General features: G+C 49.3%; 4 protein-coding genes across 6 annotated transcripts in view; 2 read left to right on the top strand and 2 right to left on the bottom strand.

Annotated features, from left to right (window-relative positions):
• LOC146250895 (acetyl-coenzyme A synthetase, cytoplasmic-like) overlaps positions 1–4,704 on the top strand; it is a 5,484-nt gene extending 780 nt beyond the window's left edge. Inside the window, exons 3-11 of the mRNA XM_084680497.1 lie at positions 105–238; positions 549–681; positions 1,555–1,611; positions 1,838–1,918; positions 2,117–2,225; positions 2,505–2,573; positions 2,710–2,886; positions 3,001–3,075; positions 3,298–4,704. Coding sequence (XP_084536623.1) covers positions 105–238; positions 549–681; positions 1,555–1,611; positions 1,838–1,918; positions 2,117–2,225; positions 2,505–2,573; positions 2,710–2,886; positions 3,001–3,075; positions 3,298–3,425 — 963 coding nt within the window. The 3' untranslated portion in view covers positions 3,426–4,704. The remainder of the gene's footprint in view (positions 1–104; positions 239–548; positions 682–1,554; positions 1,612–1,837; positions 1,919–2,116; positions 2,226–2,504; positions 2,574–2,709; positions 2,887–3,000; positions 3,076–3,297) is intronic.
• Positions 4,705–18,708: 14,004 nt separating this feature from the next.
• LOC146250894 (microtubule cross-linking factor 2-like) lies at positions 18,709–60,603 on the bottom strand. Its single transcript, XM_084680503.1, is given in 19 exon segments — positions 18,709–22,230; positions 22,349–22,873; positions 22,876–23,830; positions 23,940–24,001; positions 24,860–25,129; positions 27,825–27,992; positions 28,228–28,380; positions 28,609–28,839; positions 29,078–29,203; positions 31,415–31,534; positions 33,043–33,735; positions 33,847–34,287; positions 34,600–34,701; positions 34,876–35,043; positions 36,190–36,252; positions 51,465–51,623; positions 57,236–57,460; positions 59,368–60,028; positions 60,030–60,603. Coding segments are annotated over 19 exon segments (5,502 nt in total). The 5' UTR covers positions 60,257–60,603; the 3' UTR covers positions 18,709–22,077.
• Positions 60,604–65,098: 4,495 nt separating this feature from the next.
• Positions 65,099–78,471, top strand: LOC146250893 (oxysterol-binding protein-related protein 2-like). Of its 3 annotated transcripts, none has more exons than XM_084680540.1 (14): positions 65,099–65,191; positions 69,915–70,133; positions 71,235–71,358; positions 71,738–71,813; positions 71,913–72,047; positions 72,164–72,261; positions 72,410–72,592; positions 72,844–72,951; positions 73,200–73,289; positions 73,565–73,685; positions 74,783–74,908; positions 74,990–75,113; positions 75,367–75,457; positions 75,635–78,471. In XM_084680540.1, the coding sequence occupies exons 2-14, from the start codon at positions 70,097–70,099 to the stop codon at positions 75,735–75,737; spliced, it is 1,416 nt and encodes a 471-aa protein (XP_084536666.1). In that variant the 5' UTR covers positions 65,099–65,191; positions 69,915–70,096; the 3' UTR covers positions 75,738–78,471. The 3 variants fall into 3 exon arrangements, with proteins under 3 accessions (XP_084536666.1, XP_084536664.1, XP_084536665.1); XM_084680538.1 differs by having other exon boundaries at positions 65,130–65,259; XM_084680539.1 differs by lacking the exon at positions 65,099–65,191 and adding an exon at positions 66,738–67,345.
• Positions 78,472–78,875: 404 nt separating this feature from the next.
• bsna (bassoon presynaptic cytomatrix protein a) lies at positions 78,876–142,900 on the bottom strand. The gene is made up of 16 exons (XM_084681341.1): positions 142,856–142,900; positions 139,133–139,669; positions 125,904–127,583; positions 102,970–103,443; positions 96,806–102,214; positions 96,042–96,221; positions 95,553–95,800; positions 94,485–95,367; positions 91,438–93,928; positions 89,912–90,741; positions 89,299–89,392; positions 88,477–88,608; positions 88,275–88,330; positions 87,733–87,887; positions 87,408–87,494; positions 78,876–83,459 (listed from the first exon to the last, which is right to left on the bottom strand). The coding sequence occupies exons 1-13, from the start codon at positions 142,898–142,900 to the stop codon at positions 88,290–88,292; spliced, it is 13,044 nt and encodes a 4,347-aa protein (XP_084537467.1). The 3' UTR covers positions 78,876–83,459; positions 87,408–87,494; positions 87,733–87,887; positions 88,275–88,289.
• Positions 142,901–143,209: the final 309 nt, after the last annotated feature.

Genomic DNA, 143,209 nt, shown 5'->3' with positions numbered 1-143,209 from the left:
GGATACAAGTGTCAGAGTAGACAGAGGAGGGGGGGGACTGCAGGCAAAAGGCACATTGCCTTCAACATGTGACCTCATCTCGTGTGTGTGTGTGTGTGTGTCAGTTCGAGGGTTTGCCCACCTACCCTGATGTGAGCCGGATGTGGGAGATTGTAGACAAGTACAGCGTGACCAAGTTCTACACTGCTCCTACTGCCATCAGACTCCTGATGAAGTACGGCAGCGAGCCTGTTACCAGGTACACACACACTTTTCCTTACACACACACAGTCCTCCCTTCAAACACGCGCGCACACACACTCTTCTCACACACACATATGCACACACTCCTGTCCTCATACACACACACACAGATATTACAAGCAAACAAATTGTTGGGACGTGTCTTACAAGAACATAACACTTACCAAAACAGTCAAACTGTGCACCTATGACTACACCTGCATCAAAATGTGATTGTTATCCACGATATAATATGCCCTTATGTAGCCTCTTTGAGATGAGAGCCATCCAGTGAGCCCCCAGGCTGAGCCCTGTTCCTTCCCCAGGTGCAAGCGGACGTCCCTGAAGGTGCTGGGCACGGTGGGGGAGCCCATCAACCCAGAGGCCTGGCAATGGTACTACACCGTGGTGGGGGAGAAGAGATGCCCTGTGGTGGACACCTTCTGGCAGACAGAGACGGTACACGCCACTACCACACCTCCACACCACTACCACACCACTACCACACCTCCACACCACTACCACACCTCCACACCATTACCACACCACCACACCACTACCACACCTCCACACCACTACCACACCTCCACACCACTACCACACCTACACACCACTACCACACCTCCACACCACTACCACACCTCCACACCACTACCACACCACTACCACACCTCCACACCACTACCACACCTCCACACCACTACCACACCTCCACACCACTACCACACCTACACACCACTACCACACCTCCACACCACTACCACACCTCCACACCACTACCACACCTACACACCACTACCACACCACTACCACACCTACACACCACTACCACACCACTACCACACCTCCACACCACTACCACACCTCCACACCACTACCACACCTCCACACCACTACCACACCTCCACACCACTACCACACCTACACACCACTACCACACCACTACCACACCTCCACACCACTACCACACCTCCACACCACTACCACACCTCCACACCACTACCACACCACTACCACACCTCCACACCACTACCACACCTCCACACCACTACCACACCTCCACACCACTACCACACCTCCACACCACTACCACACCACTACCACACCTCCACACCACTACCACACCTCCACACCACTACCACACCTCCACACCACTACCACACCTACACACCACTACCACACCTACACACCACTACCACACCTACACATCACACATAACTGTTAAAATAGAAGGGTTTTAAGAGCTGCTACAGAACTGTGGCTGTTTGTCTACTGTACGTGACTACTCCCACTATACTCCAATCTCTCCCTCTTTCTCCTCTCTTCTTCCAGGGGGGACATGTGTTGACTCCTCTCCCGGCTGCCACGCCTATGAAGCCAGGCTCTGCTGTAAGTGCTACCTGCTCTCCAGTTAATGGGCCTGTGACAGGCCATCGGGGGCCGCTGATGAGTCCAAAAAAAAAAACACCCGGTTTGCTCATTAGCAAGCAGTGGTCCCGACGTTGAGATTGGTTTAGTGCGCGGATCACCGAACCTTCAGCTCCTGTTATTGGGCAACAGACCCTCACCAGGCTGACACGTTGACACTTTCCTGTCTCCTCTCTCCTCCCAACAGACGTTCCCGTTTTTCGGCGTGGTGCCCGCCGTCTTGAATGAGTCTGGAGAGGAGCTGGAGGGACCAAGCGAGGGCTACCTGGTACTCACACCCCTCCCTCCCTCCTTCCCTTCCTTTATTTTTCTCACCCATAGTTCCCTATTCATCACCTATTCTCCAAGCCCCCCCCCGCCTCTCCAAAGCCAAGACCAAACTACCTTTTCCCCTCGTTTCTCCAACTAGCAGACCAAACTAGCCATATGACCTACCCTCCCCCCTCTCTCCCTCTCCCTCCTCCAGGTGTTCAAGCAGCCCTGGCCGGGGGTGATGAGGACGGTCTATGGGAACCACCAGAGGTTTGAGACCACCTACTTCAAGAAGTTCCCCGGCTACTACGTGACAGGAGACGGTAGGCTCCGGCTGGCACCTCACAGACCTCCTCAGACAGCCTCGGGTGAAGCGAGCACCCATGTGCTTCCCCAGACCTCCCACTGTGTCACCTCCACACCAAGGCACCTTGTGATCTGTGTTGTTCTCCAAGCTAGCCTGCGTTGCACTCACGGTCCTTGCATATGAACATCCGTTTTACAAGCTCTTAACGTATTGTTGAAAACCACCAAAAAAAACACCTTGGGAACACCCTGGACGTCATGGAAATGGCTGACGTGGTTGTGTTGTTATTGGCCAGGTTGCCGTCGAGACAAGGACGGCTACTACTGGATCACAGGGAGGATAGATGACATGCTGAATGTCTCAGGTGAGTCCTGTTCTCTGGCACAGGGGATGCATGGATGGCACACTGGCACCTGCAGCGCTATTCATGTCCTTGTTTCTCTCTCTCTCTCTCTGTGTTTCTGTGCGTGTGTGTGTCGTCCTGTGTGCGGCGTCTCCAGGCCACCTGCTGAGCACGGCGGAGGTGGAGTCGGCCCTGGTGGAGCACGAGGCGGTGGCGGAGGCTGCTGTGGTGGGCAAACCCCACCCCGTCAAAGGAGAGAGCCTCTACTGCTTCGTCTCCCTCAAAGACGGGGTCACCTACAACCGCTCTCTGGAGGCCCAGCTCAGGAAACAAGGTGTGTGCGCGTTTAGGGATATGGGCGGGGGGGGATCTGTGAGAGGGGTTGCGGTGTGTTAAGTCTCGGTACGCATCTTAATGTGTGTGTGTGTGTGTGTGTCCACCCTTCCAGTGAGAGAGAAGATTGGAGCCATTGCGACTCCAGACTACATCCAGAACGCCCCGGGGTTGCCCAAGACCAGATCAGGTCAGCCTGCCTCTTCACCTCCTCCATCCTTCCATCACAGGCACTATCCTTCCTCCCTCTCTCTAGACGACACCTCATACATCTTTTCAATAGAAATCTAACAGTGTAAATACATTGACATTGCATTGTAAGATGAAAATCTACGCATCCATGTAGGACTGGAGGTTCGATGTGTGTTCGATTGTGTGTAACTTATGTCTCTCTCTCTCCCCCCCCCCCCAGGGAAGATCATGCGCCGCGTGCTACGCAAAATCGCCAACAACGAGCGGGACCTGGGTGACGTGTCGACGCTGGCCGACCCGTCCGTCATCGAGCAGCTGTTTGAGAACCGCAACTGCTCTGCCGTGTGACCCCGTCCCCCCTGCCCCCCCCTCACCTGCAGGGGGCGCCACAGAGCCCCGTCCACGCCAGGCCCCCTGTGGGGCTGGGCAGGAGCAGGGAGGGGCTGGAGGATGTTTCAAACAGACCTGTTGAGCTGTTTGGGCATTGTTTCACTACCAACCCCGAGACCCCTCCCTTCTACAACCCTTTTCCATAGCACTCTGGATTCGATGGACTTTAGCAAGATGAGCGTCGTCATTGTAGCATTCTTTTTCCGTTTCATGCAGCCAGCCAGTCAGGTGGCTGAGTCACTGAAGTGTCCAGGGACGAGAGGCTGGAGGTTCTGTTGGGATGGGGGGCCAATTTTGTAGTCCTCAAATGTGGCGTTGAAAAGACTACATTTCCCTTCAGCAATCCAGGAAGTACCTTCTCCCCTGCTATGAAGTACAGTAAATGTACGTTAGACGTCTAAGGTCGTCTTCTAGTATAGTTTTTTCTTTCCCCCCCATTTTCTGTCTGCATATCTAATTAAGGCTTGAAATAGAATTGATTCAGCATGCTTGTGTCCTCCTGCACGCTTCAATGTTTTAAAGTCGTCTCAGTGTTAGGCCTGTCTTTCCAGAGGGAGTGGTAGCCTGCACCAGCAACCCTGAGCTCAACTCTAGACGAGTCCCAATTCTCTAGCCTTCTACCAACTACCTCACGCATCCTCTCCTGCTAGTGTGTGGTTGGTGGTGGGGGGGTGGGCATGTGATGTGTGTTTTTGTGTGCGCTACTTAATAATCCCAGGGGACTGGGTCCAGGAATGCTTCACCAGTCACCACCCCCTCCTCTCCTGTGGTTGGAGGGCTGGAGAATTGAGACGCAGGTCTTATCACTGTATCCCAGGGTCTCCTTTTGCTGGGCTGGGACAATGGTGACAATGACCCTGGCGATTGTATGGTCAGAGATGGGCACCAACGCTGGACCTGATGTTAAATACCTACTACATTTATTCATATTGGTTTTATTTTTCTATTTTTACAATTTTTATGTCGGACTTAACCGCAGTGTTTTTCGATGTGCCAACAAAGTCAAATTCTACTGGATGTGGTTTGTAATCGTGTACGTATGATGAGAAGCGATCTGATTTGAAAAGCGATTCTCCTCATCTGCAACGTTTCCGTTGGTGACGTTGCCGGGGCGAGACAAAAAGTTTGCCCTTCAAATGTTGTCGATTTTTTTTGTTTGTTATTGCAGTTTGATTTTTGTTGCCCCTTTGTATCAAAGCGACATGCAATAATACCAGTAAAATCACTGAGTGCTGCCCATCTGCTTCTCTGGTCCTTATTGATACTGGTCAGCCCTGAACTCTTTATCCATCTTCAAGCTGCTCTTTCCCAGGGGCACCTGTACATGCAGTACTCTGACAGACACGCCACGCTGCTCTGCTGTCCGGTAGAACTACCAGCAGTCTAATCCCCGTTCGCTTTCTTCTGTGACTCTCGGGAAACGCGTTTAAAGGTCACCTTTTAAAAGCTTACATTAGCCACCATGTAAAGAAGATATACGGTATTCATTGGAGCTACTCGGGAATTTCTATGTAATGAAATGTGATGAAGTGTTTTCAGTAAAGATTGGTACAGAAGGGTAAGAAGGCACAGTATAGGGCAGGGATGTATTGATGTAGTAAAAAGGTTGAAGGTTACCAACATGCAAAAATTTCAATGATTACCCCTGAAAAGCCTAACGTTCCCCATACCAGGTTGAACTTAACGTAATAACCACTAAACTTTAACAAAGAATGGAACTATAATTTGATTACTATAGGTAGTGCAGTTCATTTACATGATAACCAATGTAACTGTAAAGCGTTGCCCTCGCTAGTGATATTCTTACCTGACATGGACCCGGACCCACCTGCAGAGGGCAGTGCTGAGCTGTAACTGAAACACCTAGCACAGCTAGCAGACACACAGCCACATTAACCATCTGTGTTCCCTGTGGAAGGGCTCCCAATGACACAAACTGAATAATTGATGCTGTTGTGCTTGGTGTTTGGGGTGCGGAGAGATGAGTGTGTGTACTGTTGTCTGGCCGTGTGTGTTTGATGGAACTAGAGGGGAGAGAAATGGACACGCACTCTTTGTCTCTATCTCTCACACACACACTCAGGCATGGTACACAGGGGTAGACGATAAAGATATTGGGGGTGTGTGTGAGGAATCCTAACCAGGCCATGATCATTCATCACTGTGACAGGAGGGGCCTTCTCTTCACACAGGAGTGTGTGTGTGTGTGTGTGCGGGCGCGATCGCGTGCTTCACATGGTCCAAGTATGCGTCTTGCTTTTAGGTCTTTGTTCTCTCGTTTCACTTAACACATGTCCAAACAAACATACACACATATGTTCGAGTACCGGTCAGTCAGCGAGTCCAGGATAGTGTGCCATACCGGAACACACTAACACTTTCACATGCATCTGCGGAATGAAGGAAGGCATACAGTGAAGAGAGAGTGAGTGGGGGAGGGAGGGAAGGAGGAGTGGGAGAGACCTGCGGCCCTAACTTGAATAATAGTGCAGTCACGCGAGTGTTGTGGCTGGAGCTGGGGTCAGGGTGTGTGTTGAAGGGGGGCTGTCTGGACAGACGGTAGCGGCCAGGGGAAGGTGGGTTGGTTGTTTGGGGGGACTGGGGGGTTAGGGAGGATGTGGTTTGGGACGTTGGGCTGTGTGGGTAGGGGGTGAGGGGGAACTGGATGTCCCCTGGGTGTGAGGGGCCTGTTGTCCCAGCTGTCACTGCCTCCGACCCCTCAGAGCAGCCTGTGTGGCACTGGGGGGTGCAAGGTGCTGGATGTGGAGTGTGTGTGTGTGTGGGGGGGGGGGGGGGGGTTAATATGGTAATGGTGAAGCCACTGTGGTCTGTGTAAACACAACAGGGCGATAGGAGGGATGGAGACAGGTGGGAGAGACTGAGCGAGGGATATATGGACAAGGATGAGGAGCAGTAGCAGAGCAAAGAGAGATGAGAGGAGAAGAGGACTTCCAATTGACAGATACTTTTCTCTTCCTCTGTTGAACTGGAGCTGACAGCAGGCGGTCTACTTGCCTAGTTCCCAAGGGCTCTGCGCTACGGACCTACAGCAAGAGAGGGAGAGGAGAAGGATGTACATTTTAGTTTTTTGTTCTCACTCACTCTCTCTGCTCCCCTCCCCCCAGCCCTCTGCAGTGCTTTGGTCCATAGGGATTAAAGTGTGATGGTTAGAGTGTGTATGTGTGTGTGTGTGTGTGTGTGTGTGGAGAGCCAAATCCAGAGAGCAACACAGATAAACTCTGCCAGAGATAAAAGTCCAACCTGCTTTCTAATAACAGAAATTGCTTTCTCTCGTTTCCCTTCATAATCTCCCCATTTCTCGCTTTCTCTCTCATTCCAGTCTCTCCATTGAGGGTTTCGATCATTTAGAGGGGGCACACACACCATCAGATCTCCTGCTGTCCCACTTTTCTCCTACTTCTCTTGTGGGTGAACCCAGTTGTCAACACACACAAACACACTTTTGTCTCATCTCTCCATTTGTTTCAATGTTCTCCTTATCTGTCTGTGAACTGTAGACTGGGACTCAGTTTAACCTTTGTTTCCAGACAGCACATCTGGATGTGTGTGTATGTAAAGTGCCAGTAAAGGTTAGTCCAGACACATCTGCTGCCCATCAGACAGAGCCTATCTCTGACCCTTCACTGGCCTCCTTTCTCCTCCCCTCTCCTGTCACTCAACCTGTCTGGCTGTTGCAGTACCCAGCTGATAGGGGGAGCTATTTAAACTGGAGCGGGTGTTTTTTTGTGGTTCCAGCCAAGGCGTTCCAAGGAAAGGTAATTTGTTTGGACATGCGTGTGTGTGTGTGTGCGCGTGCACGGTAATGGTTCACCCGAGGCAGGGTGTGACTGTCCATCATGTGAGCTCCGACACCCACGGTGTGATTGCAGAGTGCTGGTGTAGAGGCCAGAGAGATGTGATCACACCTGTCCCATTGAGTCACCTGCCCTGCCTCAAACTGGCACCCACTCTGTGGATACAGCAGTCACTTACCCTCTGTCCCTGTCTTTCCGTCGCCCCCTCTCTCCACTTGTCTCGCTCTCTCGCTCTCTCTCTCTCTCTCTCTCTCTCTCTCTCTCGTCCTCTGCCAACTCGGTGAATGCAAGGCTGTGAAGTTGCCATGACAACGTGGAATGGTGCGTGCGGTGAGTTGCCGGTCGGGTTCCTGCCCATGCTGAGCCTAGCAGCACAGAGAGAGGGAGAGGGAGAGGGAGAGGGAGAGGGAGAGGGAGAGGGAGAGGGGGGTGGTGGATGAGGGATGGTAGGAGAGACAGAGACAAAGAGAATAAGGGAGGAGGGATGTTGAGAGGAGAGAGAGGGAGAAGCCTTGCTCCATAAGGCCAGCCTCAGTCCCCCTATCCCAGGCAGCTCCTCTGGCTCTGCTGGTAGGCTCTGGTGAGCACATGACCCGGGTTAAGATCCCACTCTGTCCTGCATCCAAGCCTTGGACCACCAATGAAGTGAAACACCAAAGAACACAACCACCTCCCTCACTCTAACCAGTACATCAAACCAACACATTCCTCTCACAGACCTAGACTGAGAAGCCTAATTTGAACTTGTGCTGTGAAGGGTAACTTTGTGTGGTCGACCCAAGTGAAATGGTAACAGTTAGATGTGTGTTGTGGGTTAACAGGAGGTCTAGTGTGTCGTGCTGTGTGTTCCCCAGTGCAACAAGGCACAGAGAGACTTTGTTCCACTCACAGATGGGCCTTCTGATGGACAGAAACACTATCTAAATGCTGCCTTTACATGGTCCATTCACATAGGGAGGTTACACTGTGTGTGTGTGTGTGTGTTTCTTTATTTTCATTTGTGTGGGGACTGTAATGTATTTGTATGTGTGTTTTGTTTTTGTGTGTAATTGTGTAGAATGAGGGAGTCAGATGGCTGAGCGGTTAGGGAATCGGGCTAGTAATCTGAAGGTTGCTAGATTGATTCCCGGCCGTGCCAAATGACGTTGTGTCCTTGGGCAAGGCACTTCACCCTACTTGCCTCGGGGGTATTGTCCCTGTACTTGCTGTAAGTCGCTCTGGATAACAGCGTCTGCTAAATGACTAAATGTAAAATGTAATGTAATGTGCAGCAGTTCCAATTCATTAAATTAAATTCAAGATTCATGGTTGCTCTGCCAGTGACAGTCCCAGGCAACATTCATGAGAGAAGGATGAAATAGAGTAGGATAGAGTAGAAAAGAATGGATAGAACAGAATAGCATAGAGCCAGGTCCCATGTCTGGAGTCCATGAGCTACAGCTTGGTATTGAGTGACCTGAGTCTTCACACCTCTACTGGGATTTATGTACACTCATCTTGAGATTTACAGTACATGTGTGTGTGTGTGTGTGTATGTGTGTTTCTTTGTCCATTTATCTGATGTCCATCGTTTGTGCTCAAGGTTAATTGGTGATTCCTCACAGCTGCTGATTCCGCTGCCTGTTTGTTAAACCGTTCATCTCCCGGTAGTGAGTAGGAACATACCGGTAGTAAAATACCAACTGTCCACCAACAGATAACTAATTGTCAAAGGAGAGAGGGAATGAGATAGAGAATAAATGTGTTTAGTCCTGAGAATCTCTCTCCAGTCTCCCTCTCTTTCTCTCTCTCTCTCTCTCTCTCTCTCTCTGTCTATCTCTCTCTCTCTCTCTCTCTCTCTCTGTCTATCTCTCTCTCTCTCTCTCTCTCTCTCTCTCTCTCTCTCTCTCTCACACACACACATACACACTCCAATCAATCTAAATCAAATATGATTAGTGTCACAAGCAATGTCACAGAGGGTTTCACATATGCCCACAGAAGTACACCTGCCCTCCTGTTACCCTGTCCCCATCCCCTGTCATCCGTTGCCAGGCTTCCAGTCAGACTAGTGTGACATGATCTGTGACACTCTCAGGCTAAGGACAGACAAGGTAATGACCTGGCCTGACAGGACCATCAGTGAGACAGAGAGACAGAGAGACAGACACACAGAGAGACAGACACACAGAGAGACAGACACACAGAGAGACAGACACACAGAGAGACAGAGAGACAGACACACAGAGAGACAGACACACAGAGAGACAGACACACAGAGAGACAGACACACAGAGAGACAGAGAGACAGACACACAGAGAGACAGACACACAGAGAGACAGACACACAGAGAGACAGACACACAGAGAGACAGAGAGACAGACACACAGAGAGACAGACACACAGAGAGACAGACACACAGAGAGACAGACACACAGAGAGACAGACACACAGAGAGACAGAGAGACAGACACACAGAGAGACAGACACACAGAGAGACAGACACACAGAGAGACAGACACACAGAGAGAAAGGTCCCAGCATAAAAGCTGGTCTGGGGCTGGTGAGAGTGGGTGATGGACATCTTACTGGGAAGGCAGAGTTCAAAGTTCAGATTTAGAGAGGGTTGTTTTAGAAGTTAAGGATGTTGTGTACTTACAGTGTGTGTGTATTTGCACACAGGATCTGCACAGCTGGCTTTTAGCACCCTTGGTGGTGGCCTGGGGCGCAGTGACATTTCACATCCCTTCCTGTGGCTAAAATAAGTCCTTCAAAAGGGAGTGTGTGTGTTTGTGTGTGTCCATATGAAAAGAACATCCCAAATCTAGGCACTGTTGCTCTGGAGGGATTCAGTAGCATGGCTGTTTAGTTGGCCTCGTGGGACATTTTGGTGTTCTTTGAGAATTAATCATATACAAAAACTAAAGACCCCCTACACACACACACACCTCCCTTGCTCAGAGCAGAGCAGGAGATTGGGACTGGAGCTGCTTCTTTGATTGGAGAGGCTCTTTGATGAATCCTTCAGGGTGGTTCACCCAAGTTGTGCATCACTTTACGCTGGAGGCAGCAACTTCAACTTGTTCTAGTCTATTGGCCTCTAATAGACCTTCACATCTCTGTACCAGCCTCTAATAGACCTCCTTATGTCTATACCAGCCTCCAATAGACCTCCTTATGTCTATACCAGCCTCTAATAGACCTCCTTATGTCTATACCAGCCTCTAATAGACCTTCTTAGGTTTATACCAGCCTCTAATAGACCTTCACATCTCTGTACCAGCCTCTAATAGACCTCCTTATGTCTATACCAGCCTCTAATAGACCTCCTTATGTCTATACCAGCCTCTAATAGACCTCCTTATGTCTATATCAGCCTCTAATAGACCTCCTTATGTCTATACCAGCTTCTAATAGACCTCCTTATGTCTATACCAGCATCTAATAGACCTCCTTATGTCTATACCAGCTTCTAATAGACCTGAACCTCTCATCTGCCTGGGCGCTTCGTTCCTTTGTCAGCTTTTCATCAGTCTTCTCCTCTTGCTGTCATAACTGTTATTATCATTCAAGAGGATGCACCTACACCAGCCTTAGTGTGTGTGTTTGTGTGTGAGTGTGTGTGTGTCTGGTGGTGTGTGTTTGATGCGGATGATCCTTTATCGTTTAGTGCAATCATACTGTGTGGGAAGACTAGTGTGGGAGAAGGACAACTGAGAGCTCTAAGAGATGAATAGCTTGAAGTACAGTGTGTGTCTGTGTGTGTATATGCTTGTATGTGCTTCTGTCTGTCTGTAAGTGTGTGTGTGTGTGTGTGTGTGTGATACCCCTCCTGAATGGGATTAGCTAACAGCATTAGCAGAGACTGGTAATGTGCAGTAATTACAGTGTTCGGAATCACACCGTCACCAGGAGAGACGACAGACCATAATTAACATACTGTCATGTCTGTCGTGCCAGCGCCACACCAGGAAGCAGGACGAACAGAGAGAGCGCACCCAGGGTCTAGACCATAGAGCTAGATAGTGTTCACACAGAGATACACAGTAACACTATCCTGTTTATTCTGTTTCTATAGTACACATTCTATAATCTCACACTGCACCTGGTGGATGTAATGGATGGGCAGGATAGATAGTACACACACACACATACACACACGCTAAAACGGGAGGTTCACACACACCACATGCGTCTACCCACTCAGAGGAAGAGAGAGAGAAAGCGTGAAAATATCCCCGATAAATATTCATGTAAGCCTATCAGGGACCATGTTGTTACAGTTCTTAACCAATGATGATACTGGAAGCATCGGGGTGAACATCCCACATCCGCTGTCAATGCATGCTGGGTAATATCCATGCAACTGGCGAGGAATTTGAAACGTGTCGCCTCACGACCACCAGGTGTCGGTCGGCTGTTGCTATGGCAACCCGGCTGTGATTTTTACGACAGACCGAGCAGGGATGTTGTCGCGTTGGAGCTTTTGTGTCGCTGGAAAAAAGAGGTACCCTCTCCATTTACGTAACACAAACATGACATGTTGTGTTGGGGTCTCATTAGCGGAAATCATTCACAATGAAGTGCCCGTTGGGGTACATGTGGTGAACAAAATAAAAACATAAAATTCTTAACACCACAATCCTGATTTTATTGATGCAGTTTTAATCCAGTACAGAGTTATCACGCCCATTACTTTGCTGTAGCTATGTTGGTCTACTGTACATCACGCATCACAAAACATTGTTGTGATGTGGTCATATTTGGTGGTCATCTGGATATCCTGTCTTTTGAGGCTTTGCCCAAACCTTAACTCATCACAGAAAACATCATGTTTGTCTTTAATTAAATATGATTTTACATAAATGTTGCAAGACTTTGTGTCAGCAACACACGCGTATGTCATTAACTTGTCGTCGTTGTGTGGGACCACTGTTCACCAAGTATTGACCTTCCTCTCTGAATGTCCTCAGCTCTCAATTCAGAGCATGTTGGCCAGTGTGTGTGTGTGTGTGTGTGTGTGTGTGTGTGAGAGAGAGAGTGTTTGTGTGTGAGAGAGAAAGAGAGAGAGGGTGTCTGCACCACTGCGCCTGTGTGAGTGTGTCTAATATTAGAAGCTTATTTTCACATTCCAGTCAAATTTTTGCACATTCTAATTAACCCTGTGTAAATAAGATAAAACAGCATGGTGCCACAACTTCTCCCCCTCCCCTCCTCTGTTCCTCCCCCCTTCTGCTCTTCAGCCCTCCTCCTCTCCCCCTCTCCTGCCCCTTGTCCCCTGCTCAGAGTGTGACAGAACATCTGCCATAACCCCCCCCCCCCCTCACACACACACACACACATACCATATACAGTATCCCTTCATTATTTTACCCTTACTGAACTCTCTGTCTGTGTTAGACTGTTAAATGCCAAGGTTGGCATCTGGATTGCTCTCCTGCTGGAGCATCTAAGGGGCTGTGTCTGTCTTGCGTGAGGAGGCTGCTGTGGGGAGACAGCAACACAGAGAGTAGGCTGACAGGGTACAGGCATGCAGTCAGCAGAAACTCTGTGTGTGTGTGTGTGTGTGTGTGTATGATGACAACTCTTTATGTTAAAGTGCACAGCTTGGCATTTCAGTCCTCGTCCACCTGTCCCTTTCATGCACCTGAGGGTGGGAAATGAAATCAGCAAAAACATGGGACGGGGGCAGAACGGAGGAGAGGGGGGGAAAGAGGGGGGAAGAGGGAAAGACGGGAGGAGAGGAAAATAGGGGGTGAGAGGAAGAGAGATAAGGAGATGGGGAGAATTGAAGAGAGAGAGAGTGGAGGAGGAAGTGAGGGGGGAGGGGCGGGGGGTGAGAGAGTAAGACAAGAGAGAGAGCAAGAGAGAGCTAGCCCTGGCAGGATTACCTGGCAAGCCCAGACAGATGTTTAGCAGTAAAAGGGTTACTAAGGAATCCTTACCTCTATTGTCAGCGGGATCACACACACACACCTTAAATCAAAACTTGTTTATTTCACTGGCAGCTGATTCATCCTCTCTCTCTCTCTCTCCCTCTCTCTCTTTCTCTCTCTCTCTCTCTCTCTCTCTCTCTCTCTCTCTCTCTCTCTCTCTCTCTCTCTCCCTGAGTCCCCTGTGTTTAGCTGGTCTTCCGTTTACAGAAGAGACACCAGTGACGTGAGTGGGAGCAGGAAGACCTCTTTCCTGTAAACGAGCCTGTCCTTGTGAGCAGCAGGAGATGGACATCAAACCTGGGTCTCTCTTAACACCAGTCTGGCTTTATACCATTAAACCAAGATGTCCTCCTTTTGGTCTGAGCTCTTAAAGCATGACTGCTTTTATGACTGTGATGGTCATAAAATCTTCATCATCCTCACCTTAAGCAAGACATCTCAGATATTCTTAAATTGTGTTGAGAGTCTAAATGTGGTGGGGTTAGTCCTGGCCATGAATAAGAGATAGGCGCCACCTGTCACAGCTTTCACACCAGTCAGCTGGACACAGAAATAGCAGCGTGCGAAACATCTCTTTACCGACACCTCATTAGATTAACATGTGCACCGTGTGAATACTGGAAGCTGCCATGCAAACAGATGTAGAAACGTTTGTGTTTTGTTTGTGTGTGTGTGTGTGTGTGTTGAAGCCTATGTCTCCATCAGTACCGTGTGGCAGCTTGCTGCATGGCGACAGGTCCGAAGGCCAGCCAATCGATCGCTGTGGCATGATAGAAAATCACTTCCTGTCTAGTCCCCTTGTCCCCTGGGTTACACAGGATGGCAGAGATAATACCTGTGAAGGCATAACGTGTGTGTGTGTGTGTGTGTGTATTGTATAATTGGGTGCAAATGTGAGTGGCCACCAGTGTGTGACTGTGGTGGGGGGGTGAGTGGAGCTAATCATTCTGTAATTATTGCAGAGGACAGGATTAAGTGGTGTGAGTGTGTTTGTTTGTGTGCGTGTGTGTGTGTCACGGTTGTTCTTGTGTAACTCGGAGGGGTGTTGTGGTTTAATGACTCTCCCTGTAGATGGCAACGCACGTACACACATGCATACACAGTTTGTCTGATTGATAGTAAAGCACAAAATGATTCTAATTCGAAGTCCTCTGAGCGTCTTTGCTTGTGCCGTGTGTAAATGTGTGTAGAAGACAACGTGTGTGTCAATGTGTGTATGCGCCAGTTCTGCGGTGTCAGCAGAACTGTCCATTATTAAAATGGGACATCCACTAAGACCCAATAAGGCACACACGCTGTGTGTGAGTGTGTGCGCCCAGGGGTTGCCATTAGAAGTTAATGGATTACACAGTGTGACTATCGGGTGCTAAAATGTGAGTGTATGTCAGTTGTGTTTCTCCCCCCTTTGTCCCTCTCCCTTTCTTTCTCTCTCCCTCTCTGTCCCTCTCTCCCTCTGTCTGTCTGTCTGTCTGTCTGTCTGTCTGTCTGTCTGTCTGGCTCCCTCTCACTCTCTCTCCCTCGATCTCCCTCTGTCTCTCTCTCTCTGTCTCCCCCCATCTCTCTCTCTGGCTCTCTCTCTGTCTCCCCCGTCTCTCTCTCTGTCTCCCCCCATCTCTCTCACTCTCTCTCTCCCTGTCTCCCCCCATCTCTCTCTGTCTCTCTGTCTGTCTCCCCCCATCTCTCTCTCTGTCTCTCTCTCTGTCTCCCCCGTCTCTCTCTCTGTCTCTCTCTCTGTCTCCCCCATCTCTCTCTCTGTCTCTCTCTCTGTCTCCCCCATCTCTCTCTCTGTCATTTTTCTCCCCCCATCTCTCTCTCTGTCTTTCTTCCCTTCCTGTCCTCCAGGACATACAGAGAAATGAGCTCCTGGTGCCAGTTCTGTAGAACTGGGTCACATTCAGAAGTGGGCTGATGACAAGAGCCAGGCAGCTCTGAAGGTCTTCTGTAAACAAGAGTGTGTGTTCCGACGTCTGTGTGTATGCGGGTGTCTTAATTAGATAGTACATCTTTAGATTCCTATGCTATGTTGTATCTAAATGCTTTAACATAGTTTGGTTGAATTTTGCCAACCACTGTAATAGATGTCAGGAGTCTTGCATTATGTCAGTCTATTTCTCTTTAAGCCTCAAGCATCACTCCCCTCTTTCTTTCCCTTTTTCTTTCTCCCACTTCCTCCTTCCCTTCCCTGTAAGTGCTCCCACGTAGAACTAGGTCAAAGCCAATGTGTGTCTCTCTCAGTCATCAGTAGGACCTTTTAACACCCTGGCCACATAATCTGATTATCTGAGTTCTCAGGACTGCAGCCGGGCAGGATGAGAGGAAGAGAGTGAAGAGGCGAATTTGCAGGACAGAGGGGAGGGAGGGGAGGGGAGAGGAGGAGAAGACGGGAGAGAGAGGAGGGAGAGGAGGAGGAGGAGAAGACTGGAGAGAGAGGAGGAGGAGGAGAGTTGGAGAACACAGGAGGGAGAGGAGAAGAGAAGAAGAAGACAGGAGAGAGAGGAGAGGAGAGAGGCCATCCCCGCAGCTCTCCCTGGCGCTGCCCACGGTGTCTGTGTGTTGTCAGGCACACCGCTGGCTTGCTGCTGTCCCTGTGTTCTTATCAGACATGGAAACCCACACCCTTCCTCTGTTGTGTTGCGGGCGGCCTCAAACACTCCTCCGGGCCCATTTGATGGTTGTTTTTGTCCAGACAAAGCAGAGAAAATGGACCTTAATAACCTGGCGTTGCACTTAATTTCACTTTTAATTGGGGGAGGCCGATTGGCGGCTTCCTGGTTTTGTCTGTGTGTTCCTGTCTCAAGCTTGCTCGATAAGACCTGGGATGGTAATCAGGCTGGACACACACACAGAGCTCTGAGCTCTCTCCTGATTGAACGTGCGGTGGGAGAGACATGGTTGTGGTTGACTATGGGTGTCTCAGCAGACCTTGTGAGATGCAATGTTGCTGAGACCAGCATTTCTCTCTGAGCAGGTCTTAACTGGACATGGGAGGGGCTGGGGTGTGGGGGGGTGGTGGGGACTGGGGGGGGGGGGGGGGGCATGGATCTGGGGACTGGGGGGGGGGGGGAAGGCATGGATCTGGGGACTGTGTCTGGGGGCCATGGATCCATGTCCATTAAACAGGATCAATGGTGAGTGGCCGATCTCTCTCTGTCTCTCTCTCTCTTTCTGCCCTCTCTCTCTGGTCTCTCTTTTTTCTTTCTGTTGAACTTTCCATTTCTCTCTCCTCTGTCTAGCTCATTCCCCCACTGGTGTCCTCCCTTAGTTCTTTCCTCTCATTTGTGCTTGGCTCAAATGACAGCAAAGCGAAGAGCAAAACTGTCATTTTCTCTCCATCCCCTGCACAATGATCCTCTCTCTTTCCTCCTTACAATCTTTCTCCCCTTTATCACTTTTACCTCCCTATCTTTTTCTCATCCTCTCCACCTCTCATCCCCTCTCTCTCTCTCTCTCTCTCTCTCTCTCTCTCTCTCTCTCTGTCTCTCTCTCTCTCATCTTCCCTCTCTTTTTCATCCCTCCATCTGGGTGAAAGATGAAGTGGAGGAACACCCAAGCCTCTCATGTGTCCTGGTCTCAGATAAGGAGCAGTTTCCGTACCACTCCAGCACATTGTTATCCACACATACCCACACAAATATACACCCTTTTTAACTGATTTGAATCTGTAACCTCAATGACCACACTTTTTCGATATCACAAGGTTGGGGCTTTTGGAGCTTTCAGAGTATTTCAATCTCTCTCTCTCTCTCTCTCTCTCTCTCTCTCTCTCTCTCTCTCTCTCTCTCTCTCTCTCTCTCTCTCTCTCTCTCTCTCTCGCTTTCTCTCTCTCTTCATCTCTCTATGTGTATGTATATATGTAATAGAGAAGGCATGAGTCTGTGTGTGTGTGTGTGTGTCGACAGGGCTGTGCCAGGTCAGCCGGAAGGTGCCCAAGTGTGAAATGAAATGCATTATGGGTCGGTCGTGCTGGCAAGAAGGCTGGTGCCTCAGAAGCCTCTCCCTTTCTCGGTTTCTGTCTTTATATCCCTCTCTACCTCTATCCCTTTCTCTATCTCTCTATCATTCTTTCTATCATCCTGTTTCTCTCTTTACATGCCTCTCTATCCCTCTCTCTATACTCCTCTCTGTTTCTCTCTCTCTATACTGCTCTCTGTTTCTCTCTCTCTATCCCTCTCTTTCTCTTTCAGCTTCAATCAGTCATGTCCTTTTTTGTGTTGCAAAAAAAAAGATATTCGAAATACCAGGGCGTAAAGAAAATGAGCAATGAAAAAATGAACAAATACGTTAATAAATATATATAGTGCATATACTGTATAGTACTTAAGCCTATACACTATGTAGTACTACTGTATAGTTTTGAAACTGTTTTAAATGTATTTGTATACACATCTCTTTATATTTCTACACTCTTCTTGAACTGTGTATTTTCCCACCTCAACTGTCCCCAATCTACCCTAAGCACAATTAGAAAAATAACAATTCTGTGCTAGTTTGTCGTTTGGGCTGTATCAGTCCTACTCTGAAGTCCAGGCCACATAATGACCCACTGATATATATTCTCTCTGAAGTGGCACTGCAACCCAAACAGGAAGCTCGTGTTTGTTTTTAAATGTTGCAATGAGGTCATTTCCTGTCTGTCCGACGGCCAGCCAGCAGCGGATTCAAACGCTTGTTATGTTTTGAAAATAAGTCAAAAGGCACTGAGTTGAGGGGGTGGGGTGGTGGTGGGGGGACTTGACGAGAATCCCAGATGTTGACAGGAAGTATTGTCGTCCTCCGGCCCAACCTCTCACCCCTGAACCCAGCCCCCCTTGATGACATCACTGGTGGAGTGACTGACCATGTCCAGACAGGGGCGAGCAGCCTTGGCTGGAACTGACTCACAGCTCCGCTCTTTTTGCAGCGACCAACAGCTCCAGTCTCCTGCATTGACACACAGTCACCACACAGACACAGCAGAGCATATCTTTACCAACACCAGGGACACTGGCACAGAGTTGATCATTTATCAGATGCTGTATTCCTCCTCTCTGTCCTCCGGTCATTGTTTTAAAAATCCTCCATTTACAATCACTCTAAACTTCCCATTTCTGTCTGTCTGTCTGTCTCTCTCCCTCTCTCAGTATCTCTCCTCTCTCCCTCCTCCTCTCGCCTACATTCTGTTCCTGACAGTATCTCTCAACTTCTTCCCTCTCTTTTCTCTGTTTTGTTGCTCATGTCTTCCCCATTCCTACCCTCTTCCCGGTGTCTGCTGTCTCTCTCCCTCCGCCTTCCCACTTGCCTTCCTCCCCGCTCCCTCCTTCCCTCTCTCTGAGTGTTGCCGAGGGTTTCGTCATCCTCTCTGCAGCTGCCGAGCGAGGGAGGAGCGGCGACAGCTGGGAAGGAGAGAGGGATGGACGGAGGGAGGAGGAGGGAGGAAAGGGACAAAACTGAAGTCATGTTCAATTCCCGTCCTCTGGAAAACTCCTTCAACAGAATGACAGACTGGCCAAAGAAAAACTGCCAAATCAACGTTTTGTTTTCAACATTTATTGGTGAAGAATGACAGGACAAACAGGAGCCAATGAAATATCAGCTGTCAAGCTGCAGGGTTGGGCAAAAAAGCAACCAACCCCCCAAAAACCCTGCATCCCTAAAAATCACCCTTTACACTCACTGTTTTCCCCTCCACATTATTTTTGTTTGTCTTTTTTTGCATCCTTTTTTCAAAATGAATCTATTTACATACGGCTGTTCATGACTTTTGCTATAAAGGGAGAGAGCTACATACTTCTACAGAGGCTCTGTGGGGCACAGATACTTTGCAGACATTCAGCCGATTCTCAAAATCAGGATACAAAGAGTACAAATATCACCTTAGCGTTTTCTTCTCAAGTTACAATATAAGCTCAACTTTTTTTGTTCAATTTTCTATCATTCATCACATTCTCCTTCCCCCCCCCAAGACTCAAGGTATTAAAAAGAGAAATTACAGTATATAAAGCATATTTACAGGCAATATGACTCATCAATAATTTAGCTAATATTATCAACAAGCTGAAGCTAAGAGTTCATGTACATGTTGCTAGGCATTAAGAAGGGGGCGTTGGACTGGGGCAGGTGCAGTAACATCACACTCTTGACCTATCAAACCCTTTCTTGGTTTACATTGCACAAACAACAGCAAAGGAATGAGGAGACACTTCTATAGAATCCTAGCTACACTTGACACTTCTTTTTACACTCCTTGACAAAATACGGGATCCATTCTGAGAAGTATCCTTGTGATTGGTTCGTGGGCCATTTCGACCCTGCGGGGTTTGTCTGTCATTGGCTACTGTGCGGTGGGACTAGTTACTGTTACCTGAGGGGGAGGAGCAACCGCACATCAGATCGACAGCAGGTAGAAACGTGAGAGAAAGATAGAGAGAGAGAGATGGAAAGAGACTTTAATGACATCCTAATTTGAGGAGATTTGAACTGTAAACATAAAACCTGAATTATCTCTGGAGGTTTTGTTACCTCACTATCTGAGACAAAACGTCTAGGAATCCTAGTACGTCAAGCCTGGGGAATAACTACACTGTATATTCTGTAAAAATATAGTGTTTTCCAGTCTTTGAGTAAACCTCAACCTCCTGCAACAGTTGAATGCACTGAGATTGTGGATTTGAGTCATGTATACTGTAAACCTGTTCACGGTCGCGACCCTAGCTTTGAAATGTCTCCTAAATGATACCAAAGATTGAAAAACAGAAAATTCTGCTTTTATCTCTGTGGCATCAGCGCTGTTATCAAGTTGGAGACTCTGTCTCCAAACAACATCGTATAGAGTAGAAAGGCACTGTTGACCTTCTCCATGACAACGGACAGTGTGGCATGATGACCTGGTGTTATCTCTTCCAGGTCACAGGACAGAGGAGGTAGCAGAAGAAGTGCTGTGGCAGAGAACAGTCAAGGCAGAGGGGAAGTCAGTATTTAGGTATGTAAGTATATACCATTGGTCAGGACTGGGAGGTGTAAACAAAGCAAGATGAGTACGTTCATGGGAGGCTGTGCCACGTTCTTCTTGATGAACGCTAATAAAAAGGTTTTAGAGCGCCAATTATTCTTTGTTTCTGCAGTAATCAAAAATGTTGCCGTGGAAAGGGTCTGGCCAGCTGACACACTGATGCTGCTAGACCTGCTACGCCAGCAGGTCTGTCTGAGTGTCAGGGCTCTATGTAGGTCAGTGGAGCTTGAGGAAACACGGGCTTCCACTTGTAGCCTCCCCTTCTAAACTCACATAGGTGCCTGATGCCCTTGTTAAACACATGAGTCATCAGGTACAGCACACACACACACACAGCCTGCTGGCTAGCCAAAACATGCAAACCCAGCTTCTAAAAAACGTGTGTGTATGTGTGTGACTGTTGTCACTTGTGCAAATACACAAGTATTTGTGTATTTGCACAAGTATTTTGCGTAATATTACGCCTCCTAGAGCAGCATGGCTGGAGCTTCTTACAGTATCTATGAACAACAATCTGTGCTGCTAACCAGCATCACCTCAAATCCAAAACGTTTAGATATATTTATGTACATATACAAAACAAATAGAAAGTAAATGTGTTTATAATTTAATTTCCGACAGTCTGGCCTCTCTCATGTCACAATTAGAACAGCAAAAACGATCTTGCCCCCCCCCACAGTAGCGGTTGTTGTCATGGTGACAAGAGGCTCCGTGTGAGCTGGTGGTCTGAGGAAAGAGGGGTGGGGGGCGTTAGAGATGCATTCTAGAACTCTTCTGGAAGTCGACTCGCCTGTACATAGCTACAGTACAAACACTCTCACATGAGTCAGTAGGAGTAGTTGTTGTGTAATTACAAAAGAGGAATGCATTATCCATCTCCAAAGGGGACGAACTTGGGACACACTTTATCTTAGCTGGCAGGGATTCGTCTTGGTTGCTGTATTTCTGGTGCTGTGTGTGTGTGTGTGGCCTTAAGATTACAGTACAATACAGTACAGTACAGAACAATACCGGCATTTGGGACATCCATCTCTTACAGCCTACTGTAAAGAAGCTAACCAACATGGCTGCAGTAGACAAAGTCAATTCAGTACCGACAGTACACATCCTCTTCAATATGGCGAGCCTGGAAACAAATTGTGAATGATGTCATATCCTGTCCATGTTCTAGTCTTGTTGGAGGACACAGGTTTGTTGACCTAGACTCACCATGCTTGACAGAGGTGGGTGTGTGATGATGGTTGACACAAAAGGCAGTCTGGTCTAGTTAGAGAGCCTGATCCACCCTGGAAACTAGGCCAGACTAGACTATAATATAATAGACTTGACCAGACCAGGCCAGGCCCCCAGTCTGGTGTCTTTGTGTGTTTGTCTTTATGTAGACCACAGTTGTGTTGTTGTGACTTCACAGTGTCTCTGTGAGGCAGTCTGATCGTGGGGCTTGTATTTCAGACAGGTAGCCCTCCCAGTGGTCTGAGAGGATTGTCCACCTCACCCCCCACACCCCGTGTCCTTGGGTGGGTTTCTCCGAGTTCCAATTGGAGAGACGGTTTTCAACTTCCCCAAGATGTCCATCCATCCACGTAGATACATCCAAATGATTTTTTGGGGGGGTTGTGCATCGGTGATGGTGCGTGTGTGTGGCAGTGAATCTGTGTGGCAGTGTGTGAAGGATTGTGTACATGGTGGGTGTATGTACATGAATGGTAAGCACGTACAGTGTGCAGGAGTGTGTGAGTGTATCTGTGATGCTGTGCTGTCTGTGGCAGTGTGTAGGTGTGGCGGGCAGCGTGCGTGTGTATATTGGTTTGTGTGGCAGTAACAGGATCTTTACAGGGTATCAGTGTGTGTGTTTGTGTGTGTGTGAGGGTGTGTGCGTGTCACACTTCTGTCACTCTGGGATGGTGTCCCCTTTCTCTTCGGCTGCCATGGGAGACTCTTGGGGGCGGTGCTTACAGTGGCCCAGCGAATGGCGTGTGGCCGAGCGGGAGGGGCGGGTGATGCAGGAAGAGAGAGACTGGGAGGAGCAATCACAGGCCGCGTCCTGCGAAATGCAAAATCCAGCTTAGGAACAGATACAGGGACATTCCATGCGTGTGTGTGTGTGTGTATGTGTGTGTCTGCATGTAGACATGTTCATGTGTGTGTGTGTTCAGACTTACCTCCGTGCCGGAGATGACAGGCAGCTCTCTGCCAGGGTTTCCCAGGTCCTTGGCTGTTGTCGTGGTAACGGTAGCCACCAGCTCCTCTCGGGGGATGTGTCTCATGAACCTCTTGTTTACGATCCTGGTCACGCTGTCGCTCCTTCCTAGCCCCCCAAGGCCCGCCCCCGACACACACTCTGGCTTCGGCTCGTCGACCATGCCCTGGGAAACCCCAACTAAAGGCCCCTGGGACCGGCTCCCGCACACGTTCCGGAAAAACTCCTGGACCAGCCCGTACTTCTGGGCCCCGGCCTCAGGCCCCGGCACGGCCCCGGAGGGCTTGCCCGCAGCGGGCTGCTTGGCCGGGCTGGCCCCCTGGCTCTGGCTCTGGCCGGTTCCCGCTCCTCCGTCGGCCCTCCAGAGGGCCTCCACGCTGCCGCCGTGCTCCACCACGCTGAACAGGGACGACAGGCCGTCGTTGAGGCCGCTCAGGACGGGGCTGTCCCTGGTGGTGGTGGAGCGCGCCCAGGCCGAGCCCCCCCTCCACCCCCACCGGCCCCCCGCAGGCTCCACAGGCTGCGGTCCCGCGAGCCCACCGAGGTGGTGGAGCCGTCCAGGCGGGAGGCGGAGCCGGCGGAGACTCGGCGCTGCAGCTTGGGGGAGCCGTACTTGGGGGAGCAGCAGGGTCGCTCGATGCGCCCGTGGACCTTGTCCAGGGAGGTGGAGATGTGTCTGGAGCGGGCGGCGGCCAGTGAGGAGGAGGGGCGGGGCGACCACACCTTGGAGTGGAGCCCCACCCCTCTGGAGGGGGCGTCGGTCTGCAGGCCCACGCTGACAAACTGCGTGGTCTGGGTGGAGTGAGTGGCCACGCCGCCAGGGGTCTGACTTCCTGCGTCCTTGCTGCCCTTCCTCTCCAGCGAGCTGGAGCGGATGGCCTGGCGAACCACGTTGGTCATCTCCTTCATGTCGTCACTCAGATTGGCCGAGATCTCCAGCCCCGCCCTGCTCTCCAGGAGTGCCCGGTGCTGATTGGACAGCGAGCTCAGCCACTGCTGGTACGAGGAAGAGGAGGCCTCCAGGACCCCCCCGGCGTCTGAGGACGTCAAGCCCAGTGACGGGTGACCCTGCTGGGTTTGCTGCTGGACCTCCCTGGCCTGTCTGCGGCTGGTCTCCATGCGGCGGACGGCGGGGGGGCTGTAGTAGATGCGGATGCCCGTCCTGTCGGGCGCCGTGTGGCTCCTCTGGACACTCTCCAGGCCTGGCTCCGCCCCCTGGCTGCTGCTGGGGCCGTCCCACGTCTTGGAGGAGTCGCACGGCTCCATCCCCTGGGTCAGATAGGCCCAGTTCTTCCTGGTGAGGTCACCCAGGTCTGTGCGGGCCAGGAGAAGGGGCGGGGTCTTGATCTGGCCGCCTTCCTCCTCCTTATTGGTGGAGCCGTTGACCTCGTGACAAGCCTCCAACAGACCATCCAGCTCTGACAGGGAAGGTATGGACTTTGTCCTGCAATGGAACAAAAACAGAACTGAGTTTATTACTACGGTCCATGGAGCGGAATAGATAGACTGGGCAGTGATTTACCTACAGAGACGGAGAGCGTTAATAGTGTTACCTTGGTGAGTTCGTTTCGCCAGTGACTGACGTTTCTCCGTCTGACGGTTTGTCATGAAGAGGCTGGGAGAGAGAGAGATAGAGAGGAGCAGGACAAGAGAGAGCGATAAAGAGAAAGAGATACAGAGAAAGGAAGAGAGAGGAGAGACGTTAACAACTCCAGGCCTCGACTTTGAAGGCCAAGGACACGAACGTGAGGAAAGTAAACATGAAGAGGTGAGCTGTGTGACATCACCAGGTGACTGGGTCTCTGGGAAGGAAGAACAGGCTCCGTTTGTCTTGGCGGTGGATAAACCATGCTTGCTCACACACACACACACGTGTAGAGTTGCACACTCATTTCCTCTCAGTGGGAGGATAGATAAGGGGGTGGGGGGGGGGGGGTACTGACACCATCAGTACCAGTGGAAAATAGTATTAGTAGCATGTTGTTTAAAGAGAGAGAGAAATAATGACATCCTCTTGGCATATCTGTAATGTGTTTCCTGTGTGGTTCAGTGTAGCAAAGAGGGGGGAGAAAAGGAGAGAGGAGGGAGAGAAGAATAGGTCACTGTCCAGACAGTTCCTTCATTATTTTCCCCTTGTGTGTGTTCTTGGGCACGCACACACACACACACATTCCTACCCTAGGCAGTCATACAGCAACAGAGGCAGCTTCCTGAAGAGACTCCGCCAGCAGTCACACTTTACATCTGTGGCTGTCACCCTACCTACCCCCCCAACCCCCCGTCCCCGTCTCATCCGGACCAACCACCGCCCCTAGCCCATAACCCCCTCACACCTGAACCATATTACCCTACGGCGCCCCCCCCCCCCCCCTCAAGTCACACCTGAGCCATATTAACCCGATACCCTCCACCCTATAACCCTTTTCCCTCCCCCTCCTCCTCCTCCCCCCCCCCTCCATGCCCCTGGTCTCACCGGAGCAGTCTTCCCCTGTTGCTGGGCCTCTCTCAGCCTCTGCTCCCAGGCCCCTCTCTCCTGGCTCAGGCGCTCCAGGAGCTCCAGCTTCTCCCGGCTCCAGTTGCGCTCTCCGATCTGCAGCTGCTTGGTCAGGTCCATGACGGCGGCGTAGGAGTCGGCCAGCAGGTGCTGGTGCTCCTCCCGCTCCCTCTTCAGCGCCACCTTCAGGTCTGGAGGGTCCAGGTCGCCACACGCCAGCGCAGCTGCCTTCCCTGTCTTCCCTTCCAACTGAGACGGGGGGAGAGAGAGGGGGCAGCAGGAGAGGGAGAGGGGAGAGAGGGGAGGAGAAGGAGAGGGGGGAAATGAGGAAAACGAGAGCAGAGAGAGGAGAAGAAGGTGAGGGGAGAGGGGCGAGCAGGAGATGGGGAAGAAAAAGAGAGTAGAGAAGGGGAGAAGGAAAGGGGAGAGAGGAGGAGAGGGGAGACAGGGGGGAGCAGGAGAGTGGAACAGAGGAGGAGACGGAGAGAGGAGAGAGGGGAAGAAGAGGATAATGAGGAGAAGGAGAGGGGAAACAGGAGAGAGAAGGAGAGTGGAAGAGAGGAGATCATTATTCATTCCCTGTCCCTTTGCAGATGTGTATCTATACAGCATAGCTGCTTTATTTAGCCGCTGCATGTCTTTTCCCTCCAGCCTGTACAAAGGGCCTTGCCCTCACCACCAGACCCTGAGCAGCTGTCTCTCCTCCTGGCTCACCACCACAGACGGCATGTCTAGGATGTGATGTCATGTGTGTTCCTATGGTGACATCACACACACTCACACTGGGAGACAACAGCTGAAACAGATGCTGGCCTGTGTGTTTCTCCTCCTCCTCCTCTCTTCTCCAACCTCACTCTTTCTTCCAATCTTCTCTTTTTCTCTTTCTCTCCCGATCTCACCCGCCAGTCTCTTGCTCGCGCTCTTGCTTTTTCTCCTACCTCCTTCCTATCGCTCACTGACCCTCTGAAGTCTTACGTCAGAGGCCATTGATGCAGCGCTTTGCTCATTGGTTTATGAGACAGATTCACAGTTCTCTCTCTCCCTCCCTCCCTCCCTCTCTCTCTCTCTCTCTCTCTCTCTCTCTCTCTCTCTCACTCACACACACACACACACACTCTGGGGAGACCCATTTATCGTTCTTCGTCTCAGAGGGTGATGGGCATTGCCTTATAAGGGCTTAATGGAAGCGCCTGGCAGCCAATCTGACCATTACACACCCCGTCTCCGACGGCGACGGAGCATTGCGCTCGTCTAATGACAAACGTACTGTAACCAGATTTGGTCTTAATGAGCCCCATCGCTAATGAGCTCTCTCCCTGTGGACGCCCAGGGGTGGAGAGGTAGCGTGTGTCTGTGTTTATGACACACAGAGAAACACATTCAACCTCAAGTCCCCGACTTCCATCTTCAGAGACCATGTGACTAGAAACCTTGAGGCCTGTGCAAGGCTGGTATTAGCTTCCCCTTTGAAGAGATAGCCATGGATCACTGTACCACTGGCATAATAGATTAATTCTTTATTCTATAATCACTCAGGACAGGTGTCACATTAGAAGAGTCAACGTGAAGTCGATAGAATCCACTGGAAGAATCCACAGAGAACAGAGGACATTAGGAAAAGAGAATTAGCAACAGCTGGTGATGCTATGGATGCCGTGCCAGAATGCCATCCTGATGCGGTTGGCAGAGTTGCATTGATATGTGTGTGTGTGTGTGTGCGATCAGGGAGAGATCAGCTGCAGCTATGCCATCCAGATCTGGCCGCCAGCCCAGCGAGTCTGACACATGGATGAATGTTTGTGTGTGTGTGTGTGTGTGTGTGGTTCAGTAGACCAGTGATCTTGCTTGTGTATGTGAGCATTAGTGAGTTGTGGCAGAAACAAATGGGTTTTGCGAAAAAAGGTCAAAGCAAAATGAATTAAGCCTCGGTTATGCCATAAAGGTTAGTCCGTAAATTTTCTCTCATAAAAACCAGCCTTCCACATGTGGTAAAGGCCATCCTGATATCTATTGTGTCTGGGGGCTTCTCATTTCCTACTGGTTAGGAAGTCACCTGTCACCAATCAGAAGACCGATTATCTTCGACCGGTAGAGAAAAGAACCAATCACAGCAATTTTTCATTTAGGACACCTTCTTCAAAGCAATGAATCTCAAAATGTTTATTCACTTACACTACCAGATATCATTCTACCTATATTACTCCCATCTCTCGCGCTCTCCTTCCCTTCACCTCCCCCTGGAGTTTTTTTTTATAACATTAGGCTCCGGTGCAAGCCCATCTCAGAGCTGCTTAATTGAAGTCATTGTGGCTGTTATGAGGTTGTCTCTGGCACAGGGATATTAAACTCATCTCTCACTGACAGACCCCTTAGACACACACACACACACACAGAGAGACAGGAAGATAGATAAAGCGAGATAAATAAAAAAAAGATAGACAGGTGAAAATTCACCTCAAACTGTTTTTGAGGCGGTAGTCAGTGCGAATATTGGCTGTGATGAACAAGATGATCAAGCTGCTGATTTATATTTCAAAGGCTGACATGTTTCTCTGGGTCAAACTCTTATCAACCCCCCTGCTGCCCAGTCATCCTAGATCAAATGTACAGCTCTAGGCTACAGAGCAGAACGGAATAAGTGGGATAGCAACAAACACACCCTTTCATCACCCTGCTCTGGTCAACTGGCTCATATGAAGTTCCAGGCAAAGAGAAACACTACCAAATGGAACGGTTGGTTATCATACTCAATGGAACATCTTCAAAGGTTCTAAAGCTCCATACCCAACCCAACCCCAAACTCAGCCTCCAGAGAACAGAGTGGACCTATGCTCACAACCCCTGCTTTGTGCCCTCGGAAACCCCGTTGGTTCCCTCCGTCCACGTGCTGGATGGAGCCGGGTGTTGTGAAGCCCCGGGCAGGCTGGGCTGGTGGTCTCCGTACCTGGGTGAGGAGGCTCTTGAGCTCGGTCCTCTCCACCTCCCAGGAGGCCTTGGCCCGGGCGAACTGCTGGGTGAGCTCCTGAGAGCCCTGGTGCTCCTCGCGCAGCTCCGCGCTCAGGCCCTGCAGCGCCACCGTCAGGTCCGACAGGGTACCACTCACTTCGATGGACTGGGGGGGGGGGTTAACATGTTGTTAACATGCGAGACAAAAGACCGAGCTGTGATCTAAACGATCAAAGCCAATCGTACGTTATGAAGCATGCTTGTGTTCCTACCACAGAATAAAGTCCATCCAGTCATGGATGTGAGTGTGAGTGCCAGGCTGAGGTGTAATCGTATCGGGTGTGTATGTGTGTGTATATACCAGACATAGGTATAATAATAATTCATGTGTCTGTGTGTACCTGACTGTAACTCTTGTCCAGCAGACAGAGTTCCTTGATGGTGGGGCTAAGGGGATGCTCCTCCGAGGCGGCCATCTTGTTATCCGGCTGGTGGGAGGGGCTAGTTAGGTTCTCCTCCTCCAATAGCAGGTACAGGTCCTTCAGACTGTTCACCTGGGGACCCAGAGCACACACACACGTCTGTTTATCACTGGATGAATCACCCAATCACTGGATTAGGACACAGTTATGTAATGTCTTTACACCAATAAATGAGTCAATCAATCAATTACTCAATCAATCAATCCATCAATTCAAATATATTCTTGTTCGTACCGTAAGCCACCAACCCTATGTGCTGCAGATAGCATGTGAACCCAGTTAGGGCGGTGTGTTTCCTACCTCCAGGACATCCCTGGCCTCTCCCTGGGGGTGGCGGCCCAGCCGCCACTGCTTGAGGAAGCAGCGCAGCTTGAGGCTGAGCAGCAGCAGGCTGTGTTTGAGCTGCAGGGACTCCTGCAGCAGCAGGCTCCGCTCCTGGCTCCACAGCTTGTGCTGCAGGCGTGTCTGCAGGCTGGCGCTCTGCAGCTGGAAGTCCCGGCGCACCAGCGCCTTCTGGTGCTCCTCTTGAAGCTGGAGCACACACACACACATGTAAGTACACACACACACATAGGCACATGCATATATACACACACACACACACACACACAGACCTATGCACGTACACAAACGCATACACACGTCCACACACATGCACACACACACAAGTACACACATAAAAACAGATGGCAGTTCATTTTTCTGTCAAGCTTACGGGGGTGTGTGAATGAGTGTGTGTGCAGGTGTGTGTGTGCGTGTGCGAGCGTACCTGTGTGAGTGCCAGGGAGCTGTTGTCTCTGTGAGCTTGTCTCTCCAGGGCCAGCTCCTGCTGGGCTCTCCTGGCGGTCTCCCTGGCCTCCAGCAGCAGAGCCTGCAGATCACTGACCTGACGGGCCTGAACACACGACACCACAAAACACCTTTCATTAGGTTCAACAAGCACATTTTGGGGGGGTGTATTAATACCTTAAGTATGTGTATTATGCACTAATACCTCCAGTAAGTATATGTATGCATTTTTAGAACTTGGTTAAGCATTTTTTGGATGCATTGCATTGACGTCTATGACCCACCAACGTCATCCAATGTTTGGTATTTCTATGAGAATTCAGCTGTGGATATTAAAGTAATTCATCTGGGACAGAATGGGACACACACCCCAGCAGCGCTTGCTGAATTTCACAGCAGTGTAACATGAAATGGTTTACATTTCACACAGGAATTCATAAACTTGGCTGACTAGATGACAAACTGGACTAAATGAGTCCCGGTCTTCAGTGGTCTAAAGTAGCACTCTGATCGACCAGTACACACCGTACATGCCCCAAAGTGTCACATGCTTCGTTTGCCTGCTGAGTGAGAGCTATCGACCCCTCCCGTTACTGCCCGTCATCCTCCACTAACCAATAGCAGGCCAGGGGCTAGGGCGCACGCCCACAGTCCCGGCCAATAGGACACTGTCCACTCCACACCGGCTTAATCGAATCAACCCAAATTGAATTCTATAGCACTTTTCACACGGATGATTTCATGCTTTGCAGCATAACCGAGCACTCCTGCTGAACCATAACCTTCCATACACTCTCCGGAGCCCCACCGGCCGTTCCTATTGGCCCCCTGCTGCTAACCCAGCAGCGTTTACAGGGTGTCATAACTACTGTGTGTTTGTAAAAGGCGTTCGGTCGGGCAGGGTGGCTGACTGCCAGGAGGCTTGCTGTCTGTTGTCCCCCCCGCCATTGTCTCCATGACGACCTAATGACAGGCACAGGACAGGCAGCGTGAGCTTCTCATGACTGCCCCCCCCCACCCCCCCCCCCCCCCCCAAGACCATGCCACCTCCTGCCTATTAGCTGATGCGTGGGGAATGTTGGAGGGGGGCGGGGGGAGTAGTTGGGGAAGAAAGGCCCACTGTAGAAACCTGAAACCCGGAGGGGGGTGGGGGGCTAGGGATGCTATCTCACGCTGCAAAATGACCTGTTTAGTGGGATGGAAATAATGTCGCCGTCTGGTACAGACTGACGGGCTGTCTGCGTCTATGACGACCACATACTGCAGCGCGTCGGCGCAGGGCCTGTGAGCCAGCCCAGGACCTCAGCAACTCAGTAACTCAGCTCTAGGGTTCGGCTGGGATTACAAAAAACACGTTTATTTGGGCAGATGGCGAGTGTTTTAGCTTTGCTCGGCACTTTTCCCCCAGTTGTCATTTATTGTGTGTATTTGTTGTATTTGAGAGCAGCTTGGGTGCTGTCAGAGAGCTGTTACTGAGCACTCACTCCCAACACACTGCAGCCCTCCAAGTCAATAAGAAGTCCTAGTCTGCAATATCTCCCACTTGGTTCATCTCTCCTTTTGATGGCTCGTACTCTCCCTCTTCTCCCTCACTCCCACCCTACCTCCCTCCCTTATTCACCTGCAGTCATCTTTCCTAGGCCCAGAGAGAGTGACTTCACGCACATTCCATTCCTTACCCAAAGTGAGGAGTCTGTGGGTCTGGCAAAGTGAGGGAGAGTGAAAAGAGCTCAATTTCAGCTCGGTCCTTCAAACAGATACACATGCACGCACGCACGCACACACACACACACACAAACACACACACTGACAGACTCACACACTGACTTTCACAGCAGGGCACCACAAAACGGTTTGTGTTTCGCAGTCAAGCCTCTGAAATGAATCAATTCATGTACTTGGATGACACACTGGAGATGGGATGTTTCCAGTGTGAAAGTGATCCACCAGACTGTCGTGTTTTGACTGCATTTCTATTTAGTTCTACTGTGCCTTCTGTCACACTATTCTCTGTTCCTTGCCGCTACAGATGCCCTCTCAGGCCCTGCCTGCGTTACCACGGAGACGCCCTATCAAAAGGCCAAACAAACAACACAGACATTTCCTGCTCATATAGCTAATGAAGTCATCGCTAACAGCTAAAGGATTCCAGGGAGACTGTCGCACATTTACAACAAAAAAACACACCACATCACGAGTCAACAGAGGGACTTTTTGTGTGTTCTCGTGTGCATGTGTGTGTTGAGGGTGTGTGTGTGCGCGAGTGTGTGAATAATGTATGAGCTGTGTGTGTGTACTGTGGCTTCATGTGACCCACCAGTGCAGCGTCTTTCTCCTCCCCTTCGTGGTCTTGGCTCGTCTCCTGTTTCCTGTTGCTGTCCGCCTCTTCCTGCTGACCTCTCACCTCGCAATCTGATTGGTCCCTACAGTCAGGCTGCTGCATGCGTGCATGGGCAAGTTAATGAAAGAAACAAAACAAATGAATAAAGAAATAAAGAGAGGGTGAACGGAAGAGGAGACAGGACGGGGAGGGGGAGGGTGGGACAGAGTGGTGAATATAAAAGAGAAGTGTGGGAAGGAATGAACACAACAAACCAAAACAAAACAATAAGACCCCAAATCATATAAACAAAATGGCATCGGAGGTGAACACAATAAGACGTTGTAATGGCGGTCGTCACATGAGGAAGAAGAGGATGTAGAGGGAGAAGAGTTTGGTCAGAGAGGCGCAGGACATTGTGGAGAACAGAACCGAAAGAAGTATGAGGAGGAGGAGAAAAGGCTGGAGGAGGGAGGGAGGGACGGAGAGGAGGGGGAGGGAGGGAGGGTTTGAAAGAATCAAAAGTGAAGGGTCGGGTGGTGGAGGGACAAGTGCATAAACCGCCGGTCATGGTGCCCATGCAGTGAGAGAATGGGAGGGAGGGAGAGAAAGGGGGAGAGTTGGAAGGAGGGAGAGAGGCGGAGGTGAGGGATGAAGGGAAGGAGAGAGCGAAGGGTGTTGGGACTCAGAACAGTGGCCTCTAATGGAGCGGCAGTCTAAACAAATAGCACTAGATAACTACCATCGCACACACTGACGGGTACTGGCTAGGTGTCTTATTCATCAACATATAACACACCGGTATCACATATCTACAAGACAAGATATAACACTATGTGCTAGCTATCACAGTTGAAACACACTTACAGTACATACATCGTTTATACAACTTACATCGTTTTCCTTATTGCTATCTTAGCTTAAAAGAACAACACATCACTATGCGCTTCTGAGCTCAACCGGACTCCACATCAAAAGACACCACCACAAATCACCACAATACACCATGCCCAACAGCACAACACTACTCACTGACTCCAGTCAATACGTCCGAACCAAACATCCCCAAAAGTGACACGTTCGCGAAACGACACTAACGACGTCACGACAACGCGCTGCGGGAATGTGGGGGAGTCGTGGGTACGCAAGGCTCAGACTGCCGAGCTGCAGAGTCTAGGATGAACAGCCGACAGCGTGGGGTGATGTCCTCCCATGTCATGCAGCCCTAGGCTCCATTGGAGGCCCGAGTTTCCAGAAGACGCTATGCCGAGTCATGCCTGTGGTCTATGGCAGGTTATAATGCATTGTCCGAGCATGCGTGCGGTCACAGCATTCAGTGCTGGGGGGGGAGGTGGGGTGAGGTGAGGTGACGGAGGGTGGGGGCTTAGCGCCGTGGCTGGGATGAGGGGGCGGGGTTATTAGTAAGCCGTACCATGGTTTTAAAGAACGCAGGCAGAACAGAATAGAACAGAAGCGAAAACTTGCTCCACAAACAAAACCAAACAGAGTTAAGGAATCGCGATCCGGAGAAAGCGGTAGAGAGAGAGCTGGGGAGAGGGAGAGAGAGAGAGAAGGAAAAAGAGAGAAACAATAGCAAGGGAGAGATCGGGAGCGCGTGTTCTTACCTTATGCTGGGCGGTAGCATCCCCGGTCAGCAGGTCAGAGGGACAGGGGGCAGAGACAGGTGCCACGGCCGACACCCAGTCCCCAGACTCGGGCAGGGCAGGTGGGGGTGAGGCCCCCTCCACCTTGTCCCTCCCTGGGGAGCTGCTAAGAGCCTCCACCCGCTCCACGAAGACCTGGAGCTGGGTCTGCAGGGCCTGGAGGCGGCTGGTCAGGGCCCCGACCAGGGGACGCTCGGCCAGCTCCGGGGCCTGGGACAGAGACAGGACCTGGGGCTTCTCCGGGGCATCTGCCTCGGCGGCGTCTCCCGTGGAGATCTTCTGGTAGAGGGACTGAGGGGAGAGGCAATTCGAGTCAGGGGCGGTCAGTAGCTGGATGGCCGTGGTGATGAGGCGGGCCTGGTCTCTCATGGCCAGCAAAGTCTCATGGTCCTTTGGCCCCAGAGCTTCGCCCTCTGCATGCGTCATCCTCCTCTTCCTTTCCAACTCCTCCAGGGGACGGTTCTCGCCCCCGACGGGGCCCTCACGCAGAGATGCCTGGCTGGGGAGGCACTCGGCCGAATCGCCGGCCTCGGCATCTGTCTCCATGGTGATGAGGGCAGGGCGTGCGGGGTGGGAGGGGCCCTGGTAGGATGCCAGGTCGCAGCGCTGCAGGTTGGACAGCAGCACGCGGTTCTCGTACTGCAGCTTCTTCACCTGCAACCACACAGTTCAAATCAGTTCAATGTCACTCAATTCAGCTCAGTTCAACTCAACTCGGAACGATGCGATGCAGTTCAGGTGAGTGTTTGGCGAAGGAGTAACCACCTTGTTGCTCAGCTCCCCGATCTGCATCCTGGCAACCAGTAGCTCCTCCTCCTGGGGGGGAGGGGCCTCGGCGCTGATAAGCGGCCCGCCTTCCTCCTGCAGGCCGCAGGTGGCCGAGGGGTGGGAGGGGCCGTCAGCCAGCGTGAGCGTGGCGTGTGGCGGGAGGGGCGGCGGCAGCTCAGACTTGTAGCGGTTGATGTCGTTCATCAGGAGCTTGTTTTGCTCCTCCATCTCCAGGAGCGACCGCCGCAGTAGCTCCGCCTCCTCTTCCACGAATTGCAGGTGGCGCTGCAGCTCCATCACGTTCTCGGCAGAGGCCCCGCCCAGAACCAGTCCGGCTCCTCCCCCTCCCGGGCTAAGCCCCGCCCCAATGCCACCAGCGGCTGACAGGTCCTGGCCCTTCATGTCGTCCATCTCAGCACGCAGGCCGCGGTTCTCCACCTGGGGGGTCAGGAATGAGATCAACAGGACTGTGCAGAAGTCTTAGCACCCAAGATTTTTTACATAAAAATGTGGTTTTATATCACCTTATCTTGTCTTCTGTATATATAAAAGTGAACATTTGTGACTACTTTTTTCTTTAAATGTTTCAATTGTGTCTAAGGCTTTTGCACAGTACTGTAAATACTGCCTTCGTGAAAGGATTCACTCTGAAGGGCCTTTACCTGACTTGTATGATAAGCAACCTAACTGAGGTATGTATGCAAGTAGTCTTAAAGAGATGCCCAAAAATGGTTTTGTATTCAGTCGTACCTCCAGTTCCACGATTCGTCGGCTGAGCAGGTTGGCCTCCTCCTCCACCAGCTTCAAGTGAACTCTGACCTCTGCCTCTCTGGTGTGGGGTGATTCAGCCACCTGGAAAATTCAAGAAGTGCCCGCACTCAGACAGGAAGTTGTCATTGCTCCACACCAGCCTTGGGACAGACTGATGGTCTCGTCTATCTTTCACTTAACCTTTTCATCATTTATATATTTTTGTTTAATGAGTTGAGTAGCTAGTTGGTTTTTGTTAGCTACGTCGCTAGCTACCTCCTCAACGGTGAGCGAGGCGTCCACCTCCCCGTAGAGCGAGCGGTACTTGGCCAGCTGGTCCCTCATGGCCTCACTGTCCTTCGCCATCTTGGCCAGCTTCTTACACATCAGGGCTGACTCCTCCTTGGCAAAGTGGAGCTGGCACTTCAGGTCTGAACTGTCCTCCTGAGAGAGAGAGAGAGAGAGAGAGAGAGAGAGAGAGAGAGAGAGAGAGAGAGAGAGAGAGAGAGAGAGAGAGAGAGAGAGAGAGAGAGAGAGAGAGAGAGAGAGAGAGAGAGAGAGAGAGAGAGAGAGAGAGAGAGAGAGAGAGAGAGAGAGAGAGCGGGAGGGCGTTTCAGGTACACATGTACTGTAAAGACTAAGACAAATTTCCAGACGAGGTCTAATCCGTCTGAAAAATCACCCCCAAAGGATCTAACCGGGCCATTTTAAATATTGAAGTGCCACTTATATTTAGCAGAGGATATGACTGAAATCCCATTCCCGTGTTATGTAAGGCCCAATGACCCGGTCTGACCCAAACTCCAATATGGTTATGACACTCCTGTGGTGCTGCTGGGCTTTCTGGGTCTAGACGGTCTCCCAGGTCGTTAAACAACACTACTGGAGCCTTTTAACAACCATGTACAGTGTGTGGGTTAAACTAATGATACCCTGCAATAACAGTGTGGGTTTATGTTTGTGTGAGAGAGTAAGGGGGGAGACTCAAGCAGGCAGAGAAAGAGGTAGAGATCTATTGCAGTCAGGCATAATAGTTGTGCTGTCTCTCCAGCGAATGACAGCTTATTCTGCCCAACTCACAGTACATGATGTAGACATTACTGTTGATATACCACACTGTGGAAAACACAAATCCTGACAAAAATATCGAAGGCATTTTGCAAAATAGAGGGACCTCGTTGTTGCAGCTCCAGCTTAGCACTGGGACCTTGATTATTTCATGGTGGTTATGAATTGCTCTCATTGATTTATCTTGAGGAAGATGTGTGTGTGTGTGTGAGTGTGTGTGAGAGAATGAGTATGTGAATGAGAGTGTGTATGTGAGTGAGTGTGAGTAGGAGTGTGTGTGTGTGTGTGGGTGTCTGTGTGTGAGAAAGAGAGAGTAAGTGTGTGTGTGTGTTTGAGTGTGTGTGTGTGTGTGTGTGTGAGAGAGAGAGAGAGAGAGAGAGAGAGAGAGAGAGTGTGTGTGTGAGTACATGTGTGAGTGTGTGTGTGTGTGTGTGTGTGTGTGTGTGTGTGTGTGTGTGTGTGTGTGTGTGTGTGTGTGTGTGTGTGAGTGAGTGAGTGAGGGTGAGTATGTGTGTGTGTTACCTGGGGAGACTGTTTCTTGTCAGCTTTGTTGTTGGGCCGGGCTCCTCTCTTCTTCTGAGAGTTCTGCAAACAGAAAGAACAAACACAGGAGATCACCAGCAGGTCTCACAACAGCACATCCTCAGCCCTCCCTAAGGCTGATCACAACAGCACATCCTCAGCCCTCCCTAAGGCTGATCTCGGGTCAGATCTCAGCCCCTCCCTCCACTGCACCAGGTCAGAGCACCAGGGCAGCATGATGGCCCTGGATCTCGCCCACTGATCCCCACTCCCACTCCCCCAGCTGTCATCACTATGGAGATGTTTATCACCAGGGTGACACTGATATGGTACATAATAACACTTGGCAGCATTTGTGTAAATAGAGAGAGAGAAAGAGAGAGGGAGACAGATATGGATAGAAAGAGACAGAGAGACAGAGAAAGAGAGAGAGAGAAATGTGGAAAAGGAGAAAGAGACACATGTTGGATGAGATCTGATAATAAAATGAGTATATGAGTAGCGTAACTAACGACACCTCAGAGTTAGCTCCTCATAAATCATAATTTCCTGCACACACACACACACACACACACATACATACACACACACACACTCCTTGGAACACAGACTGACATGCTGCAGTATGAGCTTATCTTGCCAGGACCGTTTCCATGGAAACTGGCAACTCTCTCCGCACTCCGTGCTAACAAAGGAAGGGCTGCTTGTTTGTGTGTGTGTCTGTCTGTGTGTGTGTGTGTGTGTGTGTGTGCATGAGAGAGACAGGACAGTAAGGCTCCCATCCTGTCTGTGTTTTATCAAATACAAGTCTAAACATCACACACTCTGCCAGCCTAAACAGAGAACTTTACACATGCTGAGCAAGGCGAGGAGAGGCTAAGGACCCTAGCTAGAAATTCATGTTAGATCCATTAGCCTCACTTCAGAGTGTCACTACAGCTCCTTGACATGCCTTCATCTTATTGCCCGAGCCCAAATACAACAGGAAACTTTAAACAACACAAAACATGTAAGCAATACCAAGATAAAACCGCCTAACCACAAACTGGTTGGCTACACGAAGCTAGCTAGGTCCTGCTGCTACAGCAGAATGGCCCAGGGTTTGCTGACGTTGTCCTGCTATAGTTTAACGAGTAGCTAACAGTCTTTTAATGTAGCTAAACTTTACTGTTCTGTCAATAGGCTTGTCACAGGGAGATAATATAACTATCGATCTTAAGGAGGTATCGACCACTGTATAGTTATAGGTCTGGTGTGGCCGCTGGTGGTGTTGTTTTAGCTGATGATGCTATGCTATTAGATGTTCCATCAACATTACAGCTTGAAGATTAAACCTGAGAGAGAGAAAGAGAAAGAGAGGGATAGAGAGAGGGAGAAGGGACAGGTAGGAGACACTGGAAGCTGCCCAGCCCAACCTGGGGCTAGGGACTGGGGGTCAGGGGCTCGGAGTTAGGGGCTTGGGGCAGGAAGGATTTCTGCAACTGGTTCAATAACAAATGTTAGAAAATGGACACATCAAAACACTCCCATAAAAGCTTTCGACTGCCGAATGGCATTTGATTGTTCTGTGTGGGGGTGTGAGTGGGAGGCGGAAGAGAACATTGATTTGTATGCAGTGGACGCACACACCCAGACACACTGGCACACACGCACACACACACACACACACACAGACATGCACACACACACACTGACACGCACACTCTTCAGAGTGAGTGGACACGAGAGGCCTCCTCAGTGGGGAAGAACAGAATGCTCCAGTGGGCATGCTCAGTCCAGTCCCTACATCACCACCACCGTGGCATTCAAGGTAACAAAGACAAACATGCCAGGGATTGCATAACCAGTGTGTGTGGGAGTCTGTGTGTGTGTGTGTGTGCGTGCGTGCGTGTAGGAAGATGAGGTGGGTGGGCGAGGGGGGAGGTGAAAAAGAGAGAGAGATAATCGGACAATGGATCAAGTGTCTTTCATACTGACTGTCACAATGATGGTGGGCTGCCACCACCCAAGTACCACTACTGCCTCGCTGGCTGGAAGCAGAGTACAGTAAAGTAGAGAATAGAGATGATAGATATTAAGATGTAAAGGAGCAGTGAGTGGACAGAGAGAGAGAGAGAGAGAGAGAGAGACAGAGAGAGAGAGAGAGAGAGAGAGATACAGAGAGAGAGAGAGAGAGAGAGAGAGAGAGAGAGAGAGAGAGAGAGAGAGAGAGAGAGAGAGAGAGAGAGAGAGAGAGAGAGAGATACAGAGAGAGAGAGAGAGAGAGAGAGAGAGAGAGAGAGAGAGAGAGATACAGAGAAAGAGAGAAAGAGAGAAATGTGGAAAGGGAGAAAGAGACACATGTTGGATGAGATCTGATAATGAAATGAGTATATGAGTAGCGTAACTAACGACACCTCAGAGTTGGCTCCTCATAAATCATAATTTCCTGCACACACACACATTCATGCACACACACACACTCCTTGGAACACAGACTGACTGAGACTGATTGAGAGAACGAGGGAGAGACTGAGAGAGGAGGGGACTCTCCTCCACTACAATGAAAAGACAGAACTCGGAAACAAATAAATACAGATCAAATACAAATAAATACAGACCTCTGTTTCCAAATCACAACATCAGTGACCAGTATTTTAAAACCTTGCTTTGTAATTTCACTGTCTGCTTGTCCCAGACATTACAGTACAACTGACCAATCACAGAGCACCCTCATTGGTGCCATTGTGCCAGTTCAAAATCTCCAACAAACCCAGAGTGCTCAATTTAAGGTAAAACTGTTTTAGATTTGGAATCAGCAAGAAGTTGGATGAGGCATGTCAGCACAGTTTGGTGTACCCTCTCTCTTCATCATATAAAGAACTTGAAGTAAATAGCCTATTAGCATAGAGTGTAGCACTGCTGGTGTGATGAAAATGGATATGACAGCACCAATCTGTAGCACGTTCACACACACACCAGATGTGTATAACTGAAAATGACAACAGCAATCTGTAACACTCACAGAGGAACATACACACTCACACACGCACGCACACACACACGCACACACACACACACACACACACACACACACACACACACACACACCCTCTGAGGAAGGGAGTGGAGGAGGGGAAAGTAGCCTTGTCAGTTTTCTTTGTTTGCAGCCTGGCTGCTCGCTCTCAGCCTCTACAGGAGAGATGGAGAGGTGTCTCAGGTTCAGGGACGCCTGTGTGTGTGTGTGTGTGTGTGTGTGACAGTGCTTTAGAGACATACACAATGAGAGTCCAAGTCATACTTCTGTGTTCATTTATGTGTTTATACGGGCTGTATGACCTGTTTCCTCTTCTGTCTATCTGCTTTTGTGTTGTAGTGCAACAATAGGTGGAGCTTGATGAGAGGTGGATGGGAGGAGGGGTGTCTGTGTGTGTGTGTGTGTGTGTGTGTGTGTGTGTTCATGTGCGTGGTGTGAAACACATGAGGGGGAGAAGGGATTCTTACAATTTTCAAAACAATCAACACAAATGGGGAGTAAAGAGAGGGAGTGAGAGAGCGAGCGAGAACGATATAATTCTATGCTATCTTGCAGAGTTGTTTGATAGCAAGCCAACATATGTATAAGCAGCCTGTCACCCTCCTTTCTTTAGGCCACACCACCTTGTAAAAGAGCGGAAGAGACTTATAGGAATGAATATTTGATTTCCCAATATGCCGTTAGGGGGCTTTCCATTTAGAGAGGGCGGGAGGTGGTGGTGGAGGGGGTTATACTCCATTATGCTACAGACCAGAGCGGGTTCCCGTGGCAACCGCGTCTGCACTTGGGGCTCCGCTTCTGACAGCGGAGGACAACACAACTGACTGGTGAAAAGGGGAGATGAGGGGGAGGGGAGGAGGAGGAGGGAGAGGAGGGGGAGGGAGAAGGAAGATGGCGGACGGAAATTGTAGCCCCTTGAAAGCCTCTTGAGTGGATTTTTCTCTTTCTATCCCTCTCTCTCTCTCTCTCTCTCTCTCTCTCTCTCTCTCTCTCTCTCGTTTTTTCTCTATCTGCATGCCAATGTTTCTAGTGAAGTTGAAAATGAGACAATTTGCATATGGCTCCACCCAGTGCTGGCAGGTGCTCTAATTTACATGGAGCATAGTGCACACACACAGACACACTCACACGCGTACACACTGAAACATACACAAACACAAACACAAACATCAACTGCCAGCAACTTTTACCAAGCATGCAAGTTTGAAGGCTTCAATATGCCATCCTCCATCCATTTCTCTCTCTCTCTCTCTCTCTCTCTCTCTCTCTCTCTCTCTCTCTCTCTCTTTCTCTCTCTCTCTCTTTCTCTCTCTCTCTCTCTCTCCCCCTCTCTCTCCCCTCTCTCTCTCTCTCTCTCTCTCTCTCTCTCTCTCTCTCTCTCTCGGTCCCCCACAACATCCCTCTACAGGACACCTGAGCACATAGCAACTGCTACCATGGAGTCATGGAGAGAGCCCATATGGTAAATCAAAATACACACACAAACATTTAGATATAAGTATACACACACTGAAACGCATATCCTCAAGCTCTGCCAACACCAGCCATCTGCCCAGTGCTGTGTATCAGAGGGTGTTTCTCACTCCATCCAAACACAGCCAACCCAGTTACGGCCTCGCCTCTACACACAAACACCCTGGCTGGTTGGCTACAGAAGGTGTGTGTGTGTGTGTGTGTATAAATAGAGAGAGTAGTTGTTTGGTTGTGATAAACAACATAGTAATTATCATACATTTCCTATTCTGAAGTGCCATTCAGAACATGAATACTTGAAAGAGATATTGACTTGTTCTATAACTCCTACCCAGTTATGCTGTAACACTAATGCCCCTTTGAACCAAATAAAGAAAACAAAGCTGTAGTCCTTTTCTCTCTATTTTCACCTCTCGGTTTACCTTTCAGTCTCTCTCCCTCTCCCTCTCTCTCTCTCTCTCTCACTCTGTAATGTCTTGATCAAACAGACAGACAGTGACAGAGACCAAACACAGCTGCAGCTTCCCCCTATCTTTCATCCTTCCTTTTCATGTCAGAATGATGGGCTGCCTCCCTCGCTCTCTAAGGCCATGAGATATTCACACATACTCATTAACCTCACAAGGACAAAATGTCAAGGATTTATATGTTCGACTTCTGATTTAAAATCGGATAAAGAATGTACATATCCCAATCCCTCCATCCCGCTATCCCCCTCCCTTCTCTTCTAGTTCTATGTAATGAGTGAGACACAAGCTATTCTATCTGATCCTGGCAATCTGCCCTGTCTGACAGGAAATCAAATAGGAAGTGGAGTGTAAAGTTTAAACGGGTCCCCCAGGGAAGATCTCTGTCCTGACCTTGTCTTGTTACCCTTCTCTGGGCTCTGAGAGGGTCCTAAGTTTTCTCTCAACCCTGGAGGAGAAAGAAGGCGAAGGAAGGCGAGGAGGAGGAAGAGGAGAGAGAGGAGGCAAAGAAAGTCTCTGAAAAAAACAAAGGGGAAATGAAACAGACATGAAAACGACTGAAATGAAGTAAAAAAGGAAAGAAAATTAGAGAGCGAGAGTCAAACAGAGCGAGCGAGAAACCCGCCAGAAAGAAAAAAAAGCAAGTGAGAGAGTGATAGACAGAGAGGGAGAGGGAGGAAGTGACAGGTATGGAGAGGGAGAAAGGGAGAGGGAGGCTAAGTGGCAGGTCTGATGTAATATGTGTGTGCGGCTGCTTTGCAGTCACCGTGAGAATGCCAGTTATCAGACTGCTTGGCTCGCTGCAGTGTCTATTAGATATTCTATTAGGAACGAGGGAATCGAGGAGAGGCCGAACGGGGAGAATTGATTCTACACACCTAAAAACAAACACACACACACCTCTCATCGACACTCATCTACTCTTCCTCTCCCTTCCCTCCCCTCTGATTCTCTTCTCTTTCCTACCTTCCTCACCTCACCTCTCCTCTCACCTCTCTGCGATTGCTAATGGGGTGAGATCCTCAAGACAAAGAGACACAGTTCCAGACATTCTGCTCATAGCTGGTCCTCTTTGCTAGACAGACACAACAAACCACGACAACGGCATGAACAACAGAGCTCTCTCTCTCCCCTTCTCCCTCTCTCTCTTTCTCTCTCTTTGTCTCTCCCTCGCACTCTCTCTGTGTCTCTTGTCTCTCTCTAGCACAGTGAAAGGGGGATGAAACAGAAAGGACATTTGACTTGTCGTGGTACTCTCCCAGCAGGCTACAAATCAAATCAAATGTATTTGTATGGCCCTTTTTACACGCAAGCATGTCACAGAGGGCTACAGACCCACTTATGCTCATGAGTGTCCAGTGTTAGTGCTCAGGGTTCCCTCGCTCCTCGCTGGTGGCAGACGAGGGTGTGTGGCTCTGCGAGAGGTTTCTGTAGTCAGCACGGGTGCACTGTTCGCACACGGCGACGCGCGTGGCATTTAGAATGCTCTCACTCAGACGCACTCCATGAACACGTATGCGAGCAGTACGGGGCGCACACATCACCGGTTCACACACACACACACACACACACCGATAAACGCCCTCCTCACTTCTGACTCAAAAATAGTTTACACCCCCCCCCCCCCCACCTCCCCCCCCCCCCCCCCCCACCTCCCCCCCCCCCCTCCCCCCCCCCCCCCCCCACAGGCCCGTCTGAGCCAGCAGGGAGACGGACGCGTCTCGCTCCGCTGCTCTGATCTCATCAGCGGCCGGCAGACGGAGCCCTGCTCTGCGTGTGTTCGGCGGTGAGGGCGGGCTGGCGTCCAGGCGCAGCGGGGGCTGTGCGCACCTCCTCAGGGGTCAGGGGTTACGCACACACTCTCAGAGCCCCGCCCGCCAGCAGTCAGCCTGAAACTTCACTGACACACCATCAAAGCCAACAGACAATTGGTTGTGTGTGTGTGCGTGCCTCTCTCTTACTGTGTGTGTGTGTGTGTGTTGTGTGCGTGTGTGCGTGCGTGCCTCTCTCTTACTGTGTGTGTGCCTCTATCTTACTGTGTGTGTGTGCCTCTCTCTTACTGTGTGTGTGCGCGTGCCTCTCTCTTACTGTGTGTGCGTGTGCCTCTCTCTTACTGTGTGTGTGTGTGCGTGCCTCTCTCTTACTGTGTGTGTGTGTGTGTGTGTGCGGTTGTGTGTGAATTCTGAAGTGAAGAGACACGGAATGGACTTGATATGGACTCTTCCAATGATTGTATCCATTAATTATACATAACTTCCGATGCCCCGGTGTATCTATTCTGCCCAGAGTGATTTACGTCTGCGATAATCCCATCACTTCTCATTAATTATGATGGTCAAACCTCTATAAAACCACAGGAGGGTTCATCTGCAGTGATGAAGACGGCTGTTTGAATTGTATCCAAGCAAGGCTGCAGTGAGCACCACAGACCAGCTCATTAATCCGGGTGATAATGAATTTAGGAGCTCCCTGGTCCATGTGTGTGTGTGCGTGTGTACGCTGGAGCTCTGATAAGGAAGGCTGTGAGTTAACAGATAACAAGAGCTCAAGGTTGGGATGAGGATGTTATGCTACATCTCTGTAGCATGTAAATACCACACACACACACCAGTATGCGCACGCACACACACACACACCGACGGTACAAAGGCACCTGAAGTGTGATCACAACAGTGATAGCGGCAACCAAGGGAAAGTGCTTAGCTAGCAAAAGTAGGCTACGGCAGAGCAGAGGTTAATGCTGCATCCTGGGGGCTTTGATGATGATCTACTGGGGTCCTCTGGAATCAGCCCTCTCTCTCACACACACACACACAATCTCTGGTGTAATGTGGCCTTATCTACTCATCTCTGTTCCTTTCAGTTGTTCCATTCTCCCCAGGCACAGTAGAAATACAGTCTTTCCACTCTGACAGAGATTACTGAACTTTTTGTTAAGGTCGAGCCCCGTAGAAGTCAAACTCGATTATGTGATTTCAACCACACACTCACGCACACACTCAGAGTGTGTGTGTGTGTGTGGGGGGGGGGGGGGGGGTGGGGGGGGTCAGCAGTCAGGCTGAAGGCAGGCTGACCAAAACAGACAAGGATGGCCTCTGTGACAGCAGAGTCAGCACCTCATGACAGCCATGCCAAGTCAGACTTCAATGTAATAAAACCCTTCAAACACACACACACACACACACACAGACGTGCACAGATGTCTGTGCTTGTCCGTGGTCAGACACACTAAAACGCAAACATGTTACACAGATATGAAAGCCAAAGTCTTTTTGGTTTGGCAGAGGAGGTGGTCTAGACTCGCTACATCATCAGCCTGGGTGAAACCCCTCAGATCAGCACGATTCAGAACAGCCCTCTCCTCCTATAAGACTCTTAAGCCTGACCCCTCCGCCCTGCCCGGGCCTCTGTCCGGCCTTCTTAACCAGAAACGCCATGATGAGGAATAGGGGGGGGGAGATAGAGAGAGAGTGTAGGCTAGATATAGAAAAGGGGGTGGGGGGGGGGGAGAGAGGGAGAGAGAGGCAGAGATAGGGGGGGGGAGAGAGAAAGCGAGAGATGGGGGGAAGAGAGAGATAGATGGGGGGGGGGGGTAGAGAGAGGGATGGGAGGATGAATAGATAAAGATGATGTCAATCCAATCTCTTAGCCGGCTGATGGGGGCAGACATGTCTGTCTCTTATGTAACAAGCTGGGATGATGGTCCAGATCCAGGAGGGATGAGGACCCTCCGTGTGAGATAAGACTGAGAAGCTGACCAGGCCTCCGCTTCACTGAACGAGAGAGGAGAGGAGGAGACGGGGAGAGGAGGAGAGAGACGAGAGGAGATGGGGAGAGATTTACCGATCTTCCCGTCAGAAGGAGAGCGAGAGAGCTGTTCTGACATGAACTAATGACAGGAGTGCAGAACTAAAAGCATGGAAGTCGGACTTGTATAATGGGCCCTGGGTGCAGCAAGGCAGATGAACAGAGCTGGTTTAGATGTGTCTGACTATTTCCCTCCCTCCCTCCTCCTCCTCGTCCTCCTCCTCCTGCTCCTCCTGCTCCTCCCTGCAGAAAGGCCTTCTGATGGAGGAGTTGACACCTGGAGGATGGATATACTGGAGACACAGCTTGCACTGTTCAAGTTCAAGTCGAGTCTTTTATTTGTCAGGTAAACAGAACAACACAAGGTCAGACTGGGCACTGAAATTCTTAAGACACGACAACGCAAGCACCTGGCATAACATAACATATAAGTACACAGAGCATAATTTACATCTATGCTGAGCTTAAATAAGTGAAACTTCCTAAATATACAGATAGCAATAAATAATCGACGATACTAACCCTAATACTTAAACTTCCTAAAGTACAATAGTGCAAAACTGCAGATCAGTGACTATGTCAATGACCATACGCACTGGGACTTTCATGGACTCTCTCCCTCTCCCTCTCTTCTCTCGCTATGGACAAAGAGTCCACTACAACAGCGTGTGGCACAGCCAAATCTTGGTCTGTCTGTCCGTCTGTCAGTCGGCCAGTCCATCCTTGCCCCTAACCCTGCGGGGGTGTCCACACTGGGGTAACCATGGCGACCCTGACCAATAAAGACCAGGAGGCCAGCGTGCCAGCTCCATGATACCATGCGACAGATCACAAGACTGGCAACATGGCGATGATGTCAGAGAGACAGAGGGAGGGAGAGGGAGAGGGAAGAGGAGAACGTAAGAGAGAGTGTGACAGATAAGAGTGGGAGCTTTATTTGACCCTCAGCTCATCAAAGCGCATAAACAGCACTATTAATAGAGGGCAGTAATGTGGATTGAGGCGTGTGTGTGGTTGTGTGTGTGCCAGGTAACCTGCCCGGGCAGGGTTGTGGTCTATCCTAATCTCCCCTAACCCGCCCTGCCCTGCCCTTCCCTGCCCTGTGTGATGTCTGCAGGCTAGTCTCCTCCCTGAACACTAACACTGTACAGTAGGCCTACATCCTCATTACTGAGACATCCGTCACACTTTTGTTTAGAATTTTTTTTTTTGTCTGTAAAACTATATTTGAGTTTTTCTTTTGATATGAGTAAGTAGGATCCAAAATGGTTGTTGTGATGTACGTCACTGGTGGCTAGCTGGCACTTTTGACTGTCCAATCAAGATATTTTCCAAAGTCCAAATCTCCTCCTCTCTTCTCTTTTCTTCTGTTCTGTTCTATTGTCTTTCTCCTCCCTTTTCTCTTCTCCTCTCCTCTCCCCTCGTCTCCCCTCATCCCTCCTCCTCCCCTCTCCTTATGTACTGCAGGCCTTACATAGAACCGAATCTAATCTCGTCCCATTTGGCAGAAAGGAACAGAGTCGAGTCTAAATACAGACCTTGTAAACCAATCGGACTGAACATCTCCTCAGGCAACCAGCCTGGTTGTTTATAACCATTCTCTCCTCATATTCAGATGACATAAGTATGTATAATTCATGTGTAATTCTCACTCCTGGAGCTGCTGGGCATCACTCACAGTCTAATGCACACGGTCACGCCAGCAGACACACAAGCGTGCAAACACACTCACAAGCACCCCCACACACACTCGCACGCTCACACACACAGGCTGGTAGAAAGCATTAGTGCTCGGAGGAGCTATTAATCTGAGCCACTAAGCCTTGATGTGGACTATTGATAAAATCGTCTGTCTATAACAACCTCCTCAAAACACACACACACACACTTTAACAGCTTCTCCAGACAACAACGGTTCCCCGGTGAATTGAGCATAGCCCCTGGACTTTTCTAGAAGCCCCAGACTCCACAAATCAGACCTGCTCGCAGCATGTATGAGATAATCTGACACTTTAGAAAACCTTTTAATGCCTATAAAGAGCAGGGGGAGGAGGGGTAGGAGGAGGAGCTAGTCGGTTCATGTGAGGTTGGGGTGGTAGCAGGCTGGGTTAGGGCTAGCTCGCGAGAGAAACTGGTGCTGGTTTAGATGTGTCTGTTTCCCTCACGTCTCCTCCTCCTCCTCCTGCTCCATCCTGCAGACAGGCCCTCTAGTAAATACCAGGAGGATGGATATACTGGACACTGCCTGCCTGTCTGTCTGCCTGTCTGTCTGGTAGAAACTGGATCTGAGGGAGTCTTCTCATATTTCATGAGCATTTCACTGGAGCATGAAATTACCTTCCCAGCCCTCTGGGGGCTAAATATGCAAGTTTTGAATTAAACAGAGTACTGGTGCAGTGAATATTGGTGTTGTGTGCTGCATTTACACATCAGAAATGGATTATGTTGCTTTAGAGGATCTATATTTTCTTTCCTCCACCACTGTGATAGTCTTTGTGTACTGTTATTTTTCTGTTGTCTCTCACTCTGTCTATTTCTCTGTGTGTCTGTGAGTTTGCGTGTCTGTTGAGAGTTTCCAGCTCAGTGCAGCCCCTCTCCAACCCCAGTCTGTCTCTTAGGACTTCAGGCTCAAATCGACCCAGTAACACAGCCCTACTCCTGGGAGTGCTCCTTTTGATCCTGGCCTCTCTCCTCCTCACCCCAAAACATCTATCGAGCTTTCTTTATTTTCTCTCTCTTTCTTTACTTCCCTCGCTTCTTCTGTTTCCTCTCAGTCTTCCTAAGGTGTCCCATGGTTACACCCAGCGTTGAGTAACATCTTGTTATTTATTAGCTTCACTTGGAGTCCTCGTTCTAATCAATCACGATGGCCTAGAAACACCCAACAAACCTCTACTGTATGCTTGTCTGCCTTGGTGCCATGGAGGCCCCTACACACACACACACACACACGTGCAAGGACACACACACAGAAACTCACACACTCATTTGAGTGTGCTTGGAAAAGCCTTGGAACAGATCCAAAACAACAACTTTCTCCCCACAGACACACACACATACAGACAGCTGGCAATTGAACCCATCATTAAGCAGAGAGGTTTACTAGGTCACGGTCAGGGTCAGGGCTAGGGCGAACAGGCTCTGGGTCAGGGGCAGAGAAGGAGCCGGGGTTCCTGGTTGCACGTTACCACCTGCCTTGCAAACTAGTCCACGTCTGATAGGTGTACAGTCTGGAAGGTTCTGGGGGGATGCTGTGATTCTAAGCCACCTTGACAACAGGGGACTGTCACTATTAATGTAGTACTAGGCAGGGGGATAAGGATGAAGGCGAGAGGGCGGAGTCAGAGGTAGAAATGGAGAGGGGAGAGTCAAGGGTAGGGAGTCAGAGGGGAACAGGGGGAGCCATAGAGGGAGAAAGAGAGAGTCAGAGAGGGAGGGAGTGTTAAAGGTAGGGAGTCAGGGAGGAGTAGATTGGGATAGAGGGATATCGTAGGTTGTTTCTGAGTTGGAGCCCAGGTACAGGCTGGGGGTGGGGTTCAGGTCCACAGGCACCACTGTGACAGCCTGCAAGTGTAGGTCAGGATTACTAATCAGCACACACACACACACTCGCGACACACACGCAAACACACCCACACAGACTCTGCTGGTGATGACAGCCGGCCATGTGGGACTGCTCTCCATGTGGCTTTGGCTCTCTGATTGGCTGATGAGGTCAGCAGGATCAGCAGCGAATCTCAGATTTAGCTTGTCAGTTTGGCTGACTGAGAAGAAGCACTCAGGACACACCTAATGCAGCTCAACAGGTTTGGATGTGTGTGTGTGTGCGTGCGCGCGTGTGTGTGTGTGTATGTGCGCGCACCATTACATAAATACACAGACACACATTAATCTCTAGCAGTATGCATGCCCTTAAACACTGGATCACCAACGACTGGCCAAAGCCAAGAAGCCACAGAGACAGATATAGAGAGCTCTCACTCTCAGTTTCTTTCTCTACCATATAAGGAGAGAACTGCTGTATTTGTTTCATACTTGACACAGACCAATGAGACAGAGACAGAGCCCATTGCTCTCATCAATCCTACCGGTTTTAAAAGCATGCGCCGTATTTGAGAGAACTGAGTTGACAGAACTGAGAGGTAGATTAGTCCCAAAACAACTGCAAACCACTTCCATTCAGGAGTTCCACTGGTCCATTGTTGAAGGCAGCTTTGCAGGCTGAGATACTGAATCTGAAGGTGGGCCTTGACCAGAGTGAGGGAGTGACGGGAGAGAGTTTATTGTAGTCTTTTGTAAACCCCCATTGTTGTTGTAGGCTACTTCTCCAGTTGTGAGAACTGAAGGGGGAACATGCAGCATAGGAGGAGCCTGACCAGGAAGTAAGCAGTGCCCTGTAGTCACATGACCTCATGTTCCACTGACCTTCCTAGTGCCTCACATTTTCAGAGCCCCCCCCAACCTCCCTGCTCAAGGTCGCCCCCCTCCTTTCCCCAGCCCCTACAAACAATGGACAGCACTTCCTCTTAGCAATAAATAACATAAGGACGGGCTTTCCATGAATAGTAATGGCAAAATAAAATGCTGTTGAGAGGATGGGAGGGAGGGAGGGAGAGAGAGAGAGAGAGAGAGAGAGAGAGAGAGAGAGAGAGACCACGAATCTCAACACCAGAAGGGCATATCAGAAGGACATCAAAAGAGAGAAATAAAGAGAGAAAGACAGAGACACACACTGTTACTCCTTCCAACCATTTGTCACTGAGGATTGTCCAGTTAACGACGTTATCACTGCTGTCTCCTGAACCCCCAACCAAGAGCACACATGGTATGACCTAGACCCCCCAACCAGGTAATCACACATGGTACAACCCTCCCTTTCTCTCCACATTTGGAGCTACACCACTAACCCACCGACATAAGCCCCCCCCCATCTCTTCACCCTCCTTCCCAAAGCCCACTCCCCTCCAATCATGTCCCCTTCCATCCAGCCCAGTCACCTTCAGAGGGTCGGCACAGCTTTGGTTCACCCCCCCTTTATTTATTTCTCAGGAGGGTGTTGGAATAAACCAACCTCTCTATCCCTCTGTCCTTCCATTCCTCCATCCTTTCACCATTCCATCCCTCTATCTATCCCTCCATCCAAGCGTAGCCCAGTAACCTTCAAGGGGTCAAAACAGCTGCTGAAGACCACCTTTTCTTTCTATTCACTTTCTCTATTCAACATTGGAGTTAACTACCCCTTTCCATCCCTCAAGCCTCCATTCCTCCAGCCATTCGCTGTTTTATCCAACCATCCAGTGTTGCCCGGTCACCTTCAGAGGGTCAACACAGCTGGAAGAGGGATCAATGTGGTTGGAATGAGAGAAGGACAAGGAGAGGGGGGTTGCGAGAGGGAGGATGAAGAAATCTCTTGATCAGCAGTCTCTCATGAAGGGGAAAGAGGTGGGATGGAGAGATTGAGGGAGGGAGCGGGGAGAGGAGGAGGGGGAGTCACATTCCAGATTCCTTTGTCCCCCTCTTGTCAATTCCCTGCTAATCAGAAAGCGTTGGCTTGCAAACAAAAGGTGCTAGCAGGCTAGCAGCAAGACGCTAGCATATTAGCTGAACCTTTCTTCCTCAGTTCTACAAGTCTGAGAGGGCCTTCTAATATCTAAGACCAAAGATATCGCCAGGCAATGTCCAGCAATGGAATTACGATTGCATCTCCAGGGCACACTCGTACTGGGTGATAGCAGCACTGAAAGTAGCAGTCTGGCCACCCCTCACCACAGCCAGCCGCAGACAAGACTGAGGCTACACCAGAAAAATCAATACTCCATAAATCTTTAATCCACCTTCATACACGAATGTCTGCCTGTCTTATTTCCACTGCTTCTATCTGGCTCTCTCTCCTACTCTTCTTACTCTCTCTGTTTCTATCTATGTATCTGATTCTATGTTCTTGAGAGCAACATTATATCCAAAGTTGAAACAGACATTCCTCATACGCACTCTTTAACAACCCTGCCACCCCATCCCGTCCTTCACACACACACACACACACTCACACACACACACATACACACACACACACACACACACACATACACATACACACACACACAAAAACAACAAAAGGACAGCCCTTGATCCGAAGTGTGTCAGCTATGCAAAGAATCTCCCTCTCCATGGGACTAGCACAGAGCAGCTGTATTAACCCGGTTAGCAGAGTGCATAGACATCCAGCCAGCCAGTTATCCAACCCACGTTCAAGTAAGAAAGAGAGAAAGACGAAGACATAGAGGAAGAGTGGAGAACGAGGAAGTCCCTTTGCCCTCCAGAGACTAATCAACACGAGATGAGGGAGGAGAAAAAGAAGAAGGGGAGAGACAAGACGTGAAGAGAGAGATCTAGTGCAGCTCAGAGCACAGGCCACGCGCCTTTTGACCCAACTCACCCCGCCAGCCCCCCCCAGCAGCAGGCCAGCATCAACCGTCCCCCCTCCTCCCTCCGCTCCTCCCCCAGTCCCTCACCTCTCTGCTCTTCTCCATCTCGGCCTGCAGCACCTGCTTGGCCACCTCCAGGTCCTGCAGGCGGACCCTCAGCTCCTCGTTCTCCTCCTCCACGCGCCCACGCCGCTTCTCCACGCTGTCCAGCTCGTTGTGCAGGCGGATGGACACGTCTTTGGCCACCTGGGGGGGGGGAGAGGACCGTGGTGAGAGAGCGGTTGGGTCCTCGTCAATGTGACTCTGTGAAACGTGTGCGTGCCCACATGTGATCGCGTTTAGGGCAGTAACTGTTCCTTCACAGTAACCGCAACCCATTTTTCAACTCGTGTTTTTGCTGTTCATGATAAAGCTGCTTTCTTCTTATCAGAAGGTGCTCTCTTGCCCAGTGGCAGTGCGTGCTCATTAGCGGTATCTGTATCACAGGCAGGCGTTGATATGGCTCATGAAATCAACAACAGCATGACAGTGCAATTACCCACAAGCCCCTGGAGGTATCTTATCCTCAACTCAACAAGTCCTGGCCTGCCCGGTGACAGATGACCAGGCAACTCTGGTCTGATGTAGGTCAGATCGGACCGAGCTGATAGGTCATTCTTGTATAGATGTAAATCCAGCTGCAGGACATACTCAGCAATCAGAGTCCTCCGTGAGATAATGAACATAGACACCTTTTGGCAAGGACTGATAATCCACTGATTTTTTTCTCTGCATCTTAAGACATTTTTATGGGATGTTTGGTCGATTGCTTAACCGACCTTGAAAGTGCGGAGACACAGTAAACGAATAAATGAATACGGCTCATTATTATTAATAGGATCGTTACTGTTACAATAATGGTGGTCACCCTCTCATAGGTCTGACTATGTCAACACAGATGCCATGGCTGTAGGTTAGATGTGTGTACTGAAGGACTCCAGGCACCTGCAGCCTGTATTGTTATGGTTGGCAGCTATAAGAGGAGATACACGGTGAGCATTAATGCTACATTAGCGCTAGTATTGAAAATGAAGCACTAGATGGCTAAATCCATGTTGAGAGCTGCTTCTTGGCCCCAGACAGAACAGTTTTCAATAGTATTTTATAACTCAGACACAAATCACCAGCGAATCTTTGAATCTGCAGTTGTGTTGGTGTGTAGGTGTGCTTGTGAGAGTGTATGTTTTGTGTTTGTTCGTGTGTGTGCGTGGGGATCCTCTCCTTGGCTCTGAACCAGAGCCAATGTGTAGCTGAGAGTCACAATGCTCCTCTGTGCTGCCCATTACAGGAGAAGACAAACCAACTGCCTCGTTCCACCACGCTCTAATTCACCCCTCTGTGTGTGTGTGTGTGTGTGTGTGTGTGCATGCCTCTGACTCTGTGTCCCTCTTCATCTTGTACCCCCTCTCACCTTTCTCTTCAATGTTCACATTCTGTATCTTTCTACGCCTGTCCGTCCCCCCCCCCCCCCCCTCTCTCTCTCTGTCTGTCTTTTAGAGGGTCAGAGGTCTGGTGGAGGTACCACATGGTCAGACCACATCTCTCCTCCCCCCTCAGTCTGGCCTGGCTCCAGGTTGGCTCCCTCTCCTCTGGGGGAGGGAGGTGGGTTGGGGGGGGGGGGGTTGTATGGGAGGGAGGCTTCTTCTTTATGGAGGCCCGCGCCCCTTTAGCCGTTAAACATCTTTATTAATGGGCTGTTAACAGCCACGCATTTACAGTCCCCCCCCCCCCCCCCCCCCTCCGCCCGCTGCTTTGTCTATCTGGGTCTCCAGATGAAAGGTGTTGCTGTTCTGATCTGCAGAGTGAACACCTCGAGTGGGCGGGAGACAAGGGCTCAACACACACACACACACACACACACAGCATCACTGTGTCAGAACATCACATGACGAGGCAACCGTTAACGGCCAAACTGATTTATTTTGTGGGTAGTTTGCGGTGGGTGCCTGTCTCTCTCTCTCTCTCTCTGTGTTGTGGGGGTGTGTGCGCTTGTGTGTGTGTGTGTTTATAACAAACAGCAGCCTGTTCCTCCTCATCTTCTGTGCCTGGCAGCATTCCACGCTCCAGCTGCCCTGCTTGCTCTGCCCTGTTACCCCAACGGCCAACTAGGACTACCCCCCCACACCCCACCACCACCCCTATCTGATCTTATCTGTATGGAGGCAGTTAAAGCTGGGGGAAGTGTTTGTGTGCGTAAGAGGGACGGAGATGTGGGTGAGGAACATCAATGTCAACCATGATTTCACTAAACCCTGAAAGACCCAGGGCCTTGGGCCCTTCCAAAACCGTGCCCACTTCAGGAATTGGATGCTGTTCTTCAACTAGGTCCTGTTCACATCAAATATTTTCTTTACAATGGCTGAATAGCTGTGAACAGCTGAATTAAATCGGTAATTGTATTCTCTGACACAACCTTGAACTTTCGGGTGAGGCTATTTTGAGCTTTTCTCAACTTTATGTTTTGCTTTTAAACAACCTTAGCAAGCATATTGAATTTTCCTCTTTGATGATTCATGTCAGTACTAACAAAGGGAAGCTCTTTTATTTACTGTATAGTCCAAAGCTATTGATATTTACAGTCTAACTAAGCTGTTACTGCATGCTCAGCACCAACTGACTTCTAACAGACAAAGGCCTTCATAATTACTATGATCAGCACTTTGCGATGTCAATGGAACATGGTTTACCAATGCATCTGTTTTAATAGTTCTATTACCCTTTTTTCCTGCCTGCCTGCCTTCCCTTCTCCCTTCCTCCACTCTGTTAACTGGGCAGATCTGCTGTCCTTATGACAGAGGGAGACGTTTAAACCCTGCATGATGATGGTTTGGTAATTGGACCGTGTGTGTGTGTGTGTGTGCATGTGTGTGTGTGTGTGTGTGTGTGGTGTGTGTGTTGCTTCACATGGTTCCCAGCAGCAGAACAGGCATGGTAGACCAGCAACACTTTCCTGGAACCTACAAAGCTTCATGAACGTGCCAGGACCTGGTTAACACATGGATACTGACTCTACATAATATGGATGTTTCTACGTATAGAACCTCTGCATCGAATCTAACATGCACTAAGACGCAGAACAAGAACAGGAATAAAAGAGAGAAAAAACACCTCCTAGCTTCCTCCTTCCACCTCTCCCCCACCTCCCCTCCACACCCTTCCTCCTGCATGGGTCTCTATGCCGTTGCTATGCAGGAGAGCCTCTCTCCTATAGGCAGGAGAGGATATTATTCAGACCAGCCAGCCTCAAACCCGAGCGCAATGTAAACACAGGAAGATAAGGAAGAGAGGGACGAAGGAGAGCACTAGGACAGAGATATGGAGTATAGAAAAGAGACACAGTGTGGTCAAAACCTTATCTAAAGTAGCTATAAAATACTGGACTTCCTCTTTAGAGCAGAGGAACAGCTGCATCCAGCCTCCGTCAGACAATATAGACTCTCAACTAGTGTGACTGAGCTGCTCCACTGTTCATCTTATGACAACTAAACGAAACTGACACCTCCGTCTTTAGCTTCTAAGGCTAACGCGGTCGTGCGACACACCAGAAACCCTGTTTCAGAGCACCTGAGACATGCTGAGTCACGCAGGACTAATGCTTGCTGGTCATGCTTGAGTCTGTATGGTTTGAAGACATCGTGAGAAAACTGGTTATGCTCCATTTCCTGTCACATGACGCAGATGTTTACGGCTGGATGTGGGAAGTAGAACAGCATGCGATTAGAGCACAGGACACACACACACACACCTTCTTCCCCCGCACTCTCAAGATGCAAAAGGACATGGGATTTTGTGTGTGGGTGGGTGTGAGTGTGTGGTCTTGTTTGACTCAGCAGAAGTCCCCACAAGGACAGCAAACTAAGAAGAAAATGACCTTGTGGAGACAGTTTATTGGCCCTGCAACAAGAGACTTTTTTATCAATCAAGACTTTTTTTTTTAAGGGGGTTTGGTTGGGGATTAGTAAATAACACTTGTGTGTGTGTGTTTTAATACATATGCTGCCTTAGTGACTTATCTCTCCTTATACTTATATATTTATATGTTTTATCTCATTGTGTTGTGCTGCTTTGTCATAATGTTGGTAAATATGATACGCTGCTTTTAAACTTTTAGTCATGTATTACTGTAATAGGTTTTAGGTGAGTGGCCTGTTAATTATTTTGAACTTAACGTATGTTTGTATATTATTTATATTTGATAGAGTACATTGCTGGTCCTGAGTACATATTTTGTTCTCATGTGTCAACATGAGACAAATAAAAAACACTATTCCTGTGTGTGAGTCATAAATCAAGGCTTAGCAAGGCAACACCATTTGTCTATGAGACGCTAAACCAAGAGTAAGTTCTGTTGTTGCCTGTGTCTTTGAAAAAGGCAAGGGAGTGCCATGTCATCTGTAGGACTAAAAAATAAGGAGTCATTATCATACAGACTGACCACAGTCACAGGGTGGTTTGACTGGGAGTAACTTCCTGAATTCTAACTTTTTTTAATGACAGGCTTATTTTTCCATGACTCAACACTAAACCACATGGGGAAAGAATACTTATTTGATCCACTCCTTCTCTCGAGTACACAGGTGTAGTTAAAACTAGCAACGCACACCATCCATTAGAAATATGTTTATACTACTGTAACACACTAGACTGACTTGATAAACGCCCTTCAGGTCTGGGAACTGTTGTTTCAGAGACACAGTGTTGTGGTAGCCAAGGGGGCCAGAGAACGCTTAGAGCATGTCTGACACACACAAACGTGCGCGCGCGCACACACACACACACACAGAAGGCCCTGGTTGTGTGAGAGAACAGAGAACTGGAGGGGGGGGGGGGGGTGAAACCTGATCTGGCTTTGCTCCGGTAGCTAGGGGAAACAATCTGCTATGTGTTGAGAGGAGAGGGAAGAGAGTAGAGGAAGGGGGAAGAGAGAAAGAAAGAGGGAGGACGAGAAAGAAATAGGGAGGGAGAGAAAGAGAGAGAGAGAAAGGGGGCAAGGAAGGGGGAGGGAAAATAAGAGGGAAAATAGGCAAAGGGAGTTGGGAACACAGTTTGCGCGAAAGAGAGAAGAGAAGGAGGCCAGGGTGGTTTCCCAGCGGTTTGTTTGGGGTTTCCTGTGTTAATAGCCTCTCTAGACAGCGCCTTGTCTCTGCGACCCAGAAAGCCTTTCAGCCTACTCCCACTGTCATTGGCTGTCCCAGACTTTAACTCGGCAGTGGAACAAATCTCCCAGAATCCCTTGAGTCAGCACTGCCACGCCGCGAGGCACAATGTTAGCTCGGCAAAAGAAGGGACACTATTCTTCTGTGCTTTCTTCTCTGTTTTCTCTCTCTCACACAATAAACAACGGGAGGCATGGAGAGGAACAGCAACAAGGACTGACCCCCAAGGAATGACATCATTACCCTCTTCCGAACATTCTCTCTCCATTTTTCCACTCCTCTTTCAACCTTCACACCTCTCTACCCTCCATGTCTTTCCTCCGCTTCAATGTCCAACTTGTCTCCTTCGGCTGATGGAAGAAAGACCACATTGTGCGTCCGTGTCTGGATGGAGGTTGACGGAACCGTGTGAGTTTGGGATGTGTAACCACAGCCTGGGGTCGACAGCGGGAAAACCAACAGGCAGAGAGGTCTCTACTAATGAGACCCACGTATGACCTTATGACCTAACTGTGTGTCGCTTTTTCTTGTTGAGATGTGCTGCGTGTGAATGGCCTGGTTGCTCGTCATTACTTCAAAGTCCCCTCGGCGGACCTTTGGACTTTACTGCATCTTTTATCATATCATACACACACACACAGACAGACGCTCTCTCTCCCTCACCTTGACGTCTTGCTCCAGGGTGCGTATAAGCTCTCCGTCCACCTGGCCTGTCTGGGCCACCCGCAGGCTCCTCCGCTCGGCCTTGCGCAGGCGGTACTGCAGGATGCGGCAGGTCTTGTTGGCCATGTCCAGCTGCTGCCTCAGCTCCTGCAGCTGGTACACATCCTCCTCCAGGTACATGTCCCTCATCTCCAGCATCTCTGAACGCAGCTCCTCCATCTCATCCTGGGGGAGGGCGGAGGCGGAGGGGGTGGAGATGGAAGGAGAGTGGGGTGAAGGGGGGAGGGATGGGGTATAGGGGGTAGAGAGGGAAGGAGAGGGAGATTGAAGGGTGGAGAGGAAGAGAGTTGAATTGAGTGGAGCTAAAATGGTTCCTCTGCAATCAAATCTTCCTCAGATCAAACATTGCGTCAGACCTTGATCCATTGACCTTCCTCGTGACTGGTACACACAGTACAGTACAGACATACAGTCAGGGAGAACAGCTGTAAAACAAGGGAGTAACTGTACAGAACTGGACTTCTGGGTGATAAGGTTGTTTGATAACTATTATTACCCACTGATGTGGACATAAATATTACATCACTATATCTGTAGTAGCTGTAGTAACTAGCTGACAGCTACTGCACATGCGTTACATAACAAGTGTGTAGGCTTTACTACAAATCCCCCTAACCTCAAACAGAGGCATAGTAATAAGCCAGATAAAGTATTTATGCTGTAGAGTAGGAAGAAGACTGTGTATGTGTGTGTGTGCGAGTGTGTAACAACATTTTCTTCTAGCGCAGCTACTGTGAAGAGAAAAGAGGGGGCCGCTGTGCTGTCATACAGACCTACTACTACAGCGCCACGAGACGGGAGAATGTGGGTCACACACTGCGGAGGAGCGCGCGCTCACGCTGTGCGCGTGCGGTGAACCCCGGTAACATAAACAATATCGAGAGAGTGAAGATACCGGTGAGGCGCATTCAATAACTGAACATGGGCGGGTTGGACTGCAGTATCTGAACGATGCTAGCAGCCTGTAATGGTGCTGCGCGGTTACCCTAGCGTGCTAGGTGGGGGTGGTACCCCCGGGATGCCCAACATCTGCAGAAGATCATGTCGGTGAGACAGAGGGGGCGGGGGGAAAGGGGGAGGGGAGTCATACGAGTGATAAATTGAACTGTACTCCGCTACTTTAATGTCACGGCTGACCTGATTTCCACAGTCAATTAGAGATGTAGAGTTTGTGGAGAGCTCTCCCTGGTTATAGCGATGAAGACTCTCAGAGCCCAGCAGCCAGTTACAGTTTTGCGTGACCACGTAGAGAGTTCACCTCAAATGTCAATGAAGACTTCAATCTCAATGTGCAGGGCAGTGTTCTTACACTCCAACACTATGCAGGAATCAACCACTGGTTGGCAACCAGTTAACATGGCTTTACTTATATATGCAGGGCTATTTTTTTCAACTACTGATAAAAAATGTTTTTGTCAGAGATGCCTTAAGGAGACTTTTCCATAAATACATATTTTACTCTGTCGGATTATGGCCTCGTGCGCGTACAGCTACGCCTTAATTCAATTAATTCCTGTCGACCCCCCTCTGAGATCTGTCTACCCGGACACACGTCACCTATTACATGACAACAGATGACAGTGCAATTAGCCAAGCCGTCTTTACCGCGGTCACTGTAACCCTCTTGTGCGTAACAAGAGTGAACTGCATGCCAGTGGAGCCACCTGCGTGCCCCTCCGCCCACCTCCGGTGTTTTGATCACGCATCAGACAAGCACAAGCACCTGAACAACAGCTGAAGTAGTGTGTGCTATCAGAGATAACACCACAGACCACCTCTGCAGTCTTGAAATATTGACTTTTGAAGGTGGAAGCTTGGACGGAAGGCAGGGTCAATCAATCATTCAATCAATTAGCCTAATCATATAATTGGACATATATAGCCTATAATATATCCTATATTAATAAATGTATTTATTTCAGAGGGTAGTGGGATATTTCGAAGAACGTCTTATGTTTTACTGTAAAGTGTGTTGCTTTTAAACCCAAACTCCGGAATAATTGGTTCTAATGACTGACATAAACAAACGTAAACATGGGACACATTTGCAGTGGGGAAAACATCTCTCTTACTTTGAGATAATCATTCTCTGATCTCAGTTCCTCGATTTCCCTGAAGAACTCCTCGTGCATGCCATCCATGTACTCCTCAGTGAGGTCAGAGAAGGCCAGCGAAGTGCTGGCGGGCACTCGGCTGTCGAAGGAGGTGAGAGAGCGTTCGTCTCCGGGAGAGATGCTTCCCTCCCCCGTTTCTACTCCCAGCGAGAGTCGGTCCTTCTCCACCGAGGTCTTGGCATGTTGGTGTCCACGGCTTCTCTCTGAGAGCACTTCGTCTTGGGTCCGTGTGTTGACCTCAGGCCCCCCGCCACGGCTGCTGGATTCAGTATCACTGCTGAGAGCGTCGGTGGATAGCTTGTTTTCTTCCGAGGCACAATCGGAAAGCTCCGAGCTGCTGTCCGTTGGAGACAGTTTCCCTGGAGCGCACCCAGAATCTTTACTCAGGTCGTCCGAGGCTATGCTGGCGTCAGATACCTTCCTCCGACCATTTTTTGTGCTTTTTTGCGCACTGGCAACCGATAATGTGGATTTTCCTGTCATTTTTGCTTTTTCTGATTTGGTTTCTTTCCCACCACCGGGACTGCGCCTCGAGACCCTGCTCCCAAGATGTATTGAGCCAGGTTTGACGCTAAGAGTCGGGGTTCCTATTCCTCCACGAATCTTGGTCGAGACCAACAGGAACGTCCTTAGGTCTGGCAGGAGACGGTGCCCGGTTGATTTTCTTCTTCTCGTTCCGTTGAACGGGCGGCACCGCAGGCTGCTCCTCAAACTGGTGCTGCTGTTGCGGCTGAGCCAGCCCGCTGCCGGCGCTCTCGGTCCCGCTGTCCATTTTGAGCCGGAGTCTCCGTTCCTTTTGCGAGACAGAGTGAGTTGGCGAATGAACATCAGCCTTTGTCTTTGTCATTCATTCCGCTTTTACAACAACTGAACACAGAAACGAAACCTCTACATGAAAGAGGCAGAAGTTCAGTTCTATCAAAAGGCAAAACGATCTATGCAAGCCCCAAATTGAACCGCATGCAACAGCGCAGAATGAAGAACCAAGGGAACAAGTTACACGCAATAAGGACAGGTTTTCGTAGTATTTCCCGTAAAAAAATTATAATTATTCCGTTAACTTTCACGTCTTTCGCGCTCTCCCTGTCTCTGCACGGTTCCTCCTTCACCGGTGCAGAATAATGTGGTAAAGAAAAGAGAGGCAGTGTGCTCGGGAGGGTATTTTTTCTACGCCCAGCTCCTAGCGGTTCTGTTGGTGACGAGCCGCTGACTGTCTGTCTGGGAAAAGAGCATCTCGGCTGCTCACTGCTGCCTCCTCCCGGCTTGGAAACAAACAACATAAAGAAACACGAGCAAAACTTAATGAAAACACAGGACACGAGCAAAGAACACAGTAGCCTACTAGTCAATACAGTTCAGTCTAGAGAAAAAAACACAAGTAGGAAAATATACGAAGCAACATTGGAGGGATGGTATGGCTGCGTGAAAGGGGGCCAACGAACGAGGCTGTCCTATAAGAACATTGCCACCATACATTAACATAGTCTTTAAAGGTAGATGTTTATAACTAGCATAGCACAGTTGGTTCAGAATTGATACTCCGAAGTCTTTCTCTCTCTCGCCTGCAGCCAGGCAGTTACATCAGTGTTATACTCGCTACGAGACACATGTAGCTCAGTTTGTTCTTCTTAGGTTTCCACCCGGCTTACTGAGGCACAGGGCAGCAGGGTGATCACATACACAAGCACAGACACACACACACGCTCGCACACACACACACTCATCATTATGTACTCACACACTTTAGCACACACGTCAACTCGCACACGCGTACGCAGCCACACACACAACATATGCAGACGCACACAGACACACACAGACGCACACAGACACACACAGACATACACAGACACACACAGACGCACACAGACGCACACAGATGCACACAAACACACACAGATAGGGCCCGTGGGTCAACACGTGTCGTCTTTCGATCGTTTTTCTACACAAGCTACAAGTCAACTCATTTTGCTTCCCTCTTTCTATGACATTTTCACTCATGCCTTCTTCTTTCCTTTCATTGCTGGTGTGTTGACAATGAAATGTGCCCCCAGGCTCTATTATACAGAAGACTATCCATTCACATGAAACATGGTAAGGTATAGTTATTACAGTACAGCACCTTATACAGAGGTATCATAGACATCATCACCTTCCTGTGTACTAATCAAGATGTTTATGCTTTTGTAATACTGTAGTCATAATATCCCCTGATCATGTGCCCTGCTGTCGCCCTCTACGACAGCATTCAGCCAATCAGAGAGATGTATTCTATATGTAAGGTAAAAATAATACTTCATGCACACTGGGATTCACACACATGCATACTCACAGGTACACACACTAATTAGTCCATAATGACTGCTTAATAGCACCAACGCGCCCATTTAACCTCTCCAAAGGACTGCCAGTACCTGGGTCTAGAGGACTTTTTCTTCTTCTGTGTATCTGTGTGTTTGTGGGTGTGTGTGTGTTGAGTTTGGCAAGAGTAAAACGGTATCTATAGTAGAACCCACTGTTCCCTTCTATCTCTATATTTTTCTGTCAATCTTGGTAGTCTCTCTCACACTTTCTTTGTCATGTTTCTCTGCCTCTGTCCCTTCCTATCTCTCTCCTTCTCTCTCTCCTTTTTTAGTTGGCCTACTGCACCATTGCCGGTCTATCTGTCTCATCCGTATACTCTGATTGCACGTGATTTCCTCCTCCATTTTTGTACCGTCTCCTGATTTTGTTTGCTCTTTGAACAAAAGGGAACTCAGCAAAAATACCTTCTGCTGGACTGGCTATCCTTCACACAAGCAGGTACACAAGCAGGTACACACGCATGCACACTGCTTGGGTACTGCAGAGACAAAGCTCTTCTGTGTAGCTGCCTGTTCCTTGGCACAGCAGAGATATGGGTGAACTTAAGGCCCCTTCCAGTGTGGGCGTGTGAGACATCTTGCAACACTTGGCAGAAATGAATGGAAGAACACTGAAAACAAATCATTTACATTTTTGGGGACAAAAATGTTTGGTCTTTACATGTAAATTTAGACCAAAGAACACAGAGAAGTGGAGAAAAGAGGCGGTAAGGGCTGGAAAATGTAAAATGTGTATGTGTGTGTGAGAGACAGAAATAGAAAAATAGTAGGAGACAAATGTCTGTGTGCGCGCGCGCGTGTGTGTGTGTAGGAGAGAGAGTGAGAAATAGAAAAATAGAGACAAATGGGTTAGTGTGCTTGTGAGTCTTAAGAGAGACCATTACCATCGAACCCTCCTCATTAACGCCATCCACCCTCCCATCCCAGATCCACCACTTTCTGTCCCTGCCACCAATTGGAAGGGAAGGCAGAATTCCATCCTCCCTGACTGGACAAAGAGAGCAGAAGAACCGCCGAAGAGAAGTGCTTTCTAAGCAGATTTGTGGTGTGCTGTCTGTAATTGGAACCCACTCATCCACACGATGGCTTTGGAGAGGTTGTTATGGCCACGGTATTTCAGCGGGGCCAGTTCTGTGCTTATGAAGATGTATTCAGAAACAGTGTACCTTAGTGCAGACAGAGTATGGACAGTTCTACTGCAACTACCAGCAAAAATCCACGAGACTGATGGAAATTCACTCCTCAGCATACAGGCCCTTTTCGCGGCAGTTTAGCAAACTAGGATAACCAGCGTTTCCTCAAGAGTAAGCAGGTTTGCTAAAACAAAAGGCTCATAAAGCCTTTGCCTTTCTGTGGACAACAGCTTTTTTTTTACATTGACACAGTGGGCGCAGAGCCCTCGGGTTGCAAATCCTCTTTTTCTCAAGATCTCTTCTTTGGACACAGATTCCCGTACTGTGCTGAAGCATTGCTGTGTGCTAATTTCTCTCTTTCCCCCCTTTTCACAATATCTCCGTGGCCTAGATAAGAGAGGTGATGATGAACACTGAGACCCCCCGCAGTGTGGCTCTGGATCCTCAGAGGGGCTCTGTACAACTCTTACACACACACACACACACTTACATACACACACACTCACACATGTACACATCCATATGTACATATCCACCCATCTCTGCCTTGGCATGGGTTCTCAATCCGCAACCCAAGGAAATGATGGTACCGTATACTCATAGGGACTGGGATGGATGTAGGAAGGACTGAGTAAGGCATCCTGTGACAGTCCTCTATCGCCACCTTTTGGTGAAAAAACACCAAGCGAGGACATTGCAAGGGCAAACTGGGGCGTGTTTCACAGGAAGGTGTAAAAAATAAATACATAAAACTAAGCAAAGCAATCCTGGGTCGAAACAACAACAAACCATCAACAACAGCAAGAACAAGACCGTGGCTATAGCGCATAATTAGCCATGTAAATATTACAGTATTTGTAACACAGTAGACACATCTTATCATCAGGACAACTCAGTATGTTCAATAAAATACTTTATATTTACTGCAATGCCACCCCCTCTCCCCCCGTCATGTTCAGAAGCAAAATTAAAGGCAGTGTTGATCCATGGTTGTAATGAGGGAGACAGAGAATGCTGCTTCTTATCAAAATCAGCTGTGGTATTCTTCTCCATGGCCTATTGGTGTAATTACCATGAATAATTCCATTTAAATTACTTTGCTGAAGCCTGATCATCAATCTCTCTCCTTCTTTCTCTCTGTCTATTTCCCTCTCGGGCTGTCAAGAACTATTGAAGCAATGTTCTGACACAGCACTAATGATCAGTGCTCTTAGTGCAGGCTTTGGTATATTGTTTATTTGTGTAGTCTGTGTGTGTATGTGTGTGTGTGTGTGTGTGTGTGTGTGTGTGTGTGTGTGTGTGTGTGAGAAGTAGAGATAGAGAGAGTGGACAAGCAGGTCTGTGTTCTGCTGAGGGAGCCGTGAGAGGTCATAATGGAGAAGAGAGACAATACTCATCTCATCTGATCACACCATCAGAGTTATGTAATCCGAACTTGTCTGGTACACCCAGCATCTCTTGTCATACCAAAAATGTAAAACAATTGAAAACAAAAGAGGAGTATGAGAGAGAGACTCTCTCTCTCTCTCTCTCTCGCTCTCTTTCTGTCTCTCTCTCTCTCTCTGTCCCTCTCTCTTTCAGACACACACAAACACACACATTAACATACGCACATGCATGCCTTGACTGGGTCATTGCAGGCCATGGCAGGCTACTGTGGTGATCAGGGAGGGCAGGGAGAAAAGGGGGGATGAGGAAGAGGGGAGGACAAAGCATATATCGGCGATTGCGATATGTCTTTCATTATTGATGAGGATAATACACAGCTGCCAAATGTATCCCTCATAAAATATGTAACATGCTGATAACTGATCCCCACCCCTTCTTTAAGCATGGTCGTTTGGTGGTTCTGTTGTTTTTGGAGGAGAGGTGGAATTTGTGCTGCTTATTCCATTAGGGACTAAAAACTCGATGGCACAGACAAGAATCGTTGAGGAATGTCTTGATAATCATTTTATCCGATCTACTTAAAAGAATTATCGGATTGAAAAGACAATATGGGCATGTTTAAGACATGCATGATCAGGGATTATACATACTTCACCCAAACAATTTATTTTTGAATGTCTCAAATTTTTGAGAAGGAAATCAGTGGCTGATTATCAGATAGTACACGCTGTTCTAACCTTAACACCAGGCTTTTCACCTGTCAGTGTGTGTTTGTGGGTGAGGTTGTCCATTCATCGGGAGGATAGGTCCCACGGATCGGTCGATAGGACCGCCTCTTCCACCCTCTTCCGCTATTGTGTCAATCCAGAGGCACACTTCTGATTACTCTGCTAGCCAGTAAGTAAGCAGCGTCTGCTCTTGGACCTGTCAAATCTCTGTACTTTCCAGGTGTTTCTGCTTCTCAGGTGAGTAAACTGATACCAACGCATTTTACAGCCTGCAGGTCAAATTCGCCGACTTGTTTTCATGTTCATGCAGTAGTTTTTTTTTGCTTCGTATTTGTTTTGATCCCCTTCTTCTCTCTGTTTAGCCGCCCGCTAGCTGTGGGCTAGCCAGTAGTAGCTAGTTAGCTAGTAGCTAGATTGTAAACTGGAGGCTGCTAAGCTCCCCCTCTCTTCAAAATCGTGAAGGGTCGTTATCCTTCTGTGATTGTTGACCCACCTTACATGGTCGTACAGCACGTTAACACTGGTTTGACAGCTAGCTTGTTTGCCTTCATTTGATTGCGAAAGCAAGTGCGCATCATCTCCAGCTAACGTTAGCTAGCTAATTTCGCCTTGGTGATAGTTACGCCTTGGTGCTGTACTTCAACGCTTCCAGTGGAACTAGGTAGCTAATTATATAACTCCAGGTTGCACAGTCAGGTGCGGACGCACAGTACCAGTATTTCTTTATAAAAGTGGTTTACATAATGTTAACTGTGAGCTTGTACATGTGTGGGAGTAAGTGTGCTTGTGGTGGAGTAGGAATGTGATTAAGTGAGGGAGAATAGTTTAAATACAATGCAGCATCATTAGGTCCTTGGACCTGTGTCGGTCTCATCCGACTGAATGGGCTAGCTAGCAGTGTGTGAATATCTCAATTGTCTGCCATGTTGGCAAGTTTCATTTTCGTCTTCATTAACAGCACAGTTAACTTTATTAATCTGTACTTTAGTGTTTCATAGTTAGCACCCTAGAGCACCGAGGTAATTTAGATGAATGGCAGGCTGACTGACTGTGTTCGACTGTGTTATCTGACTGGCCGTGCATTTGACAGTGTGTAGCTAATAAGCGCAGGAGAGGGGAAGAACAGCCTACTGGCAGAGGAAGTTTTAGGTCAGCATTCTAAACAGTTGGACTATTTATGCTGTGTCCTGTGTTGATGTGTGTGCCAGTGACAGTGTCAGGGCTCCACCCAGGTTGGGGCTACATTAGAACATGCTGACTCACCCTATCAAGCTCTGTGTGAGTGTGTGTGTGTGTGTGTGTGTGCGCGCGCGCGTGTGATGTCAGTGTGAGAGAGAGAGAGTACCTCTTCTTAGTCCCACAGTCGAGAGCAACCTCTTTCGCATCCGACAAAGAGGTCCACACAGACAGTCCTAGCCTATGACATCCATGCTTTACATATAAGTAGCCAAGAATAAACAAGCACTTCAGACCGGGACAGGACCAGGCGTGTGTGTGTGTGTGTGTGTGCCGGACTGTGTGTGCTTATTGATGTGTGTGTCGGTGATCTTACTGTGCACTTCCATTTGCTGACTGACTGTCTGTTCTCTTCTATCCTGTACATCGCCTACATGTCTGGTTCCCAGAGAGTCTGAGAAAGTGTGTTACACATCCTCTTAAATACACGTCAGCATTGGCCGGGGTGAGTATGAAATGTTGAAGTCGGGGTAGATTGCGTCTTCTGGATTGGTCCATCAGTTCCATTAGCCTAGTGGCCGTTGGTGGCGAACACGTGTACACGTTTACTTCTCACGAGATCCGTGGCTTCACCGCGCTGTGCAACTCAGCTAGTTCCTCTTGATTTGCCGCAAATCGTCTCATCCAGACAATTTCACACTGTCACTCCACGTCCTTGGGTCCTCCTGACCAATACACCTGGAGAACTTCATACAGTGCCCGGTCCTTGAGATAATCCAACCGCAGGCACACAGAGATTCCTGCCTTTATAGATGAGATGGCATCAGACAAAACCAATCGAGCGTAGAATGGATTTATCAAAGGGATAGGCTACTTTCGACGAGGTCTGGTGTCTGGCCCACAGGTGAGAGTACTAAAGTGCCAAGAATGTGTCGAAACATGTTTGAGTTGCCCCTTTCGTGTTTTCTTTGTCGATTGTTGTCCATTGTATTTAACACCCTCACAATCACAAACACACAGGGGTGGTAGTTGATGTCTTAATGGGGCTCCCAGATGTGTGTGTTTGAACATTTACTCCAGTCAGGACCCACAAGCCACTGGGATAGTTCAGCGGGATCGTTCTCTGAGATGGATGTCTGCTGTTGATGTAATTTCCTATTTCTGTCAAACACGCACACACAAACAAACAAACAAACAACCAAACAAACAGTCCATTTGGACCAGCAGAGGTGTGTGTGCATGCAACTATTGTTTTCCGGGATCTGTGTGTGTTTCTCACATGGTTACAGCTCTAGTCTCCCAGGCTCTCACTCTGTGTGTGTGTGTGTGTGTGTGTATGCATGTGTGTCTGTTTCTGGCTGGCTTGGCTGAGGTTGTTGTTGACAAAGCCCCAGAGGACTGAGCTGGCACAGAGGACCTTCTGAATGGAACAGGAACAAGCGGCAGGCTGAGAGATCAGACCCACTAACAAGCTGCCATCATTAGTCTGTCTGTCTGTCTGCCTGTCTGCCCTGGATGTACACGGTCAGCAGTCTGCCATGCACAGAACACAAGTTGACATTCAGGTTTAAAGTTTTAGTTGAGTTGAACAGAGTAGCGCTTAACCTAAAGATGGAGCCTAGCTGCAGAGACTGGTGTGTGAGGAGACCAGCTCTCTCTCTCTCTCTCTCTCTCTCTCTCTCTCTCTCTCTCTCTCTCTCTCTATCTGTCTCTCTCTCTCTATCTGTCTCTCTCTCTCTCTCTCTCTCTCTTTCTCTATGTCTCTGTGTCTCTCTGCTTCTCTATGTCTCTGTGTCTCTCTCGCTCTGTCTCTCTCTGTCTTTCTAACTCTCCCTCTCTGGGCTTCTACCCCTTGCTCTCGTGAAACCTATCCTCCATGTCAGTTTGTGTATGTTAGACAGAAAGAGATAAGGTATTATGTGTCTATGGCGTCGCCTACTGTATGGTGCCATGGCTCTCATGCTGACATAATGGCTCGTTAGTGCACGAGAGGGTGGGAGGGGCATGACCTGAGGGGATGCTGCAGCCAATGGGAGCGCTGTGCGGGGTGGCCGTGGGATTGCAAGGTCACCAGGAGATTCGTGGATAATAGAGTGTGTGTGTGTTGTGGAGTACAACGGAGCGTTTGACGTGTGTGTGTGTGTGTGTGTGTGTGTGGAGGTTCTGTCCAAGACCAGGATTCAAAGTTCAGTCCTGGAGTATCTTGCCTCATGGACACAAGACCGGAAGGTTCTGGGTTCAGTCCCACTGTACAGAGTGGCTCAGTCTGCAGGGAAAAGGACGATACCCTGGACCTTGTTCATTAGGACAGCTGTCATTAGCGTGATTGTGTGTTCCTTCGTGGTGGTTTGTGGCTGAGCAAGTGACGTGGTTCATAAGATCCATGAAGGATCCTGATGGAAATAGTCGAGGTACTGTTCTTCTCCAGTCTGGGACTGCTGTGTGAAGAGAACACGTCTTTAAAGGCTATGAAACAATCACCAGAAGGTGTTGTTAGGTATGCAAACCATATGCAGATTCGGCTCTCGCACAACCGGAGTGCTAGGGTGAGGCTTGGGACCTAGGATGAGGGCTGGGGTGGGAGGTAGGGTGAGGGATGGGGAGATACCAGGGGTGGGAGGTAGGGTGAGGGCTGGGCTAGGAGGTAGGATGAGGGTTGAGATGAAGGGTGAGGGCTGGGAGATAAAGTGAGGGCTGGGAGGTAGGGTGAGGGCTGGGAGGTAGGGTGAGGGCTGGGAGGTAGGGTGAGGGCTGGGAGGTAGGGGGTGGGCTGGGAGGTAGGGTGAGGGCTGGGAGGTAGGGGGTGGGGTGTAGGGTGAGGGGTGGGGTGGGAGGTAGGGTGAGGGCTGGGAGGTAGGGGGAGGGTTGAGATGTAGGGTGAGGGCTGGGAGGTAGGGTGAGGGCTGGGAGGTAGGGTGAGGGCTGGGAGGTTGGGTGAGGGTTGAGATGTAAGGTGAGGGCTGGGAGGTAGGGTGAGGGGTGGGGTGGGAGGTAGGGGGAGGGCTGGGAGGTAGAGTGAGGGCTGGGAGGTAGGGTGAGGGCTGGGAGGTAGGGTGAGGGTTGAGATGTAGGGTGAGGGCTGGGAGGTAGAGTGAGGGCTGGGAGGTAGGGTGAGGGTTGAGATGTAGGGTGAGGGCTGGGAGGTAGAGTGAGGGCTAGGGGCTGGGTTGTGAGTTTGTATGGTTCAGTTGTCGTGGTAAACCCAAGAGGAACGTACACCCGATACTAACCTCACTGCTGCTCCTGGTTAAAGAAACAGTGCTTACTGGAGCTAGGAAAAGATAGGCTGCATGTTCTAATGATGAAGGCAGACAGTAAAGAACTGCTGCACTCGCTGACGGGTACATTGCGGAAGTTACTAGAACTGCTTTATTCCTCTTGAAGTTGACTTTTCACAACACTAACAGGGGTCTTCGTTGTAATGATTCCTTTTATCTTGATCACTTGTTAAGTGTGTTTGCGTGCGTGTTTGAAGCCTCGACAGCAAAGCTGCAGTCCCTTTCTTATCAACTGCAAACAAGCAAATGGATGGATAGTCAAAAGTCCACCTGTGTGTGTTTGAGGCGTTCCTTCTTCCTGGGCAGGGACAGACCAGAGAGAAAGAGAGAGAGAGCGCTCAACCAGTCAACCAGCCAGCCAGGTCGGTCATGCAGCTAGCCAGTTAGCTGGCCTGCTGTAGGCTACAATAAGCTTATTGTGTCGTTATCTCTCCCTAGGTTCCTACAACCGTTCTGCCTCAAGGAAGTGGGAGTTGGCCGATGAACGTTGGATTGTGGCGTTCTGCTAACGTTCCAGGAACCTTCCGGTGGTGTCCTGCTGCCGGTGCCTGTGAGGATCCCCCATAGAGACCATGTTCTAGAGGTTCTGGGTTCTCGAAGCCTGGCTCAGACTCTGGAAGATGAACAATGAGGACGAGTTCTACGACGCCGTCACAGGTGGGTTTCAACAAGACGTCGAGTTAGATTCACTAGCTCTACAGGTGGGTCAGAGGGAGTTGGGTCAAATGGCTGAGCGGTTAGGGAATCGGGATACCAATCAGAAGGTTGCTGGTTCGATTTCCGGCAGAGCCACACGACATTAGGCAAGGCACTTCACCCTACTTGCCTCGGGGGGGAATGTCCCCTGTACTTACTGTAAGGCGCTCTGGATAAGATAAATGACTAAATGTAAATGTTTTAACACGTATAGTTAGACTCACCAGATATACAGATGGGTCTCAGGACTTGGTGTAGAGATGTAGAAAAGCCCGGAGGGTCTTGGGAGAAGGATAGTGTTCCTTGACCCAGAAACACACATCTAGACTACAACTGCTGATGCAAGTCAGACCTAGCTAAGACTGAGTGTGGTGGTGGTCAGGTAAAGAGCACGTCTCCGGGGCTGGTGATGGCATAGAGCCATCCAGAGAAACACAACCTGACTGCTTCGCCTGATCGCCTCATCAATAATGCAGTGGGCAATTATTTTGCCTCCATAATTGGCTCTGTCATCTGTCTCAGTATGTGTGTGTGTGTGTGTGTGTGTGCACTTGCACGTTGTGTGTGGGCGCGTGGGTGAGAGAATAGAGTTGGATGACAGGGCGAAGCACAAATGACATAGGGAAAGTTGGATGATAAAGGGCTGTTCACAGGAGGCGCGCCAAAGCTTTTCGTGCACGTCTAGAGAGCGGCCTTCTTATACCATGTGGTTGAGAGGGCGTGTGACTCGGGAAAACCCTCATTGTTCCAGGCCTTTCTCTCTCTCCCCATCTCTCTTCTCGCCATCTCCTTCTTGTCCTCTCTCTTTGTCTCTGTGAAACACAAAGGCTTGCATTGTCGGTGTAGGTGTGTGTGCCTGCTTAGGTGATGGTGTTCCAGTCATCAAATGGGTGTTATTTGTTTAGGAGTGTTAAGGTGTGGATCTGTAGTGTTAGGATACGGTATAGCTTTGTCCGCGTCGCTGTCGGTGAATGGTTTGTTTAAGGAGCTTGGAATCGTTCTGTAATTTGTGTCCACCCTTCTTTTTGTCGGTCTGTGTGTGTCTGTGTGTGTGTGTGTCAGGCTTGGATTCGGATGAGTCATACGAGGGAGTGTCGGAGGCTAGTTTTAAAGATGCGGTGGTATTTGACGGCAGCCAGCAGAACAATGGCTCCGTTCCACAAGAGAACGGGATCAAGAAACACAGGTACGACTGCATTCCTGCCAAGTCCTTCCTCCTCTCCTAACGATTCCTCATGCTCCATCTCTCTCTCTTTCCTTCTTTCTTTTCATTCTTTCTTTCTTTCCTTCTTTCTGTAAGGTTCTCCTCGTCGTCTCTCTACTCTGTCACCCAGTCTTCCACCATCTCCACCCCCCCCCCCCCCTCCCCCTCCATATCTGTTCAAAGACCAGTCCACATGCTCAGCTTATCAAGCTCTGGACTGTGTGTGTGTTTAGCAAAAGCCCGCACAGTGCTCTTCATGGTGCGGTATCACTGTCACTGATAGACATCATGGCGATACTCGAGGTACGCCACAGTTATGAGGGTGGAGTCATTCTGTCCCTCCTCTCTTCTCTCTTCCCAGGACCAGATTACCGGCCCCCATGTTCTCCAGAAACAACTTCAGTGTGTGGAGCATCCTGAAGAAATGCATTGGACTGGTGAGGGACCTGGACCTGAACTTTAGACAGTATTGTGTGTTTTTTTTTGTTTTTTTGTGTGTTACCAAGTTGTTCATATCTGTGTTTGTGTGTGTGTAGGAGCTGTCCAAGATCACCATGCCCATCGTGTTCAATGAGCCTCTCAGCTTCCTCCAGAGGATCTCTGAATACATGGAGCACACTTACCTCATCAACAAAGCCTGCTCGCTGTCTGACTCTATAGAACGCATGCAGGTAGGGGGGAGCACACACGCAGGGCCCTCGTTCGCTCAGTGTACTGTGTGTGTGTGTGTGTGTGTGTGTGAATCCTCAGTGTGTCTATCTGTGTGTGTGTGTGTGTGTGTGTCCAGGCGGTAGCTGCTTTCGCTGTGTCTGCTGTGGCCTCCCAGTGGGATAGGACTGGAAAACCCTTCAACCCACTACTGGGAGAGACCTACGAACTCATCAGGTGACCACACACACACACACCGACAGAGATACACACTAACAGAGACACACACACACCAACAATCACCAGAGAGATCCACACACCCATTGGTCCTCAGACACATCATGGCAGTTGTTCACGTCCCTCTGTTGTCCCCCGGCCCCCCCAGAGAGGACCAGGGCTTCAGGCTGGTGTCAGAGCAGGTGAGCCACCACCCTCCAGTCAGTGCCTTCCACGCAGAGAGCTTGACAGGAGACTTTGTCTTCCACGGATCCATCTACCCCAAGCTCAAGTTCTGGGGCAAGAGCGTTGAGGCGGAGCCCAAGGGAATCATTACACTAGAGCTCCTCAAGTGAGTTGGGAGTGTGTCTGTGTGTGTCTGTGTGTCTGTGTTCTGAGGTATTGGGACCCTCCGAATATTCTTTACACCCCACCTCTCTCTCTTTCTCTCTCTCTCTCTCTCTCTCTCTCTCTCTCTCTCTCTCTCTCTCTCTCTCTCTCTCTCTCTCTCTCACGCTCACGCTCACGCTCACGCTCTCTCTCTCTCTCTCTCACTCTCTCACTCTCTCACTCTCTCACTCTCTCACTCTGTCTCTCTCTCAGGCACAAGGAGGTGTACACATGGAGCAATCCCTTCTGCTGTGTCCACAACGTGATCCTGGGCAAGCTGTGGATAGAACAGTACGGCACGGTGGAGATCCTCAACCACAGGTGTGCAGAGGTTCAACCTGACCTCACTTGACCATCTATCCAACTAACCTGACCATCTCACCTTACCATCTCACCTTACCATCAGACTTTACCAACTGACCTAACTGGACACATTTCCCATCTGACCTAACTGAACCTCATTCTCGAACTTTACTATCTAAATGTACTACCTAACCTGGTCTTACCTTACCAACGAACTGCACCATCTGTGCTGACTGTGTAAGCAGAGCATGTCTGTTCCCCCTCAGTACTGGAGAAAAGTGTGTGCTGAACTTCAAGCCTTGCGGCCTGTTTGGGAAGGAGCTGCACAGAGTAGAGGGCTACATTCAAGATAAGAGGTACGGGTCAACAACAATATCTGGACTCCCCTCATGTCAACGACACCTGACCAGCCTCTGTGGCCAGCTGTACACCTGGTATTCTCTCCAGCTGTTAGAATTCAGAATGAACATTGTGTCACTTGACCCAGAGTGACCCTCAGTATCTTTTGAACTCTTATTCCAAATCGTGATGGTGGATCAAACCGGATGGGTCCAGATCCTGTCAGGTCGCTTGTGTGGCTCTAGATTCGCATGTTTCCCGGCCCCGCTAACATCCCCGTGTGCCTCCTCAGTAAGAAGAAGAAGTGTGTAATCTACGGGAAGTGGACCGAGTGCATGTGGAGCGTCGACCCGCAGACCTACGACCTCAACAAGAAGGCAGAGAAGAAGGCCGACCCCAAGAAAACCAAGCAGGTGAGACGGAAATGGAGCCAGCCAGTCAGCCGTACAGGCAGAGCTAGTCAGTCAGTCAGTTGGTCACCTAGTAAGCCACACAGTCAGCCAGACAGCCATCTAGTCAGCCATCTAGTCAGTCAGTCAGTCAGTAAGCCAGTCAGTCACTCAGTCAACCTGCCAGTTAGTCAGTAAGCCAGCCAGTCAGAGCCAGACATCCAGCCATACAGGCAGAACTAATCAGTCAGTCGGTCAGCCATCCATCAATCCAGCCAGTCAGTCAGCCACAAAGTCAGCCAGCCGGCCAGCCATCTAGTCAGTCAGTCAATAGCCAAGTCAGTGGACATAGATGACATAAGACTACAAGAAACTCAAGCTGGCGAGGCACAGACAGCCAGTCATTCAGAACCCGCCAGTCAACCATTCACTCAAACCTAGCCTGTCAATCAGAGATAATCAGCTAGTTTGTCAAACAGACCGAGTACCTTACACCTGTACACCAAGTTGAGCCAAGGACAAGACACATACAGACATCATACAGTAGCAGTCTGTAGTCTAGCAACTTCAAGATAAACACTAAATGAAATGGAAGCTCCGTTCAAACAAGACCAGCCGACAGGCCTTTAGAAAGCATAAGAATTCCTCCTGAGGTGAGAAGTATGTCATTTACTGACTGAACAAGCTTCGCTAGGTTCAGCTGTCTCATGATGACTCATTCCTGGTTTTGATTCTTGTTTGGTGCTGGTAGCGAGCCCACGACACAGCATCCAGGTAAACACACAGAGATTAGTCTAGGCTGCTGTGGTGGTATTTAGCTGTGTAGAGTTAAGGTGTACTACAGCACAGTGCGGAGTAGTGAATTAGTGGAGTTTGTTGGAAACGCGCGTGAATACACTGTGTGTGTGTGTGTGTGTGTGTGTGTGTTTGATGTGTGTATGTGTTTGGTGTTGGTCTGATGTGTGTGTGTGTGTGTGTGTTTGATGTGTGTATGTGTTTGGTGTTGGTCTCGTGTGTGTGTGTGTGTTTGATGTGTGTATGTGTTCGGTGTTGGTCTCGTGTGTGTGTGTTTGATGTGTGTATGTGTTTGGTGTTGGTCTGATGCGTGTGTGTTTGTCCAGGAGGAGCCTGAGGGGGCAGTGAACGATGATGCGGATGACATGCCTGAGGCCCAGGAGACTGTAGCTGTCATCCCTGGCAGCACACTCCTCTGGAGGATCTCATCCCGACCGGCTCACTCCACCGAGGTAGCTGACTAACACACAGTAAACACACACGCACGCGCGCGCGCACACCCATTCCACTGACTCGTCTTTGCCTCCCTACAGATGTATAACTTCACTAACTTTGCCATGGCGCTGAATGAACTGGAGGCTGGCATGGAGGGCACGCTGGCACCCACAGACTGCCGCCTGCGGCCCGACATCAGAGCTATGGAGAACGGCAACATGGGTAACGTGGTCTTTTTTTTTTTCTCCCCCACAGCACCCTCCATTAGCCCCACGCTGCCGCCTCCCACTGTCACCAGCAGGAGCTCATCGGTTATTGTGTCGTAAACACCTGTCACAATCGTAGCCCAAGGATAAATGGGGCTTCATTTTGACTCCATTGCGTGTATCCTAAATAAACCTGCTGTACCAGAAGCGGATCACCTTGGCGAATGTTCCTTGTAGTGTGCCTTTAACTGTTTGTGCCGCGACCGCAGACGAGGCGAGCCGAGAGAAGGAGAGGCTGGAGGACAAGCAGAGAGCTGCCAGGAAGGACAGGGCCAGGACGGAGGACGAGTGGTCCACCAGGTAGGAACCAATCCTCCCAGCTCTGGAGGAAGGAGGGAGCCCCAAACTGTTGCACCCATAGGACTTCTCTCTTGTAAATGTGTACTTGGTGAAGTTTCAACGTCGACAGGCCACAGGTGCATCGCAGATTGGGAGTCCCGGTTCCTATCATTCTAACCGTGTGCATCTGTGTTCCAGGTGGTTCCAGTCTGGCACTAACCCCTACACCAGCTCCCAGGACTGGCTCTACACTGGAGGCTACTTCAGCAGGAACTACACCGACCTGCCTGACATCTACTGAGCCGGGGTGTCGCCACCGACCCCCCCCCCCCCACCCTCCTCACCCACCAGCTCCTTGTTTCTCTTCTATCCAAGGTCTAAGCACAAGATAACGTTTGGACCATAACCACAGCACATATGTATCTATATGTTTGCAGCACAACCCCCCCCCTTCCCCCTCATACACAGACACGCAGCTTGAGATGGACAGACAAGATGGAAGACGGAACAACAGTCGCTGGTGAGATCAGGGCTGTGAATGCACCTTCCGACTGACGATGGATTGATGGACTCGCACGTGCACGTATACACACACTGTGTGCGTGTGGATTATGAGGGACAATACAATGTCACACTATTATCTGTAAACACGGACAGGTTGTGATGTAACTGAGTCAGGAGGGAGACCATGTTTGAATAGGGAGATGTTCCTCTCCGCGCCCTCCCTCAGTCGGGCCACAAAGAGATTGATTTGACTCCTTTACCTATAGTGAAACAGACCCATGAAAATGGTCTCCTCAAAGTACCCAGGCCCACTCCATACCCATGTTCCCCATTGGTCAGTCATTCTCTAAACTCAGCCCTTCAGCTTGCCAGTGTTCACACTGTGTCCTAGCACACTTACAAAATGAGTTTTTCAACGAGGGTCATAAAAAAAACAAAACATTGGCATCCACCTTAGTAGGAACTCATCCCCAGAAGCCATTGTTTAATGCGTATGCGGGTCTTTTAGATAACTGTCGGTTGGGTGCATGTTAGATTTGGTTGAGATCTATCTTAAGTGTATCCTCACCTGCAGCATTTTCCAGTCTTTGAGCACCAGTAGACCCGTCAGCCAGTGTGAGTGTCTGCTCCTCTGCTGCTTGGCTCTCTGCTGCATGGCTCTCTGCTCCGGCTGCACAGCCTGTCTTCACCCCTCCCTGGCTCTCTGCTCCGGCTGCACAGCCTGTCTTCACCCCTCCCTGGCTCTCTGCTCCAGCTGCACAGCCTGTCTTCACCCCTCCCTGGCTCTCTGCTCCAGCTGCACAGCCTGTCTTCACCCCTCCCTGGCTCTCTGCTCCGGCTGCACAGCCTGTCCTCACCCCTCCCTGGCTCTCTGCTCCTTGCCTGCTGCTCACCACTCTAGCTAGTCTGCTTGGACGTCCAGTAATCATGGCAAGGAATGATGATTCCTGAAACAAAACATTAAGGGTTGATAACAAAAACAGTTGTTGATGGTAATTGGTGTGTGTGTGTGTGATGGATGGATGTCATTGACTAGCCATTTTGTACAGACTCTAAAGCCATATGGGTAATTTTAACACCAAGGAGGCCGTGGCTTGCAAACATGGTGTTGCCAGTCAGTTCTCTGCAATCACGACAGCATGTGAAACTCAAAGACTTAACCAGAGCTATCATTAGAGTATGATCGTGAATAAAAATGTAAATAGTAACTTCATGAGCTATGAATCATTGTAGTTCAGCCTTATCTACTCAGTGAATTTGATATTAGATGGAAACAGTAGTTTCATCAGCTATTTCACATAGTAGTTGTCATCCCTACCAAGCTCACTGAATTCTAGCCTTACTGGTTAGGTACTGAAAGTAGTTTTAACCAGCAAAAAAATAAAAAATGTTCTGTGTATTTCAACTGTCTATGGCCATGTTAGAGAATGTCTGAATGAAATCTTTGCTCCCCTTCACCAAGAACTATAGCTTGGCTCCAGAACATTGTGTGCATAAGCCAACTGTTTTATAGGATTTAAAGTAATTTACCAACAACAAGCCAATGGCAAATAAGCTTGACTCATAGCTAGTTAGTTGACCAATAATTAGCTCTTGTCACTTTCAGTTTAATTGTAGCTTGCTTTCAAATCTAGCTAGATTAAGATAAAGCGTCAAAGATATCTAGCTAAAGAGCACACAGTTGAGGAACCAAGCTATTAGAACTTTTCTACGCTCCCAAACCACACTGCATTCCAGGTATCAGCCACAATCTATGCAACCAACCACTCCTAGGCCCACCCTCCTCTGTACATGAACATGCATAATAAAACCAAATAAACACCTCTTCACGACCACAAAACATTCAGTTTTTGTTGAGTAACATTGTGAACTTCATTGACCCGTAAACCGCAACAACAAATCTTAGCAGTGATTGTGAATACTGTATGGTCTATAGATCTCTTTAGTGTATTGTACTTAAAAGTTCTATTTAGGTAAATGGATACCGTAGAACAAATTAATTGTGACTGAAACATTTGACATGCGCCCCCCCCACCCCATCCAAAGTTAGCTACTTATTTTACTTTAAATGCAATCATAATTTTTTTTCACTTTTTTTCTTATTCAAATGATTATAGATGCTTCGAAGAAGTGATTTTTGCAAAAGGGTGTGGTAAGCCAACAAGTCATAGATAATTATGTCATTCTTCAGTTTAAATGTTATTACCATGTTATTCCTTTTGCCTGGATTTAAGTAAACCTTTTAAATGTACCATTATTTATGCGTTTAGGTTTATTGGAGAAATGTTTTGACAAATAATTAGTTTGTTAACTCATCTCTCTTTGTCTATATATTATCATTAATAACAAAGTCAACAGTTAAGTGTAGAGCAGGAGTGTATATCTTCACTGTCTGTGCAGAAAATGTTTGTGAAATTGACCACACTACTTCTGGTTCTATCACTTCATCACGGTTAGCTACATGCTAATATGGTTATTCACATGGTATCGCAGGTAAAGACTAATGTATCAACATTAAAAAGTAGATTTTATGTGTTGTCCTGTGTTGATTTCTGTTTATTTGTAACTTAAATTGTCTTCAATTATAGTTTGGGGGATTCCATTCCACTGTAAAGTACAGTTTTAGTTTTACAATGGATGTGTGCAATGGATTAACATGATAGTATTCAACATTTATTAACAGATATAACATTGACAATGAAATTGAAAGATAAAGTACATATGCTAGAGATAATGGTGATTAAAACAAAAAATATTACAAAAAATATATATATATATATTGTTTATTTTTAAATTAATAAATATCAGCAATTGATATTTGGCAGTTGATATTGTACTGTATTTCGTCTTCCTTAGGAGGTAAACATTATACACAGCAAAACACGACAAATACAAGAACAAATGACAGGAACAATGCTTTTAATATTATTTCTCTTTATTCTTTTCCTGAAATGTATTGTAAGGTCATTTTATTCATTCATCACATAATTACATGACATGATGCACCAAGTCTACTACAACTGTTTACAGGAATACACTGAAACATACACAAGGTTTTACAATGGGTACATGAAGTAGAGCTCATTGCACTTACAACAGTGAATGTAACATGTTATTCATTTTAGGGTCTCCGCCTTTTATTTGCTGTTGCTTTTTTCATTTGAGTGTTATTTCTACACATCTCTGTCCAATTTACCCATTTTCCCCTTCAAAATTACATGGAAGCCTGGATGTTTCTTTAGAGGAAATCTTTCCTTTTTTTCATTTCTCGATTTACAAACACGACATGTATAGAAACTCTACACAGACCAATATGTTTCCGAATACAACTTTTTTTTAGTTTTTAAACAGTCCGCACGAGCCAGCCACACACGTACACAATGCATTTATTTTAAAATCAATAACTGCTCTTTTTATATTTTTTTATGCACAAAAGCACAAGTTGGCAGGTCGGCATGCACGTGTTATTCCACTGTGCACGTTGCCGTGTTCCTTGCCTGTGAGATGGATTCATGTGTGTGTGTGATCATGTATGGCATTTACATGTTGTACAGAGCGTCTATGATCCCAACTATTATTTACACTGAAGATGGCTGCCTGTGGGGTCAAGGGGCGGGGCTGCTCTAAGTCATGCACTTGTTACTTTTCATTTATGAAACTTCAGGTGAAATATGACAGCTCCCTGATGGTTGTGAAAAATGAGTTTTTGTAGCTTTTTCTTTTTGTTTCAGAATTTCTCCTGTAGCGTCTCTCGCCCTTCTCTCTCTCCTCCGTCTGTGGCCTGGTTTTAGACTGAATATCCTCATAGTAACGACCCGACAGCAACAGCCAATGATAACAGTAAGAATATGCGACTGAAAAGCAACACGTTTTTGGTTGACGTTTAAAAAAAAGACATGGGTGTTTCTCAGTCCCTGGTTGATGCTGTCATCATGAGCACAGGCCGTTCAGGCCAAAGCATCGTAGGCTGTAGTCAGATGGAGCAGGAACAGGATGGCTTTCTCAGTTGACCAGTATTGTTATAAAGCCCTTACTGCTGTGCATATTAAAGTCCCCCTTTAACTTCGCCACGGTGCATTTTGTGTGTGCTTTCCTGAGGCAAAAGTGATTGAGTACGATTATAAACTCCAAAAACATAAACATACAGTCATATTTCCAGTTCTTGATAGGCTATATCGTTTTCTTTCTCTTTTTTTTTAAATAACTTTTGATCTAAACTATTTAATTTACATTGAGTTACATCAAGACCTTGCCCGTCTCTTCAGTGAGCCAGTCAAGGATCCTGGCCATGCAAAACCTCACCACTAGGGAGCATACGTAAAGGCTACATTAGAGGAGAATAGCGGTTATTTATTCACTTTAAATTTCATAAGGATCTCTTCATTAGGATACAGTCAAACTCATCTATCTACCCATCCATTTGTATGATAAAATAATATTTCTGTATAGATTTTCCATAAACATATGCTTTGAAAAATATCTTGTTTGAACCAGTTAACAAATTTGCCCACATTGAAACCAGCAGTATCTGTGCTGTGGGTGGTGTTTACAGACCTGGAGCTTGAAACCCAGTGGATCAAAAACCCAGAATACAGTTCAACTGAATACAGTGAAATGAGGTCCTTGTGTTTAAAAGACTCCAGTCAACCGACCGACAACTGGGCCTCTCTCTTATCTCAAGCATTCTGCTGTCTAGCTCTTCTCTCTGCACATGTCTGGGGTAGGTAGTGGCAGTGAACATACACACCAGGTGAGCATGTGTAGGCTTCCCTTTCGTGTTTTATCATTACAGCATATCAGTGTTTTGTCTATTATTATAATATATCTGTCTTTATAGGTATTTCATATATTCTATACATGTATACTTCTATATATTGGCTTTGAATTTTTAAATCTGATCTTAAAATCTGTTCCCTGTACATTCTCCAGCAGTTTCAGTCTCTGTAAATAACAAGATTAGCAGACTGGACGGCCAATCATTATGAACCGTGACGATCATCTGACAAAGCTGAGGTTGCTGATTGGACAAGACCATCCACTGAAACCATCGGCTGCCCATGGAATATAAAAAATTTGAAAAATGAACCAAAATGGCAGATGCTTATGACACTTTGTAAAACTGGTCCAAATGCACAGAGACTTGTAACGCGACAGAAAACATTCGTAATTGACTGACTGACATACAGCTAACTATGCAGACACACTGGACAATTTATTATCTTTGTGTTGAGTCAGGAATGCTAAAACAACCTTATGTGGCCTCAGGCTTGATAAACAACGGTAGTGGTTTATCCAGTTGGCTGTCGTCCCTTTTCAATCATTCTTATTCGCACGATTCATTGCATAGAACGTTGGAGATGGGAGGTTTCTTTTGAACCGCGGTTGTTTTTAACATTATTATTGTTATCATTATTATATTCCTTTTTTGTCATTGGATGATGAGTTGAATACACACATACACAGTACTCACACACACATACATACTGTACCTACAGTACGTACAAACAGACATCAGGAAAGGGAACAATAGACTGTGAGGCTCCCCGGGGCATGCGTCGATCCCGGCCTTCACAGAGAGAGACACACTGTACAGCAGGAGCGTGTAGGGCCTCCAGAGCATTTTAGTACCTGACCCCGTTTCCCACGATGCACTGCAAACAACAGCAGGAAGTACACTGACCTGAGAGGTTTCCATGACAGCTATCCAATAGAACGTTGCGGTTCACGGTTCAGGTGCCAGCATGAAATTAAACTAAAAGGCAACAGACTCAAACTAAAAGCCAGAGGTGACAATCCCAAACAGAGGTTGAAGCTATTTTCGAGTCAAATCCCATGGTGATGACACACACACTATTCTGTGTACAGTGCCTCTCTGCTGTCTTACAGTGCTTCCTCATCCCGTCCCGATTGGCTGATAAAACTAGGCTTGTCTAATCATTGGCTGATATGACGAGCTGTATGCGGACGGTACCAAACTCTGCTTTAGGGCCCTGTTGATGTGATAGCAGAACATTGCACAGTTCAAATATACAAACAAGAGGCAACACATTCCTGACCACTAGTTGAAATGACACAAGATTGTGCTCTTTACTGCCTTCCCTACGCACACTATTGCTTTTTGTTATTGAAAACAATAAATAAATACATAAATAGCTCCATGGATGGTATTAACACCATAATATGAAATGAAAAAATAAATAATATATGAATAAATACAAACATAAAGTGAATCAAAAAATAATCTGAAAAATACAAATTAATCTCACAGTCAGTTTCAGCTGACATCATTATTATTACGTAAAAAAATGCATTGAAAATAAGCTTTATGGGTGAACAAACCTGGGTAAAAAAATATGTCACTTTACTCTTCAAATAAACAAACAATGGAATGATTAAGGCGATGTTGCTATGAACAACAAAATAACTGTAGTAGAAAAATAAAGAAGAACAACAACATCAAACATTTAAGACCCACAAATTGTGAGCTGATTGACAAAAAAACATGTTTCCACCAGTGTTGTGTAAATGTTGTCTTAATGGCTTTGTAATGGCTAAAAAACTACCCAGCCTCTTCCAGCTCTTAGTAAGCCACCTAAACTTTACTACCGTCCTCCTATCTCGTGGCCAGACCCGCTGTTGTTCCTTCTTGGACATCATTCCCACATAAATCTCTCAGACCTTTAGTATTGTATCCATCTAATTATTCATGTTACCAGTGTCTTATGGCCTCTGTGGTTGAAATGGCAAACAGTGTGAGGTCTTGGATATAAAGTTCCATGCATTCCAAATTCCTAAATCCACTATAGTACACTTGGTTACCGCATCGCAAGTGGAGAGAAAGTAAAGTGAAGACGAACTGAGAGCGAGTAGTCAGCATTCAGAAACGTAGGGAGGGCCTTTCCATTCTGGAATGTAGAGATAGAAACAGAGCAAACCGTGGAGAGGACGTCCGAGGCGTCCCAGTCAACATCACCAACATTTTCGTCAATATAACCTCTTTTTTTCTTTTTTTTTTTTAAGTCATCTTCTCTCCTTGTCATCTTCTCTCCTTGATTAAATGATTAAATAAGAGGTCCTTGTGTACCAGAAAAGCCTATGAAGCACAACATTTCTTTTTCGAGTAGAGTGGACTGCTTTGTGTTTTCCATTCTTTTCTATCTGAGCACAGGTGTCTGGAACCAAGGATCCTGCCAGGCCTCCAAGCCACCAAGGAGGCGATAGCTGCTCTTGGCACAAGCCCCCCACAGAGCCCGGTATCACCAGCACTGCTCCTCTTCCTCCTCCATACAAGCTCGTTTAGCTGAATCCTTAGCAGAGGGACCAGCCAGGCAGTTTCCTCAGAGCTACTCTACTCTTCTTCTGTAGCAGGGACTGGTGGTCTCAGCAGCACTGGCCTGTGAGGTACTCCCTCTAGTGGTGGGAAGGCAGAGCAGCTGAGAGCAGGTTGTCTGGGTCTTTGACATGGGGAGTGGCTTCATTGTCGGTTCCCTTTTAGAACAATGAGGGCCCTTGAATCGATCTGGCGGGAAAAAACAAACCTGATGTTAGGAGATAGAGTGCAATATGTAAATGTTGTCATTTACTTTACTATAGCAGTAATGAATATTACCAGTTATCAACCACAGAAAATACTGTCACTGTAATGAGGGAACGGAATGCCAGACTGTGTTTGTTAAGTGTTTGTTCTGTATATATTATAAAATATCACTCTTTGGTCCATCCATGTAGATCACATTGCAAAATCTTAGACCATCGCTATGAACACTGTAGAGCATGGGTCCCCAAACTTTTTTCTGAGAGGGCCAGAACATTTTACTTTTTTTTTTGTGGGCCGAGTTGGTCTGTAACAGAAAATTGCATGGGCCAAAGTGACTACCAGTATTATTGTGGAGATTATATTATGATTTTAAATGTATTTATTATTCTAGATGAGTTTATTATTTTGTTATGCACCCCATATCCGTACACATCAAGGGATATATAGCCAATTAAAAGAGCATAATTACCACCGTAATGACCTTTTTCATATTCATTGCTATTGAAATCAAAACATTTACTAATTTATGCATATTACTGTAATTCGTGTGAACTGATCATTTTTATTTTATTTTTGTATTAAAAAAAATAATCTCTGGCATCGTCCAGAGTACCGGTCCAAATGCGTGGGTGGACCGTATTCGGACCGCTGGCCGTAGTTTGGGGACCCCTGATGTATCACAGTGCAGTTCTATAATCCCACACCAGGTGGCGAAACAGCCAAACAAGAGAAGTGCTCCCTGCCGATGGCATGTTATGCAATCACATTTAATATACTGTACATTACAGCATATCGCACACAGTTGGTCCATACAATAAAGCAGAGATGTCACTGTTAGTGGTTAGCTATAGAGTTCTGATACTACTACTACCACCGCTTGATGATTTAGTTTGCAGCTGTTTCTATGGTGCCATCATGTCTGAGGTTGGGCATCTGAACCAGAGAACACACTGGCGGTCTCCATGAGATGGTTAGAGCCCCGGCTTGGACATATGATAAATGTCTTCATTCGGCAGACGCTTTAATCCAAAGGGACACACAGGGGGGATTTGAACAGGGGCCCTCTCGATCTGCAGTCAAATGCTATACCACCGAGCAACACCCATCCCAATACACTTAGACAAGGCTAATTCAGCTCCTTAATCATGTCTGGGTTGTTCAATCAGACAGATGGACTATCTACCCCCCCACTCTAGTGACATGTCTGTCATTCCGTATCAGAGCCTTGACCGCTAAATGCATTAGCATCCTGATATACAGTGAAAGACAGGAAGTGCTCTCCCATAACTGTAGCTACTGGGGGGTGGGGGGGGGCTGTTTTCAAGGAGAGCACAGCCTGATGTGACTGAAGTGAAGTGAACAGTAATTGGGGCTGTAATTGTAGATGTGAGCGGCTGGGCCTGTCTGTCACAGAGCTCCCCTGAGCGGAGCCAGACAGACCGAGGCTGCAGTCACTCGAGCCTCCCGGTGACCTCACGGCTGCAGCGCGACCTTGCGCTGCCAACACGCCGCCCAGCACTGCCACGCGTAGCGGTGCGCCGCGCTCACTGCCTGAGTTTTGTCCCAAAACACTGCACGCCACTGTTACACTAGACCTACACTGGATACGGTGCACACAGCATGCATGGTGCATTCGCTGCCCCACTAGGTGTAGCAGTGCACCGCACACAGCACAAGTCTGGCATCCATCACTGCATGCACTGCACAAATTAAAAAGTCACCGCTCAGCAAACAATGTCCATCAAAGTCCATCACATGTTCAGTAAAAACAGCACGGACTACAGTGCACACATACGAGCCACATAGCGCTGCAGAGCACTGCAGGGCCTGTTGTCTGAGCCTGTTGGAATTCATTCGCAAGACAGAAGCTACTGGCACTATGATTCCACTGGGGGGCAGTGTGCAGTGGAGGCTTCTGTGTCTCTCTCTGTGTCTTTCTTTGTGTCTCTCTCTCTCTCTCTCTCTCTCTCTCTCTCTCTCTCTCTCTGTCTCTCTCTGTGTGTCTGTCTGCGTCTCTCTCTATCTGTCTATCTCTCTCTCTCTCTCTCTCTCTCTCTCTCTCTGTCTCTCTCTCTCTCTCTGTGTCTCTCTCTCTCTGTGTCTCTCTCTCTCTGTGTCTCTCTCTCTCTCTCTCTGTCTATCTCTCTCTCTCTCTCTCTGTCTATCTCTCTCTCTCTCTCTCTCTCTCTCTCTTTCTCTCTCTCTCTGTCTCTCTCCCTCTCTCTCTCTCTGTCTCTCTCCCTCTCTCTCTCTCTCTCTCTCTCTCTCTCTCTCTCTCTCTCTCTCTCTCTCTGTGTCTCTCTCTCTCTCTGTCTCTCTCTCTCTCTGTGTCTCTCTGTGTCTCTCTCCTCTCCTGCTTCTCACTCAGGCCCCATACACAGAGGGAGTCTACTGTAGATGGGGAAACAGGAGAAGGCAGTCAACTCACAGTTTATGTGTGTGTGTGTGGGGGGGGGGGTCACATTTGAGTTTGTGTGTGTTGAAGGACAACAGACGGGACAGAACGGGGGTTTGTATGACGGGGGGGGGGGGGTCTTAGAGGATGTGGCCATCGGATACTGACTGGGCCTCCTGTGTGCAGATCCAGTTACGTAGCCAGTGAGACCCAGCTTCACATTCATATTCAGACTGGCATAGTGGGATTTGGATCCACCAAGCCCTGCTTGACTGATGACTGAACCCCAGCCATGCATTATTCAGCACAGCCCGCCTAAAAGACAGGGGCTTTCTGACTCTTTCTAAATCCCGGCTAACTTTTGGAATGTTACCCCCTAGCACACCAACCTTCTAAACACTGCAAAGTTAACCAAAGTTTACGCCGAAATCCCAATTTTAGCATGCTGTTGTGGTTGTTGCAGGCCTGGTGCTATGGGGTGGAAGGACAGCTTCCAGCGCCCCCCATGACAGAACTTGTGTTCCTATGATGTGCCCACAAATAATCAACTAACAAAACCAACAAATTGTTAGCAAATGGTCTGAACGACCACGTCTCGGCTGACTTGGCAGAGGTCGCCATGCATGGGACGAATGCAGATCCTGCGCTGTTATGTGCTCATGATGGAATTATTACTCCAAAAAGTGTCGATTAAGTTTTCCCACACAGTAATACAGTGTCTCAAGTCATGTAACATTTTTTGTGACACTGGTAAGCTCACCGAATTTATGAATAGTTAACGGGAAATGGTGGTCAAATGTTCAGAATCGATTTTTGTTGTTGTCTCGCGCTAAGGGCAGCTGTGGTATGTTTGGCTGAGCTATATTTTGCTATCTTGACGGACAGTGGACAGACAAAACAATTCTAGCAAGGCAAAGGTTAAACATTTGTTGCAACCTTTGTAAAGCAAGCTAGCAGTGTTCGACACAGCTAAGTAGGCTACATTCCGAAAGGCAGGAGATCTACTTTTGTATGGGTCTGGCTGTGCACTGCCAGTGTTACGCTGTTTCATGGCTGGAGGTTGTCTTTAGATAACACCCGTCCTTGTGTTCCACTTCTAACTTCAGCGGTGCTGAATTGGGCGGCACACATGGTAAGCTGTTCGCTTCTTGGGTGGTTAAACTGTCTGTCCCATGTGCACAGCTACTGTTTGCCAATGTGGCTGGACAGGCCTTTGTTGTTTTAGATAAGTCTAAATTCCTATTATTGAAATGATGTGGGTGTATATATGTGAATGTTGCTCGTGGTAAAAAACAACCAAGCAGTGGGTTCAATTGTCATTGTGAGTCATACATTAAACAACATCTTATTTGGGCTCTAGTGCACCTTGTTGAATGAATAGGTCATGCCCTTTCAGCCAGGTCATCCTGACTCCAGGCTGAACTCTCATTACGTCATTGGAATTAGCTGTATTAGCACGTAAAACCTACTCCTACGGTGGAGAATGGTCGGAACTAGAATCTAGTTAGTGCTTGGTGTATTGGTGCGTAACTTACTGTCTGGCCTGCCAGAGAAAACAGTTTGTTTCTCTGACATTGTTTGTTCACGCCTGGGATCTGCAGCATCCATTGATTCCTTATTGGCTGTCAGAAGAAAGGAAATGAAGAGAGCCTAAGTCTTGTCATTTTGTCATCTATAAACTTGTTAGATTTAGCTTTTGTTGGTGCCTAACAAAAAATCGAATTCCTTATTGCATAAGGGAATTGAAAAAAATACTGATATAAGGCCTGTGTTATTCCTCAACATGCTTCTGAATCACAACGATACTGAGAACGAGAGAATCCATTTCAGTTTTTGAAGAGTTGAATTTCTCACACTCACCAGTGCTTTCAGACGTCCGCTCCCTGATGTTTTCTTCCTCCCTCTCTCCTCCTCTCTCCTGTCCATCTCTCCATCTCTCTCATCAAAGCTATGGAACTTCATAGGTTTTTTCTGGTACGAGGCCTTGTGACATCATCCGTAACATTTACAAACACCTGCCAGCAAAAACGTTAATTACAGCACAGACAATAAACACAATTAAACAAAGAATTCAATCAAGAAAAATTCAATTCAATCAAGAAAAACAATTGAAAATGTTTGCATTACACTAAGGTTGATTATACTGCTGAACTGTTCTACACATTCCAACTCACACAAGTAGAGCACTGGAAAACAAACGCCACTGATTTGTAATAGGCACTGGTCACTTACTCTGAATCTGAAAAGCTACATTTTGGGAATGCTTGACTGTGCTACATTTTCCATTTACAGTTTGGACTCCAGTCCACAACTAAATTAGTTTTGAAGAGCAGCGTATTATGCAAAAGTGTAACTCGAATGCACCACTTCTGCTTTGAGATGAAGCACCAAAAGAGACTCACCTTCATCTCAGCACCTCAGAACATTGAGGTGAACTTCTTGCCAAATCCGGAGATAGCTGGGAGAGAAAGACGGTTATAACACGGTTACGGTTACGGCAAGAACAGGGGACCGGTTAGAGACGGCTTTACTGAAAAGGCCAGAGGTCAAGAAGTCAAGTGTGATAGGTCAGAGAAACATAAAGCGCTCCAGTTTTCCTTCTACCTTCTCCAAGTTTCCCAGCCTGTTCGGCGGCTGCTCCTGGCAGGATCTTGGAGAGAACGCTGTCTCCCTCGGCCCCCGGCATGCCTGCCGCGGCGCTGCCGATGCCTCCTGGTCTAGGGCCTGCCTTGGAACCTTGGGGAAGGGAGGGGGGGCAGATGAGGTGAGGAGGGAGAAAAGAGCAGTGGGGTAAGTGACAAAATGCTAAATCCTGTATCAACCCACAGGCCAACCCATCCCGAGGCTAGATACCACACCCAAACTGAGTTACCTCAGATCAGAGGGATCGTTAAGAAGTTATTTAAAGACACAGAGTCTTAAAGCAACAGAATGGTGTATGTTTAATATGATCTCACTGTATCTAAAAGGCCAGACAGCTACTGGCCCCACTCCGTGACCCCAGCTGTCAGAGGACTAGGTGCTGTTGGAGCTCAGCTCCTGTGATGATGACATCAGCCAGCTGACTCTGACACAGAAGTGAACCGTTTCTCTGCGTTTCCTGTTCAGGGATTATCCAGCGGCGTCATCTCTCCGAGGCATTCTCTGGATTAGTCCCCAGATTAAACTGGACACTCGTGATACCTCTTTACGTAATCCACTCCCACTGAAACGCGTGGCCGTGGGAATGAAAAGTCTTTTACCAACTACAGTACAGTAAGACAGTCAGCCAGCCAGTTTGACAGCCAGCCTGCAAGCCAGTTCAAGAGCCAGCCTGATAACCAGACAGTTGGGTAGCCAGCCAGCCAGCTAGACAGATAGCCTGCCAGATAGGGAGAAAGTCAGCAGCCAGCCAGCCAAGTAGACAGACAGGCAAAGTATGTTTACCTATTCCAGTGAGGGGGGGCTGGGCTGTTTTTGCAGGTTGCGCTGTTGATGCCTTCGCTCCTATGGCAGTCATTGGGGGGGTGTCTATCTTTCCCTGTTAGAGATGGAAAGTAAGAGAGAACGAGAGAGATAGAGTGCAAAAGCACACACAAGAGAGAGGGGGAAAGAGAGAGCGAGATGATTATAAGGGTGAGGGATTCCCTTCATCCTTTTTTTTTTGATTTGCTTAAAGTGACAGTTCCCTCGGAATACAAAACAACAAGATTACTGGCTCCAGTATTTCCTGGATACACAGTCAGAGGTCACACAAGCACAGGGAATAGGTGATGCGAGCCTATGGACGTTTGCTCACACATCATATTTTCTCATTCATTGCACAACGTGAAGCAAAGACTGGTCTACTGGTCTCTGCCTAAGTTTTCATTTCAAAATAATGGTAAATGGAAAATAATCATGGGATAGCTGCACCAATCAAGGCCTCTTCAACCATTACAGTTGGACTGGATAAGACTTTGGGAAATTTTAGATGTGGAATATTGCCTACTGAGGGTAGAGGAGAGAACAAAATATCTATTTTTGAGGAATGGACATTAGTAAATGTTAAGGTGCTTACCGCCATAGGTGGTTGTTGTCCTGCAGGGCCTGGCTGCCGGCCAGCCATACCAGCCATTCCAGGCTGACCAGCCATACCAGGCTGACCAGGCTTAGCCTGAAGCTGTTGGGCTTGAGCTGAGCCTGGGAGCTGCTGCTGGGTACTGACCGTCCCTGATTGCGGCTGGGTCTGCCTGGCTGCCTGGGTCTGAGGCTGCTGCTGGAGCTGGGTCCTCTGACCTGGAGCTCCATCTGGCTGGGGACCACCAGGACCCTGCCTGCCTGAGCCGGGAGGCCCACTGGCAGGGCCCTGTACCCGGCCTGAGCTGCTGCCAGGCTGCCTGGAGGAGGGTGGGTGACCCTGGAGGTCCTGCTGCTGCTGCTTGCTCCGGGAGGAGCTTCCCTGGTTGTGGGAACCCTGCTTGGAGGAGCGTTGGCCGTGGTGGTGCCCCGATGGGTCCCGGGAGTAGTCTGACGAGTGGTACCCCGAGGAGCGAGACTCCCCTCTTTTCCCAGAGGAGGAGGACATCCGTTGGGAGTCGTGGCGCAGCGAAGGGTCCTTGGGGTGGCCCTTGGAGGAGCGTGACGAGCGCGTCTCGTCCCCATGCCTGGACGAGGAGTGGCGCGAGGCGCTGCCTTGGTGACGTTGGTCTCGGGATGTCGTGTGACGTCCCCCATGTCCGTAGTCGTCCTGCGGCCACAGGTCCTCTTCCGGCGGCTCGTCGTAATCGTGATAGGTGTGTTTGACGTGTCTGCTCCGCCCCGAGGAGGAGTGGCCACTGCTGCCGTAGTGGCGGGAGGTGGAGCGAGGCTTCTGGAACCAATCGGTCTCCTCCTGGCTCAGGTGGTAGGCTTGAGAAACCAAGAGCAGATCACAGTCAATCTCCAGGTCGCTAGGAGACAGAGGCATGCAGCCTGACCGCCGTGTCATGCAAGAGAACGGGATCAGAAATGGAAGAGAGGGTAGAGAGAGAGGAAGGCCAAACAGAGGAACAAGGGAAGAAAGAGAAACAAGAAAACAGAAGTATGTTTACACCCATGCATGGTACAAACACACATCACCACCAACCACAGTTCAGAAACGATAGACCCACACCACACACGAGTGACGGCCACGATAAAACAAGCGAACACCAGCGAACACCAGAGGACAATGGTTTTACACCCAAGGACGTTTCCTGAAAGAAAAAGGGATGCGACTCCCAGCATGCTGGAGAGAATGCGACAGACGCAACGGAACGCAAAGACTCATGCAGGTTTCGAAAGCACGGACGGACGGACGAATAGGCTGGCAGGCAGGTAGGCAGGCTGACGGGCAGGCAGGCGGGTGGGCGGCCGAGCAGACAGACACCTGGTCCCTATGATGAGAACTGCAACTAGCCCTTGGGACGCAACACCACAGCATGCAACTCTCGCTCTCTCTCTCTCTCTCTCTCTCTCTCTCTCTCTCTCTCTCTCTGGCTGCACTATTCTACTCGGGGTAGGTGGGGGATGTCCAGAGGAGGTGGGAGGAGCCTGCTTGTGGAATGCACCCATCCTCCTATTTACCTTCGCTGTCTGACACAGCACAGTGCAAATCGTCTATTATGTACGCATCGTCGGGTTTGTAGACGTGCGTCCGCGGCAGGTCTCGGATCATGTGGTCCTGCACGTCTGGGAGCGAGTGGCTGGACCCGTAGTACTGGCCGTAATAATACTGACTAGAGCGGGCCGGGTCGTACGGGTCAGAGGCTCTGCCGACCCCCAGGGGGCTGAGCGAGCTCTCCTCCTCGGAGTACTGGCGTGTGGGGTGGCGGCCCCGGCTGTAGCCGTAGTTGGAACGGTAGGAGGAGGACGAGTCTCTTTCGTAGGAGCGGCTCCGGTACCCAGGGTAGTCCCTGGACGCCACCTTGTCCATGCCGTAGCCGGTGGAGCGCGAGCGGCCCGAAGTGTAGTAGATCCTGTCGTCCTCCTCCACCACCATGCTGCCGTAGTACCTCGGGTCGTAGGCTCCGCCCTTCCGCAGCCCGTAGGGGTCGTCGTGGAGGCGGCGGCCACGGGTTACCATGGAGACGCCTCCCCCAGTGGAGGAGGAGTAGGAGGCCATGTCGGCCTCTACGTCGCGCGCCTCCTCGATGGGGGAGAACTTGGAGACCTTCTGCTCCATGCCGGCCTTGCGGTGCTTGCTGCGTTTGGCCGACATGACGGCCGGCGCCAGGCTCCTGGACGAGGGCTTCTGAGGCGCGCGCCCCCCCGCCAAGCCCGCCGGCACGCCGCCATGTTTGTAGTCGTCATAGTAATAGGAGGATCCCCCACCCACGCTAGCACTGCCGCTGCTCACTACTCGTCCGTGCGTGTCTGACCCTCGCGGGTGGTAGCTCTTACCCCTGCCGTGGTGGTCGTACAGGTCTTCCTCCCGTTCGTCCTCCGGCCTGCCGTAAGTGCCTCCGCTGCCTGTGCCTCGTGCCGGACCCACACCGGGGCCAGTCCCGGGGCCCAGGACGGGGCCAACGTCTCCGGGGTAGCGTCCTCCGTGGCCGTCGCTGTGGGGGCCCATCCCCTCCTTGGTCAGCTCGCTGATGTCATCGATCATGACGTAGTTCCTGGGCATGCTCTGCTCCAGGCCCGTACCTCCGTAAAGGCCATCGCTGGCGTAGGTGGAGGGGCTGTCCACAGAGTGGAGTGAGGGGTCTGGCTTGTAGTGACCTCCATAGCTGTTGGCCACTGTGGAGGTGTACTGACCGTAGGAGCTGGCCGTGGTGGTGGTGTAGCCGTACGTGTTAGCTGTGGTGGTTGTGTACTGTCCGTACGTACTGGCTGGAGTGGAAGTGTACTGGCCGTAGGTGCTGGCTGCTGTGGTGCTATACTGGCCGTATGTACTGGACACAGGGGAGGAATATGGGCCATAAGAGCTAGCCATGGTTGTAGTACCTGTGTACTGTCCATAGGAGGGCGCTCCGCTGGAGCAGTAGGTGGCGTCCTGTGCCGTGGTGGTCACTACCACTGTGGGGTTGCTGATGATCTCATAGTTGGTGGGCATCTTGTGTTCTAAGTCGGCTAGAGATGTCTGCCGGGGCCTCTGGTGCACGGTGAGAATGTCAGCCTGGGGCTGGTAGCTGGAGCTCTGGCTTCCTGGGTAAGTGGATGTCTGGATTGGGAAAGGGGAGCTGTGGGTAGGGTATGGGGGCTGACCGGGTTGGGCAGGGGCAAAGCCCCCGTGGCTGGGCTGGGGCTGGGAGAGATGCTGGGGGAGAGCGGGCTGCCCATGGTCGGACTGGGGGTATGGGGGCAGGGGCTGGTGTTGGGGCTGAGACAGGGGATAGGTGTGAGAGGGATAAGAGGTCTGGGTCTGGTAGGAGGGAGGGGCGGGGGTTTGGGTCTGAAGTGGGGTAGGTTGGGGTAGGGTCTGGGACTGGGAAACTGTTGGGTATGGGGGCTGGTTGTAGCTTGAGGGCTGATAGGGTGCTTGTGGCTGGGGGACAGAAGATGACTGGCTTTGGGCATACTGATAGGACACAAAGGAGGAAGTGGGGGGAAATTGTGCGGCCGTGTTGAGGTCACTCGTGAAATGGCTGAGTGGCGCAGTGCTGGGCCGCGCCAGGAGCCCGTTGCTCTCATAGCTGGCTGCCGCTGCCACCAGGCGCAGGTTGTTGAGCTCACTGTCGGACATGTAGTCTCGGGCGTCGCCCATGCAGCGCAGGTAAGCGATATCCCTCCTCTCCCTCTCCTTCACCAGCGTGTCCTTCCTCTGGGTGATGCCCAGCTCCAGGTAGCGCAGCTTGGCGTCGATCTCCTTCTCCTCCTCCTCCAGCTCGGCCTGCTGCTTGCGTAGCTTGGTGGACTCCTGCTCCACGGCCTTCAGCTCGTGGGTGAGGTCCTTTAAGAGACTGGCCTTGGCTGCCAGGCCCGGCCGGGAGGCTGCCTTCAGGCTGGCCATGGAGGGCATGTAGAGCTGGGGGTGTGCTGGGGTCACCATGGGCAAGTGGGATTCTTCTGGAGGAGGGCTGGGTAGGGTCCGCTTCACCTTCCTCAGCAGTGAGCTTTGCTGTAAGGCAGCCAGCTGCCAGGACAAACACACACAAGACAGAGAGACAACAGTGGGGTTAGAATTGGATTGGATTTGGGCTGGAGAATAATGGTTTGGCTATGGTTGCGAAATCCAGGCTGCTCAAAACATGATATTCTCCTAATCTATCTTTAAGGTACTTCAGTATTGGACTGTGACACACACATAGCTCTATCTATGGGCCACTACTTAATTATGCAATCATTAATATATCAATTGGGATACTTGAACAAGGATTTCTGTAGGGGTTAATCAGCACCATAGTCTTAAGGACATTTGATAGCCAAGTGTCTGACAAGGGATATTAGCGGTTACTGATGTGACAACAGCCATAAAGATAACATCTTCCCACTAGGGCTGTGCTAAGGCAGCAGCATCCTACATTATATGCTGCTGTGCTGGCAACTGTAGTTACTGGGTTATTGCCTTGCCCTGGCATTGCTCTCTGTATGTCTGGCAATGGGAGTTATCTCAGAAACTCTCTCAGAGTTCCGTCCATGTGTGTTTCTCGTTCGGACGTCTGGGGTCTCGAGGGGTTCTGCTCTCCTACCTGGCTCTGCAGGGCCTGTTGCTGGGAGAGACACAGCCTAGCCTTGGTGTGCTCGTCTGTGGTGGGGCTGAGCGGCTTGGGGTCGGACATGGACCTCTGCGAGCTCTTGATGGGCCGGGGCATGGTGGGGTGTCTCTGGGGCGACTCAGTGGTGTAGGACTTCTGCTGTGGGGTGACATGGGCCTTGTTCAGTCTTTCACTGGACAGAGAGGACTCTAGCAGTCGGTGTGGGGAGACAGGAGAGACAGGAGAGTAGAGGACCTGGGGGGACTTTGGGGGCGCCTGGCGGATGAGGCTGGAGATGGACTCGTTGTGGAGGTGGTGTGGTGGCTGATAGGTGATCTCCAAGGGGTCTGGCCGGCGCCTCTCGAACTTGGCCGCGGCGGCATTCTGCTGCTGCTGCTGCTGGTGGTTGTGCTGGCGCAGCTGGGAGTGGCTGAGGGTCTCTGTGCTGGAGGAGTAGGGGCTGACAGTGGTGGGCACGCTGAGCTGGGGCACCACCACCCCCTGAGACTGGGCCTCTGGATCCGTCTGACAGGCTAGGCTCTGGCCCTTCTGGGTCCGCTCCGGGCCAGAGATGTAGTGGACAATCTCCACCTTGTTGGGGTCTGGGAGGGTCACGTGGATGGCCGGGGACACCCTCCCAAGTTGCTCCGCCTCTGTCTGGCATGAGAAGTCACAGATGGTCTGGATGGCGATGCTGGAGGACGCCATCTTGGTGTTGTCGCTTTTAGCGTCTGGGGCAGAGGAATCCGAGTGTCGGGAAAATCGTGAGCGTCGACGGCGTACGGGCTGCTCCCACTCCACCTTCTCCTCGTCGTCGTCTGTCTGGACGCTGCAGTCCACGCTACGACGGTTGCGTCTGCTGCGCCGTGACATATACCTGCGAGGAGATGAAAGGGGGAAAAATTGTATTAATTCCAAAGTCAAAACCCATAATGCAAGGCAAGGCTAGCTGAAGATCGCAAATCCATATTGTGGATTGTCCTTATGTGTCTAACTCCCCCAGGCATGCCTTTGTGAAGCCATTTTCCTTCCGACAGCCTTGGCTGCAAATGTTCTCCTCACCTCTCCTCGCCATCTTCATCGTCCGTCTGAACACAGCTATCGACAATGCGGCGGGCGCCGTATAATTGAACACTCTCTCCATCACCACCGTCCCGAAGACGAGGCATGGAATTCTGCTTTCTCATGCTGCGGCTCTCCGGGGGCTCTTCTCCGCTCCGCAAGCAAAGCTCAGAGGAGGAGTTGGGCAGAGACCTGGAAGTGACTTCTGCATAGGGATGCAACGTCTGTCCATTCAAGTTCAAGTCCACCTAAAGCCAGAGAAAGAGTCAAAGAGAGATTTACAGAGGACAACCTTGTTTCACTTTTTCAGAACTACCAATTGGAACTTCGGATGCACTTGAACTAGAACTATTTGGACCATAGCCAACAGTATTTGAATAGATTTCAAATACTGCGATTCTTTGCGTGGGAAGGGATAGTTCACTCAAAATATCAAGCAAGCAATGTAAGGTGTTTAGAGATGTCGGCCCATGTGACTGTGCCATGCACCTGCATGCCCTGGGCTGCGGCCGTGGCTGCAGCAGTCTTCTGTCGCTTCTGCTCCTCCAGTTGTTGTTGGAGCTGCTGCTGCAGTGACTGTATCTGGTCGAGCTGGGCTTTCTGCTGGGCTAACTGCTCCCTCTGCATTACCAGCTGGTTCTCCCTCTCAGCCTGCTGCTGTTGGATGACCTGAAGGACAGCATGAAACAGCTTTAACACGGACTTAACTTACACCTGAAAGGGCATTTCCCCTCAAAGGTCCTTTTGGACTAGTGTGGCAGTAGGTTAGTAATGCCTGATGTTGTTTTGGTTACAGAGCAGAGAATGTGAAAGGTTTGCCAGATGCGGGGGATATTTGCAAGACTTGGGGTTCACTACCCAGAGCAAATGCGCATTCTCTTAATTTCTAAAGCATTCTTTAAAGAGGGGCTCCACACCTTGTGAACTTGAAAGAATTGCAAACCATGCTTGTTCTATCGGAAAAGAAGAAAATAGTTACACAAAGCCTATAATCTACCAGCCAGCTAAAACACCAGCTAAAACAAACAAACAAACAGACACGTTTAACAAACAAACTTAGACAATAATGACAAGACTTTAAATGTATTTCAATGTATTAAACTCATTGATTGAAATGGACTCTTCTCAATGCAAAATAAGGCAACTGAAGTTGTACAACATCTATGTCAATACAAAAACAGACAAACCCCCAACAATTCTATTCACCAAGACAGTGCTCAGATGTCTGTGGATGGTCTGAGGAGGAGACCTACCTGCTCCTTGATGGTCTGCAGCTCGTGGATCTCCCTCTGCACCAGCATCTGCTCCTTCTCCCTGTGCAGCTTCAGCTCCATCCTCTCCCTCTCCAACTCCTCCTGCAGACGGAGCTGCCTCAGCTTCTCCAGTTCCACCCGCTCCCGCTCCATCTGCAGCAGCTGTTCCTGCTGCCGGTGCAGGCGTTCCTCCTCTGTCTCCCCTTCAGGGTGAGCCAGCCCCCCCGGGAGGCCGCCTGAGGTCGGGGCAGGGTGTGGGGGTGGCTGGGGGTAGCCTTGGGCGGGCTGGGTGTGGCTGGTGATTGGAGTGTAACTGTGAGCGGATGGGGGTTGGTGTGGGGGAGGTTGGGACTGGAGTTGGCCACCCTGGGGCTGGGTAGGGGGCTGCTGGCCGGGGGGCTGCTGGCTTCCTGGCCCATGAGTGTGGAGGTGGGTCTGAGACAGGTTGATTGGCTGCTGTTGGGTCTCTGTTGGCTGAGTTGCAGGGACCTGGGCGTGGTCTGAAATGGCGGGCTGGGATGAGGGTGCGGTCATGGCTGATGATGTTGTTGACGGCGTTGCCTTCCCCAAGTACATAGGTGCATCCTGTACTGTGGTTACAGGGATCAGAGCAGGCATGCAAACTGGTGCTGCAGTAGTGGCTGCTGGGAAACGGCTGGGGGTTGGGTAGCGGAATGGAGCCTGACCTGAAAGCGGCATCCTTGGGTTGACAGGCATTCTGCTGAGGCTGGCCAAGGGCACAGGGGTCATATTAGCAGTGGGGAATGGGCGATAAACTCCTCTGAGGAGTGGACGCATCACAGAGGCTGGCTGGGTGGTGATTGGCAATGTAGATGCAATGGGCGTGTTGATGGTGGAGTAGATCATGCCATCAGAGGACCTTATGGCTGAAGGATACATGGCTCTAAGGCTAGCTTGCCGGGCATTGATCAAGTTTGTGAGGGCCTGGCTGTGGGAGATGGGCTTCCCATCCGGCCCGTACAGCATGTTGGGCCTCATTCCCGATAGACCCGAAGATATTCTGCTCCCTGGGCCCGACCCTCTTCCAACCGCAAACTGCATCAGCTCTGGGTTGCTAGCATAGCGGTCCATGGAGTTGAGGGCGGCACACATCCGGCTGATCTCCCTGGCAGTGGTGGCACTGTATTGAGCCAGATTCGACTCCTGGAAGTTGGCCAAGTCGCGGGGGGAGTATCCGTAATCAGAGCTGATGTTGGACAGGGAGTTGAACCTGCGTATGGGCATGCTCTGGGCGGTCACATCCCCTCCGTGTCGAAGGTCCGTGTAGGAGCCGTACTGCATGCCCAAGCCCATGAAGCCTCCCTCATAGGCATGCTTCATAGCTGTCAGATCCATGGCCAGTTCTCCAGTGGCCTGCAGGTGAGGGTCCATTTTAGAATGATAGGACTGCAGCCCAGGATCTGCCAGGTTGGTGTCAGACATGGAGGGCTGGAGCCTACCAGGAAAGGGCAGGGTGTAGCCCTTGCGGGCATCCATCATGGGGTACTCATGGTACTGCTGCTGGACCTCCTGGTCTGAGTCATAAGGATGGGAGAGAGGAGGCGCAGAGGGTGGTCGAGGTCCCAGGCTTTCCTCCTTCTCTTCCACATTGGTTTTCTGAGAAAAGGGACCCCCAACACAGCTACCACCAAATGGGAGATGGTAAACGACATCGCAGCAAGCTGACTGGTTCTCTGGCTTCATCTGGCCCGTCAGATCAACAACATCCTGCCCCTCTTCTGGCTTGACCAACTGGGTAACTGGCCCCATCTGTCCTGCCCCGGCTTCCATTTGCACCAGCATGGCATGGGGAGGCTTTCCCCCAGACAGGTTCACCACCCCTGCGGGGGTAGGCTTGCCCTTCAACTCCAGAGGACCTCCAGAGACATACAGGTCTGGGGCCACGGCTGGAGAAATGGCACTAACTACAGCTTGGGCATTGCTGGTCTGGCTGACCAACAGATCCTTCTTCAGTAGTGGCACCTGGCCAGGCATGCTGAACCGTGCCCCGCTGGAGACTTGTTGCATGTGGTGGTGTTGCTGGAGCTGCTGCTCTAGAAGCTCCTGCTGCTGCTGGAGCTTCTGCTGCTGCATCAGCAACTGATGCTGCTGGATGCTGAGGTCCTCGAGTCTGGCATCAATCTTGGGGATGGCCGGGTCTATGTGTTGGGGCTTGTTCTGGGACAGACACACGGCCATGCCCATGCCCTGGCCCAGGTCCACCCTGTTCTGGAGCGGGTCTCCGTACACCATGGGCTGCTTCGGCTGGGAGATGAACATGGAGGCGGCCACGGTGACGCTGACGGTGGTCGGGGTAGTGGAGGTCATAATGTGGGGGTGCTCCTGGGCATTCAGGTTCATGATGAGCGGCTGGACAATGGTGTGAGAGTGGCGGCTGGGGCTGCCCTCAGAACCCCCCTGGTACCTTCTCGACTCTGTGGCCAAGGAGGTGAGGTCCATCCCTTGGTCAGTCATGATGATAGGAGCCATCTTGGCGATTGTTCTCAGATCAACTACACTCCCCCCCTGGATCATCTGCCCCTGCTCCACCCTGGAGGTGCCTGGAACGGTGGAGATGCGGCAGAGGGATATGTTGTCCATGGACATGGAGCCTCGGCTGTAGGTGCTGGCAGTGGTGACCATGCTGGTCCCCACACTGACTTTCTCCACCCGCTGGGCATGATAAAAGGTGTGCTGGGGGGACTGGTGGTAGGGCGGGGTGTCTGGAGGGCTTGCGGCAGGAGAGTAGTCAAATGTGGAGTGTCTGCTGAACCTCGTGGGTGAGGACAGAGGGGAGGTGGCTGTGTTGACAGTCATTGGCCTAGCGGGGCTCCGGGGAGGGGAGTAGGGCACCTCCTGAGAAGATTGCTGTCTATAGAGTCGTGGAGAGACAGACCTGTTTGGTGTCTGGGTTCCTTGGGCCATCACTGGAGAGGTGGATCCCGATCCGGATGACTGCACCTCCATGCCAGAGTTCAGGGTCTGGGTGGAGAACTCAACGGTGTGCCTCCTGGAGGGTGAGCGTGTAGGACTGGTAGGAGGCGAAGGGGAAAGGGGAGGGCTGGAACTCCGGTAGTAAGAATGCGTCTTATGAGACCGTGGCTCGATAACACGCTCTGAGGAAGTGGAGGTATCTCTGGCCTGGACGCCCCTGTTGTCTCCTGCTCTTTTGGTGACCACCTCCCTCTGGCTGTAGGCCTGGGTGATCTCTGCTATTTTGCTGCAGACGTTGGAGACAGTAGTGGTGGATGTGGCAGGGCCCCCAGTGTGCCTGCCATACATGGTTGACTGGGTAGTGGTCATGGTGTGGCTCGTACTGGTCTGGGATATTGTCACTGCATCCCTGGCATAGACGCCATAGGCTGCTATGGTTGTGGCAGCCACCACTGGGGTGATGCCATTTTTACCAGTCTGGCTCTTTATCTTGTCTTTGGAGTAGTGCTGGGTCACCTTGACGTCAGGGATCCGGCCAGCGGTTTCAGAGAAGGAAACGGGAGCAGAAACCTGGGTGGGACTTGTACCGGGAGTCAGGAGAGCATTGCTCTGCTCCAGGAGCTTGGCGAAGGCAGATCCTGTGTCGAGCAGCTGTTTTTCTGGACCGGCACTGCCCTCCAGGCCCTCCATGTCAATCTCCACTTGCTCGTCCGTTTCCTGCTGCATCTTGGTGATGCTCTGAGACGTCTGGCGGATCTCCTCGTAGATGTCCGTCTCCGCCGCCACGTTGTCGTAGCCGCTCTGTGTCTGGTCGTACTCAAACTCCTCTTCGTAGTCCTGGCCGTTCACGTCCTCCTCGTAGTACTGCCCTTGCCTGCCGTGCTGCTGCTGCTGTTGCTTCTGCTGCTTCTGAAGGATTTCGGCTTTCCGCATCATCTCTTCATACACTTCCTCTGCACTTTTAAGAGGCTTGGATGAAGAGGAGGATGAGGGGGCAGTGGTGGTGGTAGTGGAGGAGGATTTCTCCGTGGGGGAGTAGAGAGACATGAACGTGGGAAGGTTGTACTCGCTCCCTGACTTGTATAGTTTTGATTCGTAGCCTTCGGCCTCAGAGTCCAGGCTCTGGGGGGAGTACTCAGAGGCTGAGGAGCGGTGCAGCTCCTCCATCTCTGCCGCCTGTCTCAACTCCTCCGTGGGCGAGGCGTCCTCGATGGGGGAGAGGTTGCTCGGGGGAGTCTTGGACCTCTCACGACGCCTCTGGGCCCTCAGCTCCTCCTTGTCTCTCTTGGTCTTCCTGGCGGTGCTGCGGATCCTGTGCTGCTCCACCTCCCTCATCTTCTCCTGCTCCCGTAGAAGCTCCTCCTCCTCCCTCAGCTCGTCCTCCTCAGAGGAGTCCTCAATGGTGGGGAGGAGGGGCCCGTGAGAGCGGTGCCGGGCCTTCCTCTGCTGCTTGGCCTCCTCCAGCCTCTGCCTGCGGCTGGGGCTGCTGTCGCTGTCCTCTTCCATGGAGGAGATTGAGGTAGGGGACTGTCCCGAGGTGTAGCTTGAGGTGGTGGGCGGCAGAGTGGAGGAGTAGTCGCCCCTGGAGCGTTCCTCAGGAGACCCCGTCAGGCTCTCCATCTCCAGTTCGGGCTCGCGGTCCAGACTGAGGTCATTCTCACTGTTCAGCTCCATGTCACGGCTGTAGCTGCTCGTGTTGTTGAGCTCGATAGTCTTGAAACGACGCAGGCCACCCTGTGAGGCCATCAGGTCCTCCTCGCCTTCCTCTGCTGAGCCTTTATACACGTCTGAGGAACTCTTGGTCTCTTCTTCGAAGCTGCTCGAGTGGTGGGTGAGTCGACGCTTTTCCTTGGCCGAGTCAGACAGGTGCTTGTGGTGGCTCTTCTTGGGTTTCTGGTAACCATAGCCTTCATCCTCTTCATCTTCTGCCTCCACCATCTCATCCTCTTCCTCCTCCTCCTCATTGTCCTCGTCTGCGCTCATCTCCATGATTTGCCTCCTCATGAACTCCTCATCGGTCATCTCCGCAGGCTCCGGAGGAGGAGCCGCTTTCTTCTCCTCCTTCGCCTTGGCCTCCTTCCTGTGCTCCCGTTTGGTTTCCCAGTCTCCTCCTCCGTCCTCCTCCTCCTCTAAGATGTCCTCCAACTCCTCGTCTGAGTCGTAGGACTCCGGGGTGATGGACAGGGAGCGTGGCCGGTCCCGGTCTCGGTGGTGCCTCCCACGGCTTCGCTCCCTCTCCTCGGGCGGCAGAGCCTTGGACTCCAGAAGGGGCCTCATGGAGCTCTCCAGCTTGGTGATCTCTGAGGGGCTGGGGGGGCTGGCGCTGATCCCTCTCTCGCTCAGCTTCATCTCCTCCTCCTGAATGAGGCCGGTGATCTCACTGTGGGAGCTGGAGATGCCGTCGGAGGAGTAGCCCGTGTCGCTTAGACTCTGGGGACTTCGTGACAGGTCATGAGTACTGTTGTTCTTTGTATCCTACAGGATAAGAGAGAGAACAAGGTAAAAAGAAGTGGACAGCAATCGAACAATGATGAATTTATAGTCAAAATATGGAAGCGGTGCACACGATGCACTTTATTTATTTTTTCGTATCGAGCTAGCGATATAATATGGAATATGCTCAACTGTCAATTCAAGGCTAACAAAATGATTGTGGATGCTAATGTTATATGGTACTCTAGCTCACTGCACATAATTTATATTCATATCAGGTCTAATTTAATACCACTAGGGCTTTGATGGTTTGGCATATTCATACGGTGCCACTTAACACATTGTATTTCAAGAGGGTTGATGGATAGTGTTGAGAAGGAGTAAGAAAAAAACACATTCATTCTCTCTTTCTAAACTAAATCTATCTAATGGCTAGGCGTTCAAACCCTAAGCATTATGCTGTAAGAATCAATACTAAGGTCCAATATAACTTAATAACCTTAAAGGGAAGTTTCACCCAAATGACAAAATGGGGTGTTTCCTTACCTTGAAAGCAACCTTTAGACAAAGGGGAGGACAGAGAGGAGACAGCAATACAAATCAGTCTACTCCAAGTCATTGAGCTTTCAAAGTCAGATGATAAAATAATTGGAATAAGTAAAACATGCTTTTTGAGGGCGGGGGAATTGAGGGGAATGATGCATTTTGTGATTTGGGTGAACTATCCCTTTAAGGTAAGTGCTTCATACCAGAATGTTACTGTGGATGTGGGCAAGACTGGTAAAAGAGTATCTTACATCATAATGTCTGGACTTCTTGATGTCCTTGATGATCTGCTCTCCCTTCTTCTGAGAAGACTTGGGTTCTGTGGCAGGGATCTTCTGGATCTCCCCTTCCGTGTCCTGCTTTGGCATGGTGGTCTCCTCTGGGTCCTTGGCTGGTTTCTTGTCCTCAGGGGCCGGTGGAAGGCTGGGCTGGGTGGTGGGCTGCCCAGGGGCCTTGGCTTCTTCTGGTGGTTTGGCTGCAGTGGGGCCAAAGGCTCCCATCCCTGGCCCCGTCTGGGCCTTCTGCTGCTGGGGCTGCATGCCCCTGGGCCCCTGCTGACTGATGCCTTTCTGCTGAGCCGGCTGCTGACTTGCCGGTGCCTGGTGGCGGGGGGATCCTATTGGCTGGTGCTTTGGAGACGGGTGAGGAACAGGAAGGGGTGCGTCTCCCAGGCTTCCTGACATCAGCCGCTGGGTCTGGCAGTTCAAACATAGCCACTCCTTCTTCTGTAAAACACAAACAACTGGTCACACATATATGACCAGTATATATACAGCCCCAGGTAAAATGACTATCTCTACTAACTACTTGAAGGCTTTATGCAAACAATAACGATACTAATCCATGTTTTTTAAGAGAGATCAGAGAGATCAGAAAGTGTGGAGAGACACAAAAATGGTGGGTGAGTTACATGGAGAAAGCCCCTGTATTGGCTCGCTTGTATATCTCTGATGGTGCTCGAAGAAATCAGAAGAGAGACTACATTTTCTGGCCCACTCCTCAGCGCTACATAAGTCACTCTGAGCCAGACTAGGACTGACGGTCCACTGGGCTCTATGATGACGCATACTCTTGGCCCCAAAAAATGATTAGATTATTAATTAGTTTGATTAGTTGATATTAACACATTTATTAATAACTCAACTTCCTCACAACACGAATCTAGCATATACTTTTTGTTCATGTAAGGACTACGTCTCAATCCTTCAATACTGCACCCAAAGTCATGGAGATATCACATCATTTGAGGAGAAATTGAGAAATGAAATGGGACTGCAGTCTTAATCGATGCCAGTGCAGGAGGTTTTAGCCTCTGTAGAGCGGGGTAGCTACACCACTGCGCCTTGTGTGTGTGAGACAGTGTGAGAGAGTTTGCGTGACTCAACCGGGTCTCTGTGCCACGATAATTATCAGCGTTGGCGCTCATACGTCCTATCTGGAAATTAGATTTTCAAAGGCACCTGTCAGGATTGCTGCTGGGCTGACGCACATCACGGAAAGGCCAAGTGTTGATGAGACGATAGACTTTTTTTTTTTTTTTTACTTTTAGGTTATGTCGGCCCTCTATTCTTCCTTGGTGATGGATCCTACTGAGTTTCTGTGTTCACCTTTCGGCGTAACTTATGTTTCCCTTGCGGGCACAGGCAACAATACTAGTCTTTGTAATTAAATGTCACATAGATGGGTGGATGAGTAGCTTTTAGCAGCTTCCCCAGTTTCAGTTCACTGGACTGAGACATTGCACGGAGATGGTTTTACACGTATAGCGTCATCCTCTATCGGCAACATGGTCATTGAGCAGAACGAGGCCCCTCCGAATTATAAAGAAAGGAGAGGAACGATTCCACTTCATTAAGATGCATCAAATCGTGGTACGGATTCCAATCCAGCTGGCAGCCATCTTGAGTTGACTTTTTTTTTTTGTGGAGTGGGGAAAGAGAAAGCAACTATCACATCGTAAACATCAACGGGGGACAGGTTTTTTTCCCCCTTCTATTTTTTCATTTGAGATCAAATGAGTTATTGACAAACACATAAAAGCTCTTCTGAATGGGCTGCCAAACTGCTTACTGGTTTATTTCAAGTACTTTGTGCTTTCTCTCTCTGTCCCTCTCTCTTCATCTCTCTCTCTCTCTCTCCCTGTCTATCTCTCCTCTCTCCGCTCTGTCTCTCTTCCTTCATCTCTCTGTATCCTTCTCTTACCCCCCCCCACACCCCCACCAAGCTTAATTGACAAAACCACAAATCAAGCTGGTAGACACAGCCTGACTAGAGTTCCCCCTCAGAAAGCTGCTACCGGCCACATTATCTGGAGCGAGATGTGAAATCCCTCTCATCTCAACACGGCTTCACCGCACACACCCTGCAGCCCTGCGGACAAGAGCCGTACCCTTCCACACGCCATCAAAGTCCCTCATGGTGTGTACACAATACTCCTGCCTCCCTTCCACATAACCCAGACACCTAAACAGGGAGCCTTTCTGTACGTCCTCTCTCGCAGGGCTCAATACCAGTCAGCACACCATTCAACGCACAGAGAACCCACTCCCTCTCTTCTTCTCTCATGCCTCCTTTCTCGAGACGGAACAGTGAAGCCAACATCTGCATCCATACGGCCCACTCCACTCATATCCCCCCTCCCTCTGAAGTGTGTGTGTGTGTGTGTGTTAAGAACGCTATTTTTACCCATGCTTCATTGTTCTGCTCTGGCGCACACTTCCCCGACACAAATATGGACTGCTTCAGGCAGCACTCCACTACACACACACACACACACACACACACACACACACACACACACACACACACACGTACTGTACACATACAGTACTACAAGATGGAGTGACACGCTATAGAACCAAGACACCAGTGAGGAAGAGGCTGAGTAGCAAAAAAAAAAAAAGGAGGAAGGTTTTATAATAGGAGGGGGTTAGGAAGGAGAAAGGGGGAAATAGAGCAAGGGAGATGGGGCGATAAAAGAAGGACGAGAAAGAAGAGAACTGACGAAGGGGAAGAAATGAAAAGATCTATGAAGAAGAGCAGGAGAGAGGGAGGGAGAGATTACGCTGAGGACGAGTGGGAGCGTGAGGAAATAAATCGAATGAAAAATGACAAATCTGGACTTGATAACAGACTGCATGTGTGGGGCCTATTAGCTCTGTCCATGGTGCTGAAGCTGCCTGGCATGGTGTCTCTGCTGACGTACCGCAGTTGAACCTACAAGGTACTGTGCTCCATCGCCTCATTCACACAGAACCAACCCTTTGCTGTAAATCAGCCTTCAGTGTCAGAGCGACAGCGATCCCTCCCACCCCCCTCCTCGCATACACACACACAAACACACACACACACACATAAACACACACACAAACATCGTCAGGATCATGACGAGGATGACTTCCACCCCAAGTGACCCTATCAAAGCAGAGTGAGTTATTATGCCGAGGTTCAATGCTAGACTTTGGTCCTCAATAACCTCCACGCACACACACACACACAAACACACATTTACCACATGCATACTGTAGATACACACAGACACACACAAACGCACATAGACGGTACACACATTCCCATACTGTTGTATGGAGCAACTCCTGCAGACAGGGCAGGAGAGGAGATGAGGGGAGGGAAGGACACAGGACTCTCTAAAGCGAGAGACCCTGAACAAGAACCAGGGAATGAACACTGATAAGAGGATGGAAGGTGAGACGGAGCTGACAAGAGAATGAGAGGACGAGAGAAGGAAAGAAGGACTGGAGGAGTGAGGGGGAGATTTTAGCAGGTAGCACTGACAGAACATGGAGAAGACTGACGAAGAGAGAGAGAGAGAGAGAGAGAGAGAGAGAGAGAGAGAGGGGGGGGGGGAGAGAGATGGAGAAAGGGGAACGATGAAGGGAAAGAGCAGATTAGACAGACTCAGTAATGACACTTAGAAGCAGCTGTGAGGTGGACACACCACACATTTGCCACTGGCCTGATAAAGCACACACACGCACACACACACGCACACACTCATTCGCTGAGGCTGCATGAGGCAGGGAAGGCAGTGTCCTCTCCAGCAGGTCCACGTGAGCAGCCCACAAGAAGAGGCAGGAATGCAGAGGGATTTATAGAATTTCCGAGACGGCGTGTAATTTAAATCCTGACAGAACAGGGAAAGGAGGGGTGAGGGGGTGGAACTGAGTGTGTGCGTGTGTGTGGGGTGGGTGAATGGTTGTTGATTGCCTGCCCCCCCCCCCACACACACGCACAGGGACAAACGGCTGGATTAGAAACAAAGGATTTCAGCCAACACTTTCTTCGCTCAATGGATCGACGGAGAGAGAGAGAGAGTGAGCCAGAATGCGAAAAGGAGTGAGTAAGAGGGAGAAGACAAAACGAGAAGGTGCAAGTCTTCCACTGCTGTTCGTACCGCCGCTAACTTGACTGTTCTCTCCCCGGTCACAGCTCAGTGGTTGGCGGTTATGCAACGTCAGGTTTAGCCTTCAACTCGTGGCTTCACAGACAGTGGCATTATCATGACAAAAGAGCTGTTTGACGACATAGCCTTCAGTCTGAGGGCATTAGGACCCTGGGGCTGTGGAGCAGGTATGGCTGGGGTGTCTGCCTGCTTACAGCCTGGCCTCTGATAAAGATCTATACTTTAGTTTCAACAGGCTGTGTGTCAGCGGGTGGAACAGGGGGGCGAGTGAGGGTGAGGAAGCAATGTGTCTGCCTGTCTGTCACACACCTACTCACACACACGCAGACACAACCAGACATGGGGACAGAAGGAAGCTGGGCGTGAAGGGGTCCCTGAGAGGGCAGCTTGGACTCGGGATCACAGCCACCGTCCCTCGCCGTCCCTCCACCCTGTCCATCGCTCCATTTCATCGTGCCTCCATTGTGGGGCTGGATGGGTGGCTGATGGTGGCGGGGCGTGCGGAGACAGGGCTGTAACCGGGCAGCTCCGGAATGGTCCGGGTCCGGCCTATCTCCCAGACACACATGTCTGGTATCAGAACCGCTGCTAATAGGATTAGAGTCTCATCGGGCCTGCTGGCCTCCATCGCTGCAGAGGGGTGGAGGGGAGGTGGAGGGGAGGAGGGAGGGGGAGAGGATGCGGAGGAGGAGGAGGAAGAGAGGGGAGGGAGGGAGGGAGTGTGTGGGGGGGTCTCTGAAGCCTTTCCAGTGTTCGGAGGTGTTGGTTGGCATTAATTAGCTTTAATCACTGCTCTGGTTTCCGATGAGTATGAAGAGTAGAAAGACGGAGGGAGGGATGGAAAGAGAGAGAGAGAGAGCAAGCGAGGGAAGGAGGATAGAAAAGAGAGCCGAGTGTGTGAGTTGAATATGTGAGTTTGTGAGCAGATTGAGCCCTTTGAAGTGTCAAAGTGCTGAAGTGTGCTGTTGGACTGCAGAGAGCAAAGAGTTCTGTGGGGCAACTGAGGAGAGCCCAATCACACAAACCCAATCTCCTCTGAAACTCTGATGCTAGCGAGGGGGAGACAGAGAGAAAGAGAGTGAGTGGGTGAGAGAGAGAGAGATAAAGAAAAAGGGGGGGGGCGTTGCAGGTATTTTAGAAAACTAGAGATAAAGGAAAGAAAGTAGCCTGCAGTTCAGAATGGGCTACACCCCCTTGTTGTTCCCCCTAGAGGAGGCTGTGAGAACTGAAGGTAATAATCCCCACCTCCACCTCATCATAAACCCATAACTCCACCGAAATAACGATGGCAGCAAAACAACATCAGGATATGTGTGTGTTTGTCAGAGTATGTGAGTGCACGTATACTGTTGACAGGCTTGGAGAGGCTGATTCAGCAGACTAAAACCCAAAAGCGGTAGATGGTGGCCCTCCGGTGTCACACACTAACACACGCCCACACTGTGTGCGTGACGTGGAGAGGTGACGCACGGGACACTGAAGGTCAGTCAACACTGACCCGTCCTGTCTGTCCCTCTCTCTCTCACACACACACACACACACACACGTACTCTTTCTATCTGCCTGTGTGTCTCCTCTCTGAGGAAATGTCTGGGAGGAAGGAACAGTTGTCACGGAGACAGAGCTGAGTCTTTCATCGTTCCATAAGCTTTAATCCATAATTTAATCCTACTAACAAACACACTGTCACAACAAACAACACCCTCTGTCAGGATACGACAAATAATCAAAAAACGCTCCACAAACATACACACATGCACGCACACGGAAAGAACAAACGATGGAAGATGCTTAGCTAGGGAAAGACTTGGAAGTGAGGAGAGGGACAGCAAGCCTGCTACTATCTACAAAACACGAGTGTGTGTAGGGTACGTGTGTGTATGTTTCACACCTGCAGTGAGATGTTTTATAGCGTTTGACGCCCCGTTCCCTCACGACATTGCCTCACACCGAGCGCTGAGCCTGTCAGCCAATCAGCTTGCCCTGCCAGAGCGCGCTCACACTGGGCCGGTGGAACTCGGTTTTAACTCAGGAAGACAAGGGGAGTCAGTCCACTGTGTGTGTGTATGTGTGTGATTCAGATATGTGCTTATGTGCATGCACCAGGGCGTGTGCGGGTCTGACTCAAATACGTGTGTGCACACACATGCGTGTGCGTGTGTGCGTGTGTAACATCTAATGGGCCATTCTACCAGAAACATATATTTTCAGTCCCAAAAATCTTGGGGAAAAATGTGTTTTATTTTTGGATCTGAACATGGATTCACATGGAGGACACATTGAACTGTTAGAATTGCCTGTTGTGCCATCTCAGCATGGTTTTAGACTCAAATAATATACATTAAAAAAAAAATACATCTGAAAACCTAATAACTGGTATATTCAAATACAGAAGAACTCAAATAAAATGGCCCTAATGCATACTATGCCCAGACAGTCCGTCAGTATAGTGGAGACTGTATGATCAAGCTTTTGATACAATCTATCAGTCCAGATGAAATGAACAAGGATTACATGTCACTTCTCATCCAGGACCGATCCTTCACCACGCACACAGACCCGGAACGAGTCCCTGCAAGCTCTCCCACTCACAGCCCCACTCTGAAGAAGAATATCTACATTCAACCTCAAACAGACGTGTTTCAAAATGGTATGCTGCATGTGCGTAGTGTGGCCGTGTCATGTCATTTCATCAAGCGATACGCGCGACGTATTCGATTAGATGACAAGGATTGAGGGAAAAGAGGACGTCATCCAGAGATTCTGTCTGCAGAGGTACAGGTAACAAGGAGCACGGATGTCTTCGGAGCGCCTTGCAACACAGCTGGAGCTCTGCTGCTGTCGCAGAGGTCATCTCTGGAGGGTTGGTCTGTGACGTTTCAGTCTGCGGGTCGCTTGTATGTCGCTCGTCTGTAGTTTGTGAGTGTATGTGTGAGGCTGGTTGAGGTTGAGGTGAGATGGTGTGCTGAAGAGAGATGAGGGGTTGGGTGACTGGGGGGCTGGGGGACTGGGGGACTGGGGGGCTGGGGGACTGGGGGGCTGGGGGACTGGGCTGGAGGGAGAAAGGGAGGATGGGAGGATGACTGAGAGTGGGATGGAGTGAGGCGGGGGAGAGACGTGAATCCCAACGGCAGCCGGACAGCGCTGTGCTTACGTAATCCAGCGGTGCCGCACTCGCGCCCACTCGTGCACACAGACACACACACACTCGAACGCGCACATCCTGGGTGATGTATTGGACAGAACAAAGTAAGTAGAGGTAGAAATAAGCCTCAGATGAAAGGCTATGGATCAGGCTGTGTAGGAGCAGGTCTGGCTGACCAGAAGAAGTCCCTCGGATCTGATGGGGGTACTCTTGGTCTAACACACCTGTGACACGCCCATTGGAGGAGGAGCTTAGTTAAGGTGATTACAGTTTTTTTTTTTTGTACCTTGGTACAATTCTCAAAGAATAATTTGCACAGCAAACCTCCAAACCACTGGGCACTTGTTCGCAACAGATTTGAATATTGCATTATTTTAAACAAATTACAAATGTTTATCCCAATGAGTGGCATAATTACCAACTGAATACATCTTGTTGATTACAACTGATTAGGTTGTTTCTCAGTTTTACTCTCAAAAACATGCATGAATTATTTCATTAAGTCATCACATGCACAATACTACATTCTGCTTTCAGAATGTGTCAGGCTTATATTCTATCAATATATTTTCAGTAGTTTCCTTTTTTTGTTTATTGATGTATTTGTATTACATTGCACTATTTCAGTTCTCGGGTTACTGTGGTGCTAAACACAGTAACAAATTGTAAATAATGTATGGTTCATGTTTTGGCTACCCGAGGCTATTTCATTGTTATGATCAGTGACCTATGCACTTTTGTAAAGCTGTCTCTTGGAAGTCGCTTTGGATAAAAGCGTCTGCTAAATGAATAAATGTACATTGTTTGAAATGTGAGTGTAATGTGTAACATACAGTAAAACCTTGTGTTTTTGAAATCGGCATCTAAATAGTGTTCAATTTGGTGCACATTTGCATTGAGTTACTTTGACCCCAAAAACACATTTTAGTAACAGAAAACATTGAGGGCCTTATGTACGTACATTCGCAAACGTAGCGCTATTAGCGCAATGGCCAACCCTCAGATTGCGCAAGTTGTGATACTTCAGTTTACGTCGTATTTACGAAACATGCAAGTCATCGGGCAATCAGCGCCTTTCTCCGCCCACTATACCACACATTGCGAGCATTTAAACGCGCAATTGAATGGGCCTCCTTCTCTCTTTCTATCATGGATCAGCCACCAAAGTCGAAACAGCGATGACTGTTCGAAATGATCCTAATGCCAATATTTGTAATGTAGCAAGGAGTTTAACAACTGCTGGAATGGAATGTGAACGCTGAGTCGGAGATTTGATGTAATCTTTGATTTCTTCCAGTAACTTTAATATTGCATGACTGCTTAATCTGTAACGCGTAATGATTTAGTGTTCACTCAATTCAAAAAGTGTGATCTTGTGGCAAATATCCTTTGGCCTTTGTCTTCGTCTTGCTCGGGTTACGGCTGCCATTTCACCAGGAGGCATATGCGCATCCTGGTTTACGCCTGCTTTTAAAAAGCGTAGAATTTTCAATGCAAACTAGAGGAGTACTTTTGTACACAGACGTGGTATTGAAAGTTCCGTCAGAGGTATACAGGCATCCGTCCGCTCCCATCAGGAGTCGAACTCACCACCCCTGACTTCTCAAGCGCCACCACTACCAACTACGCCAATAAAAAGCTAGCGATTCTGACGCGGGTGGCCTGTTAGTTACTTGAAGAGTGAGTGTCACCACGCACCGGCTACATTTTCACAGGCGGTTTTTGTACATACCGCGCAATTCATAATTAGGCGCACTTAACGCATCCCCTCCCATCTTTTTATGGGAAACTCCCACTTTCCCCTTGACCCTCCCGTGAATGCATATGCATGACACAAAAAGCGCAATTTGCCATTTTCAGTTTCCGCGACAGGCAGTCTGCGCTTTTACCTCAGTGCGCCATGTTTGTACATACCTCGCCATGCTTTTACGTGCAAATTGCGAAACAAATACGCCTGAAGTGGGCGCAAAAGCTTTAGTATATGAGGCCCTCGGTGTCACTGAAAAATAGGACAAGACTGAAATGTGGATCTAAGGAACAGTTCCATGGTCCTCTACCATACTGATAAAACATCTAAACATTTTGACCACCGTTGTTTACACAATGCAAAGAAACTTTTCATTTTGAGGGCATTCACTTTTTTATATGAGACAATAACTTTGTTTTGAAGCATGAATCAAATGTTTTGGGTATGGTGTACTGTACCATATAGGCTGTTTTGACAAATGCACCAAAGAGCTTTGAGAATGTTATTGCTGTTTCAAGAAATGAACCAAAGCAATTGAGAAAAACTCTAACAGTGAGTATGTCTACCTGCTCACCCTTGCCACTTGGCCTCTACCCAGCTGCAGCCAATCCAAGGAGGATAGAACTCCCCTTAAGAATCCACAGCTCTCTCTACTGGCAGGGGAGAGGAGGGGAGGGAACAAGGAAGATTGGAGGGCAGCGTTGTATGGACCGAAAAGACGGAATACCGGACCCCAAAGAGAAGCCAGCATTCACAAGGCAGCATTCACAAGGGAGGCAGTGGAGAGGCACACTGTCTAACCCTCTCCCTCTCTCTCTCTCTCTCTCTCTCTCTCTCTCTCTCTCTCTCTCTCTCTCTCTCTCTCTCTCTCTCTCTCTCTCTCTCTCTCTCTCTCTCTCTCTCTCTCTCTCTCTCTCTCTCTCTCTCTCTCTCTCTCTCTCTCTCTCTCTCTCTCTCTCTCTCTCTCTCTCTCTCTCTCTCTCTCTCTCTTCATCTTTATCTCCATCTCCATATCCATCTCCCTCCCTTTCTGTCTATCCAGGGTGGCTACAAAGCAAAGAGCAAGATGACTAGGATTCCTTCAGACCGGGAAGCGTTTCTACTTAAGTACCTTTTTCTCTCCCATGTCATTTCTTTCCACTTTGTCAAAAGAGAAGCCATTTTCTGTCATAAATACATGGCTGCCTCTCTGGTTGTCTGTTGTATTGCCACACAGCTGATACCACACTCTGCTTCTACTAATGATCATATGAAACCCAACATCTCATATGTGAATGATGCGTGCATCCCCCCCCAGGCCCCCCCCCCCTCGCCCCCTACACGCATGATCACACACACAAACACGCACACACACACACGCCAGATGTCATCAGTCAGAGTGGAATGTGTATTTGTGTCGCCTTAGACCACAGATGTCAATCAATCAACCATACACGGATCACGTCCCTCAGTAATTCTGCGTGTGTTTGTGAGAGTGTGAGAGACAGAGAGAGAGAGAGAGAGAGAGAGAGAGAGAAAGAGAGAGAGAGAGAGAGAGAGAGAGAGAGAGCAAAAAAAAGACAGAAAAATCTACCCTCTCTACTTTTTCTGTGTGCCTCAATATTGACACTAGATTAGCCATACTGGAACAGAAATGGTCATACTAGACCAGGAATGGTCATACTAGACGTAGGGATATTGTACACTCTTCTCTCTGCATACACTTAACGTTAAACTCAACCACTGGACTTTAAGACTAACAGTAGATGCGACCTATCCACACATGCATGAACATACAAACGTAAACATGCATACCCATGCAAACACACTCAAGCATACACACCCATACACAAGCACACCTATGCACCAAGATGCGTATTGGAAGTATCTGTAAACAGACTTCACATATCACTGGACTCCAGCCTATCAAACCGAACTCCACGCTACTCCAGTCAATCAAAAAGGCACTAAGGACCACTTGTCACCCAATCAACGTTACGTGAGATTCCACACATCATAACCAACCCAGAGGCTGGAGATTAGTAGGGAGGAGCTGGTGTATTTCGTGGAGAGGGCATTCACTCTAATCCTCAGGAATATTGGCTACTACATGGTAGAATACAATATATAGTACACCATGGACAAACTGTAGACTGCATGTACACTTTCACGATATACTATGATGGTATACTATCCTTATATACTTTCCGGTCACTATACACCATCATTAAACACTATCACTGTGTACTAGAGCATGATTACACACTATGGTTATGTGCTATCACTCCACAGTTCTGACAGCTGTGAGGGGGTTTCCTGGGTTCAGACAGGATCTCGGGGCTGTTTAGTCCCAGAGCTGGTTGTGACGGGGCAGACCGAGCAGCCTAGCATTGTGTCAGGAGTCTCCCAGAGAAGAGATCTCCAGTCAATCCAGCAGACAATGACATGATGGCGCAGGAACAGTCACCAGACTGGTGGCCCTGTGTGCGTTGTATGTGTGCGTGTGTTGGCGTTTGTGTGCGCCCGTAATGCGTACGTGTATATGTGCGTTTGCATGTGTGTGTGTGTGTGTGTGTGTGCGTGCTGAATATAACCGCAGAAGAGGAGGGTTTCCCTGGGTCTCCCCTTCCCACCCCCCACCTCCATTTATCATCTCAACACAACTGGGTCTCTATCCATCTACCCCCTTTTCCTCCCTCAGTTTGTCTAAAATTAGACATTTATACATTGTTACCGCCTCTGTCAGTAATACTGTCGTGGCTGGGGGGTGGAAGTGTGACTGACTCTCTCTCTCTCTTTCTTTCTCTCTGTCTCTGTCTCTGTCTCTGTCTCTGTCTCTGTCTCTGTCTCTCTCTCTCTCTCTCTCTCTCTCTCTCTCTCTCTCTCTCTCTCTCTGTCTCCATGTCTTTTTCTCTTTGACACTCACTCCCTCTTTCCCTCTACCTACCTCTCTACTTCCCTTTCTACCGCTCTCAGTCCCTCTTCTCCCTCCCTCCCTCCCTCCCTCCCTCCCTCCCTCCCTCCCTCCCTCCCTCCCTCCCTCCCTCCCTCCCTCCCTCTTTCTCTCTCTACCCCTCCCTCTACACCTCTCTCCCTCCCTCTCTCTCTTCCTTTTCCTCTCCCCCTCTCTCTCTTCCTCCTCCCTTCGACTCTCCCTCCCTCTCTCCCCTCTCCCTTCCTACCTCCTTCCCTCTCTCCCTCCTTCCTCTACTGCACACTAGAGTCAGGAGGCAGCAGCACAGCTTTGGCATACCAACCAGGCTCTGCACAGTACTGAGGCGGATACAGCTGGATTATTCTAGTTCTCCTTCTCATGCTCAATTCTTCCCTCTTCTCCGATCTCTCTCTCTCTCCTCTCTCTCCCTCTCTCTCCCCTCTCTCTCCTCTCTCTCTCTCTCTCTCTCTCTCTCTCTCTCTCTCTCTCTCTCTCTCTCTCTCTCTCTCTCTCTCTCTCTCTCTCTCTCTCTCTCTCTCTCTCTCTCTCTCTCTGGGGCACAGACTCTGTGTGCACAGACGAGTGCACACAAAAAATGCAGATAGCATACAGTATGTACGAGCACACATACACACACACGAACATACACACACTGATCCTTCCAACCCTTTCACCCTCTCACACACACATGCAACCCTTCTGAGTTTCCTTATTCACATTCAGTGGTTCCATTGCTCGCCCATTCTCCCTGTCCAAAACCGCTATTTCTTCTTGTCCCTCTCTCCCTCTGAGACAGTCGTTGTTGCTCAGATCTGCTCTTTTGAGCCATGTAAGATGGGGGGGGGGGGTAATGGCTGTGTCTGTGTATGTGTCTGAAAGGGTTGGGTGCTGAACAGATTGCCTAAGGCCACCATAGAGAGCTCTTTCCAGGCAAATCATGTTTCAAACCACAATGACTCATTTGCCACACTGTACATCTCCTTGGGTAAACAACACACACACACACATTCACTTTCAATTAGCATCCCCTTCTGCCTGTGTTTTTAACTGTTCACGAAGAAATGTCAGCCTATGCAGAAATATGGGGCTGGAACTGGAGTCCGTCTCAGCAGCCCACATCACTCTCACCCAAAATGTCTGCTACTGATGTGACACGTCCTACACTTATCATTGTGTGTGTGGGAGTGAGCATGTGCCTGTGTGTGTGTGTTTGCATGTGTGTGTGTGCCCGTGTGTGTGCTTGCATGTGTGTGCGTGTGCGTGAGAGAAAGGACCCGAAATCTAAAGGCATCTCTCTCGTCACTGATTCTGAAATCGTTGGGTTTGAGGTGAGCTGATAGAGGCCACACACTGAAAGTTGTATTCACCCGGCAGAGAGCGGGCGAGGGAGGATGAGAAGAAGGGAAGAGGGAGAGAGAGAGAGAAGAAGGAGGAAGGATGTACAGAGATGAAACACCCAGAGGGAAGAGAGTAATGGAGCAGAAAGGGGGAACACCCCCGCAAACAGCGGCGAATGGTACGGCTCGCGTGGGGAGAATCCATTCAGAACGGAAAGAGAGTGAGGGAGGAAAAGAAAATGAAGGAATGGGTTACCCTCCCTCCGTTGTCGCCTCTCTGCCCCCATCTCTCCCTATTTCTTCCTCCCTCTCTCTCTACGTCTGTCTATTCCTCTCTCTCTCTCTCTCTCTCTCTCTCTCTCTCTCTCTCTCTCTCTCTCTCTCTCTCTCTCGGTCCTCCTTAATTCTCTCCCCTCTTGTTTGGTCGCTCCCTTTTTTCTTCATACCCGTTCTCCATCCTGTTATAAAGGTCAGTTTAGCCTTCCGAGGGCCGCCAGTCTATAATGCCATTACCACTACCAAGCTGGCTGCATGGGCAGGATAACAGAACCACATCTCACGCACACACATCCCAGGACACACACACACACATACACACGTGCAAGGCAACACTCGCTAGCGGGGACAAGCATGCCCAAGGACACACACATCCGGATAACGACGGACACACACATACACACACACGGAACGGGAGTACTCCACAGATTGAGGGTCTGTTAACACGGGGTCACACACAACATACTGTGAGCACCACAGTGCGTCATCACCCCTAAAATGGGGCTCCACTTTGAGACTCTCAGATTCTATTGGACGTACATTGTGATCCTTCTGTATTACTAAGTCCCGGTCCAGGTGCAAAGGCAAATTAGTTTCATGAAAGCTGACCCACTAGTGGTGTGGAGAGGAGAGGTAACAGCAGCCAATAAAATGGAGAGGAGAGGGTCTTGGCAGAGTGAGACAGAAAGAGAGAAAGAGAGATAGAGAGAAATTGGACCTACACCTTAGCCAAAGGGATGAGAATACCGTCCACCACAAAGCCCTTCTATGCCAAAAGATGAAGCCAGATAAGAGTCCCCTCATCCAGCTAGTCCAGAGGCTCTGCTCACCAAACCCCACAGAGCCTCAAGACAGCAGACACATCATTAATCCAAAACAAATAGCAAAACAGCAAAAAGAAAAATACTTTGTGTATTGGAAATAAGTTACACTAAAGCAAAATAAACTAGAATGCTATTTGAATCTAAAAAGATGGTTGTACACCTGTGTGGTGTAGTTACACGTATGTGTTTATAGCCACATACAGCCCTTTGAAATGAACTGAGAGAGAGAGAGGCAGAGAGAGAAAGAGAGAAAGGCAGAGAGAGAGGCAGAAAGAGAGAGATGCAGAAAGAGGCAGAGAGAGAGAGAGAGACAGGCATGGAGAGAGTGATGCAGAGAGAGGGGGAGATGGACGAAGGAGGATGGGAGAGAGAGAGAGAAGGGGGGGGGAAGGAGGGAGGGTGGGTGGCGGTAAGGGAAAGAGAGAGAAGAGAGTGAGAAGGAGGACGACACAGCCGGTCTGAGTCACAGGGTCTTTTCATTTGCTAATGAGTCATGATTTGATGAGCGTGTGTGTGTGTGTACATGTTCGGATACATCTCTGTGTAATGGGTCCCTCTGAGGAACATGTTTGCTTTACGGCTTTGCTAATGGAAAATATTCCTCCATTTCACACATGGGGCCTAGCAGTAGATCAATGTGTTTGGCTTTTACGAAAAGTCCTCCACTCTGACTCTCTTCCACTCCTCATATTCTGTCTCTCGTTCTCTCTCTCTCGTTCTCTCTCTCTCGTTCTCTCTCTCTCTCTCTCTCCTCTCTCTCTCTCTCGCTCTCTCTCTCTCTCTCTCTCTCTCTCTCTCTCTCTCTCTCTCTCTCTCTCTATCACTCTCCGCTATCTTACCCTATCTCTCTTACTCTCAGTCTACCCCTCTCTCTCTCTCTCTCTTTTCCAATCCTCTCATTCTTTCCATATCTTTCTCTCTTTCTCTACCTTCGCTATCTCACTCCCATCTCTCTCGCTCTCTCTTGAAATCACAATTGATTTTGTGCAGGACATACAGTTCTGGAAAGTTTGAGTTCAAAGTTGTTTGTCAGCAATTGTATGTGTTTATCCGAGCTGCATGATGATGTATGCGATGATGAAGATGATGACTAATTTGATGAAGCGTGTTTTAGAAAAACAGCAAACGTGCGAGTCTTGCAGTTTTACTCTTGAATATTGCATTGGCTCTAAAAAGAAGCATCAGAGTTAGGTTTGATAAATAAGTCAGAAGATGAGCAGTACTGGACCGTAGGGGAGAGGAGCGGAGAGAGGTGAAGAGAGGAGGAGGGGAGGAGAGGAGAATGAGGAGAGAGGGGAGAGGAGGAGCAGAGGAGGAGACAGGAGAGGAGGAGGGAGGTGAAGAGAGGAGTAGAGATGAGAAGAGAGAGGCGGTGAAGAGAATAGAGGAAGAGAGAGGGGAGGAGGGGAGGGAGAAAAGATGAGAGGCCCTCATGATTTATATTATTGATGCAGTGTAGATGTAGCTGAGATGCAGCAGCTTTCTGTCCATTAGGAGTGTTCAACACTCAACTCTATTTCTGTACAAGACCATCTCTCTGCTGGGGAGGAGGGGGGGGGGGTCACAGGCTAGGCTAAACCACAAGACAGGGAAGAGGAACACAATGCAGGGCAGGCTGCCATCACATAAGACTTCTGAAGTCTCTGTGTTTGGCAGAGGTGATACAAGGGCTAGAGACAGTCTAACTGTGGACAGCTGACCAGGTGGGCTGTTGATTTGGTCCACACTGTAAACACAATAAGGTCATAATACCCATAGCTTTTGTGCATTTAATCAAACTACGGTATTTAAGTAATCACATTTTTTAAGTAAACAATAATTTCATAAACAAATTCAACCTAATTGATTCAATTCAAAACAAATATTTACTTTAGAGATTAGATTACTTAAATGGTTTGATGTAATCAGTTTCCGCAAAAGGTTTGCATTAACCCCATCTCATAAGGGTATACAGTGTCATAGCACCACACCGGTACTGACCTGGGTATGGTTTCAATGAGAAACGTATTTAAACCCAGCAGCGAAACACTTGTGAAAACCCAATTGTTATTGTTAAGACCCACAACAGTTTGCCTGATTCTACAAGGCATGAACATTTAAATCAGGAGCTCCGGAAGACAGATTAGCAGCCTCATGAATATTCATTGGCTCCTACTCCTTATTTGGACTCTTCCTCTGTGAATTTGCGTGTATCTAACCTATCAAAGCCGAGATAAGCTCTTCCCAAGTCACTGGTAGAAACGAGAATGCAGCAGAAACAGAATCCAATTATCTCAGTCTGTAGAGGCTTGAGAGAGAGAGAGAGAGAGAGAGAGAGAGAGAGAGAGAGAGAGAGAGAGAGAGAGAGAGAGAGAGAGAGAGAGAGGGAGAGAGAGAGGGAGGAAGAAATAGGGAGAGACGGGGGCAGAGAGGCGAGAGAGAGACAGTGGGGCTTCATTTGAACTGAAGCCTGAATAGAAGGCTGTGTGGGTGAGGACATCTGCTTTACTGAAGTCTTTGTTGGAACATAAAATCGGCCTGCTAATGACTGTCTAAGCAGTGCTAGTGGAGTTGAGTAAATTAACACACATACTCATATAATACACACAATCAGACACACACACACACAATTACACAATCACACACACAATCACACACACGATCAAACACAGCTGCATATGCAGGCATACTATACAGGGATAATGAAACACGCACACACACACACACACAGAGATACGTGTGCCATTATTGACCCTCTTAATGATCTACTGTTCATAAAGATGAGCCCTTTATCTCTCCCTCTCCATCTACATAACATATGCTCTCATCCATTCTTCTTCCTATCTTCCTCTCTCCCTGCATGCCCCTCACTTTCTTTACCTCTGCTTTCAGCATATCTTCTCTCATGTATTCTTCAGCATGCATTCTCTTAACTCTTCCTCCATCCCCCCTCCCTCCCTCCCTTCTCTCCTCCTCCTCCTCCCTCCTGCTCGTCCTCCCTCGTCCTCCTCCTCCCTCCTCATCCCTCCACCCTTCCTCCTGCTCCCTCCAGAGCTAGCTTCTCCATACTCCTCCTCCCTCCTAATCCCTCCTCCTCATCCCTCCACCCTCCCTCCAGAGCTAGCTTCTCTTCCTCCCTCCTCCTCCTCCCTCCTCCTCGTCCTCCCTCCTCCTCCTCCTCCCTCCTCATCCCTCCCCCTCCCTCCAGAGCTAGCCTCTCCTCCTCCTCCTTCTCCTCCTCCTCTAGAGATAACCTCTCCCACCTCCTCTTCAGGGTCCATGCAGCCAGGACTGAGACAGCTGCTCTGCTCTATTTTCAAGCTCTCACAGTAGCAGCAGAAATAGGGCAGGTTCTGCGTTAGCACTGCACGGTGTCCGTCACACACACACACACACACACATCACTTTGCGCACGCACACGCGCACACAAAAGAATACACACGCGCACACACCTCGCTTTACGCATACACACATACACTAACCTACACACACGCATGCGCACGCACACACTCATGTGCACTCATGCACATGCGTGTCCGTCAAACAGATTACACAGATTACATACATCCAGGACATGCTAATTAGCCCTCACACACATGGACTCTCAGGAAGACTGGAGTAGTCAACTCGTCATCTACTCTCACAGCAGTGATAATTACAACCCAACGACACCCACTTCACTGGGAGCAGATACAGACACATACACACTTACATCACACACACACACAAATCCAAACATGAATAACCTCTGCATATAATGCATACATTTGAGATACTCACAAACATAAATAAGATTCAGACAGATAGACAGACAGAGATGGACATAGTTGTCTTGGTTTGTGTCGCAGTAGCATGTGCAACTAACCAGTGGATGAATAGTGTTGGGGTTTGGAGGGGGGGGGGGGACATATTCAAGACGTGATGAGAGGGAGGGAAGAGCGAAGAGAGAGAGCATAGAGATGGGTGGAGAGGAAAGTATTGCACACAAGATGGAGTGTCATGTGTGGGTCTATGTTAGTGTGTGTGTGTGTGTGTGTGTATATGTTAGTGTGTGATTGTTTTTGTGCGTGTGTGTGTGTGTGTGTATGTAAGTGTGTGTGTATGTTAGTGTGTGTGAGTGTTTGTGTGTGTGTATGTTAGTGTGTGTGTGTGTGTGTGTGTGTGTGTGTGTGTATGTTAGGGTGTGTGAATTAGTATGTGTGTGTGTGTGTGTATGGTAGTGTGTGTATGTTAGTGTGTGTATGTTAGTGTGTGTGTGTTAGTGTAGCCGGTGTGAATCTCACTCCTCAAGTATGTAACAGGCCACCCGCGTCATTGAAGAGCTAGCTTTTCTTTGGCGTAGCTGGTAGTGGTGGCACTTGGGAAGTCAGGGATGGCGCGTTCGATCCTCTGTGAAGGATGAACACGGTCCCGGAAACTTCTCTGACGGAACTTGCAAGACCACGTCTGTTACATACCCGTCACATGAGTATGTGTGTATATCCTGCTGGGGGTCTTCTCGTTCAGCTGTCGTGTCCCTCACACCCCCTGACTAGAGAAATTAGACTCCTGTTGTTCAGACCCCCCCCCCCAACCCCTCCAAAACACACACACACACACATAGCCCAGTGCCATCTGTTTCCCTGCTCGTCAGAACGTCAGGCTTGATGGGAAAGTTAAAGTGGATGAGACTGGCTGTGACTTAGCCAACACTGAGTCTCTGTGTGTGTATTTGTGTGTGTGTAAACGTGTGTGTGTGTGTGCATGTGTGCATTAGTCATCGACCAAATGAGTAATCTATTCGCCATGGTCAACGTGTCATGGCACCAGCTGATCTCTCTCTCTCTTCCACCTGCAGAATGACAAACATTGTCTCTCTTTATCTCTATCTCGCTTCAGCACACACACACACACATTCTCCATCTTGCCCTCCATCTCTCTCTATCTCTCTAGATTTCTTTGCTTTCTCTCTCTCTCTCTCTCTCTCTCTCTGTCTCTCTCTCTCTCTCTCTCTCTCTCTCTCTCTCTCTCTTTCTCTCTCTCTATCTCTGCCTTTAACACACACACTGACAGGTGGAGAAGACTTAATTGTTTGGACACCACTCACAACATCCATGAACTCCTAAATGACATAGACTTCCTGTGATGACCTAATTCTGCTTCCTGTTTCATAATCCACCCCCTACCGCCCCCGCATAACTCCATAATTGCCCCCCCAGCCCTCGCTCCATGGTGTGTGCTTAATGGCGACCGATTAAACCTCAGTCAGCCATCAAGAATTCAGTCCAATCAGTCCAATTAGTTGCACACGCATGCGCACACACACACACACGCATGCACACACGCACACACACGCAGTGTGATCACCACCCACCCCCTACAAGGAACACTAGGAGTTCGGCCGAGTGAAGTCAAAGTGACAGCGGTCGTTCTGTACGTCAACCTCAAGGACACTGTAGCTGGGAAACCAGGTTGCCTCACCACAAGTCTAATCATACAGTTGTTGTCCAGAGACAGTAAGCGGAGAGGATCAAAATGCACGGACTGAACGTGTCTGCTTGAGACCTGACTGGGTCGTTAGCAGTGTGGAGGCTGACATTAGTTTCGTTCATTGTCCACGACCAAGTAAACGCAGGTGGCAGAAGATAAGCAGGGTCTGGGTGGGCAGTATGTCACCAGATGAGTCAGTATGTGTGTGTGAGGGGGAGGGGGGGGGGGAGGGGGGGGGAGGGTGTTTCTATGAATCACTGTGCATGTCATCATGCTTAGAGGCTGCTAGTGTTTGCATCAGCACCCCATCCTCTGCTATTCTCTTTCATGTGCTTTCATATTTCATTCCAGGCAGCACAGTCAAGGCTGACTTCTAGAGTTAACCGTGCACACACTAACACACTCACAAACACACACACACACACACACACACACACACACACACCCTAAAAGGTCAGGTTGATAGAGAAAGGTTCCCTTCTGTGATACCATCAGTCTGACTGACCAATCAGAGCTGACTCTGGTGCCACAGGCGGACAGAGAGACAGGAGGGAAGAGGAGTTCATCGTCGAATCAGATGAGAGATAGCAGCAGGCCACAGAGAAGACGTGTGAAAACATGTAAACGTTCAGGAACCAGGCTATAAGTGTTTGAGAAGAGGATGTGAGGAAGAGATGAAGGAAGGACGGAAGGAAGGAAGCGTGTATGCTGTGAGGTCAATAGGAGCTAAGATGAAGGTGAAGAGTGGTCCAGACTGTGTGGTCAGGATGAGGCGTTCTTAGGAAGAGAACACTTCCTGTTCAGACTGAGTTCAGGGCTGAGCAGGGAGGCGGGGAGAGAACAGTCCTTTATCTATAATTCACAGACTGGAGGTGTGTTATAAATAGTGTCCGATGAAATATGTAAAGGAGCAGGAGAACCCAGAGCCCTCTCCCCCCCCTCTCCCTCTCCCTTTCTTTCTTTCTTTCTTTCTTTCTTTCTTTCTTTCTTTCTTTCTTTCTTTCTCTCTCTCTCTCTCTCTCTCTCTGTCTCTCTCTCTCTCTCTCTCCCTCTCTCTCTGTGTCTCCCTCTCTCTCTGTGAACCCAGTACTTCTCCCTCTGGACTCCCAGCTCCACGTGACCAGGCTGTGCGTGTCGGTCCACAGTACAGTAGCTGTTCTCTCCCACTCTCTCTATTCCTCCATCTTCTTATGCCTCTGCCCCATTGAAATGCTTTGCCCTGGGCCAAGGCTATCCTCTCCTTTTTTTTCTTTTTCTCATCCCGTTTAACACACACACACAGCTGCACACACAGAGTTACACACAGAGCTCCACTCACACACACACACATACACACACACACAAAGAGCTACACACACCGGCCCATCACCTCTGAGTCCTTTATTTAAGTGAATCCCAAACTGATCTGGCATCCAGCTAACTGCTACAGCCCCTTTCTGTCTTCCGTGTAATGTGTGTGTGTGTTCTACAGTACTAGAGTGTCCAAGCATTCTTTGGCACTGGCTATAAAATTGAGGTTAAAGTACTTAGAATCACTCAAGGGCTCTGGACAAAAATACATTTCAGATATGCTTCTAGGATGTGAACCAAACACACTGTTGAGATCATCAGAGTCAGGACAACGAGAGCCGCTAACTCAGTCCCCCCACTGGAACCAGCTCCCAGAAGCATCCGGACACTCCTACTGTCGCCATATTCAAGTCTAGAATAAGTACCTACCTGTTTCTCCCATGCCTTTGGCTAAAAAAGCTTTGCACTTTCACCACTTGTCTTATCTTTTATTTTTCAATGACTGTATTTGTTCATTTATCTGTTTCTCTTTAAACCGTTTTTATTGCCAATGAATCGTTTTCTTTAAAAAAATATATATATTTTATGGATCTTTGTACGGCACTTTGAATTGCCATTGTGAATGTAATGTGGCATAAAAAATTAACTAGCCTTGCTGTGTGTGTGTGTGTGCATGTGTGTGAGTGTGTGTGAGTGAGTGTCACTGACAGTCTAAATGCCGTGTGCTCTGCTGCCTTCCAGCAGTGACAGTAACACTTATTTAAAACCCGTTTTCTCCACGTGACTGACAGGATGGAGTGCAGATGAGAGGGCAGTGGACAGTAGAATCTACCAGAAAAAAAGATTCACAGACACAGAACAGACAGCACATTGGACACAGCGGACAATAACACCCAATATGTGATGGTTAAGTAGACAATAGAGTCTAGGACGGATGTGTCGAGGAGAGCTGACACGGTCAAGATTTGAAGGAGATTAGAGTGTCTAGAAAACAGTTTCTGACTGGCCCGGCTGGTCGCATCACTGCCAGACTCTCAAATGGTCACTGTGGGGGTCTGGACATCATGGCCGCCGTGGACAGAGATCACAGCTCGTCTCTCAGGCCCTGACCCAGCTTCTACAGAGTAGCTTTCAGAGCCCCCCAATACCTGTCACTGTATGATAGCAGTATTATTTTACCTTGGTCCAGAAAACTGTCCAGAGGAGCTGGACAAAAAATGTGAATGTACTAGCAAAATAAACTTGAAACCCCACAAAGACTGTCCTCAGTCACAGAGGTCTTTTATACTCTAAATATTTGTGTTTCTGTCACTGTCACTGTTCTATCACAACTCAGGGTAACCATTAGTCTTCCTGCAGTGTTCCCTGCCAAGGCCTGTTTCTTCAAAAATTGAGTGCAACAATGTAGATGGAGACAGGGAAAGAAAGAGAGATAGAGAGGGAGGGAGGGAGAAGAGAACCCTATGCTTCTAAGAGGTGTCACGTTACCCCTCACTTAATAAAACAGCTCTATTGAATAGGATTGAACAGAAGCGACTATCACCTCTTGACTGGGCGTGAGTGTAGTGTTATATAACCCAACATTTAGACTGGGAGACATGAGTGGCGAAAGTGGAGGTGGGAAAGTGAGAGAGGAGAGAAGAGAGTACAGCGTGAGACAGGAGAGAGGAGAGGAGACGGTGGGAGAGGAGTGAAGAGAAAAGAAGAGGGGGAGAGAGGGGGAGTGTGAGTAACACAGTATAGGTAGGTGCGACACTGTCTCCAGCGAGGCGAAGTCTTACCTCCACCAGGTGGGGCGTAGGGTTGAAGCCACACAGGTTGCAAACCTGCGTGTGACACTGGGTACAGGAGTTGTAGTTGGCGGGCTCGCTGCTGCCAATGTTCAGCACAGTCTTACACAGCGGGCACAGCTCCTTCGGCCTCTCAGGCTCCGAGGGCACGGGCGCGGGGGTGGGTGCTGGGCCGGGCTCCTGTCTGCCCGTCTGCTTGAGATGCTGCTGTTGCTGTTGCGGTCCTTTCTGATGATGCGCTGGAGACTGTTGTTGAATCTGCGCAGGTGGCCCCCCCATTTGGGTAGGGGCATGAGGGCCCCCCATTTGGGTAGGGGCATGAGGGCCCCCCATTTGGGTAGGGGCATGAGGACCCCCCATTTTTGTAGGGGCATGTGGCCCCCCCATTTGGGTAGGGGCATTAGGACCCCCCATTTGGGTAGGGGCATGAGGACCCCCCATTTTTGTAGGGGCATGTGGCCCCCCCATTTGGGTAGGGGCATTAGGACCCCCCATTTGGGTAGGGGCATGAGGACCCCCCATTTGTGTAGGGGCATGTGGCCCCCCCATTTGGGTAGGGGCATGTGGCCCCCCCATTTGGAATGGTTTGGCACCGGGGAGCCCTGGGCCTTGCTGCTTAGCAGAGCTAGCATCACTGAATAGCACCTTGCCCCTGCTATTGGAGGCTGTCGAGTTGGGGGCTGTGGGCAAGGGGTCCACAGAGATCAGGGTGCTGGCCTGGTTCAGGAGACTCGCCCCAAACCCAAACAGCTTTGTCAGGCCGTCTTGAGCCGGTGGTGGCTGGGCCGCAGCAGGCCGGTGGGCCGGGGAGGAACCGGCACTTCGGGTGTGGTCGTAGCGGCCGGCGCCCTGGTGGAGGGGGGAGCCCCGCCCCAGGTCAGGCTGCGAGGGAGCCTTAGCCAGCCCAGGGAGTGGCACTGCTCCTGGGTGGGGGATGCGAGGGCCTCCTTGGTTCTGGGCCTGGCCTCCAGGACCTATTGGACCTCCAGGACCCCCAGGTCCTCTCTGGGCGTAAGGGTCAGAGGGCCTCATGCCCTGGGCCGCTGGACCTACCTGAGCCCCAGGCTGGGAGGCCATACCGGTGCCAGGTTGTCTCTGCAGGCCAGGGGAGGCCTGGGGGTGGGGCTGAACTTGGGACTGGAGTCTGGGAGGAGTCTGCTGGAAGGACTGTGGCTGAGACTGCTGAAAAGGTTGAGGCTGGGAGTAGGGCTGTGTCTGGGGTTGGGAGTAGGGCTGGGTCTGGGGCTGATGTTGAGGCTGGGAGTAGGGTTGGGTCTGGGGCTGGGAGTAGGGCTGGGTCTGGGGCTGGTGTTGAGGCTGGGAGTAGGGTTGGGTCTGGGGCTGGTGTTGAGGCTGGGAGTAGGGCTGGGTCTGGGGTTGGTGCTGAGGCTGGGAGTAGGGCTGGGTCTGGGGCTGGTGTTGAGGCTGGGAGTAGGGCTGGTGTTGAGGCTGGGAGTAGGGCTGGGACTGGGGTTGGGAGAAGGACTGGGTCTGGTGCTGGGTCTGGGGCTGGGCTTGGGCTTGGGGTTTTGGTTGTGCCAGTGGCTGGACTATGGGCTTGGCCTGGTGGGAAGGAGAGTGTATCTGCTGCTGGCTCTTGGATCGAGGTGTGGTCATGTCAATGCCCAGGGCTCTCTGCATCTGGCAGTTCAGGCACAGCCACTCCTGCACCTGTTCAACACAGAGGACGGACAGTTAGATTCATTCATATCACAATCATTCATACTCTTGACGTTCTCAAGTGTCTTTCCCAGAATAGACAGGAAAACAATGAGCTGTCTCGACTAGGCAGCGCTAAGTTAGCTCTTTTTGCTAACATCATGTAGTAAATAGAGCAAATGGATTAAAAAAATGCATTCATTTGTTCAACCAGTTCTCCATTTTCCACCCACAATTAAAACATTAATACAGATAGTGAGAAAAAACCTTCCAGCATCTTCCCCAACCAGCTCCCTAGCTTCAAGCTTCAAGTTAGCTTTGTTTGTTAGCATAGCTTCAATAAAAAATTCAACATAAAGGCTCCCAGAATTGGGTTGTTGTACAAAACAGTTTTAAACATGACTCATCTCCACAACAAACAATAAAGCACTAGCATTCAGACACCTTACTACAACTACTCGTCTTCCACCATGTACTGACTACTCTAAGATGTGACTCAGACCTGTAGAATTCATCTGAGGAGAAGCAATCAGAAAAACCAGTTCATCAACCTGACCACAAATCGACAGAACAGTGAGTGGACCTCCGACCGCAGATGAAGAAACTCCCAGTGTGACCGACAGACAAGATGCTGACCGACCTGTTTTTTCGTGCACCCTCCTTTCCCTCGCCTCTCTTCTCCTTTCCTCCCCCTCTTCTCCTCACCTCACCTCTCCTACGGACCTTGTGTCCTGTCGAGTTAGCTTTCTAATTGTATTTCTCTCCTCAAATATTCTCTCTGTACTCCTCATTTAGCCTCTCCACTCTCCATCCTCCCCCTCTCCTCTTCCTCTCTGTTGCTCGTCTCCCCTCTTTATGAGCAGAGAACATGTAGACCTGGCACTTTGAATTCTAAACTGAAGCTCATTTGAAAGTATTAATTTCCAAAAAATGAACCAGTTCCTCCTCTTCTGCTCCCCTCTCCTTCCCCTCTCTCTCCTCTTCCCCTCTCTCTGTATCGACGCGGCCCTCGGTCGGAGTGTGTTGACGTTAATGATGAACTGAGGCTGTCTGGCTGGTACTGAGCATGACAGGAAGCAGTCAAGGACTGAGAGCGCTTGCCCGCTCCCTCCTTAGCGAAGGCAGGAAGGAAGGGCCAGTCAGCATTTCAAAGACAGACAGCTCTACAGCACCAATCACATCGCATCTCGTCACACTACATCAACTCTCATTCTCTTTACTAATACACAGACACACATACACACACACAGAGACAGACACATCTCGTACACTACTAACACATCTACACACACAGTCCAGCCATACCCTCACAAAGCAAAGATACTGTAACCCTCCATACTTCTAGAATACAGTACCGTCCTAAGGTAAACTCACCTCAGTTAGCATGTAGCATCAGTAGCCTACTGCACAAACGAGTTATCTAAATGCAGAACATCAACAGAACCTCAACAGAACTCACCCACTCCTCACGTTCAAAGTCAAGCTCATACTGAACCAGCGGGCAACCCACCTGTGAACAGACCCAGAACTGCATGAGGTGGTCTGGGCTAAGTTAGGCTAGACTGGATGCCTGTAGCTATTGTACATAAGACCAGCAGGGTCATGTTTCAGTTCAGATATTTTAGCCATGAAGCAGACCCTGGGGAGGTCACACAACCTGGTCATATTCCCTGTTCTGGACCAGCGGTCTCTAGCCTCATCCAGCCCTCTCACAGACCGTGCTGTACCTACAGCACACCTGTACACCCCTACTGGGGTGTTCTAAATCAGCTAGAGGTGACACACATACAGAGGAAACAAACACAGACAGGGCAGACAGGACTGGAGGGAGGGAGGGAGGGAGAGGGAAGGAAGGAAGGAGTTGCGGCTGGGTGAGGAAAGGAGTGAGTGTTTGAGGAGGGAGGAGTGGAGGCTGAGAGGGAGTGAGAGAGAGAGAGAGAGAGAGAGAGAGAGAGAGAGAGAGAGAGAGAGAGGGCTGAATGGACTCTGGCCTGTGTCAATGTCATGTGTCTAAACCGACTGAAGTGAGTCGAAAGCAATTTGCACACATACATGTCAGCAATCTCACGTAGAAGTATGCGCACGCACACACACGTTCACAACCGCACAGAAACTCTCAGACACACACACACACACACACGTCAGCATCAACACACTCTGGTGCTTGGAGAGGCATCGTTTGTAGAAAACAGATTGTGACACCGTGCAACACCACAACAAGCCTGGCAATTTCCGCGGCTGTCGCGAGGCACAACCAGGCTCAAACTTACGCACACACACACACACTCTCCAAACACTAACACACACAGATACTCTCACATGCACCATGTATCCTCAATGACATATTTATTAGACAGGTGGGCTGGAAAACACTGCCTTTGCTAAACAAACAATTGAATAGCACTAAAACAAAAACTCTGTACACACACACAAACACCCACACACACAGGCCCTGTTGTGCCTGATACAGGAAGACAGATAACAGGGGGTAGAGCTACAATGCCATGTTTGTTGTGAGCACACAGAACATGGTGTATAGAGAGAAATCTAAACAACATTACTTGTGATTAATATCCACAGCCAGGCAAGCTGCAGTACAAGTCCAATAACACATGCACAGACACACAAACACACACACATGCACACACACACACACACACACATGCACACACACACAAGCACAAACATTCACACCTAAATGATCTACAGTAATATAATGAAGGTACATTACACCCTAAAGGTCTGCCTGTTCGCTCTCAACAGTAAATGAAACGGATACCCATATTTCCCACCCATGGAAGAGGAGCTGTAGGGTACCAATGAGGGGTCCATCATAAACAATTAAATTAAGGGACTCCACTCTGAACTGTAAATCCTCCCATAATTATGGTAACTGATAGCAAACTGTAGATTACATCACCATTAATAATCCTCAGTGTTTTATGTAGATAAAGAACACATCTGTGAGAGGTGTGAGGGGAGACAGAGAGAGAGAGATAGAGAGAGAGAGAGAGAGAGAGAGAGAGACAGAGAGAGAGAGAGAGAGAGAGAGAGAGAGAGAGAGAGAGAGAGAGAGAGAGAGAGAAACTGTTTTAATTTCTATAGGAGCAAACAGTTTGTCTTCCCTAATGGTCCTGAGAATGACGACGCAAAACACACACACACACACACACACTCCAGTCTATTACCTGTCTCTCTATAATAGCTATCACCCCGGTGCGACACTGAGAAAGTGATAAAACGTTCTAACCTCTCACCACAAAAGCTACCTGGCGACACACACACTCACCTCACACACACACGCACGTAACACCCTCATGCAGTAATGCATTCCTCACAGACCCTTAAGAGTGGATCCATGGATGGCATGTCTCAGTATTAGTTTGTATGTAGCTTCATTAATGACCTGCCTCAGCACTTTCCCCAAAGCCATGGCAACCATTGACATGAACATGTGTGTTTATCTGACTGTCTTCCTGTCTGTCTGACTCTCTGGCTCTAGGTCTTCATTTCAAAATGTCAAAATTGTTTGGACACCACCTTGAACACTTGAGCAGGCTTGGTCTATTCTATTGCAGTCCGGTCTGGTCTTTTGTGGTCTGCTCTGTTGTGGTCTGGTCGGTTGTGGTCTGCTCTGTTGTGGTCTGGTGTTGTCCGTTCTGTATCTCTCTACATTGAGCGGCCATGTTTTCTGACCTTCAGAGAGTGTGAGAGACCCACAGCTTTTCTCACCCTAACCCAGGGCTCCAGACTAACTTTTTTTACAAGGAGCACAGTAGCCCCGAACTGAAAATTTTTGGAGCGCAAGCAGAACATTTAGGGCACACCTTATATTGACCTATAATGCATTTATTAATGTAACTAAAGAGGGTACAATTTAGTGGCAATGGTTTAAACCCTTTTTAGGAGTGCTCAAGCACCCCTAAATTTAATCTCAGCACTCCTAAAAATAAAAATAAAAAAGGTCTGCTGTTGTGTTAGGCTATTGGTATTGAGGTATATGTATAGTAATAAAAAGTTAAACTGGCAAAAACAATCGTTTTTTTTCGGAGGGTGGGGGGGGGGGGGCATCATAAAGGAATTATGCTTAGGGCACCAAAATGGCTAGCAGCGGCACTGGACTTGAATGTATGATGCACTTTTCAATCAGTCCTCCGACACCACAACACGATACTTTCTAAGTATAACAGCGCAACAGCTCAAACACAGTCAGGGATACAGTAATAGCAACGCTAGTGCTATTTAGCTATTTAGCTTTTAGTATTTAGCTGCTAGGCTCCATGACGCCGGGTAAGAAAGGCTCGTGAAATTGCTCACCAAAAGAACGAAGGGGAACCCACTTGTCTGGCAGATAAGACGTTCGTATCTTAACGACGTTCGAATCTAGCGAAAAATAGTCAAAACTTTCCAAGACTTTTAGCTAAGTTTATAGGTACCTAGTGAAAAACAGCCTCAACTTTCCTAGACTTTGAGCTACGGTACTAATACAGAAGGAACACTGATAACACTTACTAGAACGTCGTATCTATGCGTTGTTGCTAACGTGTGCTGACATTGTGCACATCTAATGAATTCAACATTTGTAGGTCGCACGTGCCCGAGTGTTTGTAAAAAATGCTCGACTGTCTCAAAAACTGGTCGCAAAATGCGACCATTTGGTCGCAGTCTGGAGTGGTCATGAAACATTTAAGCAGCACTGTGCATATTCACCTGCTTTCATCATTTACATGTTGCAGTGTTGTTTTGGTACTGCAGCTTTGTAGAAAAGATGAAGAAAAGACAAACATGATAAGTTGTGTGATTCTAGGCATGACTGAGTGTGTGTGCGCGTCTGTGTGTGCGCTGGCTCCAGTGCGTGTATGTGTTCGTCTATGCATGTTTGTGTGTGTTGCCTCTGGCTTCTCTGGTCTATGTAAAGGCTTTGCCCAGCTCTGATGGGCTGTGTTCATGAATCATTTATAAGAGCTGTCCCGATAAGAGCAGAGAAGAAGACAGAAATACACAGGAGAACGCAGGAGAACACAGGAACTCGCAGGAAAATCCATTACGTAAAAGAACAGAATCAGGCTGATGCTGAGAAACTCATGAACATAGAACAACAGAGAACAACATAGGAGAACAGAAGTGAGTGGAGAAGAACATAGCCATGACTTATTTTCCGTGATACGTAGGCCTACTGTATTGGACAAATGTTTGTTTATTTATCTATATCTTGGATTAGTCGCTTTGGAACATTACATCAGTTGTCTACTCCAAAACAACTAATCCTAAATTTAGCTAATTGAACATAAACGTTTTGCCGATACATATCACTAAGAAAACTCATGGCATCACATCGAACTCATAAGTCTTACACTGAAAAACAGTTCAGCATAAACCAATTGCATTCACCTTTCACTGCTGGTCAACACTGGATACAGAATTTCTGAAGCCTAACCCAGAATGACTCACTGCTATCAACACTCAGTACCTCTCCCAGAGAGGTTCATTGAGAAGCTCAATTAAGTACAAGCAAAATGTACTATTCCATACCCGTAAATACATAACTCAGCATTAGTTATATGGATTACATCTTTACCTTATTACTGTAAATTCATTTCAACACATCAGAATGCTGTCCTTAATTTAAGGGCTCGGTATCCCTCGCACTTAAGGGCTCCACCTCCCAAACAATTTTTTTTATTGAAAATCCACCCTTTTGTTTGACCCACCCAGGGAATGGTATCAATAAAGCTGGTGGTGACATATGTGACGTTAGATAAGATAGCCTCATGTTTTGTGAGGACCTGTAGTTGTCTGTTTCAAGTGTGTACTCTCAATATAAATACTAGATATAAGTCTCTGTTTGGTGATTTGGTGTGGTTCAAATAGGTGGTCCAGGGTTGCGTTGGGTGGTGACATTGGGCAGTATCACGAGAACATAGGAAAACCTATATAAAGAATATAAGAGAACACAGGAGAACAGCAGTACAGAGGAGTACACATGACTAGCATACTACAAACTGTTTAGTTTATCACACAGACACAGTGGTCATTCCAATTAGATCGGTGACTAACTCAACAATATGTCCCAGTTCCCTCCTACACAACAGCTGCTAAGGGAAAAACAACTACAGTTTAATTAGCAAAGAGACCGTCCCCTCCCTCTCCTCTCCTCCTCTGTTCTCTGCTGTGATTATCCATGTGTCAGGCTGAGCTTACTGGTCCAGCGACTGGGAGCCACTCCATGGCCAAAACCAGGGCCAGGACCAGGACCAGGACCAGGACCAGGACCAGGACCAGGACCAGGACTAGGACCAGGTGGGTCAGGGAGGTAAAGGGGTTAGGGCAGGGAACAGTGATAGGTAGATGTATAATAACCAGTTATTATTCCAATTTTCAAGGACCAGTACCAGGGGGAGGGAGGGGGCTGGTGTACACCTGGCTGCCCTTGCTGTGAGAGTTCCGCTGGGCTGAATTAAGAGATAATCCCAGCCTGGTCTACAACTCCCTCCTGCGAGGTGCCACGAATCAAACAGACACGCCTGACACGTGAGTTCAGTCGCTACAAAGCCAAAATACTACACTCTCCAAACATAATGATACGTACTCACAGAATACACCACACACATACTATTACACACATACTATGACTTACTGCACAGAACATTATGTACAATACATTAAATACTATATTTGTTTACACACAAAATATTGTTCCCTAAACACCAAATACAGCACACTATAAGTACTGACACACCACACAAAATGCCAACACAGTACTCTAGACAAGTCTAAAAATTCACATTATAAAATGTTCATCTCTCAGACGGAATATTCCTTAGTGTAGAGAGTGACTTTACACTACATTGAACCATACAGTGGAGATGGGTCAGCTGCAGAATAGAGCTAGCAAAGCAGTATAGAGCTACAGTATAGAGCTGCAGTATAGAGCTGCAGTATAGAGCTGTAGAGTAGATCTGCAGAGTAGAGCAGGAGAGTAGAGCTGTAATGTGCTTAACCAGGACGTGCCGTGACACTGCTTGTTGTTACATGTCTTCAAAATGAGTCCCAACAGTGGAGCTATTAGATACAACACGCCCACACAGCATCACACATGCTCAACACCCAGGATTCTTTCACACCCAACATGCGTACACACACACACACACATGCACTCACATACACACTTGCATACACACTCGCACACACTCTCTCTCACGCACACACACACACAGACACATTTATTCCCAAATACTGTATGCTGCAGCCACTACCAGGCTAGTCTCCATGGTAACGTTCTCAGGGGCATGTTATGTATGAAGTGCAGAGGTCATGTGTGAAGAGGTGATACAGGACCATGAAACACAAGATACAAGCACAGACATACACTCTGGATAAGGACAGACAGAGGAGAGACGAGCAGAGGACAGCAGAGCAGGGCAGGGCAGGGCAAAGGAGAGCAGAGCAGAGCAGAGCAGAGCAGAGCAGAGGAGAGGAGAGGAGAGGAGAGCAGGGCCGGGCAGGGCAGGGCAGGGCAGGGCAGGGCAAAGGAGGGCAGGGCAGGGCAAAGGAGAGCAGAGGAGAGCAGAGGAGAGGAGAGCAGAGGAGGGCAGGGCAGGGCAAAGGAGAGCAGAGGAGAGCAGAGGAGAGGAGAGGAGAGCAGAGCAGAGGAGAGCAGAGGGGAGCAGAGGAGAGCAGAGGAGAGCAGAGGAGAGCAGAGCAGAGCAGAGCAGAGCAGAGCAGAGGAGAGGAGAGGAGAGGAGAGCAGAGGAGAGCAGAGCAGGGCAGGGCAGGGCAAAGGAGAGCAGAGGAGAGCAGAGGAGAGGAGAGGAGAGCAGAGGAGAGCAGAGCAGAGCAGAGCATAGGAGAGCAGAGCAGAGCAGGGCAGGGCAGGGCAAAGGAGAGCAGAGGAGAGCAGAGCAGAGGAGAGGAGAGCAGAGCAGAGCAGAGGAGAGGAGAGCAGAGCAGAGCAGAGCAGAGCAGAGGAGAGGAGAGCAGAGCAGAGCAGGGCAGGGCAAAGGAGAGCAGAGGAGAGCAGAGGAGAGCAGAGGAGAGGAGAGCAGAGCAGAGGAGAGCAGAGCAGAGCAGAGGAGAAGGAAAGGGGAAGGGGAAGGAGAAGGACAATGGAAAATGTAGTCAGAGAAAGACAGAAAGACAGAATAAGAAAAAGGACGAGAGCAAGAACAGGGAGATCACAAAGAGGGAGATGTGCACTCCTGACCATGACCATGACCATTGTGGAGCAAGACTCGTCATTTTCTCTCCCTGTCTCTCCACTTCTCCCACACACAATCCTTATTTTACTGGCATGAGAGAGAATACAGGGAGATGAGGACTGATAGGAGGGGAGATATGAGATATATACAGTACACTTTATATATCAACAGTATATTGTATATGTATGTATAAACACACATTTGTGAAATCTGCTTGTGTCACACCAGAACTGCATCCTTCCACATGGAACACTAGACTGAGAAGAATAACTGTGCATGCTGACGTATGCTTCTCTCTCTATTTCTTTCTCTCTCTTTAACTCTGTCTTTCTCTCCCTCAATTAGCTCCTTTGAGATAAGGCTCCTTTCTTCATAACTTTGTTCTCTCCTGACTGCAATTTTCCCAGAAATCAGACTTTGCTAGAGCACTCTCCCTCCCTCCCACACACACTCACACACATACATACACACATAGCACTCTTTCTTTCTCTGTCAAACACACAGAGACACACACACACACACCACTCCCTCTCTGACACAAAGACACAAACACCCACAGACAAACATCGTAAGACTATACGACATCATCTTACCATATCCGTTCTCTTACAGTCACAGATCTCTTCCGCCCGAATGATCAAATAAAATCGTCCCGGATTGAATTTCTGACACTGAGGTTTCCGGAACAAAGTGACTATTTTAAGGTCCTGAGGTCGTCTGTGTGGGGTTGAAGAGGTTGCTGTCCTCCCGCTGCTCTTAGTCAGTGAGGCAGTGAGTGACAAGACAGACGGACAGGAAGGGAAGGTATTTGACTTGCCATGAGCACTATTAGCTCAGGAGACATCAGACCATAGCAGAAGTAGTGAAAATGGCTCTATCAGAGAGTGAGTCATTCAATCAGTCAGTTACTTAGTCAGTCAGTCAGTCAATCAGTTAGTTAGGCAGTCTGTCTGTCTGTCATTCAATGTAGACAGTCAGTGAGACAGTCAGCCAACAAGCCAGAAAGTCAGCCAGCCAACCAAAAGGTCAGTCAGTCAATCGGTCAGTCAGCCAGTGCACAGCCAGATAACGAGAGCTGGACAGCTAACCAAACCGTCAGAGGTTTCAGTAATGGACTTCGAAGGTACAAGTACCCCAGCTTATGTTTTCACCAAACACATCAGTACCTCATAAGTACCTCAGGGAGGACAACAGAGAACCTTGAGGCCTGGGAACACTCTGACATTTAGACAGCGGTAGGGGGGGTGGGGTTATGGAGAAGAGACACAGAGGGAGTGAGAGAGAGAGAGAGAGAGAGAGAGAGAGAGAGAGAGAGAGAGAGACGGGGAGAAAGAGAGAGAGGGGGAGAGAGATAGCAGAAAAGGAATTTATCCCAATTCTGGAAGTAGTCCAAGAGCCGTCACCTCTTATGTGAAGGCTTATGTTTATTTGTTTATGTCCCTGGCTCAGACAATAACACATCAACAACAAGGGCATTCTAAACAGTGAGATGGCTTGGGGTTGAAAATCAATATCGTACAAGCAAATCTATACAAATTCATTGAGACTTTCAGGATTAGGATTATCTCTATAGGAGCTCAATCAGTGAATATCATGGCTTGTCAACTGGCCATTCTGGTTATTCTTTACCGTAATGCATACAATCGAACAGACCTGGGTCAAATATTATTTGAAATCTTTTCACTTTGATCGCTGACTGTGTTTCCAGAGAACAACCATGTGTCCATGGTATCAGGCTAGACCAATCAAACAAAAGTATTCCAAATGAATAAAAATAAGCTCTCCATCTCTCTGTTGTGGATCCTTCCTGCACAGTTTCACAGTGGAAATACTGGAGTATTTCAGGCATGGCACTCAGTCTTGCCATACTTGACAGCCAGGTGCTGCCGGTCCACAGGAGGGGAAGGTGGCATCCTCCTGAAGCTAATGAACACACATACACACTCAGGCACGACTCTGTTACGAAACCTGCTTGCATGCTGGGGCTAAAATTAGCCCATAGTCAGGCAAAAGTCCCAAAAAACTGTCGTCAAGGAGAAGAGGCCATGAGACTGCATGATCAGCCTGTGTGTTTGTCTTTGTGTGTGTTCCTGTGTGTGTGTGTGTGTGTCTGTGTGTGTGTGTGTGTGTGCCTGTGCCCGTGCGTGTGTGCCTGTGTGTGTGTGTCTGTCTGTGTGTCTGTGTGCCATGCTAACTCACTCGAGACTTTCTCCTCCGTGAGCTACGCTGATCCCACAGATCCTGGAAGTGTAAGACTATGATGTTGGACATCCTGCTCAAATGTCAACCGTTCTGTTCCCAGATCCAAACACATCATCTCTCTCTCATCCTGCTGCAGGGCCTTGTGAGCTTGTCAATGCAACACTAAGTCACCCAGATATCAGCGCATGCAAATGAAACGAGGATGTCTTCTTGTTCGGAGTATATTAAATTGGATTAGATTAGATTTGAATTTGATTCGATTCGATTAGATAAACGCACGAGCAGAAGTGTTGATGAGTAAACTGGATGGAGGAAAGCAAATGGTTGGTGAGGGTATGATACTGCTGTGATACTTTGTTGGAAACAAATTGCTGGCTTTTTGCATCTTGGATGTTCAGGCTGTAGTTCTGACTGGACCAAAGATTCTAGGCCATTGACGAGAGGCTGCACTGTGCCTGTGTGGAGGTGTGAGGTGAACAGCGTAATGATCATGTGGGTCTGACCCAGGCATTACCTCAGGGTCGTCTAATAGGATCTCTAATGGGATCAGGGCTTTAGGTACTCACACCAATTACTAGACACACAAGTATACACACACTTACATAGATACTGTACAGTGTATACACACAGCATACGCACACAGAGATTCTGTACACGCACACACACAAGCACACACACACATACGGTTATCACAGAGAATTTAGCTAGCGTTTGACACATAAAGCTTCTGACCAAGGCCTTAGGTTGCAGGTTGATCAAATGCACCAAGGTTGGATCCTTTTCAGACAGTCTCTATCTCTCCTCCCACAATCATCCCATCTCTCCGCTCTTCAATGTGTCATTCCAATCATCCCCCTTTTTTCACCCAGGCCTCGGTCTTGACCTCCTCCCTCCTTGACTTTACCCTTCCCTTTCTCTCGTTTCACCCCATCGTCTCATCCTTTCAGCTGCACACACACACACACACACAGAGATATAAACACACACACACACACATGCATACACACTGAGACTAATAGAGATTCTGTCATTGCCTCGGGAGGAATTATTGCAACTTCGTGAACTCTCTCTCTCTCTCTCTCTCTCTCTCTTTCTCTCTCTCTCTCTCTCTCTCTCTCTCTGCCTCTCTGTCTCTCTGTCTCTACAGTAACATTGCCTTACCTCAGTGAGGTGGGGGTTGGGGTTGAAGCCACACTGGTTGCACACGGTGGAGTGGCACTGCGTGCAAGTGTTGTAGTTGGGTATGTCTGGTGGGTTGGTCAGCTCGGTGGTGGTGCAGACTGGACACAGCTTGCTGGTGGGCATGGGGGCCAGATGGGGCACGGAGTAGGGCGAGGTGGGGTTGCTGCTCCTGTCTGGAGACACAGAGGGGGACCGACCCGTCCGACCTGAGCCACTGAAGTCCACCTGGAGGTTCCGTCTGGACGCGTGCTGACCCGGACCCTGGCCCTGACCCATACCAGCACCGGGGCCAGGACCCATCCCTGAGCCCATCCCAGGACCGTGGCCCATCCCTGGGCCGTGGCCCATGCCGCTCGCCTGGGCTGGAGCTGGGCTGGACTGCATCCTCTGGGGGGTGGGGCTCTCATGGGTGGCTAGTCTGTAGGGCTCGGCTCGCCCCCTCCTCCTCCTCCTCCTCCTGCCCTGCTGTCTCCATAGCCAGGCTGGACCCCTGGCTTGGGGCTGCCCGTCGGACCCCTGCAACACAGAAGAGCACTGTCAAGGGAGCGTACAACCAACACACACACACTCGTAGCCTTGGAAAACAGCGGCATCTGGGTACAGCAGGACTCCATCTCCTGACTGAAGCCGCCAGCTGGGATGGTGATCAGCCACGATCTTCCTCATGAGTCTGGATGCCTCCAGATGTTGAGGGAGGCCTGGTCAGTCACCTGCCTCTGTAGCTGTCAACTACTCCTGTGTCACTATCTCAATCTGCCCCCCCCCACACACACTTTCGAAGGGCCTGGAGATTGAGAGTGTGTGTGTGTGTGTGTGTGTGTGTGAGAAAGCTGTAAGTGTGTTTCACTCGTCCAGCAAGAAGGTTTTGTGTTCCTCCTGATAGTTCTTTTTAGTATGAAATCGAAATGTTCAAGTACAATAATGAGAGGCGGCAGTGGCAAGGCCACTGTTCTGTGTGTGTGTGTGTGCGTGTGTGTGTGATGGGGGGCTGTTCTTTCTTATCTATCTACAACAAAGCCGGTCTGTCCAGTCAAGGTGTGGGTGAAACATGAACAATGTGCTCCATTTTAAAGTCCAGTCAGTGGTCTGCACAGGGTTTCTCTGACATTGGAACAAGTGAATAAGCCCCCCCACACACACACACACTCACACACAGACACACACAGACACTCACACACAGACACCCAGAGCATTGGAGCATTGGAAAGTTTTTCTCTCTCTTTCTGAGATCAAGGTTTTTTTTCTTCATAGAATTCTCATCAGGGAGAATCAGAGTCCCCGGAGTCCAACCCCCCCCTCCCAACCCCCACACCCCCCATCCCCTCTCCCCATCCGCCTCAGCAGAAGTAGAAGTGGGGCATGTGTGTGGTGCAGATGGTGCAGCCAAAACAACCCATCACAACAACACGGACGGTTGTCCTGCCTGGAGCCAGGGCCAGCGCTACCACCGCAGAGAAACACTTCATATGCGGCACGGGAACTTCCACAGCACACACACACACACACACACAACCACACACACAACCACACACTTACAGGACTGGAAGACTAGATCTGTAAAGATAATATGTCTGCTTCTGCACCCCCCTCTCTTTCCATTTACACACACTGCTGTCCTCATACCATGATGGTGCTGCAAAGTCAGAACGAGAGAGGGAGTCCATGGAGAGAGAGCTGCTGGTGGGGGGGGGGGGGGGTGGAGGTCGGGAAGCGACTCAACCCCAAATCTCAAAGCCCGTGTGATCCACCAGAGGAAGAAGGCAGCATGAAAGACCGGAGCTGTCAGGGAGACGGACTCACGGCAGCCAGGGCTGCCTTCCTCCTGCTCCCCCCCAGTCCCCTCCCCTCCAACCCTCTCGCTCCCTCCCTCTCTTGATCTCTGTCTTTCGCTCTGCAAGCTGTGGATGGAGGGAAAACAACAGCCAGGCCAGAGAACAGTCATTTAGCAGACGCTCATATCCAGAGCGACTTATGGTAAGTACGGGGACATTCCCCCGAGGCAAGTAGGGTGAAGTGCCTTGCCCAATGACACAACGTCATTTGGCCCGGCAGGGAATCGATCCGGCAACCTTCTGGATACTTGCCCGATTCCCTAACCGCTCAGCCACCCGACTCCCACAGAGAAGACAGGTTAACCGGCTGTGTGTGGAGCCCTGCTACTCCAGCACCCCAACCCTGCTTACCCTAACCCAGACGCACGTGTATAAATCCGCTCGTATGACACATTAATGATGAGCCTTGCATTCCATCCATCCTTCCTTTCATCCCTCCTTCATTCTGCCTTAGTGTTGAGTCTCTATATGTGGAGAGGACGAGTCTGGTCGCTCAGCCCCGAGTCAGAAAGCGGGGACGGAATCCACACACAAGCCGTTCCGGAACATGCTGCTGTTTTGCTCCCTTAACAACGCTGCCACGCCTCACACTCGATAACACAGACGTCTCGTAATGATACACAGAAGAAACAGTGCACGCACGCACACACACACACACACGCAGAAAACACCCTCCTACTTCCTCTAAGTGTTTACAGAGCCACTTCGCCGTTTCTCTGGGGTCATTTATCAGTGTTGCGCAGGATGTTAATGAGTGGGCACTAGCTACCTCTTCCTGCTCGGCTGATCCAGGGGGCAAGATGTAGGGCAGCCATTACAGACAATGTGTGAAGGAGTGTGTACTAACAAGCATGTGTTTCAGCCTGTGCTACCCTAGAATGGCAGTGTACCATTCATTATACATACTGTGAATACGCTCGACATTACACACACCATGCTTGTGTGTGTGTGTGGTTGTTGAGAATGTGTGACATGGCTGGTAGTTAGCTGTTCGTGTCAAACTGAACTTTGGCCGAGCTCACACCAGCTTCTTCAATCCTGACTTGGATTTTTGCTCTAAATGTATTTGACTGGATCTCAATACAAAACACAGTTACAAGAGAAGCAAGGATAGCAATCCAAACAGCACACCATTAACACTGTGAAGCTCTATTCCGGACTGTGGCAAACTACAGAAGTGAAGCCTAGACCGGACTAGTTTGAGTTTGTATAAGGACTTTCGGAACTCGGTTGTCAGAAATGGTGTCTAACGGAGATAGACTTGATACAATCTCCAACCACCTCCATTACACCTATCTCATTCACAGAGACCATGACACGCTGGTGGGACATGGCAGAGGCTTTAAGATAGAGGCCTAACAGACAGATATGCTTACTGGTGCTGCCCCCTTGCAAGGTTACTGCGCTGTACTCAAGCCAAGCCTGCCTACTGGGAGAGCTTTGTCTCCTAATGATTTGTACTAACTCAGGAGGCAGGAAGCCTGCTCTCAGCCACTGACAGTCTGCTCCCCCAGCCAGCCAGGCAGTCAGCCAGCCAACAAGCCAGCCAATAAGTCAGCCAGCTAGCCAACCAGTCATCCAGCCCGCCAACCAGCCCGCCAACCAGCCAGCTAGTCAGGTTAGTAGAGGGATCTTTAAACTCCCACTCCCCTTCTCCCTCCAGGCACACCGTTACTAACAGTCTCATCAATTCAGAACCTTCTCAGCGTATTCACCGCTTAGTCGTTTTATAGCTGGTTCAGATGAACAGACTCACTTGCTGGAGATGGATTTAGCAGGTTAACACAAATGCACACACATCCCACACACTGATGCCACAAGCGCACTCACACACACGCTTGTACGCATGCCTGCCCACCTGCCCACAGACCTGAGAGTTGGGGACCCCAATGTTTCCTACAGTTAGATACGCCATTAGTGCTCCTGTGTGAAACCGACTGTACGCTGTGAATCACCATCGCACGCATACACAAACTCACCTTCACACACTCACACACACACACCCTTTCTCTCACACACAGCTGAGAACTGTGATTGAGAGATGTTAGACCTCACATATCCTTCACCTGAGAAAGTACACCCAGTATAAAGGCTCTGGTTTAACCAGCACATCTGAATGTTTTATTCCTGCGTGTGCGGGGAGGGGCTTAATGTGGTGCGCCCGGGCACCCTGGAAGTGGTGAAGGCACAGTGCTGTGATGGATGGTGGTGAAGGCACAGTGTT

The sequence above is a fragment of the Hypomesus nipponensis genome, chromosome 18, assembly GCF_054491055.1.
Source record: "Hypomesus nipponensis isolate SF chromosome 18, ASM5449105v1, whole genome shotgun sequence".
NCBI lineage: Eukaryota > Metazoa > Chordata > Actinopteri > Osmeriformes > Osmeridae > Hypomesus > Hypomesus nipponensis.
The sequence above is the reverse complement of the archived record's forward strand: the minus strand, read 5'-3'. Positions and strand labels throughout refer to the sequence as shown.

Excerpts from the sequence above, each read along its gene's own strand:
- LOC146250893 (XM_084680540.1), top strand. The coding sequence starts at position 70,097 with ATGAACAATGAGGACGAGTTCTACGACGCCGTCACAG. Across the intron at positions 72,262-72,409 it reads GAGACCTACGAACTCATCAG|AGAGGACCAGGGCTTCAGGC; the intron begins GTGACCACACAC and ends CGGCCCCCCCAG. Across the intron at positions 74,909-74,989 it reads GACCGGCTCACTCCACCGAG|ATGTATAACTTCACTAACTT; the intron begins GTAGCTGACTAA and ends GCCTCCCTACAG.
- bsna (XM_084681341.1), bottom strand. The coding sequence starts at position 142,900 with ATGGCGTATCTAACTGTAGGAAACATTGGGGTCCCCAACTCTCAG. Across the intron at positions 89,393-89,911 it reads GACAACAACCACCTATGGCG|GGAAAGATAGACACCCCCCC; the intron begins GTAAGCACCTTA and ends CATCTCTAACAG. Across the intron at positions 88,331-88,476 it reads GGCTGGGAAACTTGGAGAAG|CTATCTCCGGATTTGGCAAG; the intron begins GTAGAAGGAAAA and ends TTTCTCTCCCAG.